Source organism: Pangasianodon hypophthalmus, chromosome 1 (assembly GCF_027358585.1).
Source record: "Pangasianodon hypophthalmus isolate fPanHyp1 chromosome 1, fPanHyp1.pri, whole genome shotgun sequence".
Classification (NCBI taxonomy): domain Eukaryota; kingdom Metazoa; phylum Chordata; class Actinopteri; order Siluriformes; family Pangasiidae; genus Pangasianodon; species Pangasianodon hypophthalmus.
The window spans coordinates 17,004,725-17,147,735 of record NC_069710.1 but is presented as its reverse complement, the minus strand read 5'-3'; the positions used below and the strand labels follow the sequence as shown (position 1 = coordinate 17,147,735).

Genomic DNA, 143,011 nt, shown 5'->3' with positions numbered 1-143,011 from the left:
TTTTAAAAAAATGCATGTTTTTATTTTTTTCTGTGATTTGGCATGGTTAGATAAATACAATTAACATACATTGGTAGTAGCCTACATAGGAGCTATGAAGCAAGGGCTATCATCTAGTATCCTTGAGATGAATTATAACGAATCCTGGTTAATCAGTTGATTAGTGCACTTCAGTGCTGCTGCTAAAATGATCAATATAAAGTTAGTGACAGGAGTGAGACATTTTAGATTTTGATTGTTTATCACATGTATAGACAACAGCATTAAGCACTGATATTTTACCCTTTTAAACATTTCCACAAACAACAGCACATGTAGCTTTAGTAACACACATAAAACTGTAGAAATCTGTTCTGCAGTTTGATAATGCTTGTTTGGTGCTATTGCTTTGTAACTACAGTTGCAAAGTTTCACTGTGAGAGCAGACAATTACAGCAGTCTACCCACCCAGCAACTCAGCCAAAAAGGACCTACCATAACATGTATAAACGTGAAACTGACTAGCATATGATTATTTGTATTGTGAAAAACAACAAGTAATGTGCTATATACTACAGTGCTATTGAATTTTCTGATCGGTCAGAAAGTGTTGATTAATTCTATAACAGCTTCATAGTAAGGCAAATAGCTGTTTTATAAATTATTGCGCTTGTTCTAATGCTTTATTGTTTCTATAGTAATGACTAATTCACAAGGACTTGTATGGTAGGCACTCCATGTCATGTAAGTTCAATAATACATAGATTGTGGTTATTTAACAAAGTAAAATGTATAATCTTTGATATGCTGAAGCTCTCTGTAAGTGAGGGAAAGACTGTTTATACTGTAGCTGCTAAAATGTAAGTGATAACAGGAATTTACTTGTTTTGTGGATGTTAAACGGATACAAATATGCTGTCCCATTCTTTAATTAAAAAAAAAAAAACTTAATCTTTGGCAAATTGCTGTGATATAAGAGGAATAAAAGACTTCAGGATGGTAACAGATCATCATTGATTATCATCATATTCAGAATGTTACCACAGCATATGGCCAAAGCACATGGCCTAAACTGAGCTATTCATTTTAGCCATAGGCTCAATGATATGAAGTCAGAAACCCAGTCACATGCCTAGCCAGTGTGACTCCCAATTCATTTCATGCACTAATCATGTGATTCTCAAAAACACAGTGTGAACTGAGATGCCCACAGGAAAGTTCAAGACAGATCATCTAATACCTAAACGCCACATAAAAAAAAAAAAAAAAAAACTTTAGGACAAAACATCAGGATCCTTTTCTCTTTGTGTCTCTACAAATAGTCGCTTCTATTGGTCATATCAGGGACACGACATGTCTGGGCACTGCACAGTAGTAATGAGGCTGAGCTATTGCTGAGCTATTCGAGTAGTACAGATACAGCTACATGATGGTGACTCTCTCTGGGGAAACATGGGCCGCAGGTCTCTCACGATCAGCATGATGCTGACTGTCATCACAGCCTCTGCGGATTCTCTTCAGCCTCCAGGCCACGCAAGGCATCATTAGCACAGCTTTACCCACAATCACTGTAACAGGCAGAGCCACGGCTACTACGAAGGTGGGCGGCATGTAGAAACGATACGACTCCTCTTCAAACGCCCGCTTCCAGCCAAACAGCAGTGCGTGGAATGTGGCAATAAGCAGGGCAATATAGCCAAGTGTGGACTGTAACAGCAAAACAAGAGACATTCAGTCTCTACATTTGAACATTGTTAACAAAGCATATATAGTGATACAATGATATATTTGATCTGTCATATGATTTAGTAACATTATATACAGTATAAGGGGGTAGTTTTAATATAAAGCATCGGTGAAAGTATTGACTCATACCAAAACTAACTGAAAAATGAATCCGTTAACCCCTTAAACTCTCAGCTTAATATTCAGTTATTCTTTTTAAAGCATAATATTCAATAAGTTTCATGAGTTCAATAACTGCAGTGAAACAGAAAAGCTACGTAGTTACGAGAGTCAGAAATGTAAGTCTATATTTTCAGACTCTTCTGGAACAGACTTTTACATAAAGCACTACATTTAGTGTATCACATGTGACTCCACATGAATTCCTTAACATAATTAATAAAAATGACGACCATCAAAAAAAAAATAGTGTGATTGGGAATAAATTATATATTAGTATTGTCTTAATATCACATTCATTTTTGGAGTATTACATAGATAGATGCCAAAAATGCATAGTCTGGTATAATGATGATAATAATATCACTGAGACCATAATAAGTACCATGGTACTCAATGTGTGTTATTTTTATCAGAGTCAAAAGGACTAATCAACAGTACTCAAAAAAGTACTTAGCATAACCAGGGCCTGCATAAGTTATATACTCCTATATGTGCTTCCACTCACAGTAATGGTGCAGTGTCTCTAACCTGGATAAAGCTGAACTCTCGCCAGTTGAGGGTGCTGTTTACTGATGGAATGGACGTGACGGCCAAGATAGAGAGAAGGCCCAGACTCATAATACCGAAAGACACATACATCTCCACTCTCCACACCTCCTCCTCGTTCCATGAGTTTTCTATGTTGGCATGGACCTGGACAGAATGAAACAGAGAGAATATACCCTCACGCTTTGTCTAATCTATTGGAATGTACATGTACAGGCTGCGCCAGAATTATTGGCACCCTTATTGGGTCAAATTAACTTAATTACTTAATTAATAATTGCTATTACTAAGTAGGTCGTTTACAGAAAAAAGACCAAAAAGTAAAAATATACAGGAAAATATCTGAAGACACAAGCATCATATGTATCTTGCCTTTAAAACTTAAATTTTTATAACACTGATATTTTAGTTTGCCGTGCTGCAACAGGAAAGTAAACTTGGTGAACATGGATTTGCACTTTTCATATAGACACAAATGAAAACTACACAAACAGTAACAGACCTGCTGGTAGGCCATATTGAGCAACAGATATCTCTCAGACCTCCTCATGGGCAGGCAGAGGCTGTAGAGAACATGGATGCAGGCGAAGAAAAAGCTGAGCAGGCCCAGCTGTTTGCGGCTCTGTAACCATCCCTGCAGCCAGCGGGGAAAGCGCCTGAACTTGGTGCCATAGAAGAGCTGGTGTGCAGCAGCGAGCTGACCTGCTAAATATACCAGTGCCAGCAGGGTTATAGCCACCACAGGCAGTGTCCTGTTCACCATCTCCAGCGGGATCTTATAAAAAAAGCTTTGCCTATTCTTCACATACGGATGAATGATGTCCCGAATGAAAGAGTAGGCAAAGAAGAAGATGGAAAGGGCGACAGCGGTCAGAACGGGACCTTTCCAGTCTGAAAACAGCCGTAACGGCATGTTCTCTATTTCCTTTGCCAAGGAGAGTGTGCCCATGTCCACAGGAATGAAACTGAGCTGCCGGGCCAACTCGATGACCTGCTGCCTCGCTTCCACTGAGTTACTGCAGATATACACCTGCAGTGCAGAATATAACATAAACAAATGATCAGATGCATATTCCTTTCATTTCGCAAGTAAGGAATTTCATTAGCAAATTGTCTTTCACTGGATTCTGAAATTATGAATCATAATTTTTTAAAAATGATTGATTTAGCATTTTTCGCACATTGAAAAAAGGAAGCAATGAAAAAGAAGGTGGAAGATAGGTGCACAGAGAATTGATATGTTTTCATCTGGGTGCTGAACAATGACAAACCCACAGTCATGTATAATGTAGTTCCAAATAACTATGGGATAACTATATGGATAACTATATAAATATGGCATAACTATGATGTAGTAGTATACAATATCCAAAGTATATTGTAGTTCCATTGTAGTTCCAAGCACTTTTTCTTCATGTCTTGTTATAATTGCTTGGGAGCAATTATAACAAGAAAAAGAAAAATAAGGTAATTCATACTTTGTAGTTATCCAGATATCCAGGTACAGCCTTTAAGATTAAGACTCTTCCTCAGATTGTAACTCAGATTAAAATTTCAACAGACATCTCATGACTTAAATGTTAGAGACTGAAGAAAAGGCAGTAGCTAAATTTCTAAATGGAAGGAGTTGAATAATGTTAGCTCCTCATTCTGCTAGCTTTGAAACACTGCTAGTTAGTTAGCTAAAACTAGTCATCTAACTATGTCAGTTTGTAATTTACATCATTTCAAGAGTGTTACAATTGCTCTATAAACTGTTTGGCATGAATCTATTATGTTTTTAAGTTCAGATCTATTTCAATTTCTATTAAAGTTGGACTAACAACTAGGCATAACAGTGTAATATTAGTCAGCAGGTAATCATCTAATACTTGTAGAAGGCATCTGTCACCTTCCAATATGCTTCATGCCTAGTGATCTTTTAGCATCTCACTCCATGAAGTGGAGCGGTAATGGACTAAACATTTTTCAGTCATTAAAATTCAAAATGAAGCACCTGTTAAATCTTAAAAACATATCTTTAAAAACAAGATTAAGAAATTGAGTAGAAAACAAATCTGCTAATCCTTTTTTATATTGTCTTCTCCTCTTAAAAACCCTCTCTATAAAAACTGTTATCTCTGAAGCCGGCCCCGAATAAGTTCTTTAATGTGGCAGCCTGCTATCTACAGTATTATGGGAAACACATTATTCCCAGAACTTCCTGACCCCGTCCCTGATGCAATCATGCTGCAAGAGGACCTGCTTTGAAGTAAATAGCTACTTGCATTTGTTTCATGTTGTTCAGTATGGTGTGAGAAACAGGAACTGAGTCAGTGCATTAATTAATGCGTGTAATAAATAAATAAATAAATAAATAAACACATAATATGTAATGTAATGTTGAAACCCGTACTGAAATGTGCAGTCTGATAGCTTTGCTGATTGTACTGCAGTCATAAAGGCTGGTGCTGACTATATACCTCCATCTGATCCTGCCTTGATGTTCCCATGTGACACACCATCACTTTGGTAAAACCAAATAAAACTAACCATCATTAGTTTCAAATTTTATTGCCAATTACTTTAGGGCAGAGGATCGCAAACATTCTGCACTGTTTAACTCTCAAACAATTTCACTGATCAGTACACATTTATTATACAAACATAATTATACTATTCAAATTTTAGGCACAATATGTAAAAATGTGTACATTTCGTATATACTGTATATTGGCACAATATATAATAGGTCTTTTTATTGCTGCTGTATTGCTGCCCCTACTATATATTAAATGTTTTTGAGTGATAGAGATTTGGATTAAACCCATTAAATTCAAGTGACCAGTCAAATATGCTTATAGATCATTTGGATCACAGGTTAACATTAATGCTTTCCTTTTATTGTTTCTGTAGTTCCAACCCGTTCACAGGGGTGTGTAAGGCGGATGCTGCACACAATTTGAGCATAATAATAAACAGATTAAAAATGTGCTGTTATGTAACAAGGAATAATGTATAATTAGCACTTTGTGATTTCTCAGTAACATGATAAGCTGTGTTTTTTGTCTTGTTAACTTCAGCAGAGATAAAGAGGCGGATGAGGGAACGACTGATTATAACAGGAATTGATTTGTCTCATGGACGTTCCACAACATTACATATAAATACAAATGATTAAAAAGTATAAAAGACTGTAATATTTGGCACATTTCTCTGGTATAAGTGGAATAAAACATGATGGGACATCCTGTCTTTGGAAAACGATCAACTCCAGGCTGGTAAACATCACACCACCAATACTGTTGATTATTTTCCTATAACAGCACGCCCCATCGTGTTTTATTCCTTACCCTGTGTTTTCTTCCTTATCCCTCAAAATTCTGACATTGTTGGACTGACTACATGTCCTACCTGTCGACTAGCATCTTTAGGGCCTGACTGCATAGCCCATGCCGAGATGACATTAAACCCTTTCACCACATTGGACTCTGGGAAAAGGGAAGCGAGATACTCTGCGTTGGATTCTGGATACTGGTTCGATCTCCTGTTGTTGCTGACATCCACCAAGATTTTGCCAGCTAACAGGTGTTTGATGTCCCAGAGTGAAGAGTAGTGCTCTCTGCGGATAGCCAGGAAAATGATGGAGGCTTTACCCACTGCATCCTCGTGATGGGTCACATCTACCACATGAGGAAAAAACTCAGCTGCCCGCTTGGGCTGTCGACTGCCCACCACCACATGGAAGCCACTACGCAGCAGACGGATGGCCAAGCACTTGGAGAAATCCCCAGAGCCGATGATGGCCACTGAGGGCTTGCTGGAGCCTTCTCTGGGCCCGTTCTTCACACCGTTAGGAAGGAAGGAGGCCTTGCTGGCTGGACTGCTGCCCATCAGTGAGATGGAGTCCATTTTCAGACGTGGAGCTCTCGATGCTGATAAAACCACGTTTCTAAGTAGGACAATAAATTAAATTTATACTACAGATTACATATGCTTTTATACTGTATTAATTTAATCAAATACACATTGGTTACAATATAAATACATGTTGTATTTATTATGTTATAATAAATATAACATGTATTTATATTTATATAAATACATATATTTATTATGTTATAAATATATTTTTACACTGATTATTTATTGCATTAGAAGAGTGTTCACTAAGAGAGTCAAAGCATTATCAGTTATTAGGCTATAATAAAACATAATAATTCTGCTCTCAGTAGGCCTGCTGTAGAACAAGATTTGGTGCTAGAATTTGCACCAATAAACAATCTTCAATATTTGGCTAAAAAGCATTTTAGAAGTGTCGGAGATGTGACCTGTTCCACGATAGCATGTTTAAGACTAATAAAGATACAGCATGTTGGACTGTGATGAGCTCTACAGGTCCTCACAGGTCTAAATGTTCTAATAAGCATTATATCGCTTATCATTACGTTATAACCGATAGTAGTCCACATGCTGCTGGTACATGGCTGAGTACTTCTTTATAAATCAGAGAAATGTCGGAGCTGAAGCCTGCGTGTTCGCGTCTGGATGAAAACACGGCGCTGTTGGTAGCTAATGTTACTGTAGTACTGCGCAGCAGTGACCTGCCAGAGACCTGGCAATGTCAGCCGGTAACGCTGCACTAACACAAAACACTGCTTTTTTAAAAAAAAATTTATTTAACACAGTACGACCGCACATTTAGACTTTATCATGACAACACTATTCCGGCTAACCTTTAGCTGAGGAAACACTGACGTTATCGTTATCCCTCATGAATCCTCCGTGACTGTGGAATAGCAGGAGATGTCTTCGCTGTCGCAGCTCGCCCCGCCCTCTGTGGTCTGATTGGCCACGGTCTGGCTTCTCAGTGAGCTGACCTCCACCAATCAGCGACCAGATACCAGGGCACGACGATAACGTAATTAACAAACAAACAAATTATTATTATTATTGTTATTATTATTATAGTGCAGAATCTCAAAATGCTTTAAATAAAAGATTTTACAAAATTACACAAGCAATAAAACAATATGTAAAGAAAAATAACAAAAATAAAATATAAAAATGAAAAATAAATAAATAAATAAAAGCAAACAAGGAATCAGTAAAATGTTAGTACAAAAATTCTTTAAAAAACAGCTTTAATAAAAACAACAGGTTGGTCTTTAATCTGGATTTAAAAACATGTGTAATGTTCTGATATCCCCTTTGAACATGATTACAGAGTATACCACCCACATCTACCACCGACTGAACTGCATTTAATCCTAAAAATTAATGGTAAATCTACCTCACCTGAAGGGATGGGAAGAGATGGGTTCGTTTGAGAAGATGAGTAAAGTAAAGCAGAAGCTAAACAATTAAGAGCATGTGTCAAACTCAAGGCCTGTGGGCTTGCTGCTTCATTTCACTCAGCTTGCTCAAATTGAAAAATCCGGGATGCCAAAGTACCTCAAGGCATTGTTCTGCAGTTTCAGATGCTGATGGCAGGCCAGGTAGGGGAATCAGGTGTAATGATTTGGAGAAACAGTTGATAATAACCATGATTACTGTATTGTTCTGTGACATAAGAAGATCGGTGATCAAGTCAATAGCTAGATGTTACCATGGTCTCTGAGGTGTGGGCAGTGGTAGGAGTTTTCCAGTGGGTAGGGTACGAGGTACTTTGGCTTGAGAGCTGGTGGAGCATAAGGAGATTGTGGTTATCTCTGAGCATATGAGGCCACCAGTATTTTCCTTGACAAGTTGGAGGGTTCAGGGCATGCCCGGGATGTTTGGTGGCCGGGGAGGCATGGGCCCACATGAGGAGTTTGTCACAGAGGGGTGCGGGCATTTATTTTTTTCCTGCTGGGCAGGACGGGGGTGTTCTCCCCTCTGTGGCGCCTTCAGTTTCTTGGTCAATGTACCATATGGTGGCCCCCACAAATGCATGACTGTGGTAGAATGCATTCATCTGGGGTTTCATTGGGCAGAGCTGGGTATAGATGTTCTTCGATCCAGGTAAAATCGAACCTGGCGAACAGGGCCCAGCAAGATTGGAATGAGTTTAGTTCTTTAGCGGTCTTGATGTACTCAAGGATTTTGTGGTCGGTGAAGATTATGTAGGGGTTGTTAGATCCCTTCAACCAGTGACGCCATTCTTTGAGCATAAGCTTCACTACGAGAAGCTCCTGGTTGCCGATGTCATAATTGTGCTCTGCTGGTGGTAGCTTCCAGGAGAAGAAGGTCACTGGATGGAGTTTAGGCTTCTCCCCAAACCGCTGTGACAGGTCAGCCCCCAGCCTTGTCTCAGAGGTGTCCACCTCCACTATGAATGGTTTCGAAAGATCAGGGTGCTTCAGAATGGGGGCTGAGGTAAAGTCTTCCTTTGAGATGTGCACTAGCTTGGTCAACTGCTGCATTCCACTGTGGCTTCTTGGAGCCCTTCTTCAATAAGGCTGTTAGGGGTTCATAAGAGAATCCTCTTATGAACCTCCAGTAGAAATTTGCAAACCCCAGAAAATGTTGCAGTTCCTTGATGGTCTGCATAGGAGGCCAGTTGGCAACAGCCGAAACGTTATCTTGGACCATGAGCACTTCCTCCGGTCTGATGATGTAGCCAAGGAAAGCCACTCTCGTCATGTGAAACTCACATTTCTCTCCTTTGACATAGATTTGGATAGCGAGCAGCTTGGCTAATACCTGCTTGCCTTGGATGACGTTCATTTCCTTGTCTGGGGAGTAGATTAGGATGTCGTCAATGTAAGCGATGATGAACCTCCCCAGCATGTCATGTAGCACGTCATAGATCAGGCATTGGAACAGTGCTGGCGCTGAAGATAGCCCATATGACATTACACAGTATTCGAAGTGACCAGAGGTGGTGTTAAAGGTCATCTTCCACTCGACTCCCTCCCGGATCCATACCAGGTTATATGTGCCACTTAGATCCAATTTTGTGAATATTTTGGCGTCCCGGAGCTGTTCGAGTGCAGAGGATTCTAAGGGCAGAGGATACCGGATCTTTACAGTGACTTGACTGAGCCTTCAACAGTCGAGGCAGGGTCTTAAACCGCCCCCTTTCTTCTCCACAAAGAAGAAGCCAGCAGAAGCTGGTGAGGTTGAGGGTGGATATATCCCTGCTGCAGAGCTTCCTTGATATATTCAATCATGGCTTGGCTTTCTTTTGCTGACAAGGGATAGATGCAGTTACGAGGTGGTGTGGTTCCAGCCAGGAGCTCGATGGCACAATCTTATGGCTGGTGAGGTGGTAATCCATCGGCCTTGGCCTTGCTGGAAACATTCTTAAACTTGTAGTATTCTGGGGGAATTTCCACTTGGGCCTAAGTCTCTGGGCTTTCTATGGTCTTGGAAGCGACGTAGACTGAGGGAAATTGTAGGCACTTTTCAGGACAATATGCTGACCAGCATGTGATTTCCTTTTCCTTCCATGAAATCTGTGGGAACCCGAGTTCCATGGGGACCTTGGTAGTAACTGTGACGAGGAGGGAGATCCATTCCTGGTGCATGGGTTCAGTGCAGTGGGTGATGGAACCACCTCGATGGGGCCACCGTCCAGTTCTTGTACGTGGAGCAAATGTTGCAGTGGTTGGAGGGTTAGCTGTAGCTTCTCAGAAAGAGTGCTGTCAATGAAGTTTACAAAGGCACCAGAATCAGTGCTGAAACATGACAGACATTCTCTAAGTGCATGATCTGAATGGGGAGTGCAAAATTCTGGTGAGAAAAACCGTGTGGGAGACAGAGGTGGACATCACTCCCTCATGCTCCCAATTTGGGGCTTGGGTGGGCAGCTTGGAAGGGCAATGTGCTACTTGGTGCTGAGGACTGCCACAGTAGTGGCACAATTTCTCCTTCTCACACCATTGGCTTGGCTGAGATGCATGGGTTCTGTGAGATGGATTTCGGGAACTGGGATGTGGCTGTAATACCTCCTCGATTCCTCAGCATGACGTTGAGACAAATGGACATGCCTATAAGGGAATCAAGGGTAGTTTGGTCTTCCCAGCAGGCCAACTTGGTTAGGACATCGGCGTTCAGCCTTTGACGATATGTTGCCTTGAGCGCCGGTTTATTCCAGCTGCTTCCCACGGCCAATGTGCAGAAGTTTAAGGCGAAATCTGCAGCGCTTTGGTTCCCTTGCTTCAGGCTGAGGAGTTTCTTGCTGATTTCCTTGTCTTTTGGACAGTGGTCAAAGACCCTCTGGAAGAGCTGGAGGAAGTGCTCGTAAGAAGCCATGTGCTTGCCTCTTGAGACCACACAGCGGTTACCCAGGTGAGCACTCTGTCAGTCAGCAGGTTGATGAACTGGGCGATCTTGGTGTGGTGAAGACTATATCAATACAAAGGCTTGGTAACAACTGGAGAGAATCACAGAGCATATACTTCGCAAGGCGAGTGTGGATTGAGAGTCCTTATATATATACACTGTGGTCTGTAATTGTGAACAGGTGTGTGTAATCAGTAAGACGGTGAACTTGAACATGACTGTCTCTGTTGGTGCTGGGTGTTGTAGTCCGTAGCGGCCATGTTTGTAGGCCGCGCTGTACTCTGGGTACTATAGTTGAACACCGTTTCCAGCATTGACACGGCACTTCTTTTTTTCTGGAAATACCCTAGTCTAATTTTAGAGCAGTGTTAAAAATTAATAGCCTTTGTTTATGGCCCTTTAAAGTCTCACAAAAATACTGAAGTGGCCTTGGGAGAATTTGCGTTTGACACCCCTGATTTAGAGCATCATTAGCAAAACTTCATAGTTGATAATTAACTTAATAAGCAGCGAGTATAATCGTAGGTCTGAAAAACAATGGCTGCATTCTTATTCACATACTACCATACTAAATAGATGGTCAAATTAGCAGGGTGGTGAATGTCACCATTGATGTCGTACTATTCTAACAATGTTTAGTACAACAGGGTATAATTTAGGTATAATTTAGAAAGCCTTGCTTTCCCCCACTTATCACATTTCACACTCAGTTCTCAAGAGTGACCTAACACTGAGGCGCAATAAACCTGACTAAGCAGCCAATGAATGTGCCAAAAAGGAGTGCAAGATACGTGTGATATTTGTTATCTGAATCTGTTTGTGATAGCTTAATGAGGTAGTCATGACAGAATCATGTATCAGTCATAAAAGTTTTTTTCTTTTCTTTTATACAGAAGAATATGCTGTAGTAACAATATACATAATTGTACTGTATTATTTTACAATGAATAACTACTGTAAAATAAGTAGAAAAGAGAGATCATATTAGTTCATACCAAAACGTCCTAATGCATTACAGTATAAGCAAATTAAACATCTTCCACAAGTTGTGAAAAACATCACTTTGCAAAACAATCATGACTTAAAACCCAACATTCCTGAAACACAAGTTTATAAACTCCATGCCTCTAAGACAGAGTGAGTCAGAGTGAGTCCTTGTATATTAATCCCTTTCGCCCAGGTCTTTCCCAGCCATGACGAATGCGTTCCAGTCTCTTGTTGAAACAGGGCATGGCCAACACAGCCTTGAGCAGTAACACCACACCTGGGAGGAAGGAGGCCAGTATAAATGATGGAGGTGTGTACCATACATAGTGCTTCAGCTCCACCCACTTCCTCCATCCATACACCAGAGCATGAGTTGTGCACAAAAACAGGGCTGCATGTCCCAGAATTCTCTACAGAAACATGGAGAGAGCCTATGCAAAATCATGCAAGTATCAACGAAAAATAAAAAAATAACATGCAGAGCAATGTTCACTATGACTGTGGAATCCATATCCCTGATGTATGGTGAGGTCATTTCTGAGAGGAAACTGCTCAAGACCATAAAACTGATCTGTATCACTGTATGAACTGTATCATATTTCAGTGCTTGTCTGGATTCTCTGTTTCTCACCTACCTGGACATACTGGAACTCTCTCCAATTTAGTGCATCCATAACAGAGGGCAGGGAGGAGATAGCCACCAAGGCCAGAATGCCCAATCCGAGGATTCCCAGTGAGATATAGATCTCCATCCTCCAGACATCATCCTCTACCCATGAGTTCTCCTTCTTCTGTTGCACCTATCACATAAATTACTCTTGGGTGCTAGAGAACAGATGTCATTAGGCTAAATAAGAGTTATCAAACTTATAACAAAGTTCAGACTAAAATGATTAAATTCTTTACATAGATTATGTCACACCATAAACAGAAGCAGCAGAATAGAAGAAGTGCCATTTGTTATAAAATATTTCCATGCTCTGTAGTTAAGGCTTCTAAAATTTTTTGTTTGTTCTAGCAAGTTGGCTAGAATGTGACAAATAAATGTGATTTTTGATGTACTACTACTACCACTACTACTACTAATAATAATAATAATAATAACAGTAATATTAACAATAAATGCTGAATAATGGGCTAAGAAAGTAAGCACTTTATAACTAAATTGTGCACTAACTCAGTGTCTCAGTGCTGCCACTGTTCATTACTATTAAACGCTTGAGACACATCTGAAACACTCCTGAATACCTGCTCATTTAAGAATACTTTTAAGGCTAAAGAATTTTTGTACATTGCTCCCATTCTTAGGCCTAATTATAGGAGTAAATTTCCTGACGTTCAAGGATTTTTTTTGACACTAAAGACAGATTTTTTTCTCTGAGTGGCTTTTATACATACTGGCCCTGGTCTTGCATGTAGAATGCAGGAGAGTAATATAATTTGACATGGTATGAATGTTAAGTGAATAATAACAATGTTCTTTTCATGTGAAAAGGATTTAAACTTAATGCTTTCCTCACCTGCTGGTAGGCCCAGTTGAGGAGTTTGTATCTGTAAGAGCGTCTCATTGGGTAACTCAGGCTGTAAATGGCGTGTAGGCAGGCCAGAAGGAAGGCCAGCAGACCTAGCTGTTTCCTCACACCCAGCCAGTTTTCCAGCCAAACTGGGAAAGAGCTGTATTTAGTGCCTGACGAAGAAGAGTAAAATTATTTACCTGATGCTAACTAGTTTGCTCTGTAACAGATGTGTAATATCAGTCATGGAAGGTATATAAATGAAGCCATTTGGCTGTGGTGGTTCATTCACAGGAAGTTTGCATTAGAGTAACACACAGTAAACATTGCACCTTACCGCCGCATTCAAGACTGCCTGATTCAGCAGGTTACTGGCAAAAGACTGCAGCTATTTCATTTCAACGATAGCATCAGACAGCAAGACTCACCTAACTAGATATATCTCACACTATCAAGTCTGTTTTCTCACAAATAAAGGGAATAAATGGATCCTTGAGAAAACAGTGGGTGGATTCACTAACAAATGACTGGAGCCAGTGCATAAAAAACTCTTATGACTAGTGCTTCTGTTTGAAACTGCAAAACAGGAGTGCCTTATGGAAAGACATGACAATATTTCTCCAAAGCACAATAATCATATTCTTTACTGACTCTCTTTAGAAAGAGCTGATTGCTTACTAACATGGTGCTGGTGCCAGTACTAGGTTAGGAAAAGATTTTTTAAGAACTGTGTTTTTTACTGGCTAAAGAGCCAAACAACTTCATAATTAGATGTGGAAGTTTACTACTGAATGACAAAGCTTTGTTTTGCATTAGCAGTGTAGCTTATATTCAGTTACAGTATTTGAGCTTATATTCAGTTACAGTAATGGAGCTTATATTCAGCAGTATTTTGGTGGTAAAATCAAAATGATTTTGCTGTTTAAGAACGTAAACAGTTCTAGATCAGGCACTGGCTCTGGAACTAGTACTTCATTGACAATACAAGGCCACAGGACTAGGGTGGTATTAACACAAGCCAAGGACAAGGTTGGTTCTGAATCCAATATCAATCCAAATCATGGTCATTGGCAGACAATGGCAGACATCATACCATGGCCTGACTGGCAACAGTTTGTATGGCGTCATGGCCATGACAAGATAAGGACCCAAAAGACTGTGTTGACTCATTTCCTGTTCAACCTGTACACCAACAATTTTAGGTCATGTCATCTGCAGAAAATCTCTGATGACATGGTAACTGATTACAAAATTGGGGTGGACTTCAGGAAATGCCCAGTCCCCTGTAGATGGTGTCAGTGTAGAAGTGGTGAAGACCTACGACTCACTGTGGGTTTACTTGGATAACTATCAATGCTGATGCCATGTACAAGAAGGGACAGAAGGCCTTTATTCCTTGCGAAGGGCCTCCAGTGTATTTTGGAGCAGCACATGTGTTATAAACAAACTCAGTAGACTGATTAAAAAGTGTTGGTCTGTCTTAAGAGTAAAACTGGATTCTCCAGAGGCTATGGCAAAATGAAGGGCACTCTATAAAAAGTTTCTCTGTTTACCATCTGTCATCCTGAACGTTGTCCCATGCTTTTCAAAACATTCACTTTGTTACTTATTGCAATGAGTTTTAAATATGTAGTTGCAATTGTATGTGGAATTTTAACTTCAACACAATCAATACTAATGAAGATTACTTCCAGATGCTCGTTTGCTCACCTCTGTGTAGTTGCAGTAGAGCAGCCAGCCCTCCAGGCAGATAGACAAATGCCAGCAGAGTGATTGATGTCCAGGGTAGAACTTTATTTAACACCAGGATGGGAAGCTTGTAGAAGTCATTTTTACTCTGAGACACATAAGGCTGCAGCACATCCCGGAGGAATGTGTACACAAATGCCACAGCCATAAAAACAGCCATCAGCTTGAGAGGGAGGTGCCACTTGGGGAAGAGGGGCATCTCTTGTAGGCGAACGCTGACAGGGAACTCAAATTCCTCTAGTGCGAATGCAGACAGCAACGGGTGACGATTCATGCTTGACAACATCTGTTCAGCCTCCACCTCTCCCTCCTCGGGTTCCTGAGAAAAGGCAAGAGCTGTAATCAGTGTCTTAAATCTAATTATGACTATGGAGAACTGTGATCCTAAGATGATATGGTGCTGTACCAAATAAATGCTATTTAGGGGCAATATTCAGTGGAAAAGATGCTGTTCTGCTCTGATGTCAAATACTGACAATATAGCACCATTCATTTTGAAGTGAAGTGAAGTGGAGTTTATTGTCATTTCAGCCATATAGAAGTACATAGTGAAACGAAACAACGTTTCTCCAGGACCAAGGTGCTACATAAGAAACACAGAACAACACAGAACTACAAGGGACTACATAAATTATACAATAAAGGGCACAAGTGCAAACATGTGCAGACAGCACAAAACAGTACAAGACAGTACAGTGACTACTGGGACAGACAATGAGCATAGTAAGTCCCAGTGCAGCGCCGACCAGTACACAGTTCTGTTTAAAGTGAACCTAGTGACAATAGTGCAAATAGTACAAGAGTACAAAACAAGTAGCTATTACAAAACAGTATACTATTGACTTCATAGTTAAAACAAGTATACTATTGACTTCATAGTTAAAATAAAAGATGCAAACATGCTTCATAGTTAAAATAAAAGATGCAAACATGCTTCCCAGTCTAGATTTTTCCTCTGTACATCAGTCCTAAAGATTACAAAACCCCTAAATCTAAATTCATTAAAACCTGAGGAAGAGTTAGAAAGCATGAATCCTTATCTCTTCAGAAATCCAGGAATATCTATACATGAAGTTTTTCCAGAGATTTGTAAACTTTTTCCATAAAATAAAAAAACACCAGAAATAATTTAATGTGCAAATGACATTTCTGTAAAACATTGTTTCTGTCTTTTTAAGCAATGTAACATATTAGCTATGGAAGCATGCCAAATAGTTGCAAGCATGCCAAACATGCCAAAAGTTCATTATTCCTGAGAAGGTTTTGATTATTTCTTTTAGATGCATGTTATATGGGTCATTCACCCTATGCTGCAGTGTACCGTGCCTTTTGAGTGAGCTGTAGTTGTGGTTCCACTTCAGATGGTTGAAGGCGTTCATCATGGTACGTTGTTACCTCTCCCAAATCACGAGGACATCTCTCCATAATAGGGCAAACAGCAGTAAACCCTACAAAATTACCCACAATGCATTGTTATGCTAGGCCTTTATGGACAAACTCCACAAGTGCATTAGTGCTTTATTGCAATTCGTTCCCATGCCAAGAATGAACCCTTCAAGCATGGGGGCACAAAGACAAAGTCTGGCATTCACGTGACTGCCCTGTAATAACCAAGGCATTAATTCTTGGAGTTGGGGAGACTTTCACAGCCAGTGCTGTTAAGAGGCTTTACATTTAGCATCTTTATTAAGCATTGTAAGAGTTATTCATCCTGACTTAGTATTCTAGAAGTCAAAGTATGCAACATTATTACTACAACTGTACAGGATTTATATTGCTATTTGTAACACTCTATACATTCTATTACATATGACGCATGTGGCTCTCTTGAATATTTGAAGTATCTGTCCCTGTCAAATAAGTAATCCAACTACTTCAAATGTTATGGAGTTTGAGGTCAGTGATGATTTCAATAGTAAATCATTTTATGGAATATGCTGCCTAGCTGAACCATACCACTTCTCCATTCATGCTTATTGTGCAACTTTAATACAGATAGATGGCACTGAAGTTGAAACCATGCCAAAGACATGATTCAAAACATGCAGCTAGCAAAATACACTTAGTGGGTCATACAGTCAAAAAGAGAGCCATACCTCAGCACATAAACTTCACACTTCTCAACCAGTCCACAGCAGAGTCCGTGTAGCTGTTAACCGTGTGTGTCCTGCATTAAATAAAAATAAGTGGCTAAAAGAATATGTACATATGAGGACAAAAAGGTAAACTTCTAAAAGGAAACGAATTAATTCTTCGTTACTCTCTCTGACACTCTCCCTGACACAGCGTACGTCCTTTACCAGAGACGGAGACTCATTCATCTTAGCTCCGCCTCTTATAAAAGTCCACCAATCACAGCTAACATGCATCATAGACCGCGCCCATTATAAAACACTGCTGCGTGCACTAGCGAGGTCCACTAAACCTTTTCACTTTATTTATTTATTTATTTACTAACTTACTTACTTATTTAACATTTTCAGTAAATTATATGTTACTGTAATTAATGTTAATTCACTTAGTTTTTATTATTATTATTATTATTATTATTATTATTTATGTATTCATTTATTTATTTATTTTTTAAGTGTAATACTGTAGAAGGCTCAATGAAAGACAACCCTGTTATAGCTACTGGTGAAAATCTCACATATGCTTCTAGAGATATGTTTGTAATGTATATTACACAAATAAGAACAATAGTAAGCTTGTTATTCATTATCCTATATATCACTTTCATAACCAAAACATCAGTAACTCTTCCCATATACTGCATTTTATACTATACAGTAAATAGAAATAATATGTGATATGATTAATTCATATAAGAGGTATGTTGCAAGAAAAAAAAAAAGTGTCTAATAGACATAAAGAAATATGTCTCTATACGTCCTAATTGATTTATAGTGATATAGTGTATGGTTTTTTTTATTATTATTTTTCCTATTATTTAAATTAATTTTAAAAATTATAATAATTAAGCAAAAAAAAAAAAAAGTTTACATACTACAGCACCAACCCAGATGTGATTATTCTAGCACTGTTGTCATTACATATAGTGGCTTGCATGCATATTCACCCCCTTGAACTTTACCACAATTTGTATTACATGGAACAGAAATGGCCAAAAGGCCAAGGTTAACTATCAACATGATGCTCTCACCACAGTGCTTCATTGTGGGGATGGTGTTCTCAGGGCAATGAGTAGTGCTGGGTTTCTGCCAAACAGTACTTTCTGCCAAAATTCTGATTCAGTTTTAGTCTCATCAGACCAAAGAAATGTTTTCCACGTGAGTCAGTTTAGGGGTTTCACAGTAATGGAGGTGAGCAATCAAAACTTTTTATTTGTAAAGTTTGCAAGTCACACTTTGAGCTACACTATATACTATAAACAATGAGCTACACCATTGTTTCAAGAAGTGCATATTATTCCATCACTGTAAATACAGATTTTATTTTATATTTTGTTTGTACTTTGCACTCCAAACATGTACAGTATTCATTTTATATTTGTAAACAGTAAATAGCGTCTGAAGACATTGGACTGCACAGTGTTTGAACCTTTGGTTCTGCTTTGCCTTGTTCTTCTGAAGAGAGCAAGAATGTGTTCTAATTTAATTTCAGCCAGTTTCCTTTAGGAAAACTCACATGAGCATCCTGTGATTCTGCAACGACTCTCATCATTCCCCACCAGAACGTCAGACAGAATAGCTGTGGATTGAAATCACTGAGATCATAATGCATCTCTCCAGGTGTCTCCTGCTGGCCATGCTGGCATTAGGATCATTAACCATGTGCTCCTCAGGCCCTCTTCATGCACAGTGCAAAGTGGAATGGTAAATATGCTAATTGTTTGTGTACCTGTCTGTTTGCTTGCTTGTTTTGGTTTCTCTTTCTGCCGAGTAAACTATAAAAATCTAAGTGTTAACTCTTAGTGTGTGTTAAGACTGTTAAGTGTTAACTCTTGCTGTGAGGTTGGTGTGATGTGATTAATTTAAAGGTGTGTATTTAGGTTGAACTGTGTTGTACTCTAAAAGGAACACCCCTTGTACACCTATTATATGATGTTGATAAGATAATGTTACAGATAAGATGACAGAATACATGTGGAAAATGAAGTATTTTTGGAAGAGCAGTGGCAGAGTAAAAGTCTGTAAAAAAAAAAAAAAAAAAAGAATGCTGTTGTAATACAATGTTGTGTAATCACGTGTGTATATGTGTAAATCAGAACTCTTTCCCCCTACTTTACTAGACTACACTGACTTTTGCATTAGAAATGATTGTAGCATGGCAATATTATTCATGAAGATATTACTGAACATATTATGTAGTATATGATTAATTAATTGCCTCGTAAATTTGGATGTCTAAATAAATATAGAACATCTAGATGTACTTATTCAGGCTAAACAAAAGAGTGTCTGTGGCATTTCATAACATTTACCCACTATGTCATTTCCAGTAACTACTTTATTCCAGGTTGCAATAAATGCAGAGCTTATCCCAGGATGACTGGCCATGAGCCAGGAGCACACCCTGGATGGGACGCCAGTCTGTCACAAGGCACCATACTCACACCTAGGGCCAATTTATCATAGCCAGTCCATCTATGTGCATGTTTTTGGGAGGAAACCCACACGGACAAGGGAAGAAACAGACAGAACTTAAGGGCCACGTTGTCATTCAATCTCTGGTTGAAGCCAACATGTTTGTTTTCCTCGAAGAGGTCTGACAGAAAAAACTCATATATCCTTTTGTGTCTTATAAACATCAAATGAATAATTAATGCATAAAATGGAAAAACTGTCAGTGAAAGTTCAGAGGACAGTATGCCTCTGTGTGAGCTGCTAAAGGTCTGGACATTGAATGAATTCAGCAATGTCCTCTTTCTTCCAGTTGATGGCAGCATTTGAATGCAGATGGGCAAATGTCAAATCTCTCTCCAGAGAGATTATATATGTTTTTATAACTAATATATGTATGTTGACTTGGGTGTCCTGTAGTACTATGGCTCTTAATGTGGGGTCTCTTGAAGCATATTCAGGGGGTCTGTAATTTTTTTTTTTTACTTTGATACAGAGGCAGCAATCACAACTCACCATTATGAATTTTATATTTAGGTTGTGTTATTAGCCTGTTTGACTGGTCAGTTGAACTGAATGGATTGAATCCAAACCTCAGTATCTCAAAAACAAGGCACATAAATAATGTCTGCTTGGACATAATATGTTCTGTCTGAAGAAAATATCAGGAATTAAAAGCGCTTTGGCTGCAATACATTGAATGGTATTGTACAAATTTAAATAATTAACCTAATATTTGAATAGATGGGTTATGTACTGCTGGAGTCTGTGGAATTTATTTTACAATTAAATGGGCTACAAAAAAGTTTGAGAATTCCTACTGTAGTAGGAGGAAACAATAACGCATGTAGCTAGGGGCTCCCAGGAATGAGACTGTAAATTCCAGAAGAACCGTAACTCTATATTGAAAAGTTACAATATGTTTTGTTTCAGGTACTTTGGGCTTCCTTGCAATCATGTGTACCAAGCCTTGGTCACTCAGATTAAAAAGTGGAGGACAATGGCAGGTTGTTCTATGGGTGGAGAAAAGTGTCTATACAAGGTATGTGTGTGTGTGTGTGTGTGTGTGTGTGTGTGCGTGCGTGTTGAATGAGTATTAAGCTGTAACAATTGAATGAATTAATTAATTAATGAAAATACCATTTTACAATTATAGCTCCAGTCAGCCTCCGTCCACTTCATTGCAGCAAAGCACATGGCACCACGGAAGAAATATGTGGAAGATATAAACTTCAGACTAGTTCCTTATAAATTCTTCACCCATTGCCACGTATCAGTAAGAGTTCATTGCATATGCACTTAATTTGCTTTGCATATATCACTTTAACTTATACCTTGAGAACAACACTGTATGTGAACAGCATTAAAATTCTCCATAGGCCATGTCAGTCTCAGAAACCTGGTATGCTGTTACAGACCATGGCACTAATTACTGCAACCTCTACAACTTAATAGAAGGTAATTCATTACACACAGTTCACATTTGCATTTCACACAATGCACATTTACATTTATCCATACCTAAAGGTTAAATGCATTGCTGAAGAGTCTAGCAGGGGCTCTCTGGAAGTCCTGACATTTAGACTCTGGTCACTAGCTCAGAACATTAACCACTGGACTACTACTGTCTTTTAATATGACTAAGATTTATTACCTTCACAGATCTACAGAAAAGAAAGATTACAAACAAGTGGTCTTGACTCAAGTTTTTTTTTTAATGATTTGTATAGGGAGTGGACTGACTGAGGCTCCAGGTTATAAGGAAATCACCAGTGAATTCCTGTGCACACAGCGATCCTCTGCCAACTGCACTGTTTACTGATGATGGCCTCCGTTTAAGCTAAATATTATCTAGCTGACAGGTCAATATTATAGCAATAGACATATGTATAAAAGATGTTAAACATACAGTAAAATGTAATAATGTTAATTATTGTGTCTCAGTGTGTGTAAAACTATGTGGCCTGTAATGAACATTTGGAGTATTTTAAGAATTTGCTCCTTTGCCACTGTTCTTTCTTTTTTTTTTGATCTCATCCAAAATTAAATTCAAAAGGAACATTATATTTTAGCTGCTTTCTTAGCACAAAAGAAATTGTAAGGGGCAAATATAGCTCTCAGTGCTGCTGAGGTGAAGCACTGTCTTCAGAGAAACATTGTTCTTTTTGACGCATAGAGCAGTTTTTCTCTTAAAGACAGCAATGTTTTCTAGATCCACTCCCAGCCATGTGGATTGGAGGGCAGCTTTTATTAGGACAGCAATATAGTCAGCCCAACTCAGCCATCCATCATAGAAAATTCAACGTGCCTCAAATCGACACTGTTGGCCTGCCGCGGCACTGTCTGTCCTGAACATTACGACTGATGTGGCCTGCGCTGGCCTGAAGAGGGCAATGCCTGCAAACACTCCAGCCCATCATTTATTTGATTGTGGCACAAATTGTGTAGTTCATTTTTAATCATTAAAACTACACTTTCAGAATGGTTTAGTAACACCTCAAAGTATTTTTTGTACTTTTTATAAAAGTTGTTTTAGTAGTGATATGTAGTAATGATGGTTAATAAGTTTATGCCATATTCTGAAAAGTGATGATACCAAAACCTTCTATATAGCACAGTGTGTCCTGAACTGATATATATGTAGTGACAGAGATGTAGAGGCTGGAGACAAAAAAATATGCTTAGGTTTTATTTTAAGGATACTGCAAATTTTTTTCTTTTTCCACACAAGGCCTTTGAACTTTATATTTTTACCCTTTAAGCATTTTTATAAATATAATTAAAGTGGAACAATAATCTATAGCAGTTATTTAGGAGGACTAAAATTATATAATTTATGTTTATCTATTTACAAAAGTAAGCATGCCATTAACTGAAAATATATATCTTTAATTATAATAAATATTCTGTACTAATCAGGTAAAACTCACCACACTCCTTTACCTCTTTCTCTCAACACTAAGATCAATCTTGATTGACAGCTCTTAAAGACCTCTAAGACTACAAGGTATGAGGTAGAAGTGTAGCATTTGTGACTGTCTTTTTCCCTGCTTCCTAACCTAACCCTCAAAATGATCAAATTTGTCATTGATGAAAGGGTGCAAAAATCCTCTCGGAACCAATTAAAAAGCCCCTGGCCCTCCAGGGCAGCAGGCCACAGCCTGACAAGGAAGTGGAGAAAGGTAATCAGCACCTGGCTATTGAACAATATTGAAAAGCACAACAATAACACACAATAAATCACAGTGAGAGCTACAGTGGATATGCTCTCTCAAGGACAAACAGGTTGTTCTCTCAGGCACAGGAGCCACCTTGAAAAAAAACATTTGCTACCTTCTTTCTCCTTGCTTGTTGATATACAACTCTTAAAAGATTTTAAGACTAGATATTAATATAGACTAGATAGTAAACTAGTCTGTACTGATTTGCATGTAACTGTATAATAGTGTAATATCACTCAGCAGCAAATTAAGGAATTGGACTTTAGTAATTACAAATTATTTAGGTTCAGTTTGGGTGATCATTTGAGTGAAGCAGATTCTAGGTATGCTTCTACGCACAATATATATAAACCTAGGGAAGTTGGATATAACAAAGTGAAGTGCCTTTACCCTTAATTTGCACATTGGCGGAATTTTGATGCTTTTCATAAAGGAAATTTGAACTTTATCTTCAGTCAGATCCTATCAGTAAGTCTCTTGGTGCAGCTCTCATTTGGCATGACACAGTATCAGATCAAGGGACGAGAAGAATGTAACTGGAGGGCTTGCTCCATGTGCCCCAGTCAATAACACTGAACATCACCCCCTCACGAATCAGAACCCCAATGGCCAAGCCACCTGCAAGACTGAGTCTCAGACATGCACATTTTCTATAACAATTGCACTTCATCATGAATGAATTTCCAGATGCTGGTACACCTTCAGTGCAGATTAAATCGGACTTACATCTCATCGTGGCCTGTGTATCCCCAGGGCAGAGGCAGAGTGTGCACTAGATGACAGCATGACGCTTGTCACCAACATACGCCCAGCTTTTCTTCCCCCTCACTGGATCTGCCAGTACTGCTTATGTCTCGTTCTCACATGGGGAAATCAGTGAAAATAATTCTGCTCTATTGTTGTAAAAAAATGTAAGGACCTATATCATGGTAGATTACAAACATTCAGACAGCATTAAGATAAACAAGTTTAGATGGATGCCTCTGGTAAATTAATCCATGTATACAATTTTAGCCAAACTACACAGGGATGCTAAATTTGTTGAAAGAAATATCTCGGGTTATTTAGTATTATTAAAATTAATATGCACTAATAAAATCATGTCAATTTCAAAAATTTAAAAATATTTATTTATATTTATATATATATTTATATATATTATTAAACAAAAGCCAGTAAATTAGGAAATGCCCTTGTCTTTTCTTTTTGGTGCTTTATGGATTGCTGTAAGGAACAAATCACCCTCAATCAAAATATAGAACAGGACACCCATTTAAGGTGTCCAATTGCTCATTTACTGAGGTAGTTGTTCAGTGATTTTTTTTTAAAACTTTCAGTTTTAATGAAATCCCTCACTCACATGATTTCATCTGGCCTGAGCATTAATGGTAGAGGATGTAATAATTACACTGAAATATTAATTCAACCCTTGAGACAGAGCCATGAATCACCAGCATGACCAAGTTGAACATACGCTCTTGTCCTTTTTCCTAATCCACAAGACAAATTAATATGACAAATAATTGTAATCCACTCTTAGAAGGCTGAAGCCTTATTGTATTACAGAAAGGTAGTATTTGAAACGATTTAGGAAAGTAGGAGAGTGATTAGATCCATTTGATATGCTGTGTTCTGGAAACTCGGGGTGTAATGACAGAAAAAGTGAACGATTAAGAGCAATACCCTGATTGGGTCTGGAATTCAAGAATCTAGAATTAAAGATGTAAAAGTAATGTAATTTTACTATTGATGAATTTTATTCATGATTAATTTTACACCATCACATTATTTTAATTTCCAATTTGATTCCATTTTGTAAAGATGATATTTTAGAATTTTTTAAAATTCTTTTATTATTTTTTTTAGAACAACTCCTTTTAGTGATATGACTTGGCCTTTCTTTCAGATTTATACCATGGAGCACGCTCCATGAACACGCCTTCTCTAAAATATGTTCATTGTTTATATTTGTAAAATCAGTACTTATTAACTATGGATTTTGATTATGTAGGTCCGATACAAGGGATATTTTTTAATATACATCTTATTTACTATTAGTAGAAGTTTTGTTACTTGTATGTATTTAATCCCTGTGGTTTGACTGGGTAAAATTCAGATTGCATCAGCAGTTTTTATGTAGTCTTTAACAAATATTTTGTGATTTGCACTTGAACAGCCTGAAGTTTAAGTCTTAAACTATGTTTCCATTCTGTGTTTTCTGAAGAGCAATGACCCTTGCTTCTTTTTAGATGTGAGCTCAGCCTCTGCTCTTCCTGAGTCTGCAAGCCATCCCTCAGCCTCTCTTTACTTTTCCACTGCTATCACTCACTGCCTCACGTAAGTCTAAACCCTGACACAAGCTGGGAGATGGGATTACCAGCAGGGAGCTGGAGGCTGATTGCATTTCTGTGCTGTCTCTGTGGTGGAGGGGGGTGGTGATGGTGCCAAGGTGGGCACAGGTGAAGGCTAGTGCTGTCGTCCAAGGAGGGAACATTGTGGAGGGCTGGACAGAGGGATGGATGTATGGCTGGTGTCATCTGGATGTCTCCATGTTGTTCATCACTCAGTGCTTCTGCTAAAGGGAGGATGTCATCTGGGTCTTGATTTTAGTTTTGCAGGTCATTGTTCTGGGCAGAATATTCCCAATACCACACTTGTGTTGGGCAAAATACAGAACACTTGGGTTTTCCCCAAGACCATGTCCCTGCTTTTATAGTGTGAGTGCCAAAGAATTGAAAAGTTGATTGCACCAGCAGACAGTGTTGATATAATGAAACCAAGTTGTAGTTTACAGTTGTTCATAATAAACATACGTAATGAAAATGGACATTATTAAGTTACAGTTCTGGAATGGTGAGGTAAGTAAAAGTGAAGACACCTGACATTCACTGTAAACTGACCTTGTTACTCATTTATGCCATTTATGACAATAACTAACATTAGTCACTAACAAATTGCTGTAATTTTGGACAGTTTGATATATCGATTCACATACGTATGCTACCTGGTTCATAAATCTCAGACGAGCAGCTGGGTGCATCTGAAACAGAAATCATTCAACATGCTTCTGACACCAATCAGTTTGACAAAGATGATAAGTGAGCATTAAGCTGGGGACATGGGGTCAAAGTTTAAAATGATACAGTGCTTTTCCATCTGTTGTGATGTGTGTTGTGCAAAATTTTGCATCTGAGTCTTTGAGTCTTTGACATTCACCTACAGTACGTACAAGCAGATTGCATTCTTGAGGAGCATTGTAAGTACACTAAAAACTCATTAACAGGTCCTATGGTTTGTTAATCTGTGGGAACCCTTAAAGGCTCTATGTAGAACCTTACAATAGAGTATTTCCCTTTCAGAAATGGCAGAACCCATGTAGAAAACTACTGCTGTTATCATCCAAACCAGCTAACAATTTTATGTTTTCTGAACATTACAGTTCTAGGAAGTTTTGGTTCAAATAACATTCTATCATATTTTCTGAGTATTCAGATAAGCTTTTTATATAATATTTTTAAATGTTCCTACAACATTTTTGTAACATTTTTTTAGTTAGAGCAATGTTAACAGTGTTTGCCTATAACAGAGAATGTGTGAGCAAAATTCTAATAACATTAAATAGCAAACCATTATTACAGCAGATCATGCAGGTACATTGTTTCTGGAATGTCACAGTATAATATTTACAGAATGTTATAACATTCTTTGTTAACTTGTTAAAAGATCTCTTGAGGAAACTTTTTTTGAGTTTGCATATATACATTGTCTGTTAAGGTGTGCGGTACTACCAAGTGTTGTTTTATTTTCAGTGACCCCAAACTCACCTCAGAGCTGTAAAGGTGGTAATGAAGAAGGGAGTGTAAGACTTCCCAGTATAAATAAAGTGTGTGTGGAGGAAAATAGACCGTTCAGTCACCTGACCTTAATCCCTTAAACTCTCATCTTATTATTCAATTATTTATCATAAGGCATATTACTTCTATGTTTTATTTAGTAGCTACGGTGAACCTAATAGGAAAGGTATGTAGTTACAAGAGTAAGGAATGTAAGCCAGGACCCGAGGACGATTCCTGGGAGTTTAAGGACTTAATCCACTTGAGATGCTGTAGAAGAAGTTGTATAGAAAGGTTCACTAGAAGTGACTTACCAGTTCCACAAATAGTTTTGCAAAACTGCATGGAAAAATCTCTGAGCAATTCATGGAAAAAAAGACTGTTTGTATGAAGAAAGTGTGCGCAGTAGTTACAGCTGTTTAGCCATATAATTTTTAATGAATGCATAGTTTGCTTTTTAGACATTGTAACACATATTTGCAACTGTTACATTATTTTCTATAAAATAATCCTGGGAACTCATTAAAATATTGCAAACTAACATAGAAAATGCCTTTGGCAAACAGGGTATATTAATGACTCCAACAAGAGGTGTTATAGAATGCAATAAGTGGATGAAGCCAAAGATCACACTGACAAAGATTAAGCAACCACCTTACTATGCCCCTGAAATGACCCTATAAGGCACCTCAAAATCTCTCTCTCTCTCTCGCTCTCTCTCGCTCTCTCTCTATGATCTATGGAGTCCTTCACATTGTAAATATTACATCCCCCTGACTCCCTTTAAGCCCTATAGACAGAAAGCAGCTTAGACGGGGCATCACGTCTTAAATGCAGGTCATAAAGAAAGAGGGGCTGAAGGAAAAGGAGCCATATGAAATAAAGAAAAATGAAAATGAATACAGTGCCAGTACCAATTGTTAGGCCCCACACAGACCTGGGAGAAGTTGGACCTCTTAGATTTATGGGACCCTTGTTAATCCGGGAATGGAGATAGAAGCAGGAGAGAGGGGAGAGAGAGAGAGAGAGAGAGAGAGAGAAAGAGAGAGAGATGAGTGCTTGACATTTATTGGAGCTTTGGGAGATGGTCGAGCTGTCAGCGACTGGGTGGTGCCACAGTCTGGTTTGAAGGTTATGTGCAGTCCCAGTCATTAAGAAGACAGACCCACTGTCAGGAAGCATATCCTCCTTGGGCTTCCCCTCCTCTGTGAGCGGAAAAAAGAGCTATCTATCAGGCTTCTATGAAGGAAAAGCCGTTTATTAAGAAATAAAGGAGAGAAGTTCTCAAAGTTGCCTTCGGCTATTCAGCGCTCCAATGTGGCCAACAAAATCATATGACATGCAGCAAAGATGCTTAGTCTGATGTAAGACAATGGCAATTTATCCTTTAATGATTATATAAATGTACATTAATCATTTTCCATCTTGTTTTCTGATATATAATTACTAGATCAAATATTACTAGAGATTCGTATGATTGTGTAATTCAAGCATGACTGTAGAATATGGCAACAAAATGAGCCTGCCTTACCAAAACACTGAATCTCACTCTTAGCTATCAAAAACGGGTATTTTACAGCTACAGTTTGGTTTTCCAGATGCATATGCAATGTGAGTGTACCATTTGTCAAATGGTGCAAGAGACTTTCTTAAAGTCATGTATTTTGAATTGTCTTAAATGTGCACTATATTCTCTTTGCTAGGTACAGAGGATAAAGTACAGAGGGTATACGCTTGACATAACCAGCACAGAGACTAACATTAGTAGTGTGAATTTAGTACCTTTTTCTGACTGTGTTCCCTTTCAGCAAGAGGGGTCTGTGTGTATTTTTACATTACATCAGGGACATTAACACATTAATTATTCAATCTCAATAAGCCAATATCCCAGCTGATGTGACCTTTTGCTGGTGGACTGTCATAGCTTGTATGTGAGCACCCTTTTCATAATGTTCCTCTTCGCTAGCTCCCACACACTCACACTCTCTTTTTATATTTAAAAAAGACCAATGCTATATATATAAAGTATCCAATAGCAACGCTTCAGGAAATGTAAACATACCTTTCTGGAAAAAGTACCAAATAAAGCAACTAGAATATATACAAGTCCAAAGGTCTGAGACCAGTAGTGAAAATGCTTCTGTTTGGCATTCTTTTTCAATTCAACACAAAGGTTTTCATTATAAATGATATCAACAATAACTTCTGAACAGTAGAATTTTAGAAATATTTACATGAATTTCAGAATTTCTTAGTATCTGGTATGTCCCTTTTTGCTGTAATGACAGTGTACACTCAAGTTGACACAGACACCACATGTTTGTGTAAAACCTGATGATCCAAGTTAGAGCAAGTCCATCGGCATGTCATCTAAACACATGCTTCAGTGGAAGGCTTAAGACTCATGGAAAAAAATCGAACCTTTTGTACAAAGCAGTTAGCATGGTCAATATCATAAATTTGCTTCAATTTAAATAGTGACCTAGAAATTGTGCAACATCTTGTATATTGAATAGTCAGGATGTTGCACATTTCCTTTTTTGTTTTCGAATTTTCAAAATTCTAAAACTTTCTGTTTATTTCCACTTTTAAATAATAAAAAAATCACAGATTATTAATGTGGTCTCAGACTTTTGGTCCCCACTGAATATACTTAAGTATCTAAAGAATTTATGTATCACAAACAATGAAAAAGAAAGTAGGATTATGTCTTCATAAGAATAAAACTATTAATAATAAAGGCCAAACTCAATATGCTTTTCAATAAACCTTTTGAATAACTTTATCTCTATACTATTTTGTACTGAATGGATCCATTTTTTCATACTAGTGTGAGTCTACATGAACAGTCACTCGAGTAAAACTAGAATATGCCAGCAGGAAAGCTGAATATTGTAGTAATAAGTGATCAGTTATCACCTGTAAATGCTAATGAAATGAAATATCACAGGAAAAAAAAAAAGGACAGTGTGCCAGTTGTAGATTGTGTTAATCTTGTTACTTATTTGAAATGAGCAGCAATATAAATAGGAACTATGGCAACAGAGGTGCTTTTCAAACAGTATATGAGCGGCTAAGACATGCACTGTCTAATATAGCATTTTTTTTTTACCATTTAGAAGCTCAAGCTCTGACTGTATAGCATTTGATATTGATTTTAAAACACAAGAGGGAGAGAGAGAGAGAGAGAGAGAGAGAGAGAGAGAGGGAGAGAGAGCATGAGGGGAGCATGATGGAAACACAACACAGAATAGCTCTCAGTGCATCCAGTTGGAGAGTGATTTCAAAACTGTGACCTTCACTAAAAAATCTAAGACAAAATTTTAAAAAGATTGTTAAGGGAAAAAAATGTAAAAAGGAAGTTTTATTGTTTAATGCATGGAAATTTACATATAAACCCCATGGGAACCCTGCTCATGGCACCGAAAGAGCAAACAGAATGAGTAAAAAAGAAAGAAATTCATAAAGTTACATTTTTTCATTCACATAATAAAAAGACCTTCTATTTGCAAAACATGAGAAATGAGAAGTAACAAAATACAGTTACAGCAATGTTGTATTACTGTACAGTTTTCAAGTATCTTGGCTTTCTTTTCTTTCACTTTTATCTTTACTACATTTCAAAAGAAAAATATTAAAAATTTCTAACACTATGATACTACATTTCTCTGTAATCTACATATTTTCATAAATCATGAAATGACTTTTTAGTATCGGACAAATGTAAACTATAAAAGATGCTTCTGCTTATACCTTTACTTACCTTTACCTGTACCTAAACTAACATTTACAGAAATATTTGTGTAGATTAGCATTTACACTTTTACTTGAGTAAGAAATATTTGCGCTTCTACCACTTGTGTAAAATAAACTGTAATTTCTTTAGAGCTCAATAGATTTTTGCTTTGTGTAGGCTACAGATGCATAGGTTCACTGGGTACATAGAATGTTGGTTATAGCTAAAATTACCGCTGAAATTTTTTTTTTTAATTTATCTAACAATTCAATGCTGTGTATCCATGATAAAACTCACCATCTGTGGTAGTAGTGAATTTTCAAAAATCCACACCATGCAACTTGTATCCCAGTTACAGATCTGGGTGACAGTGTCCCTGTTAAACCACTCTATATGGCAGACAAAATAAGAGAGAGAGAGAGAGAGAGAGAGAGAAGAGTGCAGGGAGGGAGAGAACAATGGAGCATCGATTTCGGGGAGCCCGGCCCCATTGCTCCTCTATTCCAATGCTTTGTTACTGTGGTGATTTGTCACCTTAAAGGTCATTAATCACAAAGTGCCGGGAGTTTGGGCAGTTAAGCCAGCCCAGTCAACCACCCAGAGGAACTTTCAACACGAGGGAAGCTATTGAGGAGTCCACAAACATGAGTTGGACCACTACAGCAAGCTTAAATTCAATCTTATGACCGTGGGCCCTAATCCGGACTAATTCAAAGTTAGTAGCCCATTGTGTAAAAGGGCACACAATAAAAAGTTCTATGGTTTATTGCAAGGAAGTCACTGAGCTTAAATCATATCAGTACATATTTGTACATTTTATCAGTACATATCACAAATCGATTACTAGGTCACAGCGCATCAATTGTTAAACAATTTACAGATTTGACATAACTCAATTTCCCATTTGTTTATAAATGATTATTCTTGGTATCTATGGTTGCATCTGTTGCCCTTCACCTTTACCTTTCTTTATAAGAGTTGATAAACAGGGGCAGCATAGTTTACCAGTCCCATTGGTCTACTGTGAAAGATAGAGCACTTCGTCCCAGCTTTATTGGGTCCAGTATGAAATGTCTCAAAGAATATAGATGGTTGGTCACCCTTTCCTACTCACCTTTAATACTGTAACATGTCATTAATGTACCAAACTGGAACAAAAGATCAGTGGGAGCAAATTGATAGATTTAACTATGCACTTTACTCTTTAACACACAAAGAAGAGTTGAAAGTTTGTGTCTGACTGCAAAAAAATTTTGCTATTCACAAACTATTTTATATGCTTTATCTCTTTATGTGTGCTCTTGACCCAAAGAAATATACAGATAACAAAACATAGGACACTTACTATTTCTCAGTTGTTAGGACTTATTCATCTCTCTCTCAAATATTCTGGTCTATACTGCATAGCTCTTTGTATAAAGGCAAAAGGGAAGCAAAATCAAGCTTTCTCTCAATGTGGGTTCTCTACTGAGGCTCTGCTCCAGTTAAAGGCCACACGAAGAGAGGATACAACAGTATCACAAGGCCATATCTGTGCTCTTTTAGAAGTCCTAGTGTCATTCAGCCGTAATGGAGATATCAGTTTTTTTGTGAATGTGGACGCATGGCAGACGAATGCGGAAGGGGAATAACCTTAGGCCACAAAGAGCCTGTGGGTTATCAGAGAGTCTGATCTCTGGCTGCTTTGATTTGACTCAGTGAGGAAAGAGCTGTGTGGGCCCAGATGCCCTGGGTGTCTGACAGGTCTCTGTGTCTGAAGAAAAGAGTACGAGATGACCAAAGAGCTGCAAATGGGACCTGCTCGACAGATGAATAGTATAAAGTTGGAGCTTTTGTGTTGGTTGGTGGCCTTATGAAAGCACAACACTGGATTTCTCTAAGGGAACTGATGGAGAGAAAGAGTCATACATCACAGAGATGGATAGTCTCTCTCTCTCTCTCTCTCTCTCTCTGTGTTTCTCGCTCTCTTTATTTATAAGCATTTTAAGATTCATATTAATACCTGTGGATTTGATTTTGGTTTATTATTCAGTTATTCATTTAAATCATATTATTCAGTAACTATTATGAATTATTCAGTAACTAGCATGAAACTAATAGGAAAGGTGTCTAATTACAAACATGAGGTATACTGTATACCGTAACTCTTGATCCACTAACAGGTCCTGGGACCAAAAAAATTTGTTTATCATGTAATATCTCTTGTCTTACATCTTAACACTTTGGACATGCACCTAACCTGTTTGATCTCAAAAACATTGCCTTAACACATCCAAATAAATACCAACTCCTCTTGAGAATAAGAGTCAGCATTATGAGTGTTCTCCATATATTTCCTTTTTCTCATTTTGGCTCTTTGATAACCTGGAGGTAAAGCATATTCCCATCAGTACAAAGGAGAAGTGGCTAAAACGCTCAATCCATCTCTTGTGGAAGATTTATCACTTCATAAACCATTTCCTTTGTAAGATTGACTCCCCTCACCTTTGTGGCAACTGCTGTTCTGTTTACGGATACGGTGCAGGTTAACACAAGGTGTATTGTCACTCTTCTTCCCTGTCAGGAAGGTTTATAGGGCCTGTAAAAAGGACACTCCATGACACAAATGGAATGTGCTACCTCTGTCACAACAAACCTGCTTGCATTTGATGGTTCACAGAAACGCATTACACACAGACACAAAAAAAGTAGTGCTTAACTTCAGTCCTGGAGAGGAGCAGTTACAACACCTTGATTTAATGAGAACATTTCCTGAATCCTTTGTCTTCGGCATACTTTCTCCTGAACCTTGAGGAAGCTGTACATTAACATGCTGTCCAGTTTTAATTTCATTTTTAATTATCTAACACTGATCTACAGTATAACTAAGAAGTTATAAGAAGTTGGTCCAGCAGGTAACATTTTATTTTACTTATCTGTAAGAAACTCATCTCCGGTCAGCAATCTAAAATATTATAGTTGTGGAGTTGTGGACTTCTTGTTGGTCTACACCATCCTGTCCTGTATGTTTTGCTTTATGTTTATGATGTATGTCTCACAGACCACAGTGAGATAGCTTTCTTGTTATGCTTTACTAGTGTAATGAAAATAAAGTTGAATTTTATTGAATTGAACTGAATTATCATGGCAAGCAGATTGGTGCAAAGGCCTACAATGAAAGAGCAAAGGTTTCTCCAGTTCAGGTTTGTCCTGTAAATGGAGCCCCAGAAGCTGCATCCATCATCAGCATCTGTGATTCCACACTTCTAATTAACAGGTTCAGATTCTGCTTTGTCTTCTAAAAGTCTAATTGTGCTCCAGATTAAAGAGCCTAATGAAATCAAGCCTAAAGCCTATTTATCACTGCTAAGTTGGAAGCTGAAGACTGCCAAGCCTTTCTATAGTAACAGTGTGACAGAGAGAATTAAAATCATTTCTTTTGGAAATCTAAGTTTTGCTTGTTCCAATAAAGGAGCTGTAGTAGGGGATGATTTCAGGTCACAGTTTATTGACTTGAGAAAAAAAGCATATGTGTTGTCTGTCAGTTTCACACAATGCATTTATGAGATATTAGAGAAGCCAGTGTCATGCACAGCAAGATTAGTAGTATGAATTACAAGGCAGGGTATAGATACTATGGCTACATGGAGACTTATGTACTTCATTTGTGGGCTATAGTTACAAATAGAGGCTGGCTAGTGTTGCTCTTCAGTAGCAGAAGGAGTAATGGCAGGACTGAGGGGTGTAGTGTGGTGGAGGATGACGAGGATGAGGTGATGTAGCCTGGCCAGATTTGATAGCTGTCACAGCAGCGGTAGCTGCTGACAGTTGGGACAGATGACTCCTGGTGGAGCATGCAGGAGAAAGTGGTTTAAGAACGCCTGTGGAGATGACAGAGGCCTCTTTAATGGGTCCCGCCAATCTGATTAGACTTTATTGTCTGTGTGAAGCCCAGCCCATAATTCAGTTTGAAGAGAACAAAAGGGCCTCCATCATCCTGAAAAAGTTCAGACTCTGCAATCTGCCGGATGGATAGCAGACAAACAGAAAAAATATAGGCTACCTGTAGTCTACTCTCTAGCTTTTAGAAGAATAGATTTGTGGCGAATCTATACTGACAAACTAAAATCAATAGATGGAGAACATTTAATGTTGACACCTTTGCTTATAATTAGGAGTTTTAATTTACACTCTCAATCTTCCATCTTGCCTGATGAATCAAATGGCATGTCCCATGAGTCTGAGGTGTGAGAGTCACCTTAGTCTGTAATTAACACCTATCCATTTAAATTTTAAGGTAAATGGGTAAGGTGTATTATATAAATCCTTGCTTTGATGAAACAGGTTTATTTACACTATGCAAATGAAATATTACAAATGTATAATTTGGCAAGGTTTTACAAACTGTGCTAGATAAATACTACTAGATATAATGAAGAAAGGAAGAAAGATCTTCAGGAAGAGAGATTCTAAAAAATCTCAGTGGAGACTAAATAACTTGCTAGGAATGTTGTACCATACTGTATAATCTATCTGCATTCTTATCTCTTCCTGTCAAATAGACAGTTGATCAACAACATTCCATACTACTTAACAAAACATATCATAGCAAACACTATCTGTAGCAAACATAACAGATTCCCCTGTTCTTTTCCATGTACACTGCCAGTCAAAAGAGCACTCTATATTTTGATATTTTTGTTTACTTGACCTCATTTTTAATACTCTGAAATTTGAAACTCTAACCAAAGTTTAGTGAATTGAGAAATGACTTTATTTTATTGGAACAATCTAGATCTAATCTAATTGGAAAGTCCAAATTCTTTATGACTCTAATTATGCATTTGTATTACACCAAATATTTATTTTTTTTACAGTTACTACTATCAGTGTATATGAGTCTTATCTATAGGCTTAATGAGTTTACCCTCTGAGTGCACCTGCCTTTAGCAAAGCACTCATTTAAAGTTCCATTAGGATGTGAGAGTTAATAATAATGAAAAAATAATAGTGTAAAATAATATCCAGTTAATAAGTTCAACATATATTTAAATTTGCTTATTTAATTTATTCTGTATCATTTTGTTTGGTCTGTGGCACTAATAGTGATTACACTTACCTATACATATACACAAATGAACAAAATCACTTTTCACTGTAAAGTAGTCAGTCTTGAATATCACATGTATAAATCCTGCACACAGTCCATATAGTCCGTATATTATGCTGGAATATTGTTCATCTTTCAACTTTCCTTCTCATTTTATCCCTTTAGATTTCAGGATCTTTGTCACCGTTTTCAGATACTCTGGGTCTGGATAGCTGAAGCTGACAAAGAAAATGTAATGTAAGGAAAACTTCAAACAAGGCAAATAAAGCTTCCTGGTAGTTTTGCTACCAACTGCATTATCATGAGCCACCTGATTTCATACATTCCTCACCTGTCATGCCCTCCACTTTCTTTGGTTTTTAAAGGAATGTCAGCGTAGGTAACTCGTTCTTCTCCAGTGCTAGTAGTGGCCACTGTAAACAGCAGCTTGTATTTGAATGCCATCTCTAGCAGGCGGTACACCTTCCTTCCTTCATGGTTCTGAGGCACAAAGGCCACTGTTTTAAGCCCGTAGTATTTCTGCCCTGGATTAGGATGTTTCTCCTTCAGAGGAAAGAAGGGAACATTATCATAAGCATGGTAAGTCATACTAACAAGGTGAAAACACACTAATCAATAAAGTGAGCCCTTTGCTCTGATTGCCTGTAGTTTGATTTTTCTTAAATAAACCAGAGAAATTATGCACTGCCCCATAAACAGCTGTCAAAAAGACCTGCATGTAAAGAACATGCAGATGTTACTGTAACCTTAAGCAGTGAAACAGGTTGAGCCAAATACCATAGAGCAGAGCAAATGCAGGGAGGAATGTCCTTGAGGCTACTTCTAGTTCAACTGAACTAACTGAAACTATGTCATGCATTGTGCTATGTCTTGCTGTGTGCAATGCAGAAGGATTAATACAGAATTACAGAAGAAAAAGTATTATAAGCTGACCGTCTGTATTCCATCTTCAAATTCAAAGTTTATTTGTATGGTATCACAGTCTGGATATCCTTCCACATTCCTCCTCAGGTGCGTTATTGACATCCGCCCGTCATCTGGTTGGTTTCCATTTACTATTTTAGAGTTTCTTTTGTGTCCGCTCTTTCCATCGGCACAGTTTTCAACTGGTTAAAAAATGAATTGGTTTACACCTTGGACTGTACAGTACCATTAAAAGGTATTAAGATAGTATAGAACAGAATACAATAACATACCTTGGTCAGCTAGTGATGGAGGTCCATTGCCATTTAAATATCTGGTGCAGTACATCTTATCTTTACTTTGCTCAGAACCCATGATGTGGTGTATACAGTGAAAGTTAGAGTTCTTGTATATATCTGATGTGCTAACCCAAATGCAAATGAGAGAGCATACAACTGAACTTCAGTGTATGAGTACAAATTGAAACTGATTTTGAATTAAGTTTTGAGCAATACAGACTTACCATACTGCTATGGTATGCTGTTAAACTTGCTAACTGTTGCGTTAAATTCCCTCCTCAGGTTCTAGTGCTCCAGTTGACATCATACCATCACAGACTGTAGAGTATGAATGAGAGCTGATTGTAGTTCATCCTGTTTTAGTTGAGTCTGCTGATGGCTCAACCCAGAGATCTGAAAACATGACAAGACGTGGGTGTGAACTGCTTCCTTATTGTAGTAAGCTTTGCAGGTGAAAAATGACAGAATAAACTTGGTGATATTCTTAAATGCTACATCAAACCTGTCTGACATCGATGTTTGCTCAGATTCTTAGCTGCTGTAGAGTGTTTGGTTACTGCTCTGTTACTCATTATAAAGCATATTATTTAGCAATGTTTATGAACTATAGTGAAACTAATAGGAAAGGGGATTTCACAAAAGCAAGGAATGTACAGTGGCTTGTTTAAGTAGGCAAGCTTGAACTTTTCCAGATTTTGTAGTGTTACCACCTAAAACTGAAATGGAGTTAATAGGGATTATACTGTATGTCATGAATCTTCACAAAATAACACATAATATTGAGGGGTGGGGGTGGAGGTGGTTATATACCTTGCAAAATTATTTAGCAAAAAATGTTATATAAGAAAAGTGACTGCATTCACCCCCATTTGCTGTGAAGTTGACACCAGACGTCACATAATTAGTTTAATGGAGTCAACCTGTGTGCAAATAGTGTCACATGACCTCAACATAAATACACCAGTTCCTGGAAGGATCCAGAATTTGTTAGAGAACATACCCAAGCAAACAACATCATGAAAACCAAGGAGCTATCAAAGCAAAAGCTATCTGAGATAAATAAGTTCTGGAAAAATATCAATCATGATTTGATTATTAAAAAAAAAAAATCCCAGACTTTGAACATCTGCTGGAGTACCATTAAATCCATTATTAAAAATACCATGAAAACGAAAAGTCAATGACCAGGTAAAGAGAGCATTAGTCAGAAAAGCAACCAAGAGACAATGGGTACCTCAACATGATGCTACCACCAATATGCTTTACTCTAGGGATGGTGCTCTCAGGGTGATGAGCAGTGTTGGGTTTACATGCTTTGTACCAAGGCCAAACTGTTCAGTGTTGGTCTCAACAGACCAGAGAACCACCTTTTTCTGATTCTGCACAAAGTATTTTGGCAAAATCCAAATGAGGTTTCATATGGCTTCCATAAAGCCCAGCTTTGTGGAGTATCTGGCCTATGGTTGTCCTGTGATCTCTCCAGTTACCCATTACCTTTTGGTTGCTTCTTACTCAGTCCTTACCCGGTCAGTGACTTTTGGTAGACAGTCTCCTCCAGGCAGGGTTGTGGTTGTGCCATATTCTTTATATTTGTTAATAAAGGATGAAGTGGTGCTCTGCAGGGTGTTCAAAGTTTATGATATTTTTAACCATATTTTTTATATAACATATTGATACGCTTCAGATACATTGCCCTGGCCTTGTTTTGATAGCTCTTTGCTTATGTAAGGTACTGTATACTTACCTAAGGTACTGTATGGGTTAATTCATTATGTTGTAATGAAGTACTATGGCCATAATGTTAATATATCTATGTATATATCTATGTATGTATATCTATATAATGATAATATATATTTCTTGTGATTGGATGTTTACAATGGTTAACATTTCACCACCAACTCAAAATTTCATATCACAAAGTTTTAAGCCACATGGAGTCTACCACAGGACCTGGATGTTGTGATAAAATTGTAAACACTGACAAGACATTCATCCAAATTTGTACATCATAAATACTCTGCTTAATCTTTCTGTGTAAAGCATTGAGATTTGAGTGTCCCATTGAAAGTCAAAATGCAAATGTGCTCTACAAATTAAAATGATTTATTTTATTATTTTAAGTCATTTCTCAGGTGTTTTGAAAGCTGCTACACTCTTAGAAACTGATTAAGCCTGGAATCTCTGTAGATCCCTATAATATAGTGTTTCTTTATTGGAAAGGGGTGCAAACAGAACTCCTTTAGACCCAAAGAAACATTAAGAGTACCTTTTTTAAAGAGTGTGTATAATATAAGAACATGACATTCTGTGGCAAAAGCCTGTAAGTGATATATCTGGTACAGGTATGTTTCAGTCATTTGGTAAATGAGCTCCCCTGCCATAACAGAGCTTGAAGATCCTGTTTTACCACCATTCCTACTGCCAGAAAGATTTAATTAACCTTGAGGATCATCGCTGTCTGGCCCTTATTTCTGACAACCAAAGTGTCATATTGCACAGTGTATTTGATTCTGTGTGTGTATGTGTGTGTGTTTTTGTTTGCATGACTTCTTGTCCATGAATGTAGCCTACATGTGCACATGTTAAGGATCTAGTTGAACAGAACAATAGGCAGGCCTCCACTACACTATTAATAAAGCATGCCAGGTGAGCAATTCATAAAGAGCAATTTAACTGGAATCTCGTGCTCCCTCAGGGCGGCACTGTATTTCTAAGCAGCACAGAAGCTGTTAGCGGATGTCTGTCAGGCAGCAGGGAGGCTTAGCACAGCTGTGTTCGGCACTGAAACAGAACGATCGCAGCTCTGGAGCGTGCCGGAACATTCCTTGCTGATTTTGGCAACAGCCTCTTCCTCTTAAATCCTTGTGAGCACGGCATTTCCATGGTGACTGAAACTTATGGGAGCCATCTTTATTCATCAAACGGAGTGTGGGGTTTGAGAAAAGAACGGCAACACTGACAAATGAGAGCAACAACACAAGGGGCCGTTAATAAAGAAGGGGGGAGAGGTCGAGAGAGGCACAGAAAGAAGTGGTGAGAGAGGGAAGAGAAATGAAAGGTGTGGAATAAAGGTAAAGAGAAAGTGCCAGGAGGTCTTTGGAGATCAGCACTGGGATACAGCATTTTATGGGTAACAGGTTATCAGTGTTCTCTTACTGTCTTATTTTAGTGAAATATGCAAGTATGCACACACACACACACACATACACATACACACACACACACACACACACACCACAATAAACCTTAACCAAGAGAAAACCTTTGGGCTCATTTAGGGATTTTTTCTTTTATTAAAATCTGCAGTTTTGTAAAATAGCACTTTTCATTGTGGGGAGCAGCCAAATGTTCCCACAATGTCTAGACAGTCATATTCCTATCCTTGTGGGGACATTTGGTTCTTATGAAGATATAAACATGCTCAACCACACACACACCCACACACACCCACACAAAAGTATCTACATACACACCCACATCCCTCAGTTTCCCAACATGACACAAGTAATAGCAAGTAATCCATCTCATCTCAATCACCCAGATAGCACAAGATCTGGGTCCACATTTTACACCAGTTTTGTCAAACAGTCTATCACTTATCTGTGTGTGTATGTGTGTGTGTGTGTGTGTGTATGTGTGTGTGTGTGTGTGAGAGAGAGAGAGAGAGAGAGAGAGAAATTGTAACTATATCTGGTGATGTGTGTGTACAAAGATTCTTAATTCCTCTCCTTGTCTGATCATTATTCCACCTCTCACAGCTGTGAGCAACCACTGTGATGTACAAAGCACCCAGCAGAGTGAACCGTTCACACAAACAAACAATTAACCTCCAGAAGTCTGCGTTTAATCAGTCCTCCCTCCCGCTTTCTATCTCTTTATCAGGCTCCCGATTTCACAGTCCAGCTATGCCCAGTGGCACTCAGACTGACAAGCCATAATCTCTGCGTGCGGATCTTCTCTCAAACCATTGTGGTGCTCTATTAATAGCCACCAAACAGTGCTGCAGGAGTGGCAATTCATTCTGACGAAGACTCGTCTTTAGCTCAGTCGCTCCTGCTGCCTGACACTCGTTAACTTCCTCTCCTCAGCAGCAGGGTGTGAAAGCAAGTGGTGCACAGGTCACTGCAGGGGCCACAGCTACTGACACAATGCTGCAAGCTGTCTACACTTTGTTATTAGAGTGTGCTTGTGTGAAAGCACACTGCTCAGACACAAAATACACACATTACTCACTTACAAATGTGTGCGCACATGACCTTCATGACCCTGTGACCAAATAACAGGAAACTGGAAATGCATTGCAATGTAGGTACATTGATACTGTTGTTCTGTTTTGACTTAAACACACAAAAATGCACACTTCCCTTTCAGGTTGGTTTTATTTAACGGCCATGCCAGTGAAGTTAAAGTATCGGAAAATTATTTCTCCAAATGAGAGCTAATGGACTTAAATGAAGGTAAAATAGCACATTTTTTAGTCTAACTAATTAGTACATCTCCCTAGGCTGTACCTTAGAATTGGATCAGTCCTCCCCATCTGCATGTATCCTACAATTAGGGAGAAAAGAGGAAGTCTCATGTGGTTTCAGTAGGAGGAAATCAATGGGAGATTAATATCATGTGATCCCATTCCTCATTTCACTCTCTGATCTTTTGAGTCTACAGAAAATCACAGAGTGGATAATCTGTGACCATCAATACTGGAAAAAAACAGTATAGTCAAATGTAAAGAGTTTTGATGCTATGCAGCAGGGACGTAATGGAATACAAATATATCAATCCAATTAAACAGATAATGTGTTCTAAAGAGATACAATTTTTTTTTTTTTTAGAAAACTTGTCAAAAAGTTTCACAGAGCATCTCGTTGAGGCCAAAGGTGTGCATCAGGATTGGTAACCTGCAGACGCAACAAAAAAATTCACTCAAGTTGGAGTTTTTTTTTCATTCATGCTGGCACTAGTGAGATGAAGAAAGATGCATTCACAGCATCCTTAGAAACTGCCTGGTGAGGATTGTGGTGGATTAAATTAGGCTACTAGTTTGTTATATTTTGGGAACTAAAACCAACTAAATTCGTTAGGAAATGTCATGGGCAGGTACAACAATAAATAACTGCATGAGTGGGAATAAAAATACAGTCCTGCTGCTAATTCACAGACCATGCTGACAGTGATGGTGTTTCATATGTTCTCACTGTGTCCATGTGAGTTTCCTCTGTTTCTCTAGTTTCATGGTGGATTGACTACGCTAAATTACCCCTTGGTAAAAGTGTGTGTGTGTCTGTGTGTGTGTGTAGTGCCCTACGACTGGCCCACCATCCAGAGTGTATTCTCACCTCACATTGAGTTTCCCAGGATAGGCTCTGGATCCACCGTGACCTTGACCAGCATAAACCAGCTACTGAAGATGAATGAATAATGGATGCATTCAACAGGTTATCATTGGAAATAACACAAGTGACGCAAATTTCGGAGTGTAACTCTAATTATAAGACAATATATAAATTGAGAGAAATTCAATGTATAATATGCACATGAAAATGTGAATTACTGTGAAGGGCATTACGCGATCGTTTTATTTACAGTTTTCCTTATTTGGCTTGATGCTATTAAGAAGGTAAAACCTGTTTGCGTTTTTTTAGGATGTCCTTTTTCAAGATTACAAAAACAAGTACCCTTTCTGTATAGTTATTCAGTATATTCAGGTTAATCGAGCAATGTGTGCTTTGATTCCACATGCGGTGATTATGTGTGGTATGTCAGTGTGATCTGTAGGTGTGTGTTGTGTAGGTGTGTGTGTGTGTTCTGCTCTGTCCTGCTGTAAATGTCTGTGATGTATTAGCACGGAGCCGCTCAGTCAGGCATGCACAGCTAACAAATTGGCTGTGGAGCGATCGATTTTCCAGCTCTGGTCCTCTCCGCTGGGACCTGAGAGAGTGAGGCAGACTGGGAGACAAGGACGGAGTTAGAGACATGACAGGGTCCATGCTAATGTGTGCGTGAGTGAATAGTGGTCATGCTTTCATTTACCAGGGCATGATGCCTACCTCACACAGGCATAGACAAATGAATTGCATCTATTATAAATGTGCTATGAGTGAGTGACACTTCTTCTGGCCCTCTAGGTACATATATAAGTGTTTTTATGCTCATTTACAAAATCTGAGAGGACCACGTTCTGCAATCTGAGTAGCTTGAGTGAAGAATAATGTAGTGTTTAAAAAGTCTGTCTGGGACTTATGGTTAAACTCCCTTTGCAGATGGCCTTGCTTAATTAAATCTAATCATATTGGCCATGTGTGTACGAATTAGAGCAGAAGAATCATGTAAACAGTAGGCCTCAGAGTGGATTGATGCTCTCCAAATGCTGCTATAACCCATGTATTTATATTACCCTTTAAATATAAAACATTTTACCGTTCAAATACCAGTACAAATAGGGTGCTGACTATATTCACAATCAATAAATTCTTCTTTTAAGGAAACCCCAGACCTCCAATTATCTCATTCTACCACAGTTACACACCACAAATGACCAGCCGTACAGAGAGGAGAAGGGCAACAGGACTCTAGGGAGTGAGTAAGTCAATACAGTCCTCTATTCAGAGTCCTATATTTACCATGTAATGATCAAGCTGCTTTGACAAATATTGCTCTTCTTGCTCATCCATATCATCTTCCACAGACAGTTTATCCTGTTCAAAAAAAAAGTAAACATCCAGAATGAGATCTGTCTGCGAGTGTTGCTTAATGGTGATGATGACTGATTGATTATATTAATGTAGGTGGCACATCATCACAGCTAAGTGAAAGTAATAAGTACAAGCACTGGTGTCAGGGTTAGAAACTTTCAAACCTGTGGAGAGGATGTAGGTGATCCAGTGGGTCTAACAGACAGCAGCAAATTAGCATCAGTCTGCTGGACAAAAATTGGGTGAAGATGTCAATATAAAAAGACAGTACAGCAGCGTAACTCCACACAGCACATCTTAATAGACAGCCTGATTTTGCTGGTCCATGCAGGGCAGTGTAACTTTCTCCAGTGCATCTTGTACTAATTAAATGCATTGCACTCCATCCAGGAATGCCACAATCGATTTATCATCTTCAGTGAAAAGACACTTTAGTGTTTACACAAGAAGAATTGAAGTGGTTATTGCCTCTATTTTGTGAAGGCAATGTTGTGGGACAAATAGACGTCCATAAGAATTTCATGGAAAGTACTAATATTTAATTTATCTGGTGTATTTTGCCAGATATTAGCTTATATTGACATCATCTGGATACATTTTTTCTTTTGTTAGCCGTTGGTAAAATTAATTGTGTTTTTCCTTCCTAGGTCAAATGAATGAATGAATACTGAGTGTATGTCTACTAATACTATCTAATAATAACGCTATAGAAATATAAATCCACATACTGAACAGGCTTTTGAACTGCTAAACATACAGAGACCTTTGTACGCTGTTGTGCTGTAATGAATGAGGGTTGAGTATTCAGCGCTTGTAGGTTTTTTGAAAGAATATTGACTGTAGAATATAAGGCAAACATCTTCAACTGATTGTTGCACAGTGTGCAGACCAGAACTCAATAATATATTCTTCTTCAGTATAGTTCATTGTAGAGTTTGTGAGACAATCCCAATTAGAAGAGAGTGTCACTTATCAGGAGCAGAGAATATATATATTCCATACAAATTAGCACAGTTATCACATAGAATGAGTGTACATTACAACAATTCAAACTCATCTAATCATGCAACAGTGAAAGCAGATTCCTGCAGAGTCCTGAGACTGAGTGATTTCAGGCTCAGGACTAAATAACAACATACTGTGATTCCTAAAAATTCTCTCTCTGTAAGAAGATTGATCAGCTGCTGCATGGCACACCATGTCTTTGTTAGTGCTTCACTTTCTGCTTTGTTGTCATGGTGACTATCTGAACATAGGTCCTATGGGGAATGATTCCATGAGTAGCCTGTTTGACTTGTCTAAAGTCCACCCCAGTGTCCTCCTCTGTCTCTGCAAAGCTGCTCGTGTCAGGAATGCTCTGTGGTCTGCTTCTGAATCAGCTGATCCCAGATTCTCTTCTGTTGGAAAGGCCCTGCCCGCATACTTATAGGTATATCAGGTGAGTCTCTGTGACCTGGTGTGAAGGGTCCACCCTCAGACTAGTTGCACAGAGATCAGGATAATGAGGGCACTAATTGTGATCATTTGTGGGGTCTCTGTTCTTGACATACAGGACGAATTAAAAGCAACATATAAAATGGTGGGTAACATTGCCACCTCACAGCTCCAGGGTCCACAGATTGATCCTGAGCTCAGGTTACTGTCTGCGCAGGGTTTTGCAAGTTCCTCTCATGTCCATGTGGGTTTCTTCTCACTTCCCAAAACCCAGGTTACGTTAAATTGCTCTTAGGTGTAAGTGTGTGTGTGCAGGTTGCCCTGAAATGCACTGATGATATCCGGAAACTAACCTGATGCTTAAACCTTTTACCTACAGTATACTGATAAAATTGTTTTGTACCTAATTATTTTGCTCTGTGTTTAAATAATCAGTGTTGGGCCTAAGATGCTTAGTTCTGTATTATAGCAAAGAAGACATTTAAGAGTGAGCTAAGAATAATGCGTCATCCATGTGAGCCACCATGATCATGTCCTTTTCCTGATATTCCTTCAAACAAAAAAGGCTAATGAAAATTTGTCCCATTCTCAGAATATTACAGACTGTGTGTACCACCAAATGTGTGTTTGGATGATTATGCTTGCCTGGTGATTTCTGGGTTTGGTTAAGATTTCATTCATATTGGTGTCTAATGTGAGATGGAGATACTTCTAACTAATATACTGTTATGTCACGTGTGTCTATTTGAGATGCTTTTAAAATTAGTCTATAAGTAAAATATTGACATCACATTAATATTAGCAATATTAATAATAAAAAGAAGATCTATAATGTTAGGGATAGAAAAGGACAATGGTGTGATGTGAAGTTTTCGCCATCGGGTTTCCAATAACTGAAAACACCATACTCTTTTAGACCTTGACAACAAATGGAGATATCAGTGATATTAGAACAGACAAGAGACCCTTTAAGCTACTTGGCACAATTTGCTTTGAGTTAATAGTCTCCTCTCCTGGAGATTTGATAAGCATGGAGTGAAGTGAATCACATCCCCATCCAAATAGTTTCACAGCACTTGTCACAAGTGATAAAATCAAAGCAGGGGGAAGAGAGCCGAGGTGGTGTGTGTGTGTGTGTGTGTGTGTGTGTGTGTGTGTGGTTCTCTGTCAGTTTGTCTGTGCCTAGTTGTGCATCAGAATGCTGAATCTTTTCCAGATTTCTTGTATTGCAATGTTTTCATGCCAGAATTCTTCATGTTATTAAAGCTAACATAAACATTTATATATCGTGTATTTTTCTACAGTATGTCACATATATACACATCGAATACAGTTTAAAGACAAACAGCTAAAAATAAATGTCAGACTATAAATTGTGGTAATGAATAGTTACTGAGTCCAATTTACTTCCTTGTTAAAAGTAATGACAATTTCATGAACACCCCTCTCTATCTATCTATCTATCTATCTATCTATCTATCTGTCTGTCTATCTAACTTCACATGACTGAGGGAGATGGGATGAGGGTGAAGGTAATTGGGCAATTTTTTCGCAGCACAGATCAGTCAAAGTCTGGGAGGATTTTGGAGTTGTCAGGGCCGGCTCCTTTTGAGTTTTAATTATCCTCCTTGGAGCTCTGTCAGGGACAACCGTGTCAGTGGGCCAAACTGTTTTCCAAAACAGAGCTTTAAGATTTTGAGTCTATCAAGGCAAGACAGGGTCGTCTCCCATCACACTGAGTAGAATGCTTTGTATTCACACGCACACACCACCAGAGACAGGCATCATCTGCAGGCCTACACTCTGCAAATCTGAAAGTGGAGATGAAGAGTAGAATAGATAAAATAGTCAAATTCTCTATTATTCTATGTTACTGTTATTTTTCACATATTCAAGATATACTCATGGCATTAAAATGCAGCCTCTTTAACCTGCTTGCACAATAACATCTGTTCATGAATATGCAGAAAATAATTGTTTTTACGTTACACTGGTTTTTGCATTTGCCACTGTGAATGAGCAGCATATTGAATCCTCTAGTGGTGCTTCTGATGGTATGTGTGTTATGTGAGTCTATGGCCTACAGGCTCAAGTGTGGTGTGATGAAAGCAGACCAGTGACATTTTACTCCGCCATCTGTAATCAAACCTCTTTCATGAGGGAAACGCTTCTTGTGTATCTCCCCTCTCGCCCCCTCATCATTAAATGTTACCTCTTATATTAACATGTGGCAATTTCCCTCCTCAATCCTTGACCTTCTGTAATTAAGAAAGTGTGCGAGCGTGTGTGTCTGTGGATGTTATTAAAGTAAGACAGTTATAGATACCTGAGCTCATGAATGTGAAAAATAGCAGATGATTATTTTCTAACAGGAAAATGCATTACCCAGCTCTTGTATCTTTCATTCTCACTCTCTCTGTCTTTGTTCTCTTACTGCTATTTAACATGGAGATGATAATTTTTTAAAAATTGTTTATATACATATGGGTGGTGGTCTAAGAAAACCTGTCAGATGTTGCTATGGCGGAATTTGGAAAAAATAAAAATGACAAATAATTTGGTTTTTACCAAAATGGAGTTTTTGTGCGAATTATATACACTACACTCTTTCTGCCAATGCATATTCTCTACTTTAAAGGGAAACTCTGGCCAAAATCTAAAATTTAACCATCAATACATCTGTTGCAAACATGCCTACTCATGTCTTACAGTGATGACGCAGTGGGCTCTGTAGCAAGATTTCCCTGTTTGAATACCGGGAAAATCCCAACCTGAATCTGTGTGTTGGAATTAGATGCAAAATTTGAAAACCTACAAAACAACAGCTGTGGTTGCTATTTTAGTGGCAGGGGAATGGGGGAAATATGCTAAATACAGTGCTAAGTACTAAATACAAACAGAATCGCTGTTTAGCATCTTCGTTGGCAAAAGACCCAGTAAGTCTGCTTTCATTTTTTTCACTGCTTTTATAGTCCTCTGGCTTGAAGTGCTGGCTGCACACTCATAAATATCCATAATTTTTCAGTGGAGTATAGAGTAGTTGTCCCTCAGTTCAGCGCCTTTTGTCAGGTTGAACGTGCATGCAACTCTCTCTCCACTTTATACTAAATACAGACGGAATTACTGTTGTCTTTAGCATCTTCTTCGGCAGAAGACCCAGTAACTCTGCTCTCAAATCTCTTTCATAGCCCTCCAGTTTGAAGTGCTGGTTCTGGCTGCACACTCATAAATATCCATAATGTTTTGGCAGTGTAGAAACATCTTTAGTGTTTGTAAACAAAACAACATGATTAGCATAGCATCGCAATTAGCATCATGCTAATGGGTTATCCTTCCTTCATCCATCTTCTAGTGGCTTGGAATGGTGTCCGATTAGATAGTCTGCAAGAAAGTGAATATATTTATGATTCTGACACATTTTAGAAAACAAATTCTGGCTTGCTGTCTTTGTTTTTGCAAGTAAGGAAGGTTCTTGCTGTTTTAGGAGCCTTAGAGTGACATGTAAGTGTGAGGTCTCTCACGCAGAAGTCCGGATTGGTTGATCAAGTAGAGATCAACAGGGGCTCCCAAGTGGCCCAACAGAAACGCGGTCACCCTATTGACAGGAGATCACAAGTTCGAGGCCTGATGATCCCACAGCCATCCATGGCCATGACAGTGAAAATTGAGAGCGACGCTCTCGGTGTGGGAGGGATGACATACTCTCTCACCCCTATCAGTCACAATGACACTAGCCAATCGTGAGCATCTGTGCATTCATGCATGTGGAAGTGGGTGGATAGCGCTTTCCTCTGAGCGTGTAATGCTGCCACCTGACATTGCATGAGTAGCAGTTCAAAAAGATACCTTCTCAGAGGAAGCATGTGTTAGCCTTCGCCCTCTCTGGTATTTAGCTGCTGTGTGATAAGGGAGAGCTGGTATAGGGATTAGTAATAGTGAATTATATATTTTAGTTATAGTTTTGCCACATCAAATCTAGGAAACCTTAGCAGATACAATACTGTGTACCAGAATGCTACACTTCCTAACAAAAAACATATTAAATTCTAGTTTTAGGCCAGAATTTCCCTTTAAGGAAGGAAAAAGTTGATTATATTCTGATAACAAAAAAAGCACAAAGTCCTCTATCCTGAAAACTCCTGTGTTGGAAAACATACCTACTGTTACAAAGTGCTGACATCTAACGCTCCTTCCATTAATGTTAAATAAAAATCCCCACACAGAAATCATCACCATATAAACATTTTTTTTCTTTGTTAAATAACACATTTTTTCTTATTATTATTAGTCTTAGATTATGTAGATCATACAAGTCCCGTAAATTAGTACATTAATATAATCATTTGATTACAGCTGTCACTTTCAGAGACATGATAGAAATAGAAAGTTAATCAATGTTGCCTTGACTGTCTGCCTGCAAAGATAAAGATGAGTAAGTAGCCAGTTTAACAAATGCAGTGGTAAAAACATTCAGTCTGCCTTAAGATCTCTAAAACCTTGATAACTGTGTGCTTTTGATCAAGTTTTTTGGACAAGTAAATGCCATAGGTAAAGAACATTGTACCTCAGACAGAGATTGATGTGGAATATGCTTCTAATCAAAGTGCTAACTTATGTATTTAAATTATATTTAGCAGTAATGTTGGTTTTCCATATATAGATTAGGTTATGAATGTAGAGGTAGGTGGGCTGTGGAATTCTGTGGAATTGAAAAGAAATTTAAATGTAATTTTCTCTGTTTTCACTTTTGGGGTAAGCAGACTTTAAAAGATATTTACTTCTGGTTGAGAAACATGCAAAAGAGAAACATATTTCAGTTCAGGAAACCTATAGTTTGCAGAACTACATATAGTATTAAATGCCAAAATTTGACCATGCGAAGGTTTTTTTTTACCAGGCCGCCACACATGCACATGTGTTGAAACCCATGTCTCTGTACCATGCATAAGTAACACTGTTACTGAGCCTTCCTCAGTTCAGATTCTCATTCACAGTAGATGCGCAATAGAGAACTGAAGATGCTACAGGCTTGAGCTGTACTTATCCTTGTTTGTAGTCCTAAATAAGTAGCACAACATGTCAGCTTTATGAATGCCCTCAGATATAATAGCACTCAGAAATAAAGCATATGGATTGATTTTACCCCTCTTGTCTCTGCTCCAGGCCTGTAGTCCTTCTCTGGTTTTTACCTCCTTTGCTAGATAAATGAGATGGAACCTATTCTCTTGGCATTTTTTATCAATTTGTATTGGTTTTTATCCAAGCGACCTTTTTCTCTCAGTAATAAGTCCCTGCTGAGCTCATGTAAGTGTATACATACAGTATATGGGTCAGACAGGCAAAAAAAGGTTTTCAAAACAGCAAAAGAATAAAAGTGTAATGTGAATAAAATTACATTTTGAATGTAAAATGCATATACAAGTTCAGAATCTGTTACTCAGACACCGTTTAGGATGGTTTAGACAGTTAGGGTGTCTTTACACTACATTCAGAAACACACAAACAAACAGGATTTAACAGAACATGGAGTCTGGCATACAACAGCATCATCACAGCTGGTGTTTCTTCTTTATTTCACAACTCCATTTTCTCTTTTTTCTAACAATAAATCTACTGTCTTTGCAAATCTTTTAAAAATTGGGATCCTGTGTTTGTCTGTGTATATTCTGTTCTCCATGATGTGCACACGTACACATGTATGTGTAAACAATCAGCAATGAACAGTGCTGCTAGCACCACTCCCAAGTACCATTAAGTCTTTTTGGTGCTGATATTGAGGACATCTCAAATACCATACAACTGTAACCTTGGTACAGTCAGTGGAAAAAGCACAGTTCCTGTTCTCTGGTGCTAATGGTTCCAGAGTACAATAAAAAAAAAAATTAAAAAAAAAAAATATATATATATATATATATATATATATATATATATATATATATATATATATATATATATATATATATATATATTCCCTCTTAAATAAATGATATCTAAAGGTTAATTATAGTAAGCAAATAAACTGAAATAATTTGACATAAATAAATGATATAAAAATTTAAAAGTTACCATTAAATCAATGGTATTGTATGAAGATACACATTATATACCCCAGAATGGAAACTCTCTAGTAAATAATACTATTTAAACATTGTCTATATGTGTGTTACCTGTTTTCTAACTCCAGACACTTTATGCAGATCTGCATTTCACACACAACAAAAAAGTACAAAGAACAGATGGATATAAGTAAGATGAAGCTTTTTTGGGTCACCACAAAAAACTAAATGGAACAAAGTGGGAGCAAGGAGGCTAAGTTCATAGCAGCCATATCAGGACATATTTGCTAAAGTACATTTGTTCACCATTCAGTGATAATTTAACCACACATCATGACAAAATGTCAGCCTTGCTGTGTAACCTGACTCCATGGGAAACACCTGGCTTTTTGTATGATCTTTTTTGCATTGCCCTTGGTATGTACTTTCGTTTCTCTCCATGTATACCGCACCATATACTGCAATGCAATTTCAAACACAGTAGTAATAGAAAGAAAGAAAGAAAGAAAGAAAGAAAGAAAGTACATCATTTATGCTGTCTGCGCATTTTCTCCCTCTGATTTAGAGAATGACCTTTTACAAATAGCACACCTTGAGAAATCTTACCACCATTTCCAGTCATTTCAGTTCATGAGCTCAGAATGAGAAAGAGTGAGCGCGGATCCAGCCCACCTACAGCGCTCAAAGGCTGAGTGATGTGTCAGTAATGCTCACTCAGGGGCCGGCTAGGTCTGATGAAGGACAGAGTCTAGTGTCTGAACAGGTGGCCTCTCAGAGAGGATTCTACATGATGAATGACACCCATGCAGAAATCAGCATGGAGACACTGCTACTATCACATGCTTTTGTTATGCGTAAACATCTGGAATGAAGTCTGTCAACATTAAATCTGAAACTGACTTTGGTATCTGCCTTATTGAGTAGAGAAAGGGTTGTAAGCTGGTGGACCAGGTGTGGATCCAGCAAAGTATTTCAACAGACCGAACTGAGTATTTGGGTTAAAAAAAAAAAACTGTGCAGATAAACATATGATAAATACTGCTGTTGCCATTCAGTCATGTTAAGGTATAGTCAGGTGGATTATCTTTGTAAGCAAATACTTTTAAGTAGCAGGACCTTTGCGATTTTTAATTGAATACCCCTGTAGTCGAATTATCATTTGGTCACTGGGAAAGCTGTCATGTCTTTGCAGCACCTCTTCTCTGTACCTCTGATGGACCTGCTTGCTGCAATCCACATTCTTTTAAGTCCCCCGAACTTTGAAGATCTGACATGGCCATTATAGCTAATTAATAAAGTCAGCACTCCAAGTACTCTGCTGCCGCTACAGAAGTGGTGACCAAATATTGATTCATACTTAGGCAAAGGTCACTAGCAGAGCCATGATTAGAATAAATGGAAGATGAAAGAATAACCAATGCATTCACATGAAAATGATATCATCAAGTGAAAGAGATAAATAGAGATAAGAGAGAGAGAGAGAGAGAGAGAGAGAGAGAAGTTGGTGGTGGTGGGCACTGAGCAGAAGGAGTGTACCGCTCATTAGAGGGGTTATGGCTTATGTGACGCATCCGGGTGTTCTACATACTGAAATAACCTCTGCCTGACCCCGCACTGATTGGTCCAGTTACACCCCCTTCTCCAGAATGCACAAATTATCACCATGAAGAGGAAAGTTGTTTCGACTTATTCTTAAATTGTGCAATAAAATATAAAGTTTTGAGACATAATTGTAATAATATAACACTATTGTTAGCATATTGCCTTTGTGTGTCAGCTGCTCCTCTTTCAGGTTGAAAAAGGGTTGTTTTAACCCTGGATGCAACAAAAAGCCTCCATTTGGACTGGTGTGTAAGATATCATTACATTGCTTTGTATGTTGCTTTGTCCTATATGTCCTGTCCCTAGTCCCTAACCCACCCTTCATCATCAGCTTCTTCTTTCTCCATCTCTTCACAGGATTTATGTGAAGTTGAACAGAGATGACATTGGGTGGTGTAGAGTACTTCTAAAGCCCAAACACCTCAGTGGGTTTATTAGAGACTGTGAAACAAAACAAACAGTGCGTGTGTGTGTATGTGTGTGTGTGTGTGTGTGTGTGTGTGTGTTTGTGTGTGGGTGTGCGCGCATGTGTAGCTTGATCCATTTTCCATTGTGGCTCTCAGAATGAAGTGACCAGAATCGACTTCCCACCTTACAATCCAAGAAATTTGGATTTCTGTGTAGGCAGGAGCTTTTGTTTAGAGATGTTAGTTGAATTGATTCAACTGTGAGGCCTCCTGGATGTTAAAAAAATAGTCACAAACACTGAGAACTTAAACTCATGCACGAAAGGGCCTATGGCATCATAAGAGTTAATATCCAGGTGACTGCACGGGCCAGTGCTAATTTTAAACACTTACTTTATTCACTCTACCACATTTGCTCACTGATTTTAAACAGAATAGAGTGGGGAGAAATGCCTTATGGGTACTGATTGCAGCCAAGTTCCTTCCCAGGTTAAATCTGATTTAAGGGTGGAGATAAGATGCAGGAATGGAGAACTTTTGACTGATAGAAATATGCTCCAACATATAACATTTAATAATGGGGGACCTTAGAATTATAAGGTTCTATCTCACTCTTTGGGCAAAAATGAGTTAATGTTAGAAATTGTGTTTATATATATATATATATATATATATATATATATATATATATATATATATACATACATACATACATAATTTGATTTGGCAGATAGAACCTTACATTTTCAAGGTCTGAAATGATCTACTTGCTAGAATAACATGCATAAATCAGAAGAATTAACATATCAGATCAAACTTCCATTTAATGGAAAAATGTATGTAAATAGTTTACAGATGAAGTGTATTGAGTGGTCAAAAGAGTCCCAAATCTTCAGGTTATGCGAGATATGAATGCAATTATTTTAGTGCAACAGTCCCCAAACAATGACACTCTCATGTGCTTTCCAGCCATTTGTATATTTAGAGGAAAAAAAAATAAATCACTACAATATGTACATAGAAAATAAGTAGCAATATCAGTAGTCACGTTTTGCAGATTCTCTTGGATAGATACACATTTACATATCAACACAGTTTCTGCATAGTGCTCTCAACATCACAAAGCACAGTCTTCCTCTGTTCAGTAGGTCTGTGTAAAATCAGACAGATATTCTTCTATCAAACCTTCATCTCACCGGACGATCCAAAATCCAAGACAGATACTGAATTTAGCTGATATAGGATATAAAATAAAAACTAGCGATACTGAAGTCATAGACAACTTTGCTGTGACAAATACATTGAAAGTCATGCTGTACTGTAGTTAGCCTACCATAAATACCTGTTTGACTGGCCAGATCATTGCATAACCTATATCCAGCGATCACTCAGTGTGTCATGGCATCATTAGCAGAATTTATCAGCATGTTATAAAGTTCAGGTGTTACACAGCATGTATGGTATGAATCAGTCAGCTACAAGCAAGCAAATGTACCACATTGCACCAGGAGTATGATATGACACTGGACCCTTAAGGATAATACTGCAGCTAATGTACGACAGGTTTACAGTTAGATTATTTACCTACACAATTCTTTTACTGATAATACAGAGCAGTTCATTGATCTTTCTCACAGGACATGTCCTACAACAGGAACTGTGTGGATTATTCAAATTTTCGTAAAGATATTGTTTTATGTCATCCATTTCATTTGCGAGGCAGCTGCTTAGGTAGGATTCTTTTGGGGCAGCATTTGTGCTCATCCAAGATAAAGACTGTCCCATTTGGAAGGCAGCATAAACAGGTACAACCTTTTTGGCCAGATTTAAAGGCAGCAGCAGAGTTTCAGAGCAGCAGAGTTATTATCAGCGATTTTAATAACAATTTTTTTCTAGTTGCCAGACTAGGTTCCATGAAAGCTTCAGATATATAGCAAATCCAACTGACTTAAACCCCGCCCCTAAACAGTGACTGACCAATCATAGCATGGCTATTATAACTAGGCACAAACACCCATGACAGACTTTCAGGACCAAGAATATTGTTGTGCATGCAGTGCTTGTAAATGGAATAGACAATATCTTAAAAGTTTGGAGAGAGAGAGAGAAAGAAAGACAAAACCTAAGACACAGGAAGAGAGGTGTAACGTTAATTAAACAGTATGACTGTTGACTGTTTCATGAGTTAAGGTATAGTCAGATGGTTTAGGAGAGAATATTGAAGGACGGGGCTCTATTTGTTGGATTTTCAGGTTAAAACAGCTAGCTTCAGTTCCTCCACTGACTATCTTTTTAATTCCAGCTCAGATTTTCTTGCCACAGCTTGCCACAACTTATAAGTCATTTCCTTGATTAAATTTAGATAGCTAGGGTAATTGGACTTGTGCTTGCTACCTAGAATTAGTAAGACAGCTGACTATAGGCAGCAGGTTAAACAAGGCACGATGGGCCCTTTTCACACTTAGAAGAAGAAGTAGTCTTTATTTGTCACATATACATTACAGTGCAGTGAAATTCTTTCATCCGAGCTTGTTAGGAAGCTGTGTCAGAGCACAGGGTCAGCCATGATACGGCACCACTGGAGCAGATAGGGGTAAGGGCCTTGTTTAAGGGTCCAACAGTGGCAGCATGGCAGTGCTAGGGCTTGAATCCCAACCTGCTGATCAGTAATCCAGAGCCTTTAATCATTGCACTAGCATGCCACAAGTTTGTGTTTAGAACCCGGAAGGAAGCAAAAGCAGGGTAAACAACACAGCAAGCTTACGGAGATAAAATGCTATATTGTAAAAACTGCTATTAGAGTGGTTTTTTTTTTTTTTTTACTCAAACAGCAAAAAAAATCTAGATTTAAGATTCCATGGCTTTCTGAAAGATGACCATAGTGCCAAATTTACCACCCTTCGTGGCAGTACTTTTGTGTGTAGCCAGCATTTCAGACCAGAGGAGCTATATGTGAAAGAGAATTTTGTGTGTGTGTATGTGTGTGTGTATATATATATGTGTATATATATATATATATATATATATATATATATATATATATATATATATATATATATATATATATATATATATATATATAATATGATTTGACAGATAAAACCAGAGAGAGAGAGAGATGAGTATATACATATCAAGTGATGAATATAAATATGAACAAGATTTAAAAATAAAGTGCAATGTAAACAAATATACAAAGAAATATGTGCAACGGAATGTGCAAAGCTGAAAATTTGTGAAGAAGTGTATGTGCAATATGAGTGATACGCAAAAACAAATATGTGCCAAAAAGGAGTGTATTTTATGTATCATATGATTAATAAATATGAAGTTATGAAATGTATATGTATATGTATACTGATATGAGTATACATAATGTGAACATATAATAGTATAGCACGTGGCTGTGGATCATGATTGACTGATTGACAGTACTGGTGTTCTCTGCCTCCTGGTCATGTGCTATATATTACATTTCATGTTTATAGCCAGGCTTCACCATTAGAAAGTTTAACACAAAATACACTTTTAGTGGTTTGTGTTAGTGTGTTTGATGGTTTGTAATACTGAACAGACCTGTGTGTAACCCTTTGTGTGTGTGTTTACTGTTAGGATGATTTGGTTCTACATGATGCTAACGCTTGCTAGGTTTACCCTGCTAAACCAAACCGGAAATGCGTCATCTGGCTCTGTGGAAAGGGTCCATAAGCAAATATCACGTGCACAGCAAGTATAAAGCGCTGACGTAATATCAGGTTGAAGGGAGACCCGAATGTGATTCATAGTAAAAGTTTGCTCTCAGTTAAAATGCTGCTTAATACAGAGAGAGAGGATAAATCTAGGTTAACTACTAAGGCAGCTGCCTTCTGAATGGGACGCAGCCATGAGCACTGATTTAAATTGTATTGATCTGAACTTTATTAGGCCTACCAGCGATTACCAATGCAATATCTGAAATATGGTCATAAGCCTAATTTAGTGAACATTATTGCACATACTAGTGATCTCATTTCCAGAATTACAATGCATCTTACAGATAGACTTCGTTGTTAACTACAGAAGCAACAACTTACAGTACAAGTAACTGCTTTGGCGATCGACGGCGGGATGTTTTTTTTTTTTTTTTCTTTTTCTTCGTCAGTGTTCTTCTCGGTGATCGGGATTATATCACTTGTCCTTCAGGTGTGTGACTTTTGAATTAGACACGGAGAGACGGACCATCCCGGCCACACACTCTTACACTACCATGTTTAAGGTGAATGGCGCGGATGAGTGTGTGTGTGTGTGTGTGTGTGTGTGTGTGTGTGTGTGTGTGGGTGGGTGGGTGTGTGTCTCCAGCCACTGGCTCTGTAGAGGTTGAAAAGGAAAAGGGAGTGCGAAAAGGAGGACATGGGTCGGAAAAGCCCGGGAAGAGGAAGAAAGCTCGTGTCCTAATCGGCGTAGATGATAAAGCCAGAGAAGGTGCTGTATTTGTTGTTGTTGCCTCCGTGCGCTTTGCCGCCGTCCAGTTTGATGTACACTTCATCCCCGGGCTCCAGGTGCAGCACCGCGCTGTTACTGGCGTAGTCGTAATTCTGATCCGCGTCCTGCGCGATGGCGCTTGCGCGGACCTGTGGAGGGAAAACACCAGTTAGTGACACTCCTTACAGTAATACGAAGTTCTGTATTTCCTTGGATGCCTGATTGGTTGACTAAGCAAGATTTATGCCTGCTGGGAATTAAAAAAAAAGACTTTTCACCATTGTCCATATACTATATACTATATATACTATAACTTTATTTCAGCACCACGGTCAGCAGCACAGAGCCCCGAATCCCTGCATCACTGATTCACTGTATCACTGTACCACTATATCACTGTATCACTATATCACTGATTCATTTCGTCAATATATCACTGACTGACTGCATCACTATAACTATCATCCATCCAATTTCTATACCGCTTATTGGTTGCAGGGTAACCTGGAGCCTATCACAGGGGACTCAGGGCACAAGGCAGGGGACAGCCTGGACGAGGTGCCAGCCTATCACAGGGAAAATTCCCACATTCACACACTACAGACACTTTGGAAATGCCAATCAGCCTACAAGGCATGACATTGGACTGGGGGAGGAAACTGGAGTACCCGGAGGAAACCCCAAGCACACAAGGCGGAGGCGGGATCCATATCCCCAACCCTGGAGGTGTGAGGCAACAGTGCGAATCACTAAGCCACCGTGCCCCGCATCACTAAATCACTGTATCAGTATATCACTGTATCAATATATTAATATATCACTGTGTCACTGTATCAATATATTACTATATCACTGTGTCACTGTATCAATATATTAATGTATCGCTATATCAATATATTACTATATCACTGTGTTACTGTATCAATATATTAATGTATCGCTATATCAATATATTACTATATCACTGTGTCACTGTATCAATATATTACTATATCACTGTGTCAATATATTACTATATCACTGTGTCACTGTATCAATATATTAATGTATCGCTATATCAATATATTACTATATCACTGTGTCACTGTATCAATATATTACTATATCACTGTGTCAATATATTACTATATCACTGTGTCACTGTATCACTGCAGATCTGATTTATTCGTGAACAATCTCTGCAATCTATTCTGATCAAAGTAGTCAGACAAAATGATTCACACCATTCTATACCTATTAAACCTTTCTTAATTTAGGAAAACAACAGCATAAATTCAAGGAATTTCTCACCACTGTCAGTCATTTAAGGACATAATTAGCTCTAATAGAAATAGGCCTTTAATTACCCTAAGGAAAATACGAAAAGGCCTCATTATTCGTGTCAGTTTTCATAGCTCATGGAGTATATTTTATGATCATAGAGGTCCAAGTACCACATAGTGGAGTGCAGACGGTAGATACTGTTTAAAATACATAGATGGGTTTAAAAGAATGCAGATCTTCCACACAGCGAAATAAAGGCAAAAGACTTGGTTAATGCATTCCCATAGTGCCTCTGTCCCACCATGTGCCCGTGGCATTTTTATACATCATTAACAGCAACAGAAATAATTCAATAATAATAATAATAATAATAATAATAATAATAACAACAACAATAATAATAACAGGAAGAAGAGAAAGTATGATAGCAGGCGTATGTTGGGTGTTTATATGTGGAAATACCTCACTGTTTTATTGAGCAGTAAAAAAGAGGAAAAGAGCAAAAAGAGCATGAAAACTGGTAAAGAACAGTGACCACTGAAAATCTGCTTTTATATTATTATAACAATACCAAGCATGAATACATTTAGGACACAAGATAATAAAAATAGATTGTATCTGATATCGGACACACTGTGTGAACTCTCACCTGGTTGTTTTTGCAGAGGTCTGCCCACATGCTGGTACCGTCTCCACCCCGCATCAGCACATGGTAAGTAAAGAAATAGATCCCCGGTATGGAGCAGGTAAACTTTCCTGTGGTCGGGTCATAGTGATTCCCCAGATTAGTGACGACGTCGTCGAACTTAAGCAGCTCGTAGCCCTCATGCTGCTTCTTAAGGCCCGCGTAGAAGGCGATTTTTGGCACGGTGCTGTAGGTGGCGGCGCTGATGGCGCCAGCGCCGTTTGGCCCCGGGGGTCCTGGTAAGCCTGGTCGTCCCGGTTCTCCCCGCTCTCCAGGTGGGCCTGCGGGTCCTGGAGGACCTGGCTCTCCAGGCGGGCCCCGCGGTCCTGTCTTCCCGGGCCGTCCCGGCTCTCCTTTCGGCCCTTGGATGAAGGTGGGCAGTGACTGCACGAGGCCGGTGTCGCGCGCCGCCGTGTCCGCCGTGGCCGTGCTGCTCGGGGATTTGGTGCCGTACGGATCGCACACCATCCTGCACGTGCCGAGCATCTCGTAATGTGCCGAAGTGCCGGCCGAGTTCACCAGCACCGGGATGAGCACGACCAGCACGAGCACCATGACCACTCCGAGCACCCCGGCCGCGATCAAGCGCTTCCTGCCGACCAGTCTCGTCAGAGCAGGACGCTCCTCCTGTCTGCTTTTGGGCGAAATCTTGCTGGTTGGTGAGGGACCCCCTTAAGAAAAAAAAAAAAAAACACAACCTATTGGCTTTGTTGTTAATGTTAATGAACCCGCTTGGGCAGGGCCCAAACAGCGCTTTTCCTTCTCCCTCTTAACTTTTTGTGCTGATGTTTGCTTATTCAAGTCTTCTTAAAAGTTTCCCAGCCTTCCTCAGGCCTATCTTTCTCTAGCCGTCTGTAGTTTAGAAAAGACTTCCTTCACCATCTCAGACAGCCTGTAGCGCCTTTAAAGCTCCACGGCCACGTGGGGAAAAGTCACACGTTGCTTCTGTATCCTGAGAACGCGCAGGTATCCTCGCTTCTAAAGTCTTGTTCCGTGCGTAAAGGCAGGATGCGGCGGCATGGGCACGGAGTGGAGCGCACACTTTGCTTTCAGAGCGGTGTGGAGAGCCGGAGACGCTGTGAGCGCGGAGAGCTGAGAGCGCAGCATAAAGATTGAGAGGGAAGGAGGGAGGGAGAACCCGAGAGCACTCTTCTAACAAGCTAGGAAAAGAAGACATTGGCCGCCACCCATCTTCCCATTCTTCCTTGGCTCGAAATACGCGATGAAAGAAACTATAACTCATAACTATAACTCACCTGGAACTATACACAGCAAAAAGAATTAATAACTACAGCTTGAATAAACACCTACAGTATTCATTTGGTTTATATATGTATGTATATATATATATATATATATATATATATATATATATATATTCTGTGTGTGTGTAAACAAAACACTGAACAGTGTAGCTGTTAATTCAACCCTGTGCATATTGTCCCAGATCTTTTTCTGAGTTACACATGCTGTGTAGAAATTTAACATTTTATAAAATTCTGTGTAAACAGGTTTGTTAATTAGATAACATGCAGCATTTAACATTCATTCATTCATTCATTCATTTATTCATACATACCTTTTTGTGGGTAGAAGCTCTCTATCTAGTTTATAATCATTTAGGACACTGCTTTGTGAAAAATGCCATATCAGGAGTTTGTACTTATGGCTTGTTCTCCGAGCCTGAGAAGGTAACGGAGCAATCATGAACATGACACCTTTGCCAATAGTGGACTGGCAAGTGATGTATTGCACCTCCAAAACACAAGGAGAAATCATTTCCTGAGAATCGACTCTTACTCACAAACAATCACTTGCTGCAGTAATTTTGTTTCTTCTGATTGTCTTCCAAATTTGTCATGTTGTTTATTCAAAAGAACATGACAAACGTGATAAAAGCAGTCCAAATAGATCAAAAGTAATTCATAGCTACTGTAAGTGTTCGAAGCAATTTGATAATTATATACAGTTTGTTTAAATAAGTTGTGTATGAAAAGGGCATTGTATGACATTGTTCTAGGTCATAGGCAGTTTTAAGGGATGTGTTCGATTATATCAACATTGTAGATGTATTTAGTGCCATTTACACCAGTGGTACAAGCACATTAAAACTGTCCAATGAGGGAAATAAGTGGACAAGTATGCAGGTGAGTGAGGTCCGGGGGCCTGGGAGGGTGCAGTGTGTGGGAACCTACAGTAAATCATGCCTGTTTGTATACCTTTTGCAATCAGGCATGCTGTCCTGAGGTAAAAGCCTATTCCTTTGGGTTATAATGCTTGTTGTATAGGGCTTTGAGGATTGCACAGACCTTGCCTCTACAGTGATCTCGGTCAGATTGCTCTGTGGATACAAGTTCTGTTGCAATAATCGATTGAGTTGTTCTCAAGAGGATATGTTCAGGTGTCACTGCCAAACCACACAGTGACACCTCAGCATATTATTATTCTAAACTTGGTCAGAATATTAACAACCTTTGATAATATAAACATAATGAATGCAGCTTCATATGATTTTTCAGTGGGCTTTTGATGCTTGGATACACCCACATTATACACTTCACCCACAAAATCTTAAAATGTCCCTTTAATGGTACATTAACTGGCGTCTTTACTTGACAGTGACAGTGAGACCAGGCTTTTTAAAGAAAACTTCCTGAAAAAATCCCTCTCAGCTGGATCCATGAATCAATCCACAATCAGTTCAGTATCATGTAACTACCAAGCAGTCAGTAATGGTGCAGGATTAAAGAATGAAGATATAATCATACACACCCCTGAGCCCTAAATGAATGTAAAAAGCAATTAATTTTACAGTATATCTTACTTAACACTTAAACAATAATAACCATAGACTGCCCAGATTGGAAGTGATACATTTTCCATCACTATTTCAAGCTCATGTGTTTTAATGTTCCAGCATATTAAGGAAAAGTATTTTTTTTCAGTGAAATTATTCAACCTAGTTTGACTTATTACTTATTTGGACGTATAAAGCTTTATTTAATAATTACTGATTATGGTTAATGTGACACGACTGGTTAGTTCAAACATCCATTTCCGAGTTGCTTTCATGAAGATTTAGTAAGTCCAAAGTATAGTATATTCCTATATGCATTCAATTAATTACAACTGAATTCTTTGGCTCTGAGTTTAGATTCCACATATTCTGGACAGGTCCGGTTATTGTCTACTGACCTGCCTCCCCTTGGATGGCATAGAGCATATTCTCTAGCAGTACGGTTTTCCCTCACCTCCATAAATCAACGGGCAAAAATCAATGGGTTTGGTTAACCTGGCAGCCACTGTGTCTCTGGGACTGTGGGATGCATAGACAAAAAGTTTGTATCCCTTTATATAGGAGGCTGCAAGTGAAACTATAACAAACCATACAAACAGAAAAGTCATCACATCGACCAAAATCTACACGGCTTCTTGCAATGGCTTTGACTTTGGGTGGGGGAAAAAGTACACAAAATGATTACTTTGAAAGGTCAGTGAGTAATTGGTGTCAGAGTCGGATATGTGGCATGCATAATGATCCATTGCCACTGAGTCATTTTTAAACCTCAATATCCCATTTGCTGTTGACACTGACAGAAGGATTGGACAGACCAAGATAAGGAGTCAGAGAGGCGTTTTTTTTTGGGCAGCCGAAGAGATTGATTGTGTGAGGGTCTGGTCCTGTAATGAATAGCCCAGAGTTTGGTGCTAACTTTAAAACCACAAGTTTATCTCTTCCAACTGCTGAACAAAGAAAGTTAAGAGCGCGTACGAGGGGTGTGATGCGTTTCCAGGATAGAGCCGACAAAGTTTAAAAAAGAAAAGAGATGTTTTCTAAGAGCTGAAGAGATGAAGGGTGGTGATAGATGACAGAGCAGTGGTAGAAAGTGTGTGTGCCATGGACAGATGTGCCTGCTGAGCGTGTGAGTGTACGGAGAGTGTGAATGAGGAGGACAGGAGGACACACACAGCACCTGAGACAGGATAATAATAATGAGAGAGTAATAACACAGATAAAGGTGTGTGACGGGACCTCTCTAGAGTCTTAGCACATGCACACACTCTCTCTCTCTCACACACACACACACACAGAGTTTTGTTAGGCACACCGCAGTGAAAGGTCAACACTTTCTCCTTATCTCCTGTCACTAGGGTGGGCTGGGTTATGACATGGCCTCCCATGGGCAGATCAGTTTTCAGATGTGTGATGATCCTCCATCACTGTTTCAGATCACACTGTCTTACCCAGAGCTATATAAACTCATTGGCCCGAATTTATTCCATCAAACATTCAAGCGAACCACAGTACTTCAGGAGTTCAGCTGTGCATTTGTCTAACACTGTGCCTTTTCAAAAATGAAACTGCTTTTCTTAAAGAACACATCAGATTGATCACAGTGAAAAAACGGAGAAGTTCAAAAAATATGCATTCACCAGCTACTTTAATAGCAACACCTGTACACCTGCTCATTCTTTCAATTATACAATCAGCCAATCATGTGGCATCAGGACAATTCGTAAAATCTTGCAGATGCAGGTCAAGACTTTTAGTTAAAATTCACATCAAATGTCAGAATAGGGTAAAATGAAATCTCAGTGCCTTTGACTGTGGTAAGATTGTTGGTGCCAGATAGGCTGGTTTGATTATTCCAGAGGCTGCTGATCTCTTGAAACATTCCCGCACAACAGTGCAGAATTCACAACGCACCAGAATTTGATGCAGATGGTCTACAAGAGCAGAAGACAAACATTAAATTGCAGACCTGTCATCCAAGAACTGGAATCTAAGGCCACAGTGGGCACAGATATACTGAAACTGGACTGAAGATTGGAAAAAGACCAGGTGAATTTTTTTTTTTTTTCAACTGTAGACATCCTGTCAGCTCCAACCATTCTCCTCTGACCTTTCTCAACCACAAGGCATTTTCACTCAAAGAACTGCCATTCCCTGGATGTTTTCTGTACCATTCTATGTAAACTTTATAGATTGCTGTGTGTGAAAATTCCAGGAGATCAGCAGTTTCTGAAATACTAGTCAGTCTATAATAATGATGATAAAATTAATAAGTGACACAATCTGACAGTCAAACAGAATATTTTATTCAAAGTAGTTAAAAATGAATAAACGTGACATATGGTGACATAAAGCTTCTGTCAGGTGGCAAAAAGAATTAAACACCGACATATTTGTAATAACATTTGGTGCAAATACTATTGCATAGATCAATAACAAAGCTCGTGGCGTAGATAAATTTAGAGTTACAGTAGGAGTCAAAACAATGTGAAACAGAACAGACCACTTTCAAATGAACATCCAGACAATACTGAAAAGGAGACCGATACCGTGTATTGTATAAGCGGTCCATTGTTTGGAGCTGCAGGGTTATTTTGTAACTGGTCTTATCTGTTAACCATTCAATACTCTGGTTTGCAGCCATTCATACGAGGTCATTAAGAGCATGAGGTGTGGCAGAAGGAGTAGACAGGAGTATGTCCTCTGAGGCAGGACACAATTCTGCACAGACTCAGCTCAGACCGCTAAACCCCTCCAAAAATCCCCCACCGCTTACACAACAGCCCCGCCGCCAAGCCCGGCACTGGAGGGTACAAATTGCTGTTGTGGAAAGCTGTGTGCCTTGTTTAGATGGCTCAAATCAAACAGTGGAGTATGATATAAATTTTTTTTCTTCACTGCACTGTATTTGAACAGTATCCCGTAACAACAATATAAGAAAATATATGAAATATGAAGATGTTTTCATGGTGTGCATATGCACATTACAATGCATATCACAAGTCTAGCAACGAATAGTAATGTTCTACTAAAACATCATTAAAAGGGGAAGAAAAAATCTATTGCCTAAGCAGTACTTTCGAGGATATTTTTGCACTAGTACAGTACAGTTTGATAGCTCAGTCATGGTCAATTTATTTATTTATTTTTTTTTACAATATCTAATATCATGTGATCTGAAAAATTGTCCAAATGTGATTTTCATGACTTGGCTGAATTTACAGAGTTGCAGCAATAGTTAAAGACATCACGCTAGAAATTAGCTTAAAAAGTAATGCTTGGGTATACAGCATTATGAGAATAAGGCAATAACTATAGTATAGCAAATTAATCAAGTCCAAGGCAACGTAGATAATGTAGGGAAGGAAAGAGGAGAAAAGGGAGAATTCTATTGGCTGTTTGGGACATTTGGGCAACTGTGAGGCCACACATGTATAACACAACACAATACAGAAACCATACAAAATGTGTGTTCTTTTAGCAAATAAATAGAAAAGTGGGAGAAGGCACATGCAGTGAGGTCCAGCTCGGACAGGCAGACAGGGGGCTCCTCTTCGACCCTTCTCATCTTCATTTGTTCTTGACAGCCAGGGGCTTGCGGCTGATCTTCTTGGATTTGTCATTGTTCTTTTTCGGCGGTTCAGGATTAGCCTGCATGTGTCGCCCATAAAGACTGAAAAGCAGAACATATGTTTTGTGTTATCATGATGGACTGTTTAGAAATCTAAAAGACATAAATAGTAATGGGTAAAAATAAAGGTGCATTTAATAGGCAGTGCAATGAGAGGGAGAAGAGGAGCATTTTGGGGGCTGCTGGGGTGAAGGAGGCATAATGGAGAATGGCACACACTGATGAGTCCCCTACCAAGACAGCAGGCTCCTTGTGCTGTTTAAGGCTGTCCAGCCACAGCTGTGTGCTGCATAAGAAAACTACACAGAGAGACAATTATCTAAAAGCAGGCTGCTGAAGGAATAGAGATAAGGAAACCGCAACAGAGGAAAAGAGAGTGAGAGGGCGGGAGAGGAAAAAAGGGGAAGAGCCATTTCCAGTCCACTGCCTTTCTCTGTGTAAAAGGCACTCAAAGGCTGAGCTAAGTGACACAAGAAAAGGGAGAAAGAGAAATGGACAGGAGAGAGTGAGAACATATGTGGGTGGTTGCAGGGGCCAGGCTAATTGATGCTGTGCTCAAGTCATTGCCACACTAATAAGAGTCTCTGATTGATTGTTGACAAAGTAGCTGATGGTGGTGGTGTCTGAGCCCTGCACTAAACCTCTGAATGGCTTCAGAGTGTAATTAAAGAATGCAACTTGAGAAATACTTCTAATTGCAGAGCAGCAAAATGTCAAGCGAGAGTGCCGCTTCAAGGCTAGAGTTCATATTTAATATTTGCAGATGACTACAAACTGCCTTGGAGTAGTGTGTGGTTAATCAGGAAAGTCTCGCTCACTAACACACACAAACACAAAGTGAGCACAGGTTTACATATTAATGATGCCATTAATATTATGAAAGTTTTGAAGCACAGTGTTCCAGTCTGTAGCTACCATCCTTGATTACATGACAAAGTGCACTTAACTATCATCCAAAACTAGTCTAGTCACACTTTCACTCCATATCCCTCTCCTGTTGCAAGTTCCTGTCTCTCGTCTCTCCCATGAGGATCAGAGGCTTCCGTTCCACTACAGCTGCCCAGTGAGGCGAGCAGGAAAGAGTCCAATGGGCGGGCTCTACTATAGCTCCTATGGAACCACATAGCCTGTAAGGACCAGAAATCTCTGGGAATCTAAGAGAAAGATACCCTACACTGGCATACTCTAGAGAAACACCTAATTATTATAGTTATAAACTGTAAGTGCAGGAATGTTATGAGGTAAGTGTGACTTTTTTAAGAGATACTGGATATCCCTATCTAGTAATTCAACTGTCTTAATGAGTACTGGAAGCACCTTGTATGCATAAGACTTTAGGACAGCAAAACCTGGATTTCTAAAGAGGACATTTTATAGAATTGATGTTTGCATGTATTAAACCTGTGGAATTGCAGTGACGGGGATTGTGAACCCGATTGGGTTGGGACATTCAGAGGGATCAGAGCTGACATATGCACGTAGATGCTGGTGCTGAAGCTCAGGCTAAATTGGTCTGTTTTACATCAGGCTAATATGTGCAGGGTGCGTGGGGATCACTGGAGCGTTCTCTCTCTGTCAGCATCCAACACCACTGACAAGCCCACCAGCATGGGAGGAATACTGAGAAACCAGACCGAGAGACACGAACGAGATATGAACGAGACCTACAGAACAATCCACAGAGTCTAACCCGGGAGAGTTACAGGACCACATCGGCATCATTAGCGTAGACTCAGAAGTCAGTCATAGAAGACAACGACATGACAAGCTTCAAGGCAGCGAGTCAGGCCTAAAGATTCAGAGAGCACATTCTGTGAAATGGTTGTATTCCCTGAATTATTAAAACAGTACACACAGCCACCATAAAGCAAAGCTTAAACAGGTTTTTACACTTGTCTGCTATTTATCTGAATGCCCAATTTCTGCTCTCCTTCACGCCATAACCATGAATGTTTGTGTGCACTGCCGTGGCAACAGTTTTCTCAAAAACAGCCCCAGTGTCTCGATCTCTGATCCCAGATCAATGAAGAGTGCGCTTATTGCTACAGAAGTGTTGCTCTGCTGCCCTGCCTCAATATAAACACAAAGATTTCCCATTCAGCTGCCCCAGTGAGCATTTAGAGCCAATTAAAACCAAGAGCGGGGACTGCCCAGTTAACGGAATCTGATTTCTGAGGTGGCCATGTGATTCCTACAGGCTCCTTAAACCCAGTCAGGTTAATTAATCTCAGTTACTGCCCAATACATACAGCACTCTCTATCGCAAGTGTGTATTTCGGAGTAATGACTGCTCATTGCATATGCATGTGTTTCTGAAGTGAGAGTGAGTATGTCTCTGTGTGTGGGATTGAGTACACACAATAAATTTGCCTACTCCAACCATGGGTCATTAATTAGTAATTCGGACTAGCAGAAATTTCTACATTTCTGTTCTGCCTCATATGGACTTAAAAAGCACATGTATAGAAAGAATACATTGTTTGTGCCTTTCAAAGATGGGGCTCAGTGAAAAAATTAGTGCCAAACATAACATAATAAAAAGGGCTTTGTCAGCATATTAGAAATTAGAAACCCTGTTCATTATTTGAACCTTGAATGATTTCTGCATTTATAGCTTTTATAATACTAAAAATCTACATTAAAATATAAAATCTATAGTAAAATATATCAGTATATATTTTGACCATAATGCACAACATTATTTAAAGTTTAAATATTAATTCTGTTGATCAGTGCTAATATTTGGAAGTGTTGTTGTATTTTGCTTACATATGCAAGCAGATCCAGAATTATTGGCACCCCTTTTCTGTGATTACTTAGCTTAATCTCACACAGAAAATATGAGGAAAAAATCTAACCTTTAATTAAATTTATTCAAGAAAAAAAAAACACTTATCAATAATATACATTTTAACAAAACCACGTCAATTATTGGTACTTTTTTACTTTTCAACTGAAAGTTCAGGAACTCTTAAGAAGTCATCCAAAACTTCCTATTTCACTGGGGCACAAAAATCAGGTGACACAGGCAAAAAAGTACCTTAGTCATTCATCAACATGACGAATATTATGAAATACACAAATGAAATGAGACAAAAGTATGTTGGCCTTCATAAATCAGGCAACGGCACAGGGAATCTTGTTCTTCTTGGACTCCATGAAGAACCAGGAGATTCTAAATGAAAATCTGACTGTTTCTTCCAAGAAGCTACAGTTGGGTTGTGTTTGGATCTTCCAGCATGACAATGATCCAAAAAACATGTCCAAACCCACACAAAATGTTTCTACTGAACCATTTTTTCTGACAGGACCACCCCAGTTCTCTGATCTAAGCCCCATTGAAACCTGTGTGAAGAGCTGAAAAGGAGAATCCACAAGAGAGAACCTAGGACCCTGGAGGGTCTGGAGGGATTCTGTACTGACGAATGTCTCCGATTGCTTGCTCTAAATTCTCCAGTCTTATCACAGGGGAGCCAATCATTGTGACACATGGGGTTTTGTTAGAAAAATATTTGTCATAGTTTCTTTATTTTCTTAGAATAAATTTACTTTTTATAATTCAAATTTAAACTGTTTCCTATATTCATTCTGAGAATAAGCTAAGCTACCAATAATTATGGGGATATGTGGCTAGTAGGCTATTCAAAACACAACACATACACACTATCAGCCATAACATTAAAATGACTGACTGGTGACATAAATAACATCGATTATCTCCTTTCAGTGGCACCTGTCAAGGGGTGAGATATAGTAGACAGCTAGTGAACAGTCAGTTCTTGAAGTTGATGTGTTGGAAGCAGGAAAAATGGGCAAGCGTAAGGATCTGAGTGACTTTGATAAGGCCCAAACTGTGATGGCTACACGACTGGGTCAGAGCATCTTAAAAACGGCAGGTCTTGTGGGGTGTTCCCGGTCTGCAGTGGTTTGTATCTACCAAAAGTGGTCTAAGGAAGGACAACCGGTGAACCGATGACAGGGTCATGCGTGCCCAAGGCTCACTGATGTGTATGGGGGAGTAAAGGCTAGCCCATCTTGTCCAAACCCACAGAAGAGCTACTGTGGCACAAACTGCTGAAAACATTAATCCTGGCTATGATAGAAAGGTGTCAGAACACAGTGCATCGCAGCTTGCTGAGTATGGGGCAGTGTACCTGCAGACCGGACAGAGTGCCCATGCTGATCCCTGTCCACCACCGAAAGTGTCTACAATGGACACATAAGCATCAGAACTGGACCATGGAGCAATGGAAGAAGGTGGCCTGGTCTGATGAATCACGTTTTCTTTTACATTATGTGGACAGCTGGGTGCGTGTGTGTTGCTTACCAGGGAAGGAGATGTCACCAGGATGCACTATGCGAACAAGGCAAGCTGGCGGAGGCAGCTGTGATACTCTGGGCAATGTTCTACAGGGAAACCTTGGGTTCTGGCATTCATGTGGATGTTACTTTGAAACGTACCACCTACCTAAACGTTGTTGCAGACCAAGTACCTCTTTCACCAGGATAATGCACCCTGCCACACTGCAATAATTGTTCTCAATCCAATCGAGCAAAATCTCTCAATCCAATCGAGCATCTGTGGGATGTGCTGGCCAAACAAGTCCGATCCACGAAGGCCCCACCTCACAACTTACAGGACTTAAAGGAGCGGGACCTACACAATATTAGGCAGGTTTTAATGTTATGGTTGATCGGTGTGTGTGTGCGCGTGCATATTTATATATATATATAAAGGCTAAAGACAGAGGTGAAGAAGAAAACAGCTAGAACATTTTCAGTGATTAACAGTGGCAGATTACTTATACTTTCAGCCACCAATTTCAGACACTATACATCAGATAGTGTATCCAAATACACTGAGTAGAGTGTCACAGAGCTGTGACACTCTACTCAGTCTATAGCACAATCTACTGTGACACAGCCAATGGAAATCCATGCTTGGGCTCAATGAGAGTAAATGACAATAATGAAGACGCATGACAAACAGGCCAGAGAGCAATTCAGAAGTGATAGCTCCCCAGAGACCACCATTATTACCTATAAATGTGTCAGTGAAGATGAAATGTGATGTTTTGCTGACCTGTGCTATTCTGTGACATGTCATGACCCTCAAGCAGAAACTAAGATATTCCGCCAATAATAACCATCATGCAAGACAGATTTCATTGCTGCGGTTGCTTTCACCAGCCAACAAAACAAGATGCATCATCACAATAATCTAAAGACAGTTTGTTGTGAGTTAATGGGTAATGCTATTATGCTATGTTGTGTTACATGCTTTGTAATGGCCTTTGTAATGAATAATTAATTCCGTGGTAAAGAGCACCTGGTTTTCTCAGTTGTCCCTGCACAGAGGCATCGCAAGGGGGCTGAGGGTTTGTGTTTTAAAAGTAAGGGTTGCAAATGAGGCGTCTGACTGATAGCCTATAGGAGGCCGTTGAGGTGTGGAAGTAGGCCTGTGAGAGCTGCCTATGAGCCTGGGCTAATGAGAAACAATGAGGTACCCCTCACCCTCCTAACCTCCTCAACCAATACTCAGTAATCATAAAAACAAAGAGGCCATTGCATATAAGTGCAAATTAAAGGCCTTCTGTTGAGCTGCTCTATACAACACAGACAGAAGAACCAAGAAACCAAAGACTTTATGACGTTCAAATATATTAAAAAAATCCCTTAACCGAGTTATTATACTTGTTTTGGTCAGATATTTTACCGATATATTTGTATTATATCATATATAACCCTATTATATTATATTTCTATCATCTTCCTCACTATTTAAGTCATTTCATTTCACTTCTTATTCATTTCAAGAGGTTTTTCAAAAACAACAGGTAGCTTACTCATTCAGGTATGTGGCTTTATGTGCTGAGTCGTCCAAGTCATCTACTGATCATTACCTCAGGCTGTCTAAAAGATACACCTACAATACTGATGAAGATCAATTAAAAACCTGCAGAAACATCTACAGTGCATTCAGAAAGTATTCAGACCCATTCATTTTTTTCACATTTTGTTATGCTAAAATGCTTTACATTTTTTTTCCCACATCAATCTACACTCCATACCTTATAATGACAACGCAAAAACCAGATTTATGATAACTTTCCAAATTTATTAAAAAGAAAAACTGAAGTATCACACTGACATAAGTATTCAGACCCTTTGCTATGACACTTGAAAGTTAGCTCAGGTGCATCCCATTTCTCTGGATCATCTTTGAGATGTTTCTACACTTTGATTGGAGTCCACCTGTGGCAAATTCAACACTGCAACACTCCACCGATCTGAGCTTTATGGCAGAGGGGCCAGATGGAAGCCTCTCCATAGTGCAAGACACATGAAAGCCCACTTAGAATTAGAATTTTTTTTTTTTTTTTTTTTTTTTTTTTTTTTTTTTTTTATTATTTCATGTTTTCATGCTTTTGTGTGTCTTGCACTGAGGAGATACTTCTGTCTGGCCAGTCTGCAATAAAGCCCAGATTGGTGGAGTGTTGCAGTGATGGTTGATCTTTTGCAAGTTTCTCCCATCTCCACACGTGATCTCTGGAGCTCAACCAAAGTGACCATTGGGTTCTTGGTCAACTCTCTTACCAAAGCCTTGCTCCACTGATTGCTCAGTTTGGCTCGGCGGCCAGCTCTAGGAAGAGTCCTGGTTGTTCCAAACTTCTTCCGTTTAAGAATTATGGAGACCACTGTGCTCTTGGGAACCTTCAACGCAGCAGAAATTTTTTTGTAGTCTTCCCCAAACTAGGGCCTAGGTACAATCCTGTCTCTGAGCTCTGCAGGCCGTTCCTTAGACCTCATGGTTTGGTTTTTGCTCTGATATGCATTTTCAGCTGTTAGACCTTATATAGACAGACATGTGCCTTTCCAAATCATGTCCAATCAACTTAATTTGCCACAGGTGGACTCCAATCAAAGTGCAGAAACATCTCAAAGATGTTCCAGAGAAATGGGATGCACCTGAGCTAATTTTCTAGTGTCATAGCAAAGGGTCTGAATACTTATGTCAATGTGATTTCAGTTTTTCTTTTTAACAGATTTACCAAGTCATCATAAATCTGGTTTTTGCTTTGTCATTACGGGGTATGGAGTGTAGATTGATGTGGAATAATTTAATGCATTTTAGAATAAGGCTGCAATGTAAAATGTGCAAAAAATGAAGAGGTCTGAATACTTTCTGAATGCACTGTATATGATTTTCACACCACTGGACATAATATCATTAATTAGGTTTTCTCCCTTGTTAAAGATGAATGATTAACTCAGATGTTGTGATAACCTATGTGGATCCAACATTTCAGTCCTGGGGTACTCTCCTGTCTGTCTGCAACATTTTCAGACAAAACATCAGACAGAATTTCAACCTCTGAACCCAGCAATGTCTGGCTGATGGATCTCATGTCTCTAGCCACTCAGGGATTAGAACATAGTCTCTACTGGGACCATCAAGCTCCAGAAGTTTTGACATGTTTTCCAGAGTACTTTTACACTTCTGCAATGAATAGTGAAGATGAAAGTAACAGGCCAAAAAAGCAAAACATTCATTAAGTAGCATTTGTGTGGCCAACAGTGTTTGCCAATATTGCTGGTGTTTCCAACAGACTCTCAGGTTGGGGCCAGTTTCCAGACATTAATAAATGTGAGAGAGGGAGAGAGAAAGAAAAAGACTGAGGCTGTAAGCAGAAGGACAATCTTAATTATGTCTTTTTTCCCCAGTCAGCCTCAGAAAACTATGATGTGTGCTGTACACAGGGCTCGGCTCTGTTGCTTTATATCATCAAGCGCTTAGAGAAGTGGATGAATAAAAGATGGTGGTGAGGCAGGGTTTACCATATGTTAATGCATTACGAGCATGCGGTTGCTCTCTCACACCGTCAGTCAGCCCGAAGATCCCTCTGTCAGGTTAACAAGCCACTGCATGAAATATGCATGCAAGGCCCCCCTCACCCAACACAATCCCTTTGCCATGAGACAGACTCCCAAACCCTTCCCATTTGAGGAAAAGAGGAGAGGAAGAGGCAGAGGAGACAATTCAGTGAAGTGTGCTTTCATTCTTTTTTTAATTCCTGGATGGACAAGTAAGTGTGCTCTACATACATGTGTTTTCTCGTGGATAACCATAACATAAGTCCAATAAGACCTCTCCATATAATTCCATAAGGCCTGACTAGTACATTTATATAGTACATTGGTTGTATGAAATGTAACCAGGCCATCATATCTCAAAAATCTCAAAAATCAGGCCCATCATATCTCAAAAACAGCTACCTGGAGAAAGAATTAAATACCCAAATCAATGGACATCCTTCCTTTTTTTTCTTTAAACAAAGGATATTGCTATTGTTTGAGTGTCGCATCGTGAATATGAGACACAGGCAGATTACAGAGTGAGAAAGAATAACTGAAAGAGATGAAAGAGAGGGTGGAAGAGAGAGTGAGAAAATAGACCTAGGAAAGGTGAGGGTCCAATGCGATCAAAGTTGAAAGACATTTAGGCAGGTGTGAATGAAACTGCTGAGCCATGGACATATCCAGAATCCAGGCTTTACACCCTGTTAACGCCTGTCTAATTGGATAAACCAACCTCACACGTGCACGTACAACGTTCTCTTATGCCCACACACTGTCCCATTCCCACACACACACACACACACACACACACACACACACACACACACACACACACAGTTCAATCTCAGCCTCTTTGCTCTGTCAGTGCAGAAGTAAGCTCCCTTCAGCAGCAATGTTATGAGAGCAGATAGCAGATGAGCACAGAGCTACATTAGCACACTGTTAGGCAGAGCAGAACTAAACAGCCAGCACTGGAGAGGCCAAACACTATTTGAGCTCTTCTGGGGCTCTAATACATAAGGCAGGGACTGTGATTGAGTTAGAATTATCTATTGAGTAGGAATTGTTTGATTTATCCCAGCAATGGCCACTATATTCTTATTATCTCTTTTACCTTGGGGCCAATGATGGCAACATTTTTCTTAATAGTGGCAAAGGCCTTCAGGGAGAAACTTATTTGGCAAATAATAGCTCTCTCTCTCCTCTCTCTCTCTCTCTATCTCTATCGCTCTCTATCTACCTCTCTCTCTCAGAAGTAAAAAAAAATCTGTTAAATATTTACAGATCATTGGGAAATATAATATTCTTATACAAGGCAAGTTTTTGGCACTCTACCAAAAATCTCTATGTCAACTTTTCATTTCAAAATCAATGCATTCAAATCCAAACCCAAGACTAAGCTGTCCAAGTTTGAAAAATGGAAATACACTCACAGACCACTTTATTAGGAACTCCTGTACCTCTGCTTATTCATGTATTTATACAATCAACACGACAATCAACACGACAATCGGGGCAGTCGTGGCCTAATGGTTAGAGACTCGGACTTGTAACCCGAAGGTGAACCTGAAGATTATGGGTTCGAGTCTTAGGTCCGGCAGGGATTGTAGGTGGGGGGAGTGAATGACCAGCGCTCTCTTCCACCCTCAATACCACGACTGAGGTGAGACCCTTGAGCAAGGCACCGAACCCCCAACTGCTCCCCAGCAAAAAAAAAGCCTGCCCACTGCTCTGTGTGTGTGTGCGTGCACGGACTTGGATAGGTTAAATGCAGAGCACAAATTCAGAGTATGGGTCACCATACTTGGCCACAAGTCACTTCACTAAAGAATCAGCCAATCATAAGACAGCAGTGCAATGCATAAAATCATGCAGATACACATCAAGTGCCTCAGCTAATGTACACATCAGAACAGGGAAAGAATGTGATCTCAGTGACTTTAACAGTGTCGTGGTTGTTGATGCCATGCTGGGCTGGTTCGAGTATTTCAGAAACTGCAGATCCCCCGGGACTTTCATGTACAACATCTCTAGAGTTTACACAGAATGCAAAAAAAAAAAAAAAATCCAGTGAGCAGCAGAAATGCCTTATTGATAAGAGAGATCAGATGAGAATGGCCAGACTGGTTCAAGCTGACAGAAAGTCTATGGTAACCATTCTTTACAATCATGGTGAGCACAACACATTGAATTTTGAGTTGGAATGACTACAACAGAAGAAGACCTGTCAGCCGAGACCAGGAATCTGAAACTACACTGGGCACAGACTCAATGAAGCTGGACAATTGATCGGGAAAAGATCGGGAAAATGGTGCCTGGTCTGATGAATCTCTATTTCTGCTGTGGCATGCAGATGGCAGGGTCAAAATTTGGCTTCCACATCATGAATCCATGGCCCCAACCTTTCTACTGTCAACAGCTCAGGCTGCTAGTGGTGGTGTAATGGTGTGGGGAATGTTTTCTTGGTACTCGTTGGGTCCCTTAATGCCACTTAAGCATTGTTTGAATGCCACAGTCTATCTGAGTATTGCTGATTTCCATGAGCATCTATTTACGGCCACAATTTACCCATCTTCTAATGGCTACTTTCAGCATGATAATGCACCATATCACAAAGCACAAGTCATCTCAAACTGGTTTCATGAACAAGGAGTTCAATGATCTTCAAAGGCCTCAAAAGTCACATGATCTGAGCCCAGTAGAGCACCTTTGGGATGTAGTAGAATGGGAGATTAACAGCAATAATGTGCAGCTGACAAATGTGCAGCAATTATGCGATGTGTTTATGTCAACATGGACAATAATCTCAAAGGAATGTTTCCAACACCTCGTGAAATCCATGCCAAAAAGAACTGAGGCTGTTCTGAGAGCAAATGGGATCCTACCCAGGATTAGCGTGGTGTTCCTAATAAAGTGTATGTCTCACTCAGAATTTAGTACATGTAGCATTCTGCATTTTTATGCCAACTGAAACAACAGATGCACTAAATACAGAGACTTATCAAAGACTGCAACAGGTAGTCATTAACAATCCTTCAATCTGTCAGTAAAAGCCCTTCAACTTACCCATGTGGACATAATCAATAAAATAGTGTATACAGTCTTCATCTGCAGGCCTACATCAATCTCACAATATAGCATACACAGACTGTGCAAAAAACCTAGGACATACAGCAAGATTCTGGGATTCTGCAATAACACTAAAAAGAGGAGGTCCTGTATCTTGAGAAAAGATCAGTTCCAGTATGTGGGTTGTGGGGATGAGCTCAGCACACAGCTAAATGATCAAATAGAAGGATTTGTCTTTTCCTGTTATGGGGGATTGAGAAGTTGCAAAGTATTGTCAATGACATGCTGCATAGAATACAGAAAGTTTTTTAGTGAAAAAAAGAACATTTCTCTTGTTAAAGATGCTGTTTAGGACTCAAATGGCACAAACAACACTGTGTAGCAGTGAAGTGTTGCTGTTGGTATTTAGGTTCAATATAATATGTGCCATATTGTCCCTGGTGGTGTGTGTGTGTGTGTGTGTAAGAACGCAATTGATATTGTCTTTGGAAGGAAAGGGCGGGATGTCTATTAGCCCTGTTTGCTACATGTCACTAAGTGATTTATTTGGAAGAGTAAGAAGTGTGACATTTGCCAAAACACTCTAGTCCTAATTTGCTGGTGAGGTCAGGTGATGGGGGTAATATTAAACACTATAAGAATCTGACAACACAGAAATACGTTCCATTACATATACACTCACTGGCAAATTTAATAGGAACACTTTTAACACACTGAACTTTGATACGAGTGGACTACGACAGCAGAAGGCCACATCGGGGTCCACTCTTGTCAGCTAAGAACAGGAATCTGAGACTACAGTGGGCACTGGGTCACTGAAACTCCCCTGGTCTTTTTCCAATCTTCAATTGTCCAGTTTCAATGTTTGATGTGAACATTAACTGAAGCTCTGGACCTGTATCTGGATGATTTTATGTTTTTTCTGCTGCCACATGATGAATTCAGTGGATAATTGCTTGAATGAGCAGGTGTATAGGTGCTCCTATTAACGTGGTCAGTGAGTGTACATTATAAACCTTTATCACTACGTATTTGTAGAATGGACTTTTCTTGACAACTGACACCGACACAATATAAATGTGTGTATTATGCCAGTATTGCTTTTCTCTTCACAACCACCGGAGGCAAGTTGTGTATATTATATTAAATAGCCAGAGGATAAAAGCTAGTCATTGATGTAGATATCATCGGGCCAAGAGATTTACACTGCCACTTACAAAAGAGGAATGCCTCCAGGTTTGACTTTAATTTGTATGGTTCTGTGGTAAATTGACAGAACTCTTAATAAAAATGACTCACTGTGCTTGATCCAGAAATATGTTCAGAAATAAATCTGGCCTGTATAATGAGTCTATATTTAGAGTGAGTATTCAATAAAAGGCAGACATCATCAGATAGATGTCTTTTACTTAAAGGGCATAACAAGAAAAGAGAGATATGGTAGAATGATAGTTACATTTGTGGGAAATGTGTTTTATCTAATCAGATTACATTGTGGGTGCTGTGTATACTGCTATGCTTTATAAGAGCAAGTTGTATTACTCAATCCATCATATACGGAGCAGAGGGCCAAAAGAAAACACCAGGGCTCATGCGAGGGTAAGAAAACAAATGCAGGATTATAGACTGAACGATGGGGCAGACAGGCCGTGTGCTATGACAGTGCTTTCACTCTTCAAATCCTATTTCAATTTTTATAATAATCACAGTACTCTGCAAAAGTCTTAGGCACCTGATTTTTTTTTAACGTACACATTTTGTCTTTGATGTTTATTTTAGGACTTCTGCATTATTGAGTCAGAAAAAATATTTCAGATTTCCAAACATTTCTTTTCCAACAGAAAATTAAATGTTATACTTGTTTGCATAAAAATGTTTGTAAATCAGTAAAGAAAGTAACATACTACATAATAGGCCACTTTTCAAACTGAGACTACTTATGTATTTTTTAAAAAAAAAACAAAGTAGTCACACCAAATATTGACTTTGTTACGTTATTACTGTTTACTGCACTTTATAGTAGATTTGTTTTATGTAGAAACATTTAATTTCATTATCTTTGAAGGCATCTTTGCTTTACACCATTTCTTTACATGTGCCTAAGACTTTTGCACAGTAATATATATTCAGAAAATCCACATGTGAATATAAGATTGCATATACTACTCAAATAAGTCTATTAAAGCAAGTTTTTTTAGACTCTGAGAGCACAGCTACCTAACAGCAGAATAAGAAACCCCTGTGTTTCAGACACACCACCCAGAGGCACTCCAGTGAAAGCCAGCCACATTTAATTGTTACATTCTAATACACAGCTTTTGTTTTTGTTATATACTGCTAAAGAGTCTGAATGGATCATGCAAACACTGTCATTAAGTTTCAATTATTTTTTTTTAACATTATAGTTTTATAATGTTGAATGTTTTAATCGATTGAAAATGGAAACATAAGGAACATATCAGGCAATGATTATTTGCCACTTTAAATATATAGAATCATGTTGAATATGAATTTTGTGTATAGTTACGCCTCTATGGCATACCATATCCAGGTGGTTCTTACCACTCTTGAGGTTTAGGAGAAGTGAAATAGAATGTTTATGTACGTATGGGGTTTATGTATGGGGTTCAGTGAACCCCAGATATCTGCCAGGGTTCCTTGTCATTTGGAACCAGCACCAGCCTGATGAGAACTCACTGAGAAGGTTCCAGGGAAAGACGACTGTTTTAGAGCTTTATTTATTACAAATACTCTGTCATGTATCACTTCATGACTTTGTTGTGCACATGTGCACAAGAAGGTATCCAGGTGATTCTCATCACCCTAGGTGGTTGTCCATTTCACACAGGAAATGTAAAATTTAGCTAAAGAGAAAACATTACTGAAAATATATTGAAAAACTAATCTAAAAAAAAAAAAAGCTTATTATAAATTTATGACAATCTCTTTCACCTTCTGTGCTTTATGTGATACAAACACGCAGTGTATCTCTGCTGCCAATATTCACACTGTCTGCAGCAGTGTAAGTTTATAGGCTGTAAAAATTCACATGAATACTAGGTACAATTTTTAGGATGTTCTTAGAAATTTCCCAGACTGTGTGCTGTAGCAGACAAAAACACTATGGCCTCGAAATGCCTGACTAGCACTGATTTTCCTAACACTGAAACTACATATTCATCAGTCTGAGGGCTTTTCACCTCTAATGTGACTGCCTTCTACTTTACAGTTGCAGAATAAACAGGTACTATAACTGTATCCACAAATTCATGCATGCTCTGGGACCTACAGTTAACACCACAGGCACATCACTTGATTGCTCATGTAGTCCAAAGCATAGTGACAAGGCCACTTACTACTTGTAGGTCTCGGAGCGGACATATTCAAAGACATGGGAGACACCCAACTGGAACTGATCTGCTATGGGAGTTACCCATGGGTTACTCTCTGCCTTAAACACCTGCTTAGGGCCAGTCAGGTCCAGATTACCTACAGGGAAAGAGACAAAAAGAGAGTCAGGGAATGCTCAAGGAGGGGTGGAGATAAGATGGAGGGGGAATAAGTATGTAAAATTGGAAGGGAGAGAAAAGGAGTAAAAAAAAAAATTAAAAAAAATGATGGCATAACGATACAGGTCACAGTGCTAATGTGGCACATCGTAGCACACAAGGGGCCTAATTAAATTGTTTCTGATTAGAAAGTGTTGAAAAAGCTGTCAGCAGAGCAGCTAAATTAAACTTGGACCTTGGCATACAACGTCATGCCTCATAAAACCAGCCAGACAGCACCATTAGTGTAATTTAGATGTTAATCTGTTGCCTCACTTTCAACTCCACAGTTATCACATTGTCCTGTTAAGATCCTGCTTTAGAGATCAAGAGCTTATGCTAAGATGAAACTTCTCTCCAATGAGAGTAGCTTTTAAAGCTAATTATCATGGATACAAAAGAATAAACCATGTAGCATAAAACATTAATAACGTCAACTATAGTAAACAGGTGTTTACAGAAAGTATCGTTACAATTTTCCTATCACCTATTATGATTCCTTTACTGCTCTTCACTGCCAGGGATTGAAGAAGAGTCACCCTGAATAGCGTTTGGAGTCCTAAAGTGCCTGCGCCATCTTACTCTTCCTTTGTCCCTCCTCTTTCATGGTGTTCCTTCCTCTCCCTGTAGTACTCCCTTTCTGCCTTTCCCTCATCTGTGCGCTTGACTGCTCCTTGTTAGCTGGGCTCTGCTCTTCATTTCCCATCTTTCTCTTTCTCTCTCTCTCTCTCTCTCTCTCTCTCTCACACACACACACACACACACACACACACACAAATCTGTGGCAGCTCTAACAAGACTGGGCTTTGAGGAAAAAAAAGATTAAGGAGACATAACGTTAGGGTCTTAATAAGCTCCATATGTACAGCCTTTCCTACAGGGGTCCAGGAGAGGCCACTGCAGGGAGCCCACCCATCTCACACTGATGCTTTACACACATCACCTAGTGCAATTTTTTAACAGACTCTTGATGCCATGGATGCAATAATTTAATGAGAAACTGCTAGATATAAAAGATACAGTCCCCTCTGAAAGTATTGGAATGGCAAGGCCAATTCTTTTTTTTTTTCTTTTTTCCCCGCTATACACTGAAGACATCTGGGATTGAGTTTAAAAAAAATGAATATGAGATGATAGATCAGAATTTCACATTTCATTTCCTGATATTTATCTAGTGTAAGGATAGGAACAGATAGTATTAAAGTAAATTAAAGTAAATAATGCTTTATATTTGGATTGCATGTCCCTTGCTTGCAAAAACTGCATCAAGCTGGTGACCCACTGACATCACCAAACTGCTGCATTCTTTCAGTTGTTGTTCGTTTTGGGGTGTTTCTCTCTTCAGTCTCCTCTACAGGAGGTGCAATGCTTGCTCAATTGGGTTAAGGTCTGGCGATTGACTTGGCCAGTCTAAAACCTTCCACTTTTTCCCCTTATGAAGTGCTTTGTTGTGTTGTGTGTTTTGGGTCATCGTCTTGCTGCAGGATGAAGTTCCTCCCAGTTAGATTGGATGCATTTCTCTGTAAATTGGCAGACAGAATGTTTCTGTAGACTTCTGAATTCATTCTGCTGCTACCATCATGAGTTACATCAATAAAGATTAGTGATTGTTGCATTGGGTATGTCCAGTGCTGGAGCAATGGCCTCGGATTGCTTTTCCCAGCTTCAAAATGGCTTGCTTTTCTCCCATAGACAGCTCCCTGGTCTTCATGTTGGTTTATCCTTTTTTAACAACAAATGCAATCTTTACAGGTGAATCCCAGGGCTCAAACCAAAAGAAGACATTCAGAGCTAGTAATTTTTTAAACAATCTAACAGGGCACACCTGGGCAACAAGAAATGCCAGTCAGTCACATGTTCCGATATTTCTGATCACTTGAAAAATGGGTCTTGAGTGTATAGCGAAAGCAAAAGAATTGGCCTTGCTGTTCCAATACCTTTGGAGGGGACTGTATGTTATCCCTAAATGAAGCTTATTCATCAGACAATAATAAAAGAATAATGTGACCAATAGCTTTGGCCCCATAAAAAAATTTGAAGTCAGAACAGAACAGTTTTTGAGGTCTTATTGTTTATACTTAAAATGTATTGCAGACTATAAGATAAACCAAAGGTGTATATTAATAGATTGTTCTAATACATTATTTATTTTGTTTTCTATGGTAATTTATAGCAATGTTATTTGTTTATTGTTCACATAGAGGAAAAAACTCTGGGTTGGTAACACACACACCACCTCACATACATCATTAATTACTTCCTATAACAGCATGCCCTGTCAGGTTTATTCCCTACATAATAAATATTATATATAATAAATTTCAAGCCTTGGCGCTCTCACCGCCACGGACAGGGTTCGATTCCCGGCCAGGGAACAAACCCCAGCTACTGGGGTTGCACATGACAGTGCACTCCCAGTGTCGGTCCCAAACCTGGATAAAAACCGAGGACCGTTGCGCCAGGAAGAGCATCCTACATAAGAACCTGTGCCAAATCAAATATGCGGACCAATGATCCGCCGTGGCGACCCCTAACGGGAGCAGCCGAAAGAAGAACAACATACATAATAAATTTCAACTCTAGACTTCTGTAATTTCAGTCCTGGAATTCAGGAATGTCAGTTTACATGTTTCATATCAATTTGTGTGAACTGATTTTTTTTTTTTATTTACCTAGGTACACAATTTGTTACAAGTAATAAGGGAAAAATAGAATAAAGAACAAACAAAAAACACCAAAATGGCTTTATATGGAAGGATATAGAATGTGCATCAGTAGCTTAAATGTAATGGCATTTACACATAAAATAAGACAGAAGTGTTAACACAGCAAGGACAGAAGAATTTTTTCGACTTTCTGAGCAAGCCACACTAGCCATTAATTCTGTTAGACATGGTGTGGGTGATTTTAGCTGTTTAAGGGCAATTATCACTACCTCAGGCAGGCTATGTGTGTGTGTGTGGAAAGAAAGGCCACCACAAAGTAATGGGCACGTGTGTCAGCCCATACTCAGAATAGCCTGATCAGAGTCCGTTTAAAAGTAGCCTTTCATCCCGTGTGATTGCCCAAAACAAGACTTGGAGAACACAATAACATGGCTTTGGAGATGAATAAAAGAAGCAAAGCCTATATCATTTTGTTGCACATAATAACAACAGTAAACAATATTTGAGCCTAAAGTTTGCAGAAAAGGAAATTACACTGCTTATGTGTGTATTGTTTGTGATGGTATTCTGACATATTCCCACACTGGAGAGCACTCGGGTTTAGGCCATGTCCACGAATATCCCAGACTGCACTTGGGATAGTCTAAACACTTACTGTGAATTGCAAATCGTGGTTTAAAAGCTGCTATAAAATGGTGGCTGCTATAAAAAGGCCAACCATAGAGTAATCAAAAAGTTCAAGAAATACAAGTTTTCTATAAGAGATAAATGTTTTCATAGTGAAAACTCTTGTGTCAGAACAAGTAAATGGTGTGGATTTGTTTTCTACTACAAAGAAAATGATGTGCACAGAATAAGCTACCTCAAAAAAGTCCTGTTTGTCGTCCAAATTGTTGAATTTCTTTGTTAGATTGATGTATGTGTTTATAATATAGGCTGTGTGCCATCACCAGGGTTGCCAGATCTATTGGACAAAAGCAGCACTTGGGAGTGGGAGACGCTTCCCAATTTTTTTATGCAAATGAAAGCTTGATGTGGATTTGAGACTCTGAGCTGGTCATAATCCTTACTATGTCTCTCAACTACTTCATCCAATAAACAGCTATTAGCCACATATTCATGTATGTGCACTGTAGCACTGTTAATTCCTTTAAAAATAATTCAAAATTTCAATAACTTATAAGGTTTACTTTATACAGCCAGACAGAACATTAGAGTAGACAGTAGTGCTACATTAAGTGTCAAAATTTTTTATCAAAAACTCACATAAAGGTTTACTCATCACTGATATTAAGTAGAATTTTACAATTTCTTACTTAATCTAGGATCCACAAAATAAATAAATAAATAAATAAATAAATAAATAAATAAAAATCAAGAATCTTCATCTCATCTTCACACAGTTAGGCTGGAACCCCAATGGCTATGCACTATCTAATCTCACTACATAGGGAATGACATAACTGTGTTTTAGAAACTATGTAGTTATGCTCTGCTAATAATATGCTCACAATATGCCCTGCTAAACACTGATGCACACTCCCCATCTACTTTATAAATGAGTACACCTCATTTATGCAGTTATCCAATCAGATAATCATGTGGCAGCAGCGCAATGCAAAAAAATTCTACAGATACAGGTCAGGAGCTTCAGTTAATGTTTCGTACCATTCTGTGTAAACTCTAGAGACTCTTGTGTGTGAAAATCCCAGGAGATCAGCAGTTTATGAAATATACAAACCAGTCCATTCTGTACCAACAACCATGCCACGATTAAAGTGACAGAGATCACACTTTTCCCCATTCTAATGTTGATGTGAACATTAACTTAAGCTCTTGACCTGTATCTGCATGATTTTTTTTGCATTGTGCCGATGCCACATGATTGGTTGATTAGATAACTGCAAGAATCCCAAGATCAGGATCAAACCAGGGAACCCCGTCATGTTATCAAAACTGTTTTTAAAAATCTGTTTCAATAGATTTAGAATAGGCAACTGGTAGTGCATGAGATGTTGAATGTGAATTATTTGCCTTAGGGTACATTAATGTTACAAGAATTTGAATAATATTTAAACAGTAAAATTCAATACACAGCCACATGATAGCATTAAAGCCAGAGATATGAATTATTAATTAACTAACATGAATAGGATAGATTTGTAATGAATAGGATAAACTGGTAAAACACTCTCACACACACACACACACACACACACACAATCACAGGTTTTACTATGCTTGTAAGGACCATCCATTAACAATTAATACAGTCAGACATGAATGCTATGCCTACACCTAAATCCAACCCTAACCCACCTCCGTAACAAGAAAGAAATTTTGGGCTGTTTTAGTTTTTTTTTTTAAAAAAAAAAAAAAAAAAAAAAAAAAACACTATTTTTGTGAGAACCAGGTGTGGTGTGGGGACATTTGTCCTTTTCAACCTTCTCTCTCACACAAACAGATGTGCACACGTGCAAGCGCACACACACACAGACACACGCGCACACAAGCGCACACACACACACACACACACACACACGTATGCACACACACAACTCACCAAGTTCAGGAGGCAGCACAGTCAGCCTGTTGCCCTGGATATGCAGCTCCTTCAGCTGGGCCAGTTCTCCTATCTCTTTAGGTAGAGAGATCAGGTCATTATCCCTCAGACTCAGCTACACAGAGAGGAGAAAGGGAGACCAGATAGACAATGAGGTTTGAGGCCACTGAGATCATGACATCAAGTATACACAAGCTTATTTTGAACCTAACTAATATATATATATATATATATATATATATATATATATATATATATATATATATATATATATATATATATATATATATAAAAAGCATAGATGTTGTTAATTCTTTGTTATTGCAGGCATATGCTGATGGAGACGTAAACGCTTTAGGACCAAGAACTGATCTAACCATAATAAGAAAATCCCTTTATTACATTAATTCATAAACCTGCTTTATCACCTGTTCATGTAAGCAGTGAGATAGCTGTGGGCTTGCACAGCCTCAGAGACAGCACAGCACATAAACCACGCATGAGCTCGGGATAAAGGACAATACACACTATAAGGAATAAATCCAGCTAACAGCATGGTAAAAAAGGGGATTGATTTCAAGGTAAATTTAGATAAATTACTCACTATCTGTAGCTTGGTCAGCTTGCCGATGTCTGAGGGCAGGATTTCAAAGTCGTTGTCACTGAGATAGAGTGCGCGCAGGGTGGCTGAAATGAGAGAGAAGGTGAGCGCAAGGCAGGCTGGGGTGCTGCAGGCCTGAGTCGAGTGCTGTCTGATCAATAGAGATATTCAGAGTTGATTAATACTACATGTCCAGGCTCTGTGTCTGTCTGATGAACGACTGACACACACACGCACACACACGCACACTGAGCAGAACGTGATCAAACAGTACACAGGTCCACCGCACGTGCTTTAGCATATATTACGCAGGCACACTGACTCACAAACACGTACACGTACATGCACACACAATCCAGCACTGTAGGGAAAAATGCTAAACATAATGAGAGCCATTTAAAGAGCGAAATTTGACATGGAATTCAGTTCAATCCACTCTCCTGACTGTACGCATAAAGCCCAGAGCTTCAAAGAGTGCCTTTTCTATTCTACATCTTTTCTGTGATTTCAGCGGCTCGGAGCTGTTCTTACTCTCCCTCCTCCTCTTCCTCCAATGTGCGCTGGTGTCTCTGATTGTCCTTAATCACCTGAATCTCATTCATTAATCAGATCCATTTTAATTTGCTTGTGGAATCAGAGGTAATATCAGAGGCTGAACATCAGCAGTGATAAATAGAGCAGGGTGGGTGATGTGGAGGGGGTGGAGGGGGGTAAAGGACTGATTGCTGTGCAGTGCGTGCTTTCATCATGTCATCAGTATTAAAATAACAGCCCATTAGTGAACGTACAGCGCACTAGAGACGGTCAGCGATCATCACTGGGCCTCTAATGGGGAGGGGTTGATTGGAATGATGATGAAGTTTAGTCAGTTAACTGCTATTCTGTTTGCCCTGTGTTAGTGAGATCCACTGTGCATAGTGCAAGAAGATGCATGCTTTAGGGAGGAGTAAGTAACGGAGAGAGAGAGAGAGAGAGAGAGAGAAAGACTCACTAAGATAGAAGAAGTTTCCTGGCAGTGAAGACTCATTCAGGTTGTTGTAAGTCAAATCCAGGACCTCCAGGGCTGGGAGAGAACCAAAGCCTCTGGGCAACGTACTCAGTCTGTTCATCCTAATCACACACACACACACACGAACACGCACACAAAACATGGATGCAAAATACAGTGGTTAAACATGCAGAAATACTCAGACAATAATAAACATTAATATTCTTCCAACAAAATTGACAAAATTGACTACTACACACTATATATATATATATATATATATATATATATATATATATATATATATATATATATATATATATATATATATATATATATATATATAAAATACACACACACAAGGTTCAAAGATCACCTTTTTGCCTTCAGATGCTGTTTCTGTTTATCATAAGATATTAATATGCATAAACATTATATCATTCCACTCCTACTTCAGTGTAAATTTAGTGTAAAAGTGTTACAGAAAAAAAGACATATCATTACATTGTTACTCAGAATAATGGTCCGCATTAAATTCCAACATTAACACAGTTTAATCAACAAGAAATACACATTCTGCTAAACAGAAAATGTTGACACGTTCACACAATATAACACTCATGAGTCATCACTTCTGTATGTTTATCAAGATGTGGTAGAGGTAATAATAATTAGCAGTTTTGTTAAAGACAGTAAAAAATGTACGTACATTTTTTCACCAAAATACCAAATAAGTTACATTTGAGGCACAACTTGGAATGTGCTCCAACTTATATTATATTGGGGATGTTCAGTAAAAGGAGTACTAGTGTGCAAAGTGTTGACGCTGCCTGACAATGTGTTAGAGAGAGCTGAGGAGTGTATGTGCATAATACAGTGAGATCAAAGGCTGATTAACTCTGGCCATTTAAGCCTGTCCTCTCCACGTCCTCCCCAATTTCATTCTGCGCCCTTTTACCCCACAGCACACTGACAGCAAGCTGTCGCACAAGATACACACAGCTTTGTGAAGGATTTAAAAGACACAAACAAACTGATACCTCTCTGTGTTTGTGAAGCAATTACAAGAGGTGGGGAATTGTTTTGACAAATGAGATGGGGTAGGCTGTCACACACACGCTCTGGCCAAGACTCGCCACCACGAATACAGCTCCCCAGCTTATGTCTTCAAGATTATGCTAGGAAATGATGCGTCTGACACCAAATCAATAAAAATGTGGGGTGTCGGATGCAGGGGGAGATTGTGGAACTCCTTAATCCTGCGTGACATTGAGGAGGTCTCCTGTTCTTCTCAAGATTTGGGTCCTGCTGAACTTGCTTTGCTATCGGGCAGTATTACATGGCCCCTAAACTCTGTTTTAAATCCAGATAAATACAGACTTGTTTAACTTATTAAATAGACATTTGTGGTTATTCTCAGAGACTTTTAGTTAATTCATTAGTGATTTACAATATTTCTTTAATGTGCTTTATCATGAATACTTTGTTTTAAACTTCTTTAAACGTTATGTAAAGCATTTCAACTCAAAGTACTATATGCACAAACAGTCAAAGGTCTGGACACACATTGAATATATAGTTTTAATTGTCTTAAAGCTATTTTCAAAAAGATGTCTGCTTTAATTTTTTTTCCCAAGACAAATGTAAATAGTGAATTAATGCCTATTCGAAAAATATTTCTGAATCAAAATGTATTTTAATAAATAGCTTTTTACTTAAAAAGTAGTTTTCATTTTTGAAATTGAGATAAGCAGTGAGGAGCTTAGACGATGAATTTTAAGGCTCCTGAAGCGCCCTCATAAAGCTGCTTGCAAAGATGCAAAAAGTGTACAAAGGTTCATAAGGAATACTGTTAAGTACATAAAATATGTGTTTGATTTGTTTAACACTTTTCTTAGTCACTATATAACTCCATATGTGCTATTTTTGGTGGTAATGTCTTCAGTATTATCTTAAAATTGTAAAATACATTCACTGGCCACTTTATTATCTGTACTGGTGTGTGTGTAAATCCCTGGAGATCAACAGTTTCTGAAATAATTGAAGTAGCCAGTTTGGCACTGACAACTATGCCACAGTCAAAGTCCCTGAAATCACATTTTGTCCCCATTCTCATGTTTGATGTGAACATTAACTTGACCTGTGTCTGAATGATTTAGCAGGAACTGCAGGAATAAACAGGGGGTACAGGTGTTCCTATTAAAGTGGCTGGTGAATGCAGTACAAAACAGTAAAAATGGAAAATAAAAACTCGTAGGTTTGTTCAAGATGTGTTCAATCTTAGCACTGGTAGTTCAGTTGTCTTTGAAAGTGTAATAAAAAAAATATTTTAAATACTTCCAACAATCATGAAGTCATTTATACAATTTACTTGCTAAGCATCACATCACTTTGTCTCCATCATGTCTTCACTGGGAGTGTAGAAAAAGTCAAAGAGTTCAATTCTGCAGGTAGATTAAACTATAATCAAAGTTTTACAGTCTAAAGCCCCAATTGACATGTGCATATGCAACAGTTACAATGACTGTAATTATGATTGTAGCTTTCTATAAATAAATTCATACTCCAATATGTTCATATGTTCAGGAAAATAGTTTTATCACAAGGATATCATAGACATTACTGGTTATGACTGATGCTTTACAACATATACAATATAAAAAAAGGATGTTTGGAGACCAGGTTCATAGCTCTCAATAATTTTAGAACAGAGAGTATATTAAGGACTGCAGTCAATGTCATCCACCATCATCAATGCAAACCTCTTGATGAAAAAGGTGCATTGCTGTTTGAATAAATAATAACCAATACCCTTACCATCCCTACATAGTGAGTCACTACCTCCATCGTTGGTTTTAAGTAAAATGATGTCATGTAGGCTTTATCTATAGTTTATTTACACTCCAGCACAATGATTGCTATAAAAATGTATTTATACAATTCCTAGCTAAAGAGCTAAAATAAAAAGGAAAGGGCATGACCACTTTCTTACCCCAGATTCAGGTGCTTGAGTTTCTGAAGGCTGCTGATCTGAGTGGGAAGCTCTTCTATCTGATTGTTGAACATGTTCAGCACCTCCAAGTTCTTAAGTTCGGCAATGTTTGGAGGTACGGCTATCGGAGAGAAAAACAGAGAAAGAGAAAAAAAACTATGCTAAAAACACAACCTTGCTGTCCTGTTAAATCTGTCAACAAAATGTCCAAAATTTCACATTCACAGTTTGGTATCACATTCCGAACATTAACATCACAAATGAACATTTCCGAATCAAAACAAGCTTTTACTAAGGGTTAAAATGTATCAGGGGGCAGGGTCTGAGGGCTTGCTAGTGACCTGGCAGGGTTTAACAAGCTAATTATAAGAGCCAGGACACTCTGTCTTTGATGACTCAATTACGGGTCACTCGCCCAGCAATAGATTTGACATTTTAATGATGGAGGCGTTTAGCATAGCGCTTCTGTTCTCCTCTCCTTCCATCACTGGCAGGCCCACTGGTGCTCCTGAGACAAAGATAGATGAGGATAACAGGGCACCTATCTGATTACTGGCTGATCAATTGGCCTTCATTATAGTGGTGGGTGGGGATTTACACAAACACACTGACACGAGTGCCTTCAGAGAAAACAGTTCCACTGAGTGCACGCAAGGCATACTGAAACAATATCGAAGCCATTTCAGGGTTCTGGCATGGACCAGCAAACTGACGCATGTCATTTATCAATACTTTTGAGCTTCTAAACCTCAGGCTACCAGCTGATGTCTCTGTGAGCTTTAATGCAGGACAAAGCTTTTCAAATCATAGCGAGTCTGAAGTAGTAAAAATAAAAAGATTCGCTTCTGCAGGTATTGAGAGAAACTGAGGCATCATCACAAATTTTAAGCCATGTTACCAAGGTGAACTTTAATGGTAATGCTCAACACATATGTAGAACATGTCGATAATGTACTTAAATTATTCGAAATGTTGAAAAAATAAAAGCTGAAGGACATTAATCTTGATACATTTAGCCAGTTAGTTGAAATGTTCTATATGTATCTTTAGTTTATTTAGCACTTAAAAATTAAAGTTTCTTCTGTTAACCTCAGTGAACAAGACTGTCTGTATGCCTGTATTTCAGTTTCTCTGTATGCTTGCAAGCCTGTCATGTCTTTCTGTATTTACGTATATCTGCATACATCTTTGTCTGTATGCATGAATGAATGGGTGCAATTTCCTAGTCCCCATTCCCAGTTGAGAAGGTCACATAGCTGCAACCTTGAGTCCTAATTCAATCTAGAAACTCAACTTGTCTCATCCGATCCTTTCTCATTAGGATGTAGTCATGAACCTATTTTTCACCATATTAAGGGAGAGTTTGCCTGCAGATCGTTAGCCTATAGGGTCCTATCAGGATAAAAACTATTCATTAGAGTGCACAACTACTCAGCATCTGTACACATGATCATTCATGCAATTATCCAATCAGCCAGTCATGTGGCAGCAGCACAATGCATAAAATTCTGCTGATCAAGGTCAAGAGCTTCAGTTAATGCTCACATCAAACATCACAACAGGGAAAAAAAAAATAATAAATTGATCTCAGTGTTTTTGACCATGGCATGGTTGTTGGTGCCTAACAGACTGGTTTGAGTATTTCAGAAACCGCTGATCGCCTGGGATTTTCCCACACAACACTCTCTAGGGTTTACAGACAATCGTGCGGAAAACAAAGTGCATCCAGTGCATGGCAGTTCTGCAGGCAAAATGCCTTGTTGATAAGAGAGGTCAGAGGAGAATGGCCAGGCTGGTTCAAGCTGACAGCAAGGCTATAGTAACTCAAATAACCACTCTTTACAACCATGGCGAGCAAAAAAGCATCTCAGCATGCACAAAACATCTAACCTTGTGGTGGATGGGCTACAACAGCAAAAGACCACATCAGGTTCCACTCCTGTCAGCCAAGAACAGGAATCTGAGCCTATCAAGGGCACAGACTCACCAAAAGTGGACAGATGAATGTTGCAAAAACATCATCTAGTCTTTTTCCAATCTTCAACTTCCCAATTTCTGTGGGTCTGTGCCCACTATAGCCTCAGGTTCCTGTCTTTGCCTAACAGGAGATGCTTTTCTAAAAAATATATTGATAACTACATCCTGAAAAAGGATCATATGAGACCATTAGAGTTTCTAGATTGAATTAGGACTCAAGGGTGCAGCTATGTGGCCTTCTCAACTGGGAATGGGGACTAGGAACTAAATAACTATACTATACGTAAATACAAACAGCTATGCAGACAGACATGAGAGACATGTATACATACAAGTATACAAATAGACAAAAATATAGTTTTGTCTACTGAGGTCAATAGACGAAAGGGAGTTAGGTAAGAGCTTAATCCTGGATCTGGATTAGAACCCAGAGGAAAACCTTGTGAACCTGGGGAGAACATGAAAACCTCTACACAGACAGGAGTCAGAGCTCAGGATCGAGCTGGAGACCCTGAAGCTGTGAGGCAGCCATACTGCCTGCTGTGCCACCAATCAAAACACCAACTGAGGTAATATCTTTTAGAAGAGTGGTGTTCAAACCTCTAGGACAGTTTCAGAGACCTGAAGAATCTATACCAAAGAGCACTGAAGCTGTTCTGATGGCTTACTAAGACATTTCATGTTGTTTTTCCTTTAATTTGTTCTTTAGTTAAATGTATATACCTGAATGTACTTGTATTAATGTGTGTGCGTGAATATGCGAGCTCACAAAGTCAAATGCCTTAGCTACATCTCTGGGAAACCACAAAGTCCTTTAATGGGCTACGTGATTGATAGTAATAAGTGAAAGCAATGTAAAGACTGGATGGTGGAGAGAGGTTTCAAACCTTTGCCCTTACTATATCTCCCTTCTTCTCTCTATCTCATTACACTGCCTGTGTCTCTCCCAGCCTCTCCAGCTCGGGTATTTTACTCACCAGTCTCACTAATGAAAGGGTTTCAAATGTCACCGTAATTTCTGACTACCTTGAAAAGTTCAAAAGATAGCACACTTTACATCTCTGCATTTTATGAAGACAGGACTTGACCATGGGAATAAGCAGTATGAAGTACTGAGGAAAAATAATAGATAATGCCACTGGAAATTCAGAAGACAGTAAGCCTAGAACGTATATTGAAACTGAGTATATAAATGAAGCCAATACACAGAAATCAGTTGTCCATTTGCAAAAATGTATCTAAAGAATCTAGCTTAGTTATATTAATTGACAAGAGAGTCACAGAGTATCCCAACCTGCAAATGACTTGAAAATGAATTTATAAATCTCCCCTTCAGGTGAAAAGACGTGTTAAGCTAATTAAGGAGCTTTGCTAAAAATACCTCTCGACAAACATGAGCAATATCAAGTTGTGAGATCTTTGCTTAACGGAAATTACCATGACTTGTTTATTTGCTCTGAATCTTTCTCTGGCATTTCGTGTGTGTGTGTGTGTGTGTGTGTGTGTGTGTGTGTGTATGTCAGCTTAATGGCAAGGCTCACTGCTCTGTAGCAAAAAATGGCAAGCTGAATAAAGACAGTATGGCTAGAAACGCTGAGGGTAGCATTGCCTCCTCACAGCTCCAGGGTCCCTGGGTCAATCCTGACTCGGGTTACTGTCTGTGTGGAGGTTTAAATGTTCTCCCTGGGTTCACGTAGGTTTCCTTAGAGCGCCCTCAAATATGCCATTAGGTGGATTGGCTATGCTAAATTGCTCCTAGGTGTGAACGTAAGCGTGCGTAAATCTGTGTTCATGGAGCCCTGAGACAAACTGCTGTCCCGTACAGGGTGTATACCTGCCTCACGCCTAGTGTCCCTGCGATCCACTTTGACCATGCCCAGAACGGAGCGTTTACTGAAGACGAATAAATGTTTAATGAGCAGACTTAGGTCTTATAGTGTAGACATTTACAGATAAAATCTAAACAGAGGTTATTCTTAAACCTTGAAACTGAATGTGTATGGATTTTCATGAAATCGAGCATAATTACACAAAATATGTATAGGGCAAGTGTCAAGTCAAAGTCAAAGTCAAAGTCTGCTTTATTGTCAATTCTGCCACATGTTCAGCACATACAGAGAATTGAAATTACGTTACTTTCAGATCCTAGGTGCATACAGATAACACACAAACACAAAAAAAACTGAGAGTAATGTAATTTCAATTCTCTGTATGTGATGAACATGTGGCAGAATTGACAATAAAGCAGACTTTGACTTGAACTGTCACTGGCATAGACTTAGAATCTGGTTGACTGTATAACTCTATGCATAATGTCTATATGTCTATAACTCTATGTGTGTTATTAACACAGAGTACATGCTATTTGAATGTTTTTTAATGCTTGTATGTTTTTTTTTTTTGGTTGTTTGTTTGTTTGCAAACTCTTGGCACCCATCAATAGATTCTCAGTCACACTCTGGCCAATACTGCCATCTAGTGGTTCCTATGAGCACATCACAAACATTTACTACGTTTGTCATAGGAAGTTTGTAGACTGCTTTCTCCCAAAAAATGTACTTCACAGATTCTCCACAGACTCGGGCATGATTTGAAAGCAGTCTCAGAAATGAAGTTCTTGCTATTACAGGTTATTACAGCAGACTGTTTCATGCAACAACAGGTTGAAATGACAGTGAAATAAAGGAGTCTACTTACTCGTCAGCTTGTTGTGGCTCAAGACCAGTTGTGTTATGTTGGACAATGTGACTTCAAGACAAAATAAGAAAGGTTGGTGAGATACATTAAGGCCATATACAGTACATACTTACAGCTGTTCCTCTGTATAGCAGATGAGAATAGTTTACTGTGTAGGCTGTATAAAGTGTGCTTTACATGTTCTCCATATTAAGTAGTGGAAAAAAAAAATCAGGAAACATGTGATTCTGAATCAGTGACAAATCATCAAACATGAAAACTTATATTTATATTTATATCATATTTAGCAGATTTAGTCTAGCAAAGCAACTGTAGGCATCATCCTATAGTGTTTTGAGTGAAAAATGCCAGCAGGAACTTTGACTCTGACATGGAGATCTGATTAAAGACACTCACATAAGCCAGGAATGTCCAGCATGTTGGATATCCCCCTGTCGCACATGTCCACCTCGGTAAGACTTTTATCCCTAGTCTCCTCCACTATCTTCTTCAAAGACTTTGACATTTTCTGCAGAGGAACAAAAGAGAACAATGTAAATACAAACTGTGTGAAACTGTTGCTGCAATGTACTGTAACAGCTGTGGAAGTTAGCTTGTTGGTATACATGTACACTAGCTAAAGCGGCTAACATTTATCATTATAAAACAGATTACAAGGTGCCCGTTTTTACCTTGCTGATTAAAGTGAAAGTGTAGAAAAACGAACAATATATTTTAAACGTATCCTCAGGCACAGTTATTCACTGTTTCCAGCAGCTGCTTCCCACCCAACCGGAAGTTGACACGAAAAATAAAAAAACATGAAATGCTTCACATTCCATAAAAGGGCACTTCCTACATTCAGACGCGAGAAGGATTTTCTGGGAGCGTTTAGGCCCGTTGTCCAATCAGCGTGAGTAAGAGCTTTGTCGTCACTGAGAAGAACGCGATGGTCATCGATCTCATCCAATCGAAACGCAAGCCAGTGCTCGCCTGAAACATGAAAGGACGGTGTAACAGAAAAGTGCTCCGCCGGGAAAGCAGGTCTAGAGCAGACGCTAGACGGTGCGCGTGCCGGCTGGAGGATGGACGGTGCGGTCGGTAGTCACGTGACCTCCACATAACGGAAACACTTGAAACGTTGTCTTTCTCCGTCAGAGCGTAATATAAACACTAATTATTACAGGCGGGGAAGTAGGTTTTGGGCGGAAAAAAAAAAGATATATCAACACCAAGATGTTTCAGGGTGTTGATGAATGTTCTGTAACAGCACTGTTCTGACAATAATGCCGACTGGTTTATATTAATGCACTCGTGCTAGTATGTTATTGTTGCTATATTAACAAACACTGTGACATATATGCAGTCAGTGGTAACAACACATTCACAGGGACTTGTGCCAAATAATTATCTGATGAGTTGAGTTAGGTGAATTACATTGGGTAGGATGTTTAACTGAACTATTAATCTTCAGGACTGGAGTCTGACCCCCTGCTATAAAGCAAACAATTACAACACAAGAGTAAATGAGAGATTAGATGTAATACGTCACTGGTAGTAACAAGGGGGGAAAATAATAACATGTAAATATGGTATAACATACATTTTTGGAAAGAAAATCTGGCCTGTGTAAATTTCACAGAATATTTATTCATTTGTTTATTTGTTTGCTTGCTTGCTTGTTTGTTTGTTTGTTTGTTTCTTGTTAGGCTTTCTTAAACGTAATACGTGAACGTCACAGAGTATGAGATGCACCAGGAATAAGTCTTTTAACAGAAGGAATGTTAAATGGTTGGTCATATCTCCTGTGAGTATGATATCTAGATTTTGCTTCTGATATTAGTAGACTTTGAGGATTTCAAAAAGCCATGACATTTTCTATGTGCTGGATTGATGAAGGAAAAGGATAGAGAATCTAAGCTGATTGCCTATTCCAGCATCAAACCCATAAAAACATTATTCTATACTATTAACTTTTAATTTTTAAGTTCATACATATTGATCTTATAATCCCATAATTGTTTTCTCTGTGTAAAAGCCTGATGATTAAATCCCATAGGATTGTATTTTATCTAAGGCCATCCCTAAGCAGGTGTCTGTCTGCAGGCATTGTGTACCACCACTGTCTGTAAGTTAAGGCTTACCTTGCATGGGAGACACATTCTTTGGCCTGTGTCCTGATTTTGGCAGAAACGTGGGCCACGGTGAGCTGAGCCTCCTCTCTCTTTTCCTTGAGGCATGGGGCAGAGGTAACCCAATACACTTGTCCTCTCCTCTCTAGACACCCGTGTGTGTGTGGTGTGTGTGATCACCAGATTTAAACTGCCTTCCGCAGATCCAGTGTCCCTGTGTTTTGCTTGTCGAGTTGATCATTACAACAGGGACTGAAAAACAGTGGCCTCTATTTTTAGGCCTGATTATATTTAGTGGGAGGGGGGGTCGAGTGGTCACAGAATCCTACAGCATGGGTGAACTTTTCTTTAATAAGTGAGAGAGATCTGAAATTCAGAGTCATTGCATACACTGTAACCACTAAAAAAAATGAACCCATTAAAATGGCACGACTTGCCAGTGCCAGTGTAGTTTCTGTCTAAGGTTACATAGTCTGTAGTCTGTAGTACACAGGAAACGGAATGTCATGCATGCCTAGAATATCGTTCACACCATGGATGTACTGGCTGTGCTCATTTTTTTTTAAATCTAGTTTCTAACATTATAAGGAATTAGTCATGCAAAAGACTGTCATAGATGCTGCTCCATGCATTTGTATTGGAAAGTCTGTGTTTTCCTATTGCCAAGGTCATTTTGATGAATGTCAAATAAACACATACAGCTGAGAATTTCCCATTAGCTGACATAGTTGACTAAAACACTGACTATGTTCTTAAGCTGCTTGTGATCATTGTCTATTGGGATGATATGGTTTCACAGTATAGCTTCCCACAAATCTTAAACATTGCCATGGGCAGTTCATCTTAAACCTCTCTGTACACCTATAAACTGTAATCAGTTTTTGAAGTTTCCTCCCAGTTCCCACATTGTGTGAATATGTGTGTACATGGTTTTATGTGATGGACTAGCACCCCATCTTCCCGCCTTACACCCAGTGTTCCCCAGGTTAGGCTCCGGATCCATCACAACTAAATAATACTGAAGATGAATGAGTGCTCTTCAAGAAGTAGCATTAAATATTCGAAACACTTCAAGTCTTTTTCACATTTGAGCTGTTTTAGAAGTAGTTTGAAACACTGTAATATAGTTGTGCTAATGGAACAATTAAATAGTTTGCATTTTGGCACATTCTATATGGATGTCTGTTTGTCTATTCTGATTATTCATACACTTGCTTCAATAAAAGTAATTCAGTGCTTTTGTTCAGGAGTCCTTATAGCCCAGGGTACTTGTGTTTATATGGTATTTTAAATGTGTTAAATCAGACAAGGCCCAAATTGTGGAATGACCAAGCAAATGTGCAATGGAGAGCAATTTATCAAACACCCATGAATTCATATTTTATATTCTATCATAGGTTAGTGTTTTTTTATTGTGTGTGTATTGCAGATTTCACTTTATTGATTCTGTGGTTCCAGCTGATATTAAGAGGCAATAGAGCATCAGTTCACCAAAAAATTTATGGTTTATGCAAACTAAACACGGCCACTGTAAAAGTCAGGCAAAAAATGGCTTTATTTATCCAAAAAATATATATGTATACATTTTATATACTATATATTCCTCATTTTAAAACATATACAAATATCACAGGATGATTAGACAATTATTAATAACATTAGAATGTGAATATTGCACTAAATTGTGGTTTATATTATTTAAAATCTGTTCGAAAACTTCTGTCTGAGTAAATGTATTTGTATTTATATGTATATTTATATTTTTTCAAGCTTCTCTTCAGCTACTCCACGTGAGCCTGAATCCAGAAGGCAACACAACAGACTGGGCATGGAACACAATGAAGACATGGTGGGAGCTGGCCCTGAATGGAGCTATATTTGTCTCCTACACAAAAAGGGGAAAGAAGAGACAACTTTAATGATATGATACAACACCATAGTGTTGTGTAAGTCTATAAAGGACATAGTAAGGGATGTAACATTCCCTACAAAACAAACTGTCCCATACCGTTCCACAGTACGGCCCAACAGGTGGTGAGCTGGCATCTGGACCATCATAGAGTTTCAGATAGTTGTTCTGGCAGTCTCCAGGGTCATCAATGCTGATCTGGTTGAATGTAACTGTCACAACTCTTCCACTGGGTGCCCTAATACCCCACTCACAGTGAGTGCCATTTGGATAGGTACCAGGGTAATCTGGACTGGTAAAGGAGCCATGGTCTCCATACAACCTACCGCCACAACCTGAGGAACAAAATATGGGAAGTTAAAACTTTCAGCCTCTCTGGTAGAAAAATGCTACTGCAAGCTTCTTGTGGAAGAACATTTTATAATGTCAGTTGTGCTGTACCATGCAGATTAATCTCACGGCTGCGAGTGCCAAGTCAATACACAATCAATGAGAATTCGAGACTGTGTTCCAATCTGCATACTCTGCACTAAACAACAACAAGCTATTTCATACAGTAGGATACAACCTGCTCCTTTTTTGTCTTCTTGTAATATAATGTTGGACCCTCTTGCTGCTTGGTTTGTTATGACATCTCTCACTCTTTCATTCACCTGCTCCCCTGATTGGCTGCTAGCTCTCACCAGTGACCGTGCAATCAGACCTCATTCATGTCTGAAGCAGGGACAATGTCCCTGAACCAGTAATCAGGTTTTTAAAGTTCATTTTCGACAAATCAATCCTATACACCATCATACTAAATCTACATCCAAATTTCTGAAATGCTACTTAGTGGCCATGTCATGGCCATTGTTACAAGCACTATACAAATAAAATTGAATTGAATTGAATTGACATACTGTGCATTTCATTATTAAACATAATCAGTTGATCAGGATGTGCTCACCTTGTGGGGAGGAAGTCCAGGTGATTTCAAAGCCATTTCGAGCAGCTGAGAAATCACTGTGGAAGTGCAGGAAGAGTTCGTTGGTCCTGGGGAAGATAGGATTGGGCAGTGTGTTCCCACAGTATCTGCCCAGCAGAGGAGCTGTAGCTGTGCTGCCATTCCTCACCTGAAACACAAACAGGGAACATGACTGCACATCTGAACAATGGAACAATTGTTTAAATATATAGTTATAGTTCTGGCTATATATCTGGCTGTAATATAGTAGCAGCAATAGCAGTTAGATGTGCAAGCTCGTTTGTTCTAAAATCCAAATTAGCAGACAAAATCGCAAACAGTGGTCTGGCAAGGATACAAAGAACATTGGAAGTGGAAGTCAGAAACTGCAAAAAACAAAACAAAGTTAGAATGCACAGGAAAGTGGCAAAATCATGCAAAGGTAGTGAGCGAGAGAACTGGTTTAATACAAATAGTACTCAGGTAAGATGGAACGATATAATATCTAGACTGGAATCAGATGTTAAGTGGTGGTGACTCCTGGATCGACTACATGATATTACATTCCCTTAAATTGCTTACAAGATTTTTACTTAACAATTCTACATGATTAACTTCACACAAAAGCTATAATTGATTCAAATCAAGGGCTTGGTGATGTGTTTCATCACTTATCATCCTGTTCTCACCTCTAGATAGTCAAAGTTGCAGGAGGAATGAGACTCCACATCAAAGCTGTCAAAGAACAGTGAGATGGAGCTGTTCTGAGGTGAGCGAAGGACAATGTTGCAGTCCATATCATGAGGATACACTGCAGGCCAGCCAGGGCTCTTGAGGTAACCATAAGACTGCTCATATACTCTGCTACATCCTTGTTGATTGCAAAGACAAATGTACAAAAAGACAGTCATTTAGCTATAAAAACTATGTAAGTGTTAATAAGTGTTACATGATGTGTAAATGTGGAAAAGCCACCAATGCAGACACACCTGCCACTTGGTAGGTCAAACTAAAGCCATTGCCAGTGATAAAGGTGTCAGACTGGAAGGTGAGGTGCATGGTCCTGTCATAGCTGTAGAAGTCAGGGATGTGGGAGTCTGAACCACAGAACTTATGTGCCTGCCCATAGTCTCCCTAAAGAAGAACAAATATGCAAATAGAGTCTTAGAGGAAAAACCCACTGTTGTAATACAGGTGGAGAAGCTAAATCATGACCGGTATTTTAACCATGTTAACCTACCACAGGCCAGTCTTTCATCTCCAGGAAGTTGGTGGAGCAGCTCTGGCTGGGCTGCAGATGGAACTGCTGGACTATAATTTTCACTGCCTCCTGTGGTGGGGCATCAAGAACCCAGCGGCAGAGGGTGAAAGAAGGATATGCGTTGGGGTAGGATGGAGAAGTGATAGTCTGAGCTGTGGTTGTGGCATTATATATTCCTCCACATAGTCCTGTACAGATGCAAAAAATCTTTAGATCAAATGACTAATTGAGTATGCCATATTTTAGACATTAGATGATTCATTCCTTGCTTATTTCTATAATGTACTGTGCTGCCACAGCCATGCAAAGTACTGTAAAATCAAGGATTCATGTAGCTATAGTAGTAACTCAGTAACTATTACAGGACGAATCATATGGTAAGGAGCCTGTCTTACTGTCGACTGCACTGTAGGTGGCGTTAAAGCCTCTGAAAGCCACTGTGCCATCAGTGACAAAGTGCACAGTCAAAAAATTACTGGCTGACACGAAGGCAGCAGGAATGACGGTTCCACAGAATGTTCCAACCAGTGGGTAATTAACACTATCACCATCATAGACCTAAGGAGGTAGAACAACCGAAAATGTTTAAAGGACACAGATGTTATACCAAAATATTTCCTCATATTTCATTCAAATGTAGATAAAAGGTCATTTTAAAGACCAAACAGATTGACATGTATTAGAACTTTTTTTGTCTGTACCTTAACATAATCATATGAACATGAAGAGCCACCCTCCAGCTCAAAAGTGGTAAAAGAGAGGCTGACAGCTTTATTGGGGTCAACAGAAATGGTCCAGAGGCAGTTCAAGTATGGCTCGTACTTTCCATTCATGTCAATGTCAGGAGAACCAAACGTCCCAGAGGAGGAGGTAAGGTAGCCTCCACAACCCTGCTGAGGTCCTGAGTGAACAAGGCAGAGAGAATATTCAAGCTTAAATGAGTGTGTTTCCTAGTTTGCTAACATTGTATAAATACACAGTAGGTGGCAGTAACTGTCCACTTATGTGAATTCCAGCCTTCGTCACTTTTTTTTTTTTTTTGCAATGCTTAAAGAGGATTAAGCAGCACACCTAATTAAAAACTGGGTGATCATGAAACTTTAAACTGAGTAACCTGGCCACAATCAGTGTTATATGAATTTATGAAATTTATGAAAGGTCCCTTTTGGTACCATGCATGCATATTGTCATATATTGATATACCACTCATTCTTCTCAAGGCTAAAATCAGCTATCCCTAAGGAGTAGAGTAAAATTCCTGAGCCATGTAAAGGAATAACAGTGTGGGAATAAAGGAGACTTATCTGGAACACAAACATAGCAAGCAAGAAGATATACAGATAAAGCCTGCCGGAGAATTTACTAAGCTGGCTTGTTGTTTTTCACACTAAAAACAATTAATGGCTGTGAATGTAATGGGCTTACATTTTAAATGTATTAAAATCACACAGAGAGGAAAACTCTTACAGGCAACAGAAGAAACATTTCTTCTGTTCCTACAAATTTCAAAGACACACATAATAAAATCACTGTCCTTCTGCTTCTGCCCTTTGACACCAGAAGCTGATAGTGGGACCTTCTTTTTCATGTATTGAGACAAAGACTAACCGGATTGGCATGAATACACTTCATTGTAATCAGTGAGTTATGCTGAACGTGCCAGGCCTTTGAGGACAGAGGGTAAGTGTAAGGGCAGCTTGTTTTCTATTGTTCACTAAGACAAAGTAAAATTGATCCATCCAAGCAAGCTCTTAAGTCTCTAAGGCTCTGTCCAATGTGATCTGATTATTCTAAAAACACTGGCACTTAGGAACAAAAGCTGTTTTGAAGCAGCAGATGTTTGCTGTGAGCACCCCAGTTTGGCCCCTCCATCCTCAAGCCACTTTCTAAGGCTTCTGGATGACTCACTCAGCAAATATTCTAGTGTGCCTAATCTAGTATAGAGCAGTTAAGGATCTGTGTGGTAGAACTGCTAATTAAAACTGAAAATAGGGAGTGCAGTTCTAAATTAAAAGAAGCTATATTTCAAACAGTAAAAGTAGGATTTGGGTTTGAGTTTGTATCAAGTAAGCTCCATTTTTGTAACTGATATTAAGATCAGTGTGCTGTCAGAGTATCAAAACAAAACGCTGTACCTAAAGTTTCTCTGTAGGTTGCCCTCCAACCTTCTGCAGCAACTGATGCATCTGTTTTGAACACAACAAACAAATGATTGGTTGAAGACCTGAGGGTTGGGGGAAGTATACTGCCACAAAACCGTCCAAGGAGTGGGGCCAGGGTGTTTGGTCCATCATAGACGGCCACATAATCAAAGCCACAGGTAGAAGAGGCTTCAAGGTGGAAACTGTTGAATCTAGGAAGTGGAGTAGCATAATACAGTTTGTATTAATAATAGCACTACATAATTACCCAGAAAGTTCCGTTCGGTTGCAAAACATTATCTTTGTATATATGAGCTAAAATGGACATTTTGAAAATGCAAAGGAAACTGGAAAGGAAACACTTCCTCTCTGAGACATGAGAAACAATGTCTCAATGCAGTTGGTTACACAAAAGGTCTAGCACCTGCAAGGGAAACAGATGGAGAGTCACAGCATACATTTCTCACTGCACACCAGGGTGCCTCACTGGGGGAACAGTAGATGGAGGATGCAAGTGAAATGGTAGACTTTGAGTGTTCAACTAATTTGATAAGACACTTTGGAGATTCTGGGTTTCATTGGTTAAAAGAAGAGCTGGGTCATGTAAAAGAAATACTGAACATTACTTAAAGGTACATGTCATGTAAATAGAGCTAGAAGTTTTGTGTGCTTCAAAGCTTGTAGGCTGTCCCGATGTAGCACAGTGAGCTGCATAAGACTGACCCAGTGTTTCAGGGTTCATATTAATATAGCAGTTACTATATGAGTCCTGTCTACCATTAAGTGTCTAAACAGAGTCCAAGTAATTAAGTATATAACTAGGCTTACTTGAGTTCAACAATGTGATTGTCTTGTAAAGAGATGTGGTAGGTGCAGTTCATGTTGTGGTGGTAGTGGAGATTGGAAAGAGCAGGACTGCCGATTGTTCCAGAAGTGCCATTGAAAACGCCTCCACATGCTGTAGACACAAAAGTAATATCAATGTCCATTTAAAATATAAGTACATATTTAAAGAAGTCTATATGGTCAGGAACACCACCTCTTTTACGACAAAGGACAGCACTTTTAAACTCGTAAACTACTTATAAACTAGAGCGTGTAGGGGCTGCTACACAAGATCTGGGCCTAGTATCACACACCATGTCCCATCTTATAGTATACCATTTGACATAAGCTTGTTTCCTCCAGCAAAGAACTTCTAATGAATGTGTGCTGCAGAACAACAGAAGACAAAGTTTAGAGAGCTTAGAGAGTTTAGAGAGCCCAAATAGCCCAAAACTAAACTACACAACCATCCAGTGAATGTGAGTGACTGTCTGTGTGTGTGTGTTCTCTCAAATCTTCCTTTTGTTTAAAAAGTGCTGAGTCCTTTCAATCCAATCATTCCACATTTTTGTACTCAATGGAAGGCTGTGACATTTCTGCCATTGGTAAACAACCCCAACCCACAGCCAGGAACACTGCCAAAGCTACAGGCATACCAGTACCTAAATTCATAAGTGCCCATAGTGTGTACCCTTGTACACATATTATATCAAATCTTATAATGCTGTAAATGATGTTGCAGTAGTTAGCATTACTCCAACAGCCATGGTATTGAATTTAGTGCATGTGCAAAATAGATAACACTGGAACATGACTGACAACAATGTAAAATATATTTTGTTAAATAACACTCACGAATGGCCATATATTCAGCCAGGAAGCCATTGTCATTGATGATGGAATCAGAGTAGAACTTGATGAGCATGGGACCGAAAGTGGAGAATGGGCCTGGGATGGTGTTGCCACACAGCGTGGCAAGAAGATTTTCACTCTCTGAAGAGCGTTTGTAGATCTTTACTCCATCATAGGAACATGCTGAGTGAGCTAAGACAGTAGCCACAAATAAGTAACATTTTAAAGGTTTGTCTTCCCTATCATTTAATTTTTAGGTGACAATTCAGAGAATTGTTTTATGTATTTAAAAACAAGCCTTATCATTATTCATTAGAAAGGCATTCATTACATTTTACTCACTTTGAAAGGCATTCATTACATTTTACAAAACAGTGTTTTGCAGACTGGATTGATCTTGTGAAAATTTGTGACTTTATGGATGGCCTACCCTCTAACTGGAATGTTCTAAAAGTGACGACAATAACTGTCTGGTCTCCAGCATCTATAAGGTAGTCACAGTTGGCGTTGTGAGGGTAGTGATCTGGATAGTTAGGGGATACAACACGACCTGCAGGGGCAGAGAAGTTTGCTCCACATCCTGAAAGAGAAGAGACCAGCAACATATGTAAGGCATAAATACATTAGATGCAAAAGGGGAAAAAGTACAGTATGCTCAAGAGACCCTAAAATAAAGACCCAGGGTACACACGGGTAAAGAAGGAGGCTGAGAAGCCTTTGCCAGGTGTTTCAGTGGATTGGAAACGGGTAGTTATGGTGTTGAAAGGAGCAATGATGGGAGGAGGAGCTGTGGAGCCACAGCCTGTTGCCAACAGAGCATCATTCTGCTGTGTGTCTCCAGCCCACACCTGACAAACGAGTAGAAAAGAGACAAATAAATGAAACCCAAATACTCATGGTAGGTTACTAGCAAGTGTAATGCAAGTGTAATGCTTGCATAAATATCTTTCAAATGGTCACCTTGATGTAGCTGCTCTGGCAATGTCCGCTGGAGTCAGGTATCTGGAACTCACTTGCAAAACCCATTTCCAAGTGATTGCCCTCATGAGCAATGATAGTCCATGAACATTCAGTATTAGATGGGAAGTTTTGGGGATAATTGGGGGACTTGATGCTACCCGAGTCAGCGTGTATGACCCCACCACATCCTGAAGAAAAAAGATGACAAATGAAAAAAAAAAATCAAGCATCAGAAAAAACTGCAGCCAGACAGAAATCAAGTCTGAACACATTTTGTTGGTGACTTCATACCTGAGGAATCCACTGACCAAGTAGCCACAAACCCTCCTTTGGACACACTGTGGTCAGCCAGGAACACCACTGCTAGCTTGTTGGAACCTGATTGGATTGTCCCAGGTGATGTATGACCACAGTATTGTCCAATTATGGGAGCACCTGGAGAACCTCCATTGAAGATGGTCACTGAGTCCCAAAAACATTGGCTGTGTTCTTCCACTTGGAAGTACGTAAATGTCAGCTGGTCAATTAAAGAATATATAATTAGTACACATTAAAAGTAATGTGTAAGAATCAAGGTTTGTGTGTCAATATAAATTTACAGTGATTGTATGGCCTTCTGGAGCTTCTAAGAGCCAGGCACAGCGACTAGGGCTTGGGTAGTTATCTGGATAACCCGGGCTGTAAATGGCCCCTCCCTCACCACTCTGCATGCCTCCACAATCTGAATGATAGGATAGGGCAGTTCAACATACCTACAGTAACAAATCCTCAAACAAAGACTTTCATAGCAATACTTTCAAGGACACAAAGTGTTCTTTGTGTCAGCATCTGCAGATTGTTACCTGAGAAATAATATGTAGCTTTGAATCCCAAGTCAACCACCGCTTCATCGGACAGAAAATGAACCCAAAGTTCAGGCGTGGACACCACAATGGGGACTGTGGGAAGGCTCTGCCCACAAAATCGGGCCAGAAGTTCGCTGTTCACATCACCTAAAAAGTTTATTTATTTATTAATTTAAAAAAAACAATCAAACAAACAAATAAATATTTTATTATGCAGTGTCACTCACCAAGTCTGAACTCAAGGTAATCCCATTCACAGGTCTGATGGTGCTCAAGATGGAGGTCATTTAAGATCACCACAATGGATGAGTTCGCATGTTGAGGATTTTGGATCAGCCACTCACAGTTCAGATTGTTGCTGTAGTTACCAACACCATAGTCAGGGGAGGTAAAGTTCCCTGGGGTACTGAGGATTCCGCCACACACTATAAAAGTAAACAGAGACCAACCACGAAAAAAATGACATGAGGTTTACTATATGTAGCATATCAATGTTTGAAGGTATGCATAAGTGAATCAAAATACACACAGACTATAAGTTCACTCACCTGCTGCCTCATCAGAGGAGTAGTCAGCAGTAAACCCACCATTAGACACGGAGGAATCTGTGACAAAAACAACAGTCATGGTGTTGCCAGAGGACTTCACCTGTGTGCCTGCAGGTACAGAGCCACAGAATCGCTGCAACCGTGGGGAATTGGACAACACACCATTGATAACCTAAAAAAAAAAAAAACACAAGGTCAGATCAGCAAAAGATTAATGCCACCAGCATTTCAACACCAGGGATTTTTTTATATTGAAAAGAAATAACAAATCGATAACTGACTTTATAATCAGACCTTGAAGCATTTTTTTCCAGAGTTAATTCTTATAATAGCTGAAAATGAAATGCCCTCACCTCCACATAGTCAAACATACAGCTGTTGTGGTCCTCCAGCCGTAGGTCAGTAAAAGTGAGGGTGACTCTACGACCCGGAGGCACTGTGATCTTCCAGCGACATAACCGGTTATGAGGGTACAAGTTGGGGTAGTTTGGAGATGAGATGGTCCCAGAGGGTGCATTCAGATCCCCACCACATTCTATAAGAGACAAAACATAAGTCATGATGGCATTGAGCAGGAAGCAAATGGTTCCTAGATGGATGATGCTTGTTGTGGTTCATGAAAGTTCACCTACCCTCTACACTGGCTTCAAATGAAAGGCTAAATCCTGCTGCACTTCCACTTCCATCACTGACAAACTTCACATATGCAAAGCTGTCTCCTGTGTCCACGGGTCCAGGCAGACTGTTTCCACAATGCTTTCCTAGCAGGCGGCCTGAAAAAGAGCATATCTCTGGTTAATATTTTAGTATAGTACATATAGTGTATATTCTGTTGCATGTTATTGCTTGTGCTGTTCGACTCACCAGAAGCATTGTACTCGCGTATTTCTACATAATCACTGGTACAGTCAGCAGAGCTCTGTAGGTTGAATGCCGTGAAGCTGAGGGTCAAGTAGTGTCCAGTGGGGCCTTCCAGGTACCATTCACAATTAGAATTGTCTGGGTAATTTGAATCAGGATATCCTGGGCTTTTAATGGTACCACTCTGGCCAATGTATGTGCCACCACATACAGCTGTTTGGTGGAAAGAAAATACAAACATTCACCTGAATGGACTCACAAAGATAGAAATCTAAATGTGTCTACATACCAATAGATTCTAATATCTAGTTACCTATAGAGTACTTGGCCTTAAAGCCCTTGTGTGTGATACTGTGATCTGTGCGAAAGCGTAGATACATAGCAGAGGCTGTGGAATGTTGGGTAGATGGTTTTGTATTGCCACAGAGCTTGGCAACGAGGTCAGCATTCGAACTGACACCATCACGCACTTCTAAATAGTCATAGAAACATCTAAGAAAGAAAGAGAGTGAAAAGATTAGGAGTGTATGATGTAACAAGAGTATTACAATGGGTAATCGCTATGAATAATGATCAATGAGAAATGTGTCCTATACCCAGTGTTTGGCTCAATGTAGAAATCCTCAAAATCCAGTTGCACAGACTCCCCATTAGGAACCATGATAATCCAGACACAGTCGATGTTCTGAGGGTAGTTTGATGGATAATTGGGTGATGTAATGTAACCCGGTGGATCTCCATCACTTAACTCAATGGTTCCTCCACAAGCTGAACAAACACAGTCATTATCAATCCTTTATCTCATTTAATAACTATATGCTGGGTTACACAAGAAGCAAGTAAATCATACAATGAACATTCCTCTGCATAAAATAACCAGATAATTAAGTAACTAAGTAGGCTTTGCAGTACCTTTACTGTGGGCTTCAAATAACAGTTTAAAGCCAGTGCCCTCATTTGAGGTGTCCGAGACAAAGTGCACATGAAGATGATTGTCAGTGGTCTGTGTAACAGCAGGGGGGTTGGATCCACATAGACGACCACCTAAAGATGGTGCATTACCATCCGGCCCATTCTTCAACTAGTAAACATTACATCATTGACATCATAAAAAAGATGCATGTATATCTCCAAGTAAGCATAGATCTATGAAATAATACACAAAATATGCCATCCGGCACCAGCAAGGTTACTGGGTTTGGCAGCCTGGAAAAATCCTTAAAGTTTCTATAGAGAGATTTAGAATAGAGGGTCTGCCTTTCAGAAAAGTAGTAGAAATTCGAAGTAGAACCTCTTTATAAAGATAAAACTGATAACCATCTGAATCACCGTCAACTATCCTCTTCTAAGAGTATATGGCTGTATTTACCCAAATAAGGCCTTACCTCCAGATAGTCTCCAGAGCTGCAAGCCGTGCCAAAGCCTTGCACCTGGAATGGACTCAGGAAAGTAACAGACACTCTATAACCAGAAGTCACCATCACGTGCCAGCTACAGTCCAGGTTAGGCTTGTAGTTCTGAGGATAGTGAGGGGAGCTGAGAACTCCTCTGTCTGCATGGAGCAGGCCTCCACATCCTAAAAAAAACACACACCATAAATGTTACGACTACAACTCAACAGGCAAAGCATGTATCATTCATTACAGTTTAGACACTGTCAATGAAGAAGAGTGCTCTATCATGGTTTTGGAGCTTGCCTTTAGAATAGGACGCATTGAAGCCACGGCCATTAATGATGGCATCAGATGTGAAACGCAGGAACATAGAGTCACCAGTGGAATGAAGAGAACCAGGCAGCTCACGGCCACAAAGCTTTGCCAGCTGTGGTGACAAGTTTGTCTCACCTGGGTTACAAAAGATCAAAAGTCTATTTTAGTCTGTCTATCTTTCATTTTAATTGTATGACAAATAATAAAAGAGGGTGAATTGTTCATAGAATTAGAGCCTCACCATCCCTGATGACTAAACTGTCATACAAACACACGGCTTGATCCTCAATGTCCATAAACAGCATATTGAGTTCCACAGTGGAGTCTGGTGAACGGATTACCCATGTGCATTCCAGGTTAGGCTCATACTGATTAGGCCAGCCAGGAGAGAAGAGGAACCTGGGTGTCTCTTCAGGCATAAGAGCCCCTCCACAAGCACCTAAAAAACAAGTTTAACATATCATGCTTACCACTTAACAAAATGGTCATATTCCTTTCATACTTGTAAAAATGTTAAGGAGTATATATATATATATTCTCTGCTTTTCTCTTTTGTTCTTCATCTCACCTGGTGCTATAGTGGGCAAAGGTCCAGAGCTCTGAACAGCTGTCCACTCCACAAGAAAGCCTCTTCCTCCAATCACAAAGTCTGATTTGAACTCCAGAGTCACTGTGCTACCAGAGCTTCTCACAGGTTGAGGCCGAATCAGACCACAGAAAACTCCCAGGGGATATGCATGGACATTAGGTCCATCAAATATCTGATGAGACGAAGAGTGAATGAATTTACATCTCTATGCAGTAGTATATCATCCTCGATTAGATACACAGAGAGTATATGATTATTAACCAATGGATATTGGGATATCTAATTGAAACAGATCAGGTACAGATCCAGGTCAAAATGAAAGTATGGTAAACATAACATGATTGGTTTGATTCTCATTTATCTTTTTATTTCCTCTTGAGGAAAAATCCTCTTGAGTCTTATTACATTCATTACCCCTTTAAAGCATCTGTGACCAGTCTTCATCCATTTAATCCATTGAAAAACAGATATATTTGTACTCTCCCATTTGTGAAAAGTGAATATGAATAAACCTTAATATCACAGATCCATTAAAAGCTAAACAAACCCTAAATTTCAATAGCAATGCAAACCTTGAGCTGGTCATAGAAGCAGTTATATAGATCCTCTATATCAATATCCAGGAACCGGATCTCAATATAGGAGTCTCCACTGACGGTGATGGTCCAGCGGTAGTCTGCATTGTTGGGGTAAGTACGTGGATACAAAGGTGAAGCAATCTGGCCTGAGCTACCCGTGACATCATTTCCATACACTGAAAAAAATGGATAACAGAATAATGAAGCAGGACACTATGAGCTCTATTTATTAATGTAATTGTTACTTTTACAAGGTCCAAAAATGACCTCTAGTATTAGATTGATTAAGTGCAGGGGAATAAAATTACAGTGAGTGAATGTGGCCCTGAAGCCAGCTCCACTGACAGAAGAGTCTGAGACAAACTTTATCCACAGCACATGACCGATGAGTGAGGTGTAATTAGAAGGAAGGGTGTTTCCACAGAAACGGCCAACGAGAGTGCCAGTAGAGTTCCCCTCACGAATTTCCAAGTAGTCATTATTGCAGCCTTGACTCTGCTGCAGCTCAAAGAGACTACATTACATAGAGAGAAAACAAAATATACATAGAAAAGCATATCACCTTCTCATTCACCATGCTTTAATTATGAGTATGATGCATGTAATAGCAAGAAGATGCTTACATGAAAGACAGCTGGAGACGGTTGCCAGGGGAACTAATGATAGTCCATACACACTCAATGTTGGGTGGGTAGGCGTCTGGATAGTTGGGGCTGTTGAAGGCCCCAGACTCCATGTGCAGGTTACCACCACAGCCTAAGGTAGGACAGAAGAAGTTAGTGAATGGTTACTTCACAGACAGATGGCTGTTTACAAATTGCAGTGCATGAATGCAAGAATTTGTATCTTGAACTGATGGCTTATTGTATGCTGACCGGAGGTTGAGGCCATGTACGTTGCCCTGAAGCCTTTCCCGGTCACAGATGAATCAGAGACAAAGTTCACCACTAGTGCATTGCTGAATGAGGTGACTGGATGGGGAATGTCAGTTCCACAATAGCGTCCTATAAAAGCACAAAAGAGTTTCCTATACTATCCTACCTTAAATTATAATTTGCGATTATATTTGATCAACTAAGGGTTAATGTTAAGAACAGATAGTTGTGCAAGTTGTGCAAGTTATTACCAACTACTGGGGCCTCATAATTGTTGCCGTCTAAGATCTCTACAGCATCATGGGAGCAGTTTGTGTTCACCATCTCCAGCTCAAAGTCAGTGAAGGACAGTGTTACATGGTTGACTAGATATAATAAAAGCATAAATGATGAGATAAAAGCATAAATGGAAATATTCAACATGTACATTCATGTATAAATCCATGAATTAGAAAAGAAGAACATAGATTAAGAAAAATATTTCTCACGCACATGGCTCTTTTGCAACAATGATCCAGCTGCACTGCTGATTGTTGGGATATGCGTAAGGGTAGTTTGGAGAAGCAATATCACCTCCCACATCATCAGCCATGATGGTGGACCCACATGCTGTAAGGAAAAGAAATAATGTAGCACCTCAACCGTAGACAAATGATATAATCGCATATGGCTGCAAAGCAACCTAAAGTGAAATGCTGTAGAATTGAGGACTTGTGATGTGACTAACCCTCTGAGAACTCGGCTCTGAAGCCCTTGTGGTTGCTGCTGACATCGGATCTAAAGCGAACATAGATGACATTCCGTGTGGAGATGATGGGATCAGGTCTGGAAAACCCACATACCTTTGCAAGCAGAGGAGAATGCTCTCCTGGTCCATCATGTATCTAAAATGTAAGGAGGAATAATAGACTGTATTTAGAGAACAGTCAAGATTTTGGTCTTTTGAACTGTTTAGAGTCATTGTCCTCATTGTGAAACATGACCATATAAGATAAATGAGGTCTTAATTAAGGGGGAAGCCTGTCTATAAATAAATCACTTCTTATTGGCTCTTTAATGTGTAAAATACATGTGAAATTAATGGTAGCCTCCTTTAATTTCGAATCTCTGTGGTGAGAAATAATTGATCATTAAGCCTATATGAAGGCACCAAACATAAGTCACTCACAGCCACATAATCAAAATTACATGTAGTGTGACCCTCAATGTCCATGTCAGTAAAGTTGAAGAGAATCCGGTGGCCTGTGTCCACAGTGATGACCCAGGAGCAGTCAGCATTGTTGGGGTAGTTGTTCGGAAACTGAGGAGAATGAATCTCTCCTCTAGGAGCTGTGACAGCTCCACCACAGCCTAAACATATCAGGAAAATAATAATAAAAATAATGAAGGGTGCATTAACAGAAAAACGATGAATATTAAGTAGGAGACAATAAAACTCAAAAGGGCTTTAGGTGGAATCACACTGTCACCATATAGGAAGTATGGGAGTAAAGCTGACTGCCTACCTCCTTGAGTCTCTTGCCAGCTAGCGTTGAAGCCCCTGCCACTGACATACGCATCACTTTTGAAACGCACAGTGACGCTATTGCCTGTGCTGGACACCTGCAGGGGGTTGTTAGGGGGTCGAGTGGTGCAGAGTTGCGCCAGTCTAGGGGAGCTCAAGTCAGGACCACCGTAAACCTGCCAGGAAAAATGCCCAGATAAACACATGCTCCTTACTGTCTGGATTATAAACTATTACAACGTCGTCTGATGCAGTATTAAGGCACTGTAAACTCTGTGGGCCACTTTTAGAGTTGAGTTACTCACACATAATGAGGATTTAATACCGAAATTGCACACAAATTATGTTTTGGGCTGTAAATCATTCAAAACACTATGAAATGTCATTTGAGGCCAATATTAAATATTTATATTAATTATTAGTCATTAATGAACAAGACATGAATACTTGGTGTGCTAGGCATGTTTTCTTCACATGAGAGCACATCAAAGTAACAAAAACATGGCATTAGTTTATTCATTTGACAATTCAAAATATTGAATTAAAAGCGTGAATTTAAATACATACACATTATTTCACTGCTTCAAATTAATAACTTGTGGCTTCAGTAATTTGTGCACACAAAGAACTGTCAGTGCATGATTTACAAAATAATATACAAAATAATAGGATGTGCTTGATCAAGTGCTAGTTTATAAACTGCCAGTTAATGAGGGTGGAAGCCATATTATTAAATGAAACCAAATTTGTAGTAATTAATGTGTTCATTACAAATAGGACTATTCTAAATATGAATAACTTTCCCTGTATAGATAATGATGCAACTTTTGAACTTAAGTCACCAAGTTGCCAACTCTGAATACAGCTCTGTATGGAAAGAAAAGTTGTTTTTGTATGTATTTAGGAATGGCAAGAATAATGAAAGTCATTAACAGAAGGATGAGACCAGAAAAAAATGCACCTTATGCTAAAATGTTTGTTCATGAACAAAATGCTACAGGGTCACTGTATTAGGAAAAGAGGTAGCAGAGCTAGCAAGAAATTACACTGTGCCACTAAAATTAGCGGGCTGGTGTGCATTCGTGCATATATGAGTGTGTGCTTGGGAGAGAGTTGCAAATAAAGCCTGTGCTCTAATCTTTGATTTCAACTTTTCTTCCACACTGCTAACTCCATTCAGTGCAACTGTGGAGGTCAGCATTCCAATGGTCTGAGATACTCACACACACCCCTAACAGTGCCCACTGAGTGTGCTGTGTGCCAACAGGGCACACACACACACACACACACAGACACACACAGACACACACACACTCTCAGTGTGATCTGATCACTACTATGCAACACTATGAATTCTGTAACAAATTCATATCCAGGCTAAATTCAGATATAATACAACACTGCTATTCTGCATTGCTAGGTGTATTTTGTAATGTGTGATAAATAGTAATTATGTTTTGTATTAGGTAGAGTCATATCAGTACAAATTTAGAGATGCAAGCTGAGGAGAATGTGTTTCTTCAAAACAGTATACTGTTGTGTGTTTATTGTTAAATTGGTGATCATTTACTTGTGGGCTTACAAATGGACCTCAATTTGACATTCTTTAACTCAGAAACATGATCTTAGAGTTGTACTAAACGTGTGTATGTGCTGTTCATGATGGACGCTAGCCATTCTATAATATCAGTGTGATTTTATTAGAGGCATGGCAATGGGGATCTTATGAAGAAGGTCATATGAAATACCAGAAAGGCAGAGATGAATAGAACTATTCTTTACCTCTAGCAGGTCATAGTTACAGTCAGGATGGTACTCTATATCAAACTCATGAATGGTAATGGTGATGCTGCTGCCAGGGCTGGTCTGGATGTACCACACACACTCCCGGTTGTCTGGATATCTGTTAGGATAGCCAGGGCTGTTGAAGGAGCCAGCTGGCCCAGTGAGATCTCCACCACAACCTGCAGGGGGCAATAACAAGTCTGAATGTGACGCAAACGAACTTCTCGTAAAAGCTCTCATGAAAGGAGAGGTTGCCATGCCAGCTTTGTGTTTACCATGACTTCATATCCTTTAACAACACTAAATCCTGTTATATTTGAGGTCACTTAATATCCTTTAACTATAATAAATCCTTGGCCATCTTAAAAGGAAGGATTGAATATTGCACAAGGTACTTAATACTGAATAAGCATATGATATTAAATATTGATATATTAAATGAAAACATAATTCCTTCTGTGGAGAAATGACCTAAAATGACAGAAGAAGCTGTGACTTTTATGAGAAAGTCGGGTGCAGAGGAAACACTGGAGAGATGACTCTGGAGAACAGAGTATTTTAATCATTCTGATAATTTAGAGAAATGTGAAACCATAATAGAGATGTTCTGGAGCACTGTGGAAGTGTGATTTCTTTTCAGAGGCCCCTCTGGTTGTTATGGATGCATGACATGTCCTCTGGCATGGTTGTCAAACTCTCCTTTATCATTGCCAGCAATATATTCTCAGTAGATTTATATGATTAGCACTGAGGTGACAGTAACATGATGTTCAGCACAGCCTAAGAAGAAGCTCTGCACTCTAGTCTGTGCCACAATTTTTTAAAACCTTTAATCAATAACATCAATCTCTGTTACACCCACACACCAAATGAAGATTGGATGGGAGTTTCTCTGAATAACAATCTTTTATTATAAAAATAATAAGGTTCACTAATCTGCCCTGGTCTACAGAAAAGTAAATTAAATGCTACTATCTCCCACTTTCCTCCATTTCCTTGTATTTTTCTTCTTTATTCCTTCTATCCAGCTGCAGAGGCCATTGTGTTAGTTCTGCATTATATATAACAATAATTTCAATATTTTCTCATAAACATGGCGGAAATTGTGGCTTTACAACTTATTACATCATTCCAGGACAGCTCTTTGGTACACAAAAATACTACTATACTTGTTTTCTCGCTACTGCTGCAATTTTGAGAGTCCTATATGTGTTTCAGTGCTTTAAACAGTGAGCTGAAGGCTGTGCTGGCCCTCCAGTAAAAATAAATGCAGCCACACCCATTAGCCCAGTGACTCATTATCTCTGGGCATTAGCTCCACACCACACACTCTGTCACACTCTGGAATGCCAACCCCTGCTACAACACAATACCCACTGACAACCACCATACAAACTACAGACTTCTAGACTTAATACTCTTAATACTATTAATACTCTTAATATTATTATTATTTTACTAAAACAGACTTGGCAAAACAATACACCCCAATGACAGACAGAACTCGCCGGTGATGTCAGTGAATCCATGGTTGGGTTGCAATAGTAGTATGGAATGTGGTGTAAATTGGCCTGTCTTCTCCTTACACGTTCCCTTTTAAGAAGTGTTTTTCCACACTCCCATTCTGGAAAAGATGACTAAGGGCAGCCCATGTCCATGCAGGCTTTCATTGTGCCTAATACCTAAAGTTACAGTGTATACAGAGCAACTTAAACTTATGAAACTGTCCAAAATGTGGTGATTGGGATATGGAATTGCATGTGAAGTCTGCAGTGTGTACAGTATGTGTAAAGTGCATGCATAAATATGTACACCCTGCTTCCATACAGCTGTACAGAATCTAATTCTGTTTTACTTACTGAACCATTTTCATTGTCATGATTAACACTAATCAGTACAGGCAAAGTTCTCTCTTTTCACAACCTGCTGTGATCACGTCCAGTATGTGTCCAGTGTGATTTTACTGAAATTCTCAGAGGGGATAAATTTCTCACATATCCAGTGACATCCTAAAGGTCATTCTGAGGCAGAGTCACTATGGCAACATTTCCTCTGACCTACTTTGCATTCCCTTTGTTCCACACAAACAAATTTCAGGTTCCAATATGTATTTTTACTTCTTTTTATTCCTACCATTTTGGTACCAGAGCATCCGGAAACCAGTACTGGAAACCAGGAAATCAGAGTGGAACACAATGTGCAGGCTGCTCCCGGAGGTAGTGTTTGCTGGAGGGGGTACATTCCCACAGAATCTACCAATCAGAGGGGCTTGTGCATTTGGACCATCATGAAGCTAGGCAAACACAGAAAGAGATACAGAGATTTAGAAAAAAAAAAATCATGATGTCTTCTGTGTCTGTGTCTGTGTTTGGGGATCAGAAAGGTTCTTAGAGTGCAAAAGAATGCACAGGTTTAGGTTAGAAAACAAGTAACTTTAAACAAGTAACAAATCAGAATCTATTCATTAAAAAAATATTTTGTCTCTACTTAGGTAAAGCACATTGTTCTTTTTTGTTTTGAGTACAACACCATGGTAACCAAAGTAATGCACTCTATTTTCTTATCCTCACTTTTGAATGAGCACATCAGTGCAGAGCACAGTGCATGTGAACACAATGCAACAACATAGACACATTTTACATTCCAGTGATGTTTTTTTCCCCTTGCTGAGCAGAACTGACATGATCCTGGGGGTATGAGTAGTGTAAAAACAAAAAGTTCACTGTTAATGAAGACTGCCTGAGGAATGAACCTTTGAATGAGCTACAATAGAAAACCCCCCACTTCTCCAGTGGGCCCCATGATGTCATGGCTGTTTGGATCACCATGGTGATGAAGGAACCAAGGAAAAACTCACTCTCACTGACTGTGAGATTTCAAAAATTCTGCCAGTGAGTGAGCAAGAATAATTCAGCGAGAGATCCCAGCTGCTGCAACTCCCTATTATATGACTCAGAGATTAATAGAATTAGAAAAATATAATGCCAGTCTATTAAATGTGGTCCAGTATTATAATCTAGGCTTACTTTTGTAAATAATATGTAACACCAATTCTGAATGTTATCCAGAGAGCCTTTCACAGAAAAATAAACTGACATTTACCTCCAACTCAAACCTACCTCCAAGTAGTCATAGTTACAGCTGGGAAAGGGACCCTCAAAGTTAAAGGCAGTGAAGGTATAGTTGATGGTGTTGCCCATGGTCACCTGGATGGTCCAACTGCAGCTAGCATCAGATGGATAGTTGTTGGGAAAGTTCTCACTCTCAATCACACCGTTTGTCTGGTTGGCAATTACAATACCCTGACAGTCTGTGGAGGATAGAACAGATCACATTAACAACAGTGACACCCTATGATGTGTAATTATGTGTTTATTTGCCATAAAAACTTATATGGCACACTGAGACATATATATTGATATACATATGGCCAAAGGTTTGTGGACACCTGACCATCACACCCGTATGTGCTTTTTAAACATCCCATTCCTGATTTAGTCCCCCTTTGCTGTTAAAACAACCTCCACTCTTCTTGGAAGGCTTTCCACTAGATTTTGGATTGCGGTGGTAGGGATTTGCCCATTCAGCCACAACAACATTATCGAGGTCACTGATGTCCGGTGAGGAGGCCTGGGACGCAGTCGGCATTCCAGTTCATCCCAAAGGTGTTCAGTGGGGTTGAGGTCAGGGCTCTGTGGAGACCACTCAAGTTTTTCCACTACAAACATGGTAAACCATGTCTTCATGGATCTCACTTTGTGCACAGGGGCATTGTCATGCTGGAACAGGTTTGGGCCTCTTAGTTCCAGTGGAGGGAAATTATAAAGCTACAGCATACAGAGACATTGTATACTGTTGCATGCTTCCAACTTCTTTGCAACAGTTTGGTGAAGGCCCACATATGGGTGTGATGGCCAGGTGTCAACAAACTTTTGGCCATATAGTGTATATTACAGAGTGATATTATGATTTATTTATTTCTCACACATTAATCAGTTATTAATGATTGATTGTGTGTGCAAAACTAAATAGATCAGGTTTTCTATGTCTGGCCAGTGGATCTAGATATGTAATCTAGAAGTAAAAGAGTCCTGATAAAAAAAAAAAAAGCACGAGAAGTAAGTTGGCTAATGCCACTGTAGAGATACAAATAAAGGCAAATTTTATTGCACCTGATCTCTCAAGCTCTAAGTTTAATTTCCACAAATTTCACAGGGGACAAAGAAAAGCCTCCTGGACATTCTTCAGTGCAGAGTGCACAGCAAGTCCTGCCAGCTACCCACAGCTGCTTTTTGAAATCAACCTGAGCATTTCTGTATTACATTGAAATGTAATGCAAGGCCAGAAATGCAGATGAACTCACTATAACCACTATAATTCAAGAAATGAAATTATTAAAAAAAATTAAGTGAAACTTAGTAAAGTTCTTTTATCAAGCATGTTTGTTCACTTACTAGAAATGTAGGAAGCTACAAAGCCCCCCGCACTGATGATGCTATCTGTGCGTAGTTTAACATACAGATGCTCTTTGGTGGAGTTAATGGGGGCAGGAAGCTGGTTCCCACATAGTCTGGCCAACTCACGAGCATTTGTGCTGTTTCCATCATACACCTGAGAGTAAACACACATATATGCAAATCGCAAATTAGTTTAGAAAAATATACTGAAAGTTCTTAAAGAGTTAAAGTGAAATGAGTGCCTGTTCTTACCGCCAGGTAATCATAATAGCAGCCAGTGCTGGATTCCAGATGAAAGTTTCCAAAGCTGAGCTGGATCTTACTTCCTGCACTTATTTTAATGTGCCAGTAGCATTCAGAATTGGGGTGGTAGGGCAGGGGGTAGTTGGGGGATGTGAAACTACCAACACTGGTGGTCAGAGTTCCTCCACAACCTAATGCATGAATGAGAGCATTAGAATGGAGTGGTAGGAGTGGCAATACATTGCAAAAATAAAATATGATGGAGCATATATCCATATATGGAACATATATAATGGAGTTTTCCAAATAGTCCTCATTTTTGGTCTCTTCTTGCTCCTAACACTTCTGTACCAGCTATTCAGTGCTATAGATACTATTCAAATATCGTTTTTTAAATGAGCACAATAATATCCTGGCTATTTATTGGAGCTATAGAGCTCAACATACCAAAAACAACTTTGGTAATGGTGGGTTGTGATTTCCACTGCCACTGGTCTGGGGTTCATGAAGACTGTTTGGGGAAACACTGAAATATGTCAAAAGAAGTACAAATACCTGTCTGTGTGCCATCCCAGTGTGCAGTGAAGCCTTTATAAGTGACTGACGAGTCTGAGCGGAATTTGATCCACAGTCTGTTACTATGCGATAGCACTAAAGGTGGAGCCTGGTTTGAGCAGTATCGACCGATTACAGGCGATGTTTCGAAGCCTCCATCTCTGCAAGAAAGAAAGTTCTATATCAGGACAGCATTAAGAATGAACAGTATAATAGATACAGAGCATTTTAAAAAGGTTCCTCACCTGATTTCAACATAATCGAATGCGCAGCTGCTGCCACCTTCCAGGGTAAAATCTGTGAAGTTCAGCATGATCTGATTGTTGACCTCAACTATAATTTTGAAGATGCACTCGCGGCTGTTGGGGTAGTTATCGGGGTAGTTGGGTGATGTGAACACTCCAGTTGGAGCTGTGAACACTGCACTGCAGTCTAGAGACAAAGGCAAATGACAGTCAGTATCTGATGTCCTTAACTTACATGTTTGTCAATGAAAAGATGCAAAGGAAATTTTATTGTCTGTAGTATTATTTAAGCATATTGTAAGGTAATATCCATCTTGTTATTTTCATATCCTACCCATGCTGGCATTGATTGAGACATAATTGGCGGCGAATCCTTCAGTTGCCATGCTGGAGTCTGTGACAAACAGGACGGTCATGAGGTTGTCAGTGCTGGTCAGTGACGGGGGAACTGACCGTCCACAGTACCTGAGAAAAAGAGTGCAAATGGGTGCTAAATGCATAAAATGGTTATAAAATTGTGTGTTATTTATTTATTTATTTTGCATCACACCAATTGATGTTGACGTGCTAATGCTCTTACCTGCCCAGAAGATGCCCAGTCTGAACTGTGCCATTGTCATATACCTCCACATAGTCAAAATCACAGTTAGTATGGTACTCCAGGTTGAAGGAGGTAAAAGACAGCCGGATGATGTTTCCAGGCGCTACAGCAATGTGCCAGGAGCAGTTGGCACCATGAGGGTAGTTGGTAGGGTGACCAGGACTAGTAAAGCTACCTGTAGGAGCTGTGAGAGTGTCTCCACAGCCTGTTTATGAAATCAGATCAATACATTAAGATCAATGAAAGTTACATAGAACATCAACTTTCAACTAATTAACAGCAGGGAACAATCCATATAGTGCAATGCCACTACGATACATTACCTTCCATAACTGATGCATACTCTGCAGTGAAGCCATGGTTGCTGACTGAAGCATCAGTACTGAATGCTATATACATGTGTTTCTGTGTGGACTGCAACATACTGGGAACCTGGTTTCCACAATATCGGCCAATCAAGGGAGAGCTGGATGTAGCACCATCTCTTACCTAAGAAAGCAGACCAGTTAATGCTATTTATGATACATTGTTCTTTGTATGCTATGAAGTCAATAAATCTACTATGTAATGCCTTCAGACAATGAGAAATAGACCCGTTTTGCTTTGTAAAACTATATAGGGAAAAAGTACCTCTACATAGTCGAATAAGCAACTTGCACTGCCCTCGACATCAAAGGTGAGGAAGTTGAGCATCACAACGTAGCCCGTGGGCTGATTGATGACCCATTCACACATCTTGTTGTGAGGGTAGGCGTCAGGGTGAAGGGGTGTACGAATCTGGCCTGAGCCTGAGAGAGTTCCTCCACAGTCTGAAAGAGACAAATGTCTTCGTTTTCAAATCAGGATATAATATTTTCACTGTACTCACAGGGCATGAGAACATTTTGTTATATTTATTAAAACATCCAGCTCCAGTCCTACAAATAATACAACAGCTAATACAGCTCTCAGCTTTAGACTCAGTAATCATCAAAAGGCATATTTCCTCTACAGTGGTGATTGATGGCATGCATTAAAACTAGCCATGCTTGCCTTCACAGTCTCAGTGGTATAAAAACAAGTCTTACGGATTTCATATACAGCCCTAAAGCCAGCACGGCTGACAGAGCTGTCAGATTTGAAGCGAATCCAAAGGGCATTAGCAGATGACAAGATAGGGGCAGGGAGTGTGGTACCGCAGTACTTTCCAAAAAGTGGGGCTGTTTCCCCTGGGCCATCACGCACCTGAGACAAGAAATACACACTTCTGTTGAAGCACCATTATTCATTATTAGCAATTCTTATAGCTCCCAAAACCCACACACGGTCTGTCTTTCTCACTATCTCCACTCTCTCACATGAACACACAGAAACACAAAATACCTCCACATAATCAAATTCACAGCCATTGTGAGGTTCCAGGTCCATATGAGTGAAGTTTAAGGCCACCTGCTCACTTCGAGGCAGCCGGATCAGATAAATACACTGTTTGTTATGTGCATAGTTATTAGGCCAGTTAGGGGAGATGATAATGCCTTGACTTTCTATGTATGTGCCTCCACATCCTGGGTCAGCTACAACACACAAAGACAATTTGTGTAGTAAAAGTTAAAAAATTGAACTTTCTCGTATAAGTCATAGATAATCAAGATGTTAAGTTAAGAAAAAAACTACAAATGTAATGAATAAATGAAGGAATAAATGAATGCATGCATGAAATATTTTCATGAACTTTGAAATCCCTTCTGGACATCTTTTATCATTTACTAGCCATAAAAAATTTTATATCTACTTTACGAGGCCATGATATGGAAATAAAATGCAGGATTTATAGTTTTACCCATATTTGCTTAGGCATAATTCAACACTAATTAAACATTTAAATACCCAGAAAAGAGCTGTCAGACAATTAACACAGCACATTCCTTGTGGATATTAGATATCATATCATATAATAAGTAAAAGAGATATCATATGTGCTGTCACATATTTTTTACAATCTCATAATCTTAGTGTTGGCATTTGGCTCAACGATTACAACCTGTACTCACTTTGAGAGGTGGTGTATGTGATATGGAAGCCCTGGTCACTGATAACAAAATCGGAGTGGAAGTGGATCCAGGCAGCAGGACCTGTGGTCTGCAGCGGTGGTGGAGAGCCACTGCTACAGTATCGGTTTAGAAGTGGGTCCTCTGGAAGCAGCCCGTCTCTGATCTAGAGCACAAAGAGTGAATCAGCGTGTGGGTTTCAATAAAATCTACGCTTTAAAGACAAAAGTGGTGTTGAAGCTAGGCATCTAATGCTCAATTGTTGACCTACTTCAAGATAATCATAGTTGCAGTCAGGATGGTGCTCAAGACTGAGTGTTCCAAAAGCAAAGGTAATGAGCAGGCCTGGACCCACATCTATTGTCCAATAGCAGTCACGGTTTGGTGGGTAGTTGCCTGGGTAGCCAGGTGATTTGATGTCACCATACGGATTGGTCAGATGGCCACCACACACTGGGGACAAAGAAATGAATGAATGAATAAATGAATAATAATAATAATAATAATAGCTTTATTTAGATTGCATGCAATATAATCTATAGGAAAAATATACAGTAAATTATTAATTTACAATTTACTTAAGGGCAGTATTCATAAGGCTATATGACACCTACATAATCCTTACATGACAACTGGCAAACATACATAAACATTTATAATATAAACATTCATAAACATTTACCTGTTTAATAAACATGGGTAATAAAATCAAATTAGAGATAAAGTCTAAAGAAAAGCCAAACTAAAAGCAATTAAAAAAACTAAAAAAATTGCTAAAAAGGTGTGTGTTGATTAAGTTGTTGTGAGAGGAATTTCCATAACTCTAGATAAATAATTATGGTTTTGCAATAAAGCATAAATATATTTAGTTAGAAATATATCATTCAATATATCATTACAATGTCAAGCTGAAAACATTAGGCAGTACCTGGTGCTTGGGACTGCCAGGCCACGGTGAAGCCGCCTTTGTTGATTATGTGATCAGAGCGGAACCAGAAGTATAAAGAGTTGTGGGAACTGAAGAGCTCAGCTGGGGCATTAGTGCCACAGTATTTGCCAAGCATGTAGGCTGACGCGCTTTCTCCATCGTGGATCTGTAGGAAGTCAAAGCTGCACATGGAGCTCTGCTCAAGGTCAAAAAAAGGGAACGTGATCCGCAGAATCTGGTGGAGAAATAACAAAGGTACATTTTTAGTAGTTTCATAACAATTTCATTAGTTTCATTACATTTCATAACAAAACCAAGCTGTTAGATGTAGTTTTATTTGACTGTTACAGAGATTAGAACTGACCTTGTCTGCATCAGTTCTGACCACCCAGGCACAACTGACCATATGGTCATACTGGTCATGTCCGGGAGTGTTGGGATAACTAAATGTACCAGATGGACCCTCCAGGACTCCTCCACACTCTGAACCACACATAAACACAGGTCAAAGACTATCGACAGAGTATTGTCTAAGTGAGTGCAGACACCCCAATGAACAGCACACCTTGTTGTGGAGTCTGGCACTGCGGGCCTGTCCACTGTGATGTGCAGGTACAAGTGTAGCCGTTAATGCCATCAGTGCAAGTGCCTCCATTTTGGCAGGGGTTACTTGCACACTCGTTAACATTCTGGTCACAGTTCCGGCCTGTCCAGCCTGGGTCACAGTGACAGACATATCCAGTGGCTGTGTTCTAGGAAATATAGACGAAACTGATGTTGGTCAGCACACTTCCAAAAAAAAAAAAATATATATATATATATATATATATATATATATATATATATATATAAATATATGGAAAACTAATGATTGGAAATCTAAAATGTTTTCGTACTGAATCAATAGTGTAGAAGTCATAAACTAAAAATATATAACAAAGTTTGTACTAAAAAAAAAAAATAGGGTGCCTAAGACTTTTGCACAGTACTGTGTGTGTATGTATATGTATGTCTTTAAAAGATTTGTCAGTTACCTCACACTGGCCGTTGACACATGGGTTATTGGTGCCACAGGTGTCAATGATCTGCGTACAACCAGCAGGACCAAAGCCGTTCCCCACATAGCCAGGGGGACAAGTGCATGTAGGGATATTGCTGCCTGGAGGATAGTAGCGCTCTGAATCAGAACTCTAAAACTTGGTGTTATGAATGATAAAACTTCAGTATGATTGTGAAAAAAATAATCCCTATGCATTGTCTATTTATTATCTATCTCTCTCTATTAAGCACTGCAATCTATAGTTAAAGAGCTGCATATCAGGAGGCAGATTCATTGTGATAATTATTGCACAATGACCCCTTTTTTGTTATCAAGTAACACATGGCAATGGTGCACTTAAATTGTAAATCTTAATGGCTTTATCTTCTTCTTCTTAGTGTCATGTGGGACTTCTTAGTGTCATGTGGATCATGTGCTACTGTGCAGTGTGCCTACTGTAAAAATGTGTAAGTGTGTGTATGACACCTGGAACAGCGGTACAAGTGGCCAAAGGATAACATCCTCCATTGTTAGTTGAGCATATGTCAGACTGAGTGCAAGTCTTTCCATCTCCCTCGTAACCTACGTGAAGAGAAATTGAGATGCTGACGTTATTTCAATGCATTCAGTGTATAATGTTAAATGGCTTTAGCTGTATAAGCCCTTAAAATCCTGTATAAAATCCCAAATCTCCCAAATCCCAAAGCTGCCCAGTCACTGAATTGAATATATGAATTGTCAAAATTCTCCAAGGCAAGTGATGTGAAAAGCAAAGTAATACTAGTCAAAGCAGCCTTTTTTTCCAGTATCCCCTGCCTATTATATCTACTTGATTCAGTATTTTTATTTAAATGAGCATTAAAATGTTATTTAAATGATGTGATTGGAAAAAGGTGGAAAGAAATAAGTGTAGAAATTTTTAAACAGTTAATAACATACTGTATAATCCAGATGTATGGTGAATTGGATACCTGGAGGACACTGTCCACAGTGGAAAGAGCCCATGGTGTTGAGACAGGGCACCATTGGGGAGGTAGAACATCCCCCATTGTTCGTTTCACATTCATTCACATCCTGACAGCTGTAGCCATTGCCCTGCCAGCCTGGATGGGTGACACAGGAATGATACCCAAATCAATCTATGTAACCAGATTCCCATTACTAGGGGTAAATTTAGCATTTGTGAACACATGCTATAGAGTCTTGTACTAGACCAGGATTAGAACAACAATTCATTCATTAGGACAAACTGTCAATCTTTATAAATGATCAAAATGGATCCTAGATTAGTACTCATACTCAGTTGTTTCTCACACATGACTCCAGAGAAACATGCCCCATGTCTCACCTGCTGGACAAGCACCACAGAAGAAGGAGCCTAGAGTGTTGAAGCACTGTACAGGGGGATTAGTGGAGCAGGGTTTGTTGGGTAGGCTACACTCATCCACATCTGCTGTGCATGCAGAGCTGCCAGGCGGAGACATCCACCCAGCATCACAGATGCACTTATATTTGGGCTGTTGGGAGAGAAAGTAAAAAGCTCGAAATAGTGACACTGATTAACAGGAAAATGTAATTCTACTGCTTACTATGACCTTAAAGGAAAAATCCACCCTGATCCAACCATTTTAACTTTGGTTACCATTTTCCTACAATAGCCACAAAGCCATTTGTCAACCCACTGATAGTATAGCGCTAATAGCACCAGTGGGAATTAGCACTCACTTCTTCTCTACCTAAACAGACCAATCCCACAGCACTTTATTCCTCTAGTTTGTTTTTATCTCCCATAATTCTGCATTGGATGTCTCATTAATATGAAATTGAACATCACTGGAAAATAATAAGTGAGAAGGAGCTAACAGCAAAACCTGACTGTTAACACTTACGTCTGAGATCATTGAAGTTTTTTGCTATTAAATACCATTGTAACTGCTCCTGTGACATCAGAGAAGCACACAGACTCTACCTTCTAGCAGGAGTAACAAAAATACATTACCAATCAACAAATTAGCACCAGAATTGCTTAGCACAAAGCAAATATTTAAATATAATCACATTTCATGTGTTTCAGGGTGGATTTCTCCTTGGGGTTAGGGTTAGAGTTATAACTGCCATCCATGTAATATTCAAGCAAAATATAGGGGTATGTGTATAAACAAAAATTAGACAAATCTTCAACTTAATTCAGCAACCTCTAGTGTGGTGCTGTATGCAGTTTATTATATTTGCACATGAATGATCTATCACAGATTCTTACCTCGTTAGGTGTTACTCTGTCAGAATCAATGCACACCCCATGAACACACAAGTCCTGACTCCCCCCTGCGCAGTCATCATAACGAGAGGTGCAGTGGGGTCCATACCACTCCGGCAGACAATTACAACTAGAATGAAAGGCAAAAACAATAAGAAATAGTAAAATCAAAACACTATGATAAAGGCTATTCAGTAGAGGAAGTGATGACAGGGATCAGGAAGCATGTTACGTGTAAGATCCAGGAGTGTTAACACATGTGGCTCCATTCTGGCAACCCTGAGTGGTTCCAGCGTAGATCTGACACTCGTTCACATCCACAGCACAGGTGGGACCCTAACATGACACAACAGGCTCGGGATCAGTGCAGTGCTGATACAATACAAGTGTGTGTTGTACAGAAGTCATTTAGAGCTGTCATACCTGCCAGTTCTGAGGGCAGAGGCAGTGAAAGGAGTCCAAAAGGTTTAGGCAAGTCCCAGAGTTCTGACATGGGTTGCTGCTACATGTCTTCCGCTGGATAGTCTGAAAAAATCAGGAACATATATATATATATATATATTTAAATATATAATACACTTAAATATATATAATCCTTTTTACATTGGATTATATTAAATGAAGAAAAAAAATTCATATTTAAATTTACCTGCTCTACTGTTTGGACTTTGGACTCAAGTGTGGCCACTTTTGTGTTCAGCTGATTCAGCTGGTTTTGGATCTCTTGAGATGGGCCACTGTTCTTTATTGTTTCTATGTCAGCTTTATTGGTTTTTATCTGAAAGTTAATTAAAATACAGACACACCTTAAAATATAATTACTTTGTTAAAGGCAACAGATTACATGTGGAACTAAACAAGCTAGTTTAGATCAACTAAGAATATTTATTTAAAAAAAAAAAAAAAACCTACAAACCCATCTGGGATAGTTATATCAACTCATGAACTGGTGATGGGAAATCTACCATTATTTACAGATATGTTAAGTACCCAGTGGCATCTAGCCTTTCATTTAGCCTATAGGAACATAAATGGATCCAGTTGCCTGAGTCAACATAATACTATCCGTAGAAGCCTATATTTTAGTTCAATAAGGAATTAGCAAACATATTTGTGACATGAATCTAATCCGTGCCTAAAATCAGAATCTGATCTGAGACTTTTCATGATCTTACCTGCTGTAATTGCTCAGTGAGGTCCTCATTCCCTACTTTCACATGACCCGTACCTGAGGTATCAAAATGGATGTCTTTATTGTTTCCCGGCATAAAAGTAAGGTGACCATCCTTTGAGATCATACGAGGCCTGCAGGTAAAGTCATCATATGAGTCTTGAGCAACAGGGCACCAAATTCAGATTCAACTGAAGGTACACTTATATAAGTTATAAGTGTAGGTATAAGTTCCGCTTTTACACAGCTACCTCGCTAAATTAAAAATACAATAATCTCTTAACTGGCAGAAACAAGATTGCAAGATTGTGACTGTAATGCAACACATTTATTTCCTTAAAAATAATTTAAGCAGCAATATTAGAACCTACAGAATGTAGTTTATATGTTTAAATAATTTGCTCAGCCTTTATAAACACTTCATAATCTTTGTTAAAGTTAAAAAAAAAAAAACAAGTCAGTTATATACTGATCAGTCTAGCAGTAAGCAATGTGCAACTACAAGTCCAGGTAATAAAGTAACCCTGTCTACTTACTGGGCATCGCTGATGTCTCTCTTGCTCCGGCTGTGGGCATGTTTACTCTGCTCACACTGCAGTCCACTGAGGAAGAGGAGGGCAAGTAAGGCCCAGGACAGCTGAAGTGTCCGAGCCATGCTGAGAGAGTATGTCTCAGGACGCTCTTCAGACACCACACTGCAGGTGAAACTAAAAAGCGACTTAATGGGCCAAACACAGAAAAGTGCACTTTGCCCCAAACTGGTCCTCTGAGACCATCACGCTCTCCAATAAACTGGACAAAACCATTGGAGGAAGGAAGACAGGTTGGGCCCATATAGCACAGCAGTTAATTCACTTTACGGCATCATTACCAAACATCATCATGTGATTTTCAGAGATCAGTAACCAGAGTTAATGTGCTGAACTTCCTACAATTATATAAGTTTAGTCCCTCCCCTTATTCCCCCCAAGCCCCCCCTCCTCTACAGTGCAAAACTAGACTATCATATTCTTTAGTTATAGTTTTCAGTGCAGTATTTTGAACAACTTTCATATATTATTAAGTAGAGCTAAGCAGTAATTAAGCAGAGCTAATTAGGAAATTCACAACAGAGAAACACAATAGTACAACATATATATCTTTATTTAATAATTTACAAACTTGATCCATGTAATACAAAAGTTGAACAGCTATGAAGTTTCAAGGAGTCCCAGTGAAACTTGAAACAGCCCTTAAGCATTGCAGCAAATCTGATTTGTTGGTCATGACACCATGAGACTGATGAGCTTGGCCACTACATGAACATTTAGACTGTTTCCCAGAACCCGGTACTGCTGCTTAATGGAGATATTTGATGGAAAGCCTGAAAAAGAAGGACAAAAAAAAAAAAAATGCAAAACATAAGTTAAGTGTCTACTGTCAGCACCTTGGGTCAGCACGGACACATTTTATAACTCATTGTGGCACTCTTCATTTTAATGTCCTAATTTTCTTGCCAGAAAGCCTGAATATAAACTGGCCATTACAGGTAGAGTGTGCATAAAACGCAAATTCTGAGCCGTATAGATATAAAACAAAGTGTCACAGGCAACATTATGCAGTGATATTAAAAAGCTAATATTTGAGATGTGAGAGAATATGATTAGCAGAAAGCACAAAATGGGACTTTCTGAAATATGGTTGATCACAATTACCAGAAACAACCTGCACTGAAAGTCAAACAGCATGATAGTTTCTAATTAAATCCTCTACACGAAACTGTAGTGCACTTTAAAGGGCAATTCCACTTCAAATTTCTCAGTCCACAGGCATTAAGTAACCATTTAGACAGTTTTCACTCTTACTTAGAAATCACGCTTGATAGGCACTGAAGTACTATATATACATGATGAAAGTAAACTGCAGTGTTTAGGAATATTTGTTTTTAATCTCAGTCTGAGCATTCGAGCTCATCTTTGCTCTATATTTACTCAGTCCATCAGGTCATAAGCCTGACTTACTGAAATGTGGTGGGAAGCCCATAAGGTTGGCAATCTCTCTGGGTGTGAAGTATCTGAGCTTCAGCCGGGACAACTGCTCCAGCTTCTCCTCTTCAGACAGCACGTCCAGTGACTTAAAGATGCTCTCCAGCTCCACGTCTGTACACGACTGCAGAACAGAACCAGTTCCCTCCACGTAGTGCCCATATCTACAGAATGACAAAAAAGAGAATTAAAATTTATATCAACTTGGCAGTGGTCAAACACAAGCTGAAAAGTATTTAGAGGATGTGACATTAATTTGTGAAGCCTTGCCCTTTAGTGAAGCAGACTGATCTCCTGCAGTTTGGATTCACTATGTCCATGAGCAAGGCATATCTGAGCAGGATCTTTGGAGGAAGCAAATAACTGTCCATGTCTGTTCCTTGTTCTTCCTCTTCCAGGAAATCCTGCAGTCTCCTCACTGTCTGTTCGTTGTCCTGACTCCTCTTCCTCTCCAGCTCCTGAGCCGTCTCCATCTTATAGATTATAGTCCCATCTTCTCTCATGTCACCATTGACTGTACTACAGTGGCTGTCCGGGATCATGGGACTGTCTGTGTCATTGCTGGATTCTGACTTCGGAAAGCCCTCTAGAATCTGGAGGAGTTTATTATAATAAACAGTCAAAACAGGTCAAAATGCAACTTGTTAGCAAGGCAATCTTATGTCATAATCAGGTTGACGGGATGTGTGTTTACCTCTGCTGTCTTCTGAAATGGGAAGGAATCTGGAGGAGCTTTAGCAACAAGAAAATAACGCAGCCTTGAGTTCGGTATTCCTAGCTGTGAAAAATAACGTATTAAGTTATTGTGTTATATTAATTTCAGCAATAATTTGTGTTATATTAATTTCAGCAACTGTCTGGTAGCCTATTATTTATGCTATAGCAACAAAAACTGGTAAAATGTGCTATTAAAGTTCTCTACAAACTGAAAGGAGAAGTCTGTAAGTCTGTCTTAGACTTAGTGAAACAACTGGTTTGTTTTAATATGACTGTATTATTATTAATACTGATATCAGAAAATTTTTAAAACTGATTATTTGCATGTATCTATTTTGAATTAACCAATTCTCATGGGGTAAAATGATAATTGCTTTAAATTACAGAATAAAGGGAAATGCTCACACAAGTGGGTGATATCATTAATTCCTGAAAGTTGTATCTACAGTCTTGCAAAGTCTTTATTAAGGCATTTCTGGAAAAAAGAAAAAAGAAAAAAAAAGTCAGATTACACTGCAAAGCCACACAATTTGAATTTGACTGGATCTTCTGATTAATCTCCAGAATCAGAATGTCCTGTTTTTGTGATTACAGTTGAGTCTTTTGCACTAATCTTCCACTAAATACTTTAATACAACATGGCAGCATAGGTAGCTGAACAGTACTGACTGACAACCATGTACTGGCAGTAATCTCCTGAGTTAAGGACTTGCCCTATATCCCAGGTTACCTTGCAGACGACGTCTCAAAGCCTTTCACATTCTCGAGCAGAATGAAGCGGGGCATCTTGTTCAACCTACAAACAGAGCACAGAGGTTCTTTCTTTCACAAAACAGCACTATGAGATTGAGTGACTGCAATTCTGAAATATCTCACTAAAGAACAAGTAGCAATAAGGTGTATAAGGCATACACATCTGCCTGAAAATTTTATTATACATAAATTAATAGCGTCTGGAAGTGTAGATGAAAATGCCACTGCTGCAATGACTAACTGAATGTAGAATACTGTTCATTTTTGAACAACAGGATTACTTTAGAAAACCAAGTTGATTAAAAAAAATAGAAAATGATTTCAAATAAAGGAGCTAAGGAGCACTGAGAACATACACTATCTTATATAAAGCAAGTATGCAGAGAGCACGGATTGATCTGACCTTGGCAGAATGTCCAAGATGTAGAGAAAGCTTTTTGTTCTGGGGTCGTTTACATCACCCTGCAATCCAATCCTATATTGGTAGAAAATCACATTACTACTTAGTTCTGTTAACAACAATGTGAGTGAAAAAGTGACGCAAAGTTCTGATTACCTAGTAAAAGGCTGACAAGGGGGGCTCATCAAAATCATATCAAAGTCCAGTTTATTGAAATCACTTAATGTCATTCCCTGGATGAAATCAAACAAAAGTTCACTTTAATCAAAATGCACTGCATTTGACAAACTGTATAGAAACGTACCATATATAACAATATATGATTTGTGGTTTGACAAACAATATGGTTCAAATGTGCCACAAAAAGGTAAAGCCTTGCATATCCTGAATACATAAACACCAGTAAGTTTGAGAAACATCTTATTACCCAAAATCCAATCTGGAATCTGGAATTATTACTTATAATTAAATGAAGATTCACCTTCTAATGAAGAATATAAAAATATACTAGTCCATAGTTTATTGTCACATACACGAGCAAAGCTTTACTGAATCACGCTACAGCCAACGAGCCCAGCAGCTGGTGCATCATTACCCATGCTGACGATGCACACAACCTTTACCCAACACTAAATCTACTAAGTTACTCTTTCACTCTTAAATATTGGAGTCATGGGATGAAGTGTGACTAGGTCTAAATAAAAGGAAACATAGATTACTAAAAAAAAAAAAAAAAAAAAAAAGCTCTTTTGTTCCACAATTTTTCAAAAAAAAAAAAAGATTACAAAGACATCTTAACAAATAAACTAAAATTAAAAATTTGAGCTAAACAGTTTATGACTTGGTCACTGTGTCATTCTCTTTAACATGATATTCTTCTACCCTTATATTGTCTATTGTATTGTCTTGTCAAGTTCCAATATTTTATATTGTATATTGTCTTATTTGTTCATTCTTCCATGTATAATATACTCATTCCTTACACACAGCTGGGAGTAATATTTTTACCCAAATAAAATCATATCATCTATCATACTACGGACTGTACCAAGTAGACAAGGTTTGGGATTTATGTCATACTCGGCTTGCCCCTAGAGGTGACATGAGATAACAGCACAGCCATGCTAAAAGCATTTATATCAGTTTTCTTATATATAGAAAATGAGAAAAAAGAAAGTGCTGTATGTTTTGGTTTAGTAAATTTAGTGCAAATAATGACCACTTCAAATTAATTAAAGTTAGTCTCCAGTCTTCTGCAAGACAACAGTCAGTAAACTGATCAAATAGGAATGCTGCATCTGATACTTAATTCTGTTTATCCTACTCCACCCCTTTATGCCTGCTGTCCATTTAGCATGTTATTATGCCATTTACTACAATCTTTGGATGAATTCATTTAGAAAATAAGAATCTTAAGGCTAATTAGGTGGTGCTCACTTCAATGGTCTTGGGTAGAAGTAGAGTATTTGGGAAGTTGTGCTTATAGACTTCATTGGCCGTCGTGTTCACGTCCACTGCGGCTACCACTTCAGAGGGGACGGAGCTCTCTTAACAGAAAAAACAAGAGGAATCAGTTATGACACTGAGTGCAATGTGTTGCAATGCAGAGTATGCTACAGTCTCAATTATTTGTCATGTTTATGATTAAAGGTGAGGAGAAGGTGGATATAGGACCTCGATGCCCACATTGCTTAAAGACATTTTTGGTAAAAAAAAAAAAAAAAAATACATTGTACTTCACAGATTCACAGCACCAGATAACTGACTGTCTTCTGGATAAATATTCTAAAACAGAGCCTTGACTGTTTTAGCAAAGTTTTGCACAAATGTTTTCTTAGGCCAAACTAAACTACAAAGTCCCACCACACATACAAAAGTTTCAGCAACACTGATTTTCTTCGTATTCACATGCACACCTTGATAAATGTCACCTTTAAATTACCAAGCCTGTTTATATTTACTAACACCCACAAATCTCCACAACACAACAGGCAAAGCTGACAGAGAACTGAAAATGGCATACTGATGACTAAACAATGAAAGAGCACCTCCTAATTGTGGGGCGACAGCTCAAACTTATTTATCTTAATTTACGGATTTGTTTTGGATTTCTTTCATTCAAGTCATTAATTTTTTTTATTAACTTCTTTTGTCTTAATCGAAGGATTAATCTTATTTGTTTGAATTTATGGGTTTGTTTTCACTTGTCTTCTGTCTAGTTTCAACAAGACTTTCATTAATTTGTGAGTGAAACGATATTAAATAAATTAAAGATTTAAATAAATCTGAAATAATTTAAAGATTTAAACTTGTGAACATAATCTGCTTAACTGCAGTACTTCATGCCAGTTATATAATCTCTACTCTATACATCAATTTACACAAACTCAGGATTTTCATGAATACTACATTTCTTGCTCCTATAAATAATTACAAATACATTCTTTGGTATCCAGACTGATAAATAAGACCCACTGTTTGCTTACTTGCTGTTATTGTTTGTATTCTTCCTGTATGACTGTCAGCTCCTGCTGTAAGTGTTATTATTAATGGTATTTTTTGCTGTTATTATTTGTTATTGCTATTGTTATTGTTATTTTAGATATTAGATACAATTCTTATTGTGTTTCCAATTCTTCGTACTATATTTTACTATAAACAATCATGCCAATAAGCTATCTGGACTGAACTGAGAGAGAGAGAGAGAGAGAGAGAGAGAGAGAGAGACACAGTTAGTGGGATGCTAGCTAGTTTCGCTAGTATAAGCAGGTAAAATTAATTGTAAGGAGTAACCAAACAAATACCAAGATCCGGGAATATACCTCGCAATGCATAATGCATCCCTCCAATGCCACTGTACAGTTCCAAAACACGGAGCTTCTCCATGTTTTAACACTTAGCTAAGGTCCCAACTCATAACAATGTGAAGAGCGTGCTAACAATACAACTCCGTCTGGAAACAACTTCCGCGTAAGAAAGTTCCGCTTTACGACAGCATCATAGACTATTTTTTTTGCAAACTAGGGTGAATTAGAATTAAGATACACTGGGGCAGTTTTTGAATATCCACCTTGTCTATGCTTTCTTGCCATTAATAAAACAAATCCGCCAACACATTATACACTTCTGAAGTCCTCAAGGTGTTAACTATCTCCATGTGAAGGAAAGAAAAGTTTATATCATGTTTTAAAGAAGCTTACATTTTTGTCAAGACTGACTGAAAACCATTTTAATGACGTTTCCATTTCCATTGGTTTTATTTCCATTGGTTTAAGGCTTTACTTTTATCCTCAGTTACAGTTAAAGTAATATTTATTTGTAGAATGCCTTTGATTTATTGCATAACATCAATTCATTACATTTCACTAACAGCACTTGAAAGAATCTTCTTCCAAATTCAACAACACCATATTGTAATATTGTATTAACACAGTAGACTAAGTTAAACTGACTGCATATTAAGATGTTGGCCCACATCATATTCCTTACAGCAATATCCATAGAAATAAACATATATGCATGGTTTCAAAGAATTTTATGCTAAATATGTTACAGTAGTTCTTTTTATGGATATCCATCATAAATGTGTGTAATATATTAATCATGGCATTATTCATAACTAGCCAAAGCATGTCATGCCATTTTTCATACCTCAAGACTTTTGGTATCATGTTCTGATTTAATGCTGACCACACCCCCTTATATGATGTCACAACCATGAAGAGTTAAGTGTTATTTCTATCAAGGGTTTAGTAACATACATTTTGACATTATCAGGCCAAAAAACAAATGTGGCTGAAGTCCCACTATACCTGAATTTACCAAAAAAAAAAAAAAAAAATTGGCCATTTTTAAGCCAAAACTGAAAATTAAAATATCACACAAACGTTAAATGGTTGCTTCGATTTCGTATTTATTTATTTATTTATTTATTTTTGTACGTTTGGTCACAGATTCCAAATGCAGGGAAAATATTAAATGACTGTTTACATCATGAGTAACTTTTGCCGTGTGCTGTCTGGCACAAGACCAGGGTTCCATAAAAGCAGCTAAAGACGCTATGTCAAAAGACTACACTACAAGAAGCACTTTTTAAAAGTACTTTAGCACGATTGTTTGCTATGTTGCGTGTTTTCTTGTCGATGCTGCTAAATAAAGCCGTCGATACGTCATCAGCCGCGCGCGCGCCGTTATGTCATTTGCATAGTGAGAGGGGAGGAGTATATAAAGCCCGGGCGCGTGCACTCAGCTCAACTTTTGGCGGAGCAGAGCCGCTGCTGCTGCAGGATTCAGTGTTGAAGTGAGGACCAGGTGGGCGTCGCCTGCAGAAACAACTCAACAGGAGTACAAAATGGCTAACCGAACCTCAGCCACTACCCGCCAGTCATCTTCTTATACAAGGATATTTGGTAGTGAGCGCAATGCCTCCGCTCGCTCCAGCTACTCGAGCCGCCAGTACTCGGCTCCTGCGCGCGCCTCGCGGCTCTCCTACAGCGCCTTGTCCGCTCCGCCGTCCATCATCGCGAGCAGAAGTGTGCGCGTGCGAAGCGCCAACTTGCCCCGACTCACATCCGACACGCTGGACTTCAGCCTGTCCGAAGCCATCAACACCGAGTTCAAGGCGAACCGCACAAACGAGAAAGCCGAGATGCAGCAGCTGAATGACCGCTTCGCCAGCTACATAGAGAAGGTGCGCTTTCTGGAGCAGCAGAACAAGATGCTGAGCACCGAGCTGGCGCAGCTCAGAGGCAAAGGAACCTCCCGAGTTGGAGATCTTTACGAGGAGGAGATGAGGGAGTTACGCCGGCAAGTGGACCAAATCACCAGTGATAAGGCCAGGGTCGAAGTGGACAGAGATAATCTGGCGGAGGATATTGAACGCCTAAGAGAAAAGTATGTATGAAGTTCAAGTTCCAATATTGTTATATTCATTAGTGCAACCATTGGTTATGAACACCTTGCCACTGCTATTAGAGTACTACTCTATATACCTGACCATCACACTCATACAGCATGTGATCCTTTTCCCAAACTGTAGCCACAATGTTAGAAGCACACGCTTGTCTCAAATATCTTTGTGTGCTGTAGCATAACAATTTTCCTTCACTGGAACTAATAGACCCAAACATGCTCCAGTATAACAATTCCGCTGTGCACAAAGTAAGCTCCATGAAGACATGGTGTGCCAAGGTTGGTGTAGAAGAGCTCAAATGGCCTGCACAAAGCCCTGACCTCAACCCCACTGAACACCTTTGAGATGAATTGCAATGCCGACTGCGTCCCAGACCTCCTCTCCCGACATCAGAGCCTGATCTCACTAATGCTCTTGTGGCTGAATGAGCACAAATCCCCATAGCCATGCTCCAAAATCTAGTGGAAAGCCTTCCCAGAAGAGTGGAGATTATTATAACAGCAAAAGGGGAATAAATCAGGAATGGGATGTTAAACAGGCATATATGAGTGTTACGGTCAGGTGTCCACAAACTTTGGGCCATATAGTGTATGGTAGAAAATTGTTAGATGATGTTGGGTAGTAGGCTTTGGTCTTAAGACAAATGGGAGGAAACAAACTTGTCATACAATCAATGATGGTTCATTTAAAATTAAAATCAGTGATGGGCAATTTGGTTAAAAAAAAAAAAAAAGGCATACATGCTGCCAAATGTGCTTCATGAAAATCTTTAACACCATAAATAATAACCTTTTTAAGCTAAAGAAGACACATATTTACTTTATATCTACTGTCTATTTTATGTGCTATCATAGTGTGTAAAGCCTGTATTTCTGTGATGATGCCTGTCATCTTCAGGCTTCAAGAAGAGGTTCTTCAAAGGGAAGATGCTGAAAACAACCTCCAAAGTTTCAGGCAGGTATGTATACTCTACACACAACTTAAAGTTATCACTACACTTTTTAAATGGTGATGTGATCTAGAGTTGTCTCTGGAATGTTTGGAAAGGAAGTTAATTCCACTCTGGGATGTTTCTGTGATGATGATGACGAGAGGGGGCTTGTGGGTAAATGACAAAGCAAGCTGTTGTCTGAGTGGGGGCTGTTACTTGTAGCCGGAGGAAGGTGGTGCATTCAGACAGTAGAAGAATACAATAAGGGGATGCATATGTGTGTGTTTAAAGCCATCTGCCACTTCCACCTGTGCCAGCTGTAACTTTGCACATAGGCACAGGAAAATACTGTCCACCATTTTATTCAGTGCTATACTTGCCTTTATGTGCTCTAGAATAGAAAACATACGATTAATGTTGTCTTTATTGTGATTAGTAGCATAGTCTGGATTTAACACAAGTTTGTCATGCAGTCTTTGGCTTGACCTGATGGCTGTATTTTATTGATGTATTAAATGTTCACAGGATGTCGATAATGCATCCCTGGCCCGTCTAGACTTGGAGCGCAAGGTGGAGTCCCTACAGGAGGAGATAATTTTCCTAAAGAAACTTCATGATGAGGTATATAACAGCTCTGTCTGTTGTGTCTGTTCAGTTTTATACATCACAACAGGTTCTTGCATGTGACTGTGACTGTTACAGAGCCCTGAGTGGATCATGAGATTGGCAAAGAAGGGCACTGGCATGGAGATTAGCAAATTATGTCAAGAGGATGAAGAGTATTATTAGACTGGCCCTTACAAAACAGGAAAGCATCAGGACTAGTCTGGAATACATGGAATACAATGGACAAAATACAGTAACTTAAAAATCAGACCAAAAAGACTAATGTATATGCAAAATCAAAGGGCTAAACAAAATCAGATGGAACTAAAATATTGCAATAATTAAATAGTTTGTGTTTAAATTATTTGGACAATCTCAAAACATGGCAGTGGATAAATTCTGTTCAGTGTAAAATGTACAACAAATGGCTGCTGCATATATTTTATAGAGACAGCTTGTGTGCATTCATCTTTGAAAAGATCCACGTGAAAACCCAAGCTTTCCCCTTTGACTTGCCTGCAGGAGCTTGCTGAGCTGCAGACCCAGATACAAGACCAGCATGTGCAGGTTGACATGGACATGGCTAAGCCTGATCTGACCGCTGCTCTGCGGGATGTCCGCCTTCAGTATGAGACTCTGGCCAACAAGAACATCCATGAGGCTGAAGAATGGTACAAATCCAAGGTCAGTTTCTAGAAACAGTTGTGTATCAGTTGTGTTTTTTCTTATTGAGAACTTCAATAATTAGTGGCAAGATAATAAGCACCAGTTAAATGCTTACAGTAAACAGCATTTGATATTATTGATTAACATTAAATGATCAACAATTGTTACCATGGATAATGTTGTAGTGTAATAATATAGAGAATATAGTATGTCTATGTTGTTGAAGTGACTGTAGCAATCTTTTGTAGTAGCTGTACTTTAAGTGTGTCTCCTCTAAAGCTGCAGGTTACGTGCAGTGTTTGCATTCCCTCTGGGTTTCTGAGCACAGCAGATGGTAATGCTGGGGTTTATTGGATCGAGAGTACAGATGGCCAATCAGTGAAAGCGCACTGAACAATGGATTACTGAACTGATTTTTTTTTTAAAATGTGACTGACAAGCACACTATTGATATGCCTAATAGATTAGAACAAAGCTTACCTAAAACCCTGATTAGACCATACCCATTAGCAAACACTACAAATTAGCAAACACTACAAAATGCTAATTTAATAGTATCTGGAAGCCAAGTATGATGAAAACTGAAGCTTCTAAGTTTACCCCTCTATTCCATTGCATCATTTTGGCATCATTGCAATGTAAAACAGGCTCTTTCTTCCTCCAGTTTGTGGATTTGTCAGAGGCTGCTGCTCGTAACACTGAAGCCATCCGCCAGGCCAAACAGGATGCAAACGAATATCGCCGCCAGGTGCAGGCTTTAACCTGTGAGGTGGATGCGCTTAAGGGCACTGTGAGTATACGTTTAATAGTAAGAGTTGGATATTGTGAAAATACCCCCACCCAAATCTCTACCTTTATGGTTAGAATGAGTCTCTGGAGCGCCAAATGGGGGAACTCGAGGACAACTTTGCCATGGAGTCATCTAGTTACCAGGACAACATCGCCCGTCTGGAAGAAGAAATCCGCAACATGAAGGATGAGATGGCTCGTCATTTGCGTGAGTACCAGGACCTCCTGAATGTCAAAATGGCCCTGGACATTGAGATCGCTACCTACAGGAAGCTGCTGGAGGGAGAGGAAAGCAGGTGTGTATATTACACAATTTTAGTTGAGAGTGTACCTTAGGTTTCCATTCCATTTCATATTCAAAGTAGGCCTACTTAGCATTTGCTACAGTATTCTGAATATAAATAGAGTGTGTTCGTTTGTAAGCCTCGAATTTATTTATGAGTATTCAAGAGCTATGTTTTTTAGAGCTGATTTTTCGCCACTGGTGCTTTCTTCTCAGTATATCCATATTACATAAGTTACAGGGTGGCTAGGACTTCTGTGTTTACATGCTACACGTAAAAACCTCTGTCCTTTCCTTCTACAGGATCACCACACCATTGCCTAACTTCTCAACTTTTAATCTGAGAGGTACAGTTTACTGCAGTTCCCTGGCACCCACATACAGAACTCATTGCATTTATACTGCCAAAAAGTGTCACTGTTAGACCGAATCACAGTTCTGCTCCTTCTACATGACCACCTGCGTATAATAAAAGTGATGACTGATATATTTTTAGCAATGCAGTGCTGATACAAGCAAGTGGTAGGGCACTCTTATTAGAAAGCACCTGAATTTAATATACTTCTGATTTTTTTTTTTTGAACGAATTTTCTGCAAATATGGCATAAAACAAGTCCTCTCTCCGCAGAATCCATGATCGAAACCAAACCACTCATTGAGAACCTGTCCAAGAAAGTGGTGATTAAGACTATAGAAACAAGGGATGGTCATGTATGTAAAAACCACAAAGCAGTAACATTGCAATATAAATATCTCAAAGAAAAATTCAGTGCAAATTGATCCTCTCTTTTTCTGCTATGTGTCTTATTACAGGTGATTAATGAGTCCACTCAGCATCATGAAGACCTGGAATGAACTGCATACAAAACCTTTAAAAGAAAAGCTCCCTGAGGAGGCGAGCAATGTAGGGAGAGGAGATATATCAGTGGGGTATCTCTGTTTCTGTAACACTAAAACAGCTTTAATGTGCCTTTTGCCACTCTAGACAGATCTGCAGATGGAGATGTGTTTTGAGTAGAATAGAGGTTGTAGGCCAGTGAAAACCAGCTTTACACAGTATTCCTGTTTTCCCTGACTGCTATAGTTTACACTGTACAAGTCGGACCACAGCAATAATCTTAGCTACATTGATTTGTATTGCTTCGATCTAGAAGAATGAAACAATGTCTTTAAAATCAAACAAATAAATAAATAAAGTCAACAAACCTTTCCAAAAATTTTGTGCTTTGAAGAAACCTGGCTGTTAAGATGGATTGCTTTATAAAACAATCCAAAATGAAAGACCAAATTAATTTTGTGACCCCTTTTTAAAGATAATTTCAGAATTTCTATAGTTGATGAGTGAATGCACATAAAACTTTCTTCAATGATCATGTGGCTGGAAGTGACTGCCTGCAGAATACACTGACTCTCAAAACTCAAGTGCCTTCAACAAGGGAGCCTGCAAACAGCAGTTAAAATGGCTTTAAATGGATGCATACAATGCATACAAATAATTGACCAAAAATTGTGTAAAAATTGTAGTAACCAGCCTTTACCTCCCTGGCACAAAGAGGAGGAAACCTGGATCAAGTGTTTGTTTGTTACTCTTATCCAGTTGCACTCCATTGGCTACATGGGTCCAGTTCATTGGTACATAGATCTGCTCTGGATGATGTGAAGGTATAGAGAAATCTATTTCAACCTTAAAATGAACTTGGTCGTATTACACTTAATGGGATCTAATCATTTCAGTCCTTACTCAAAGCTCACATTTTCCTTTTCTCACCAGTCCCCTGGAGGACACACACACACACTTTACAGCACTACAGACCCCATCCATCCATCCATCCATTTTCTGTACCGCTTGTCCTGCACAGGGTCACAGGGGAGCCTGGAGCCAGGGGGCAGGGGCACAAGGCAGGGGACACCCTGGACGGGGTGCCAGTCCATCGCCTCATTCACACACTATGGACAATTTAGAGATGCCAGTCAGGCTACAATGCATGTCTTTGGACTTGGGGAGGAAACTGGAGTACACGGAGGAAACCCCTGAAGCACAGGGAGAACATGCAAACTCCGCACAGGGCTTTATTAGTTTATTAATGAAATTACAATATAAAATAGTTAGATTTTTAATTCAGCCCACAAAATATTATCTGCCTCACCATTTGTTTTAGGGTCAGAATTAAAATATTATTAATTGTATTATTAAAATTCTATATTTGGGCTGACTATATGTTGTGGTCCCCATATCCCTTGAAAAAAAGATTATGCTTGCCCGAATGAATCTTTCCGTAATTTCTCTCCTGCCTATTTTAAAATAACAAAACCACTTAACAGTTCCAGCTCCCTCCTGGTTGCGTCATCACTTCATTTAACAGGCTGGAGCAAGCTGACATGCAAAAGCTTTTTTAAATTTGAACATCAATGGCAGAACATCAAAGAGCAAAACAAAGTGCAATGGAATGGAGTCAATATCAAATCAGAAGACATACAAGGAACTTATGGTAAAAGTCAAACTATTGGTAGATGAGAACCAAGTGCAC

The 143,011-nt window shown here is 39.0% G+C and overlaps 9 protein-coding genes and 1 long non-coding RNA gene across 16 annotated transcripts in view; 3 read left to right on the top strand and 7 right to left on the bottom strand.

The window, feature by feature from the left end:
* Window positions 1–7,325, bottom strand: part of LOC113533719 (metalloreductase STEAP2) — a 7,618-nt gene extending 293 nt beyond the window's left edge. Inside the window, exons 1-5 of one of the 2 annotated variants that reach the window (XM_034304073.2) lie at window positions 7,149–7,325; window positions 5,827–6,364; window positions 2,936–3,463; window positions 2,416–2,580; window positions 1–1,686 (exon numbers count right to left, since the gene is read on the bottom strand). The exon at window positions 1–1,686 is cut by the window's left edge and continues 292 nt beyond it. In XM_034304073.2, the coding sequence (XP_034159964.2) occupies window positions 1,402–1,686; window positions 2,416–2,580; window positions 2,936–3,463; window positions 5,827–6,324 (1,476 nt within the window). In that variant the 5' untranslated portion in view covers window positions 6,325–6,364; window positions 7,149–7,325 and the 3' untranslated portion in view covers window positions 1–1,401. Of the gene's footprint in view, window positions 1,687–2,415; window positions 2,581–2,935; window positions 3,464–5,826; window positions 6,365–7,148 lie in introns of those variants that run through there. The other variant, XM_034304108.2, reaches the window with a different exon arrangement.
* A 2,970-nt stretch (window positions 7,326–10,295) lies between these two features.
* LOC113534036 (metalloreductase STEAP1) lies at window positions 10,296–17,247 on the bottom strand. 4 transcript variants are annotated; one of them, XM_026926611.3, is made up of 6 exons: window positions 17,027–17,247; window positions 16,257–16,378; window positions 14,892–15,249; window positions 13,188–13,354; window positions 12,303–12,467; window positions 10,296–11,944 (listed from the first exon to the last, which is right to left on the bottom strand). In XM_026926611.3, the coding sequence occupies exons 2-6, from the start codon at window positions 16,353–16,355 to the stop codon at window positions 11,843–11,845; spliced, it is 891 nt and encodes a 296-aa protein (XP_026782412.3). In that variant the 5' UTR covers window positions 16,356–16,378; window positions 17,027–17,247; the 3' UTR covers window positions 10,296–11,842. The 4 variants fall into 4 exon arrangements, with proteins under 4 accessions (XP_026782412.3, XP_053089518.1, XP_026782411.3 ...); XM_026926610.3 differs by having other exon boundaries at window positions 10,300–12,077; window positions 16,235–16,378; XM_026926609.3 differs by having other exon boundaries at window positions 10,378–12,077.
* A 1,285-nt stretch (window positions 17,248–18,532) lies between these two features.
* On the top strand, window positions 18,533–22,244 carry LOC117599068 (uncharacterized). Its single transcript, XM_034311952.2, has 5 exons — window positions 18,533–18,766; window positions 20,447–20,555; window positions 20,670–20,789; window positions 20,893–20,971; window positions 21,244–22,244. The coding sequence occupies exons 1-5, from the start codon at window positions 18,669–18,671 to the stop codon at window positions 21,333–21,335; spliced, it is 498 nt and encodes a 165-aa protein (XP_034167843.2). The 5' UTR covers window positions 18,533–18,668; the 3' UTR covers window positions 21,336–22,244.
* An 11,526-nt stretch (window positions 22,245–33,770) lies between these two features.
* Window positions 33,771–36,970, bottom strand: dtx3la (deltex E3 ubiquitin ligase 3L a). Of its 2 annotated transcripts, none has more exons than XM_026926212.3 (5): window positions 36,819–36,970; window positions 36,589–36,719; window positions 36,326–36,498; window positions 35,724–35,935; window positions 33,771–35,610 (listed from the first exon to the last, which is right to left on the bottom strand). In XM_026926212.3, the coding sequence occupies exons 2-5, from the start codon at window positions 36,668–36,670 to the stop codon at window positions 35,541–35,543; spliced, it is 537 nt and encodes a 178-aa protein (XP_026782013.1). In that variant the 5' UTR covers window positions 36,671–36,719; window positions 36,819–36,970; the 3' UTR covers window positions 33,771–35,540. The 2 variants fall into 2 exon arrangements, with proteins under 2 accessions (XP_026782013.1, XP_026782014.1); XM_026926213.3 differs by having other exon boundaries at window positions 36,589–36,711; window positions 36,819–36,947.
* Window positions 36,971–55,888: 18,918 nt separating this feature from the next.
* On the bottom strand, window positions 55,889–60,409 carry c1ql3a (complement component 1, q subcomponent-like 3a). Its single transcript, XM_034312552.2, has 2 exons — window positions 59,162–60,409; window positions 55,889–57,398 (listed from the first exon to the last, which is right to left on the bottom strand). The coding sequence occupies exons 1-2, from the start codon at window positions 59,750–59,752 to the stop codon at window positions 57,219–57,221; spliced, it is 771 nt and encodes a 256-aa protein (XP_034168443.1). The 5' UTR covers window positions 59,753–60,409; the 3' UTR covers window positions 55,889–57,218.
* Window positions 60,410–64,275: 3,866 nt separating this feature from the next.
* rsu1 (Ras suppressor protein 1) lies at window positions 64,276–96,844 on the bottom strand. Of its 2 annotated transcripts, none has more exons than XM_026926361.3 (9): window positions 96,707–96,844; window positions 94,980–95,091; window positions 94,584–94,634; window positions 89,910–90,030; window positions 86,921–87,039; window positions 85,933–86,015; window positions 85,329–85,443; window positions 79,908–80,040; window positions 64,276–65,664 (listed from the first exon to the last, which is right to left on the bottom strand). In XM_026926361.3, the coding sequence occupies exons 1-9, from the start codon at window positions 96,800–96,802 to the stop codon at window positions 65,562–65,564; spliced, it is 933 nt and encodes a 310-aa protein (XP_026782162.1). In that variant the 5' UTR covers window positions 96,803–96,844; the 3' UTR covers window positions 64,276–65,561. The 2 variants fall into 2 exon arrangements, with proteins under 2 accessions (XP_026782162.1, XP_026782163.1); XM_026926362.3 differs by lacking the exon at window positions 96,707–96,844 and adding an exon at window positions 95,255–95,422.
* Window positions 95,522–98,603, top strand: LOC113533908 (uncharacterized). Its single transcript, XR_008301412.1, has 3 exons — window positions 95,522–96,369; window positions 96,669–96,811; window positions 98,465–98,603. It is a non-coding gene; the product is annotated as an uncharacterized LOC113533908 (long non-coding RNA).
* On the bottom strand, window positions 98,305–129,314 carry cubn (cubilin (intrinsic factor-cobalamin receptor)). Its single transcript, XM_026926358.3, has 66 exons — window positions 128,939–129,314; window positions 128,407–128,536; window positions 127,881–128,009; window positions 127,655–127,756; window positions 127,464–127,567; window positions 127,235–127,361; window positions 126,323–126,491; window positions 125,946–126,077; window positions 125,461–125,556; window positions 124,970–125,094; window positions 124,501–124,687; window positions 124,300–124,418; window positions 123,936–124,170; window positions 123,279–123,460; window positions 123,011–123,173; window positions 122,343–122,533; window positions 122,048–122,204; window positions 121,611–121,789; window positions 121,304–121,469; window positions 120,960–121,185; window positions 120,714–120,844; window positions 120,380–120,566; window positions 120,135–120,295; window positions 119,589–119,770; window positions 119,334–119,490; window positions 117,999–118,189; window positions 117,013–117,172; window positions 114,877–115,058; window positions 113,096–113,270; window positions 112,759–112,940; window positions 112,318–112,474; window positions 112,083–112,199; window positions 111,842–111,955; window positions 111,591–111,719; window positions 111,339–111,471; window positions 111,024–111,229; window positions 110,710–110,891; window positions 110,117–110,309; window positions 109,790–109,987; window positions 109,537–109,683; window positions 109,225–109,415; window positions 108,752–108,920; window positions 108,436–108,607; window positions 108,153–108,331; window positions 107,843–108,052; window positions 107,611–107,751; window positions 107,332–107,513; window positions 106,979–107,150; window positions 106,658–106,855; window positions 106,428–106,577; window positions 106,185–106,306; window positions 105,877–106,102; window positions 105,586–105,773; window positions 105,317–105,473; window positions 105,056–105,205; window positions 104,629–104,817; window positions 103,777–103,906; window positions 102,943–103,160; window positions 101,509–101,708; window positions 101,203–101,365; window positions 100,787–100,995; window positions 100,536–100,680; window positions 100,236–100,417; window positions 99,550–99,715; window positions 98,703–98,938; window positions 98,305–98,579 (listed from the first exon to the last, which is right to left on the bottom strand). The coding sequence occupies exons 1-66, from the start codon at window positions 129,055–129,057 to the stop codon at window positions 98,472–98,474; spliced, it is 10,875 nt and encodes a 3,624-aa protein (XP_026782159.3). The 5' UTR covers window positions 129,058–129,314; the 3' UTR covers window positions 98,305–98,471.
* A 213-nt stretch (window positions 129,315–129,527) lies between these two features.
* Window positions 129,528–135,257, bottom strand: trdmt1 (tRNA aspartic acid methyltransferase 1). Its single transcript, XM_026926557.3, has 10 exons — window positions 135,119–135,257; window positions 133,734–133,843; window positions 132,453–132,529; window positions 132,300–132,371; window positions 131,874–131,939; window positions 131,549–131,618; window positions 131,121–131,204; window positions 130,697–131,019; window positions 130,403–130,590; window positions 129,528–129,765 (listed from the first exon to the last, which is right to left on the bottom strand). Exons 1-10 carry the CDS (start codon window positions 135,180–135,182, stop codon window positions 129,665–129,667), a joined length of 1,155 nt encoding a protein of 384 aa, XP_026782358.3. The 5' UTR covers window positions 135,183–135,257; the 3' UTR covers window positions 129,528–129,664.
* Window positions 135,258–136,538: 1,281 nt separating this feature from the next.
* On the top strand, window positions 136,539–141,700 carry vim (vimentin). Its single transcript, XM_026926819.3, has 9 exons — window positions 136,539–137,189; window positions 138,106–138,166; window positions 138,665–138,760; window positions 139,268–139,429; window positions 140,076–140,201; window positions 140,276–140,496; window positions 140,787–140,830; window positions 141,112–141,194; window positions 141,297–141,700. The coding sequence occupies exons 1-9, from the start codon at window positions 136,648–136,650 to the stop codon at window positions 141,336–141,338; spliced, it is 1,377 nt and encodes a 458-aa protein (XP_026782620.1). The 5' UTR covers window positions 136,539–136,647; the 3' UTR covers window positions 141,339–141,700.
* Window positions 141,701–143,011: the final 1,311 nt, after the last annotated feature.

Excerpts from the sequence above, each read along its gene's own strand:
- LOC113534036 (XM_026926609.3), bottom strand. The coding sequence starts at position 16,355 with ATGGAGAGATGTCCTCGTGATTTGGGAGAGGTAACAACGTACCATGAT. Across the intron at positions 15,250-16,256 it reads AACTACAGCTCACTCAAAAG|GAACCCGAGGAGGGAGAGGT; the intron begins GCACGGTACACT and ends GCCTTTTCTCAG. Across the intron at positions 12,468-13,187 it reads TCAACTGGGCCTACCAGCAG|GTGCAACAGAAGAAGGAGAA; the intron begins GTGAGGAAAGCA and ends TTTATGTGATAG.
- LOC117599068 (XM_034311952.2), top strand. The coding sequence starts at position 18,669 with ATGCATCTCTCCAGGTGTCTCCTGCTGGCCATGCTGGCATTAGGATCA. Across the intron at positions 20,556-20,669 it reads GAGAAAAGTGTCTATACAAG|CTCCAGTCAGCCTCCGTCCA; the intron begins GTATGTGTGTGT and ends TTACAATTATAG. Across the intron at positions 20,972-21,243 it reads CCTCTACAACTTAATAGAAG|GGAGTGGACTGACTGAGGCT; the intron begins GTAATTCATTAC and ends TGATTTGTATAG.
- dtx3la (XM_026926212.3), bottom strand. The coding sequence starts at position 36,670 with ATGGGTTCTGAGCAAAGTAAAGATAAGATGTACTGCACCAGATATTTA. Across the intron at positions 36,499-36,588 it reads TCCATCACTAGCTGACCAAG|TTGAAAACTGTGCCGATGGA; the intron begins GTATGTTATTGT and ends TTTTTTAACCAG. Across the intron at positions 35,611-35,723 it reads GAAAGTGGAGGGCATGACAG|CTTCAGCTATCCAGACCCAG; the intron begins GTGAGGAATGTA and ends TTTCTTTGTCAG.
- c1ql3a (XM_034312552.2), bottom strand. The coding sequence starts at position 59,752 with ATGGTGCTCGTGCTGGTCGTGCTCATCCCGGTGCTGGTGAACTCGGCC. Across the intron at positions 57,399-59,161 it reads ACCTCTGCAAAAACAACCAG|GTCCGCGCAAGCGCCATCGC; the intron begins GTGAGAGTTCAC and ends TTCCCTCCACAG.
- rsu1 (XM_026926361.3), bottom strand. The coding sequence starts at position 96,802 with ATGCCTCAAGGAAAAGAGAGAGGAGGCTCAGCTCACCGTGGCCCACGT. Across the intron at positions 94,635-94,979 it reads GCTGGACATTCCTGGCTTAT|TCACATTGTCCAACATAACA; the intron begins GTGAGTGTCTTT and ends TTTGTCTTGAAG. Across the intron at positions 90,031-94,583 it reads GAGCCACAACAAGCTGACGA|CCGTACCTCCAAACATTGCC; the intron begins GTAAGTAGACTC and ends TCTCTCCGATAG.
- cubn (XM_026926358.3), bottom strand. The coding sequence starts at position 129,057 with ATGGCTCGGACACTTCAGCTGTCCTGGGCCTTACTTGCCCTCCTCTTC. Across the intron at positions 107,151-107,331 it reads GTATGTTTGACTATGTGGAG|GTTATCAATGGTGTGTTGTC; the intron begins GTGAGGGCATTT and ends TTTTTTTTTTAG. Across the intron at positions 104,818-105,055 it reads TAGAACATTCCAGTTAGAGG|CTCACTCAGCATGTTCCTAT; the intron begins GTAGGCCATCCA and ends CTACTGTCTTAG.
- trdmt1 (XM_026926557.3), bottom strand. The coding sequence starts at position 135,182 with ATGGAGAAGCTCCGTGTTTTGGAACTGTACAGTGGCATTGGAGGGATG. Across the intron at positions 131,940-132,299 it reads ATCTTGGACATTCTGCCAAG|GTTGAACAAGATGCCCCGCT; the intron begins GTCAGATCAATC and ends CTCTGTTTGTAG. Across the intron at positions 129,766-130,402 it reads GGGCTTCCCACCACATTTCA|GCTTTCCATCAAATATCTCC; the intron begins GTAAGTCAGGCT and ends CTTCTTTTTCAG.
- vim (XM_026926819.3), top strand. The coding sequence starts at position 136,648 with ATGGCTAACCGAACCTCAGCCACTACCCGCCAGTCATCTTCTTATACA. Across the intron at positions 138,761-139,267 it reads TAAAGAAACTTCATGATGAG|GAGCTTGCTGAGCTGCAGAC; the intron begins GTATATAACAGC and ends ACTTGCCTGCAG. Across the intron at positions 140,497-140,786 it reads CTGGAGGGAGAGGAAAGCAG|GATCACCACACCATTGCCTA; the intron begins GTGTGTATATTA and ends TTCCTTCTACAG.